The sequence below is a fragment of the Schistocerca americana genome, chromosome 8, assembly GCF_021461395.2.
Source record: "Schistocerca americana isolate TAMUIC-IGC-003095 chromosome 8, iqSchAmer2.1, whole genome shotgun sequence".
Lineage (NCBI taxonomy): Eukaryota > Metazoa > Arthropoda > Insecta > Orthoptera > Acrididae > Schistocerca > Schistocerca americana.
In genome coordinates, this window is record NC_060126.1 from 164,415,019 (window position 1) to 164,559,197 (window position 144,179).

General features: G+C 41.0%; 1 protein-coding gene across 1 annotated transcript; it reads left to right on the top strand.

Moving 5' to 3' along the window:
• Positions 1 to 16,462: 16,462 nt before the first annotated feature.
• LOC124545088 (protein takeout-like) lies at positions 16,463 to 98,223 on the top strand. The gene is made up of 6 exons (XM_047123898.1): positions 16,463 to 16,569; positions 58,914 to 59,006; positions 61,949 to 62,099; positions 74,330 to 74,466; positions 91,982 to 92,131; positions 97,651 to 98,223. The coding sequence occupies exons 1-6, from the start codon at positions 16,506 to 16,508 to the stop codon at positions 97,803 to 97,805; spliced, it is 750 nt and encodes a 249-aa protein (XP_046979854.1). The 5' UTR covers positions 16,463 to 16,505; the 3' UTR covers positions 97,806 to 98,223.
• Positions 98,224 to 144,179: the final 45,956 nt, after the last annotated feature.

Consider the following 144,179-nt stretch of genomic DNA (forward strand, 5'->3'; position numbering starts at 1 on the left):
ATAGCAACGGCAAAAGCACGACAGATTAAAGGGAAGCGTTTCCTAAAAGTAGGTTTCTTCATTTTTTCGTGTGTGGAACACATTTGAAAACTTCAAACGCGTTTTTTTACGGCACACAGTATTAACATCTTCAACTTCCGGAGCACTGTCTTCCGCAGTTGCGTGTAATATTATGGCACACTGATAATTTTAACTTTTGGATACCACTAGGAACTGAATGTGAAACGTGGAAGGCAAAAACCCCACATGGCAGTTATAAGAAGAGGACCAGCACCAAAAATTGAACAGAAACATAACATGCAGAAAATCATCCACACAACTTGAATGTAGAATTTAAAATATTACCACCTCATAGAAAAACCAACCACCAGAACTGTTTATAATCTGCAAATGCATTGCTACAAAATGTAAACTAAATATTAAAAATGTGTATATATTCCAGGGCACTGAAGATGGCTTGCACAGAGCAAAGGCGAAACGCCTATACGACGAAAATTGTGTTTCATTCAGTTGTAGACAGACGGTCCAAAAGTAAAAATTATCAATATTCCGTAATATGACATGCAGTACATTTCCAACATTTTCAGTCTTTTCTTAAAAATTTAACCACAATTAGGAAGTAACAATTCAATGTGAACCACGTAGTGGTTATCGATTAGTTAATTTAAACAGTATTTGTCAATAAAGGGGTGTTTTTCTTGCGAAAATTGAACGTCTTTATTTAAACACTCGCTAATTACACAAAAAACAATACTTATAAAACCTCCTACATTGTTTACTAGCTACTCTCATGTGTGTTACATAGATTTTTTTTCTTTTTTCCACGTTCAAATTGGCACCAGTTACGGTGTATGCATCAGATCGCTTCAAATTCAACATGCCTCGCGAGAATTTCTGCAGTGTCGTTATTTTGTGATATTTTTTCACAGTATTGTTTATAATGTACATAAATAACTGTCATGAAAACGCTTCTTTTTATGACGTTACAGAGGTTTATCCATTAACATAGATATGTACGTGTGCTTTATTGAAATGTAACACTGTTGCAAGTTTGATGATTAAAATATCACAGATCTGAAAGGAACCTTGGCGTCAGCTTTAAGGATGCACCCTTGCCACAAACTGAATGGTTACCACCGAAATCGATTAATATATTAATTAGTGAACTTTTTTATTTATTCTTTCTGTAGTATCACAAAATTACACAGATTATTTTTTTTTAAAGAAAAGTCACGCCATATTCTATCACACGAACTAACAATTAATTCACTGGTCTCTTTGATTTCATTTTAATCACCACTGATACAATTGATCAGCACACAAGTACATATCAGTATTAAGCAGGTATCAGAGAGCTCGCAAGTCACTAATGTGAGTAACATATAAAACGCTATATTTGCGTAACCTTACAAGCCTCCTCCAGCCCTAAAGACTTACGTGAATGTCGCGGTGATTGAAACAAAAGTCTCAGTGCTTACTTCGCTTCCGAAGTTCCCAGTGTGAGTCCTAGTATGCAAATCGTTACAACGACCAGGACCTTTTGCTCACTGCGGTTGTTACACGTATCGGAAATTTACTGAATCCCCAGAAGAAGTTTGTTACTTGGATGTGTTTACGCGAAAAATCTGATCATTGCAAAGGAAAAATATGTTCGAAGGATTGTGAAGTGTTTTACTTGTCTGGGCCAGGCGATGCAGCTCTAGAAGTGAAGAAGGAACTGGAGAAGGCGATGAAGAAGTTTGAGAAGAAACTAACCCAATTATCCGAGATAGATGTGGATGAAACGGGGAATTTCTTAAGAAACTCGTGATTTTGTTAGAGTGATGCTTCACTCCAGAAATGTGACCACGACCTTGCGTTACCTACGGTGTCAAGAGCCCCAGAACAGTTTTCAAACTGCTCTTCATGGTGGTCTCTTAAAAGTGTGCTGACAATAGTTTCTCTCCAGAAGGTGGTAGATTGGAGGAGAGAATAATCATTTGCGGTGGAAGTAAAGGAAATGAAGGACATCATATTTACACAGTAACTGGTAGTCTGTAAAATACACGTCAGTCTCAGTACATTATCATATATTACTAAGGAATCTCGACGAACAAGCACATCATTTATCAGTTATATGCTGACCAAAACCTGTATTTGTTTATAAAGTAGAACTCCAGTTATCCGAATTCCAAATATCCAGATCATCAATTATCCAGGTAGCTTTGAAGAAAAAGAAATTTCTACTGTATGATTAACATTGTTGGTTTCATTCGGCAGTTATTATGGTGTTGTACGCTTTATTATCGTTCTAATGTCAATCCGCAGTGAATGTTGTAAGAGACAAAACTGTCTAGTGAACAACGGATGCACTACGCGCATAGTTGCGCGGACAGTATGAGCTTTGCTGTTTGTGGTGCCTGTCATGCAGTGCGGCCTATATAAGTCTCTCTCGTACCCGGAACGTGTACACTCATTTTTCGTTATACATTCCACCCCACATGTCTTTCGCTTTGTTTTGTGCATCTGTTTTAATTTACTGTGCGAAATGTGTCTTCTAAAAGGAAACGTGACGTCGTATCGTTGGCAGGCAAAGTAAAAGTCCTTTAAACACTTAGAAAATGGTGTGAGTGACAAGCAAATATCAAAAATATTGACGTGGGAACATTAAAGATATCATTCATAGAGAAACAAGTCCTCAATTTTAAACTTTGTGTCTGTTTCTGAGTGAAGATGGGTGTTTGTCGAGGATAGCGATGAAAACAGGAGAAAACAAAGACCTGGAAGAGGTTTCTGAAAGAGCAAACATTGGGAAATCCTATTCCACGACCGATTGTTTTAAAAAGAGACGAACTTTCATGTGACAAAATCGACAGGTTATCTTAGTTTAAAGCGGAAAAGACCGGTATTCGCAAGTTGGATTTAAGTGGCGAAAAACTTTGAGCAGACCAAAACACAGCAGAAAATTTTGTTGAAAAAATTGAAGTTGAGGCAGGATCTTATGACCTTGAATTGATATACAACGCAGATGACAAAGACCTTATTTGCAAGGCGCTGCCGAAAACATCCTCAGCTTCTAAAATTGAAAGAAGTGCGCCTGGTCGTAAGACTGATAAAGACCATGTTATCGTGCTGAACTGTGATAACTGTAATCAGAAAATACCCCTAGAGTTGATAGGAAGATCTAGAAATCAACGAGCTTTCGAATATATATAGAAAAAACTTGTCATCTTTTACAACAATCAACCAAAGGCCAGGATGATTGCTACTTAGTTTTGCCAATCGTATGACTAAATTTTCATACCTGAATTGAATAAATACAAACAGCTATAGAAAAAGAATCCAGTAAGGTGATGTTACTTTTGGACAATACACCCAGCTACCCTACAGAAATCCTTCTTGGTAGGGATGATGGACATATCAAAACAATCTTCCTTCTGCCAATCGTAACTAGTTTCCTGCAGCCAATGGACCAATTAGTTATCCAAGTTATAAAGTGACACTACTGAAGACAACTATTGATAAGCTTTTCATAGAAGATGGTAATGAGTAAGGCATTGTGGCTCATCATCAGAAATTGAATTTAAAAGGCAGCTCTTACACTGTGGCAGAAGTGTGGAGTTTGGTTAAGACAACCACCTTAAAAAGAACTAAATTAAATTTCGCCCTAACTGGCCATGAAGGTCCAACGGTACCAACAGGCCGGCTTGTCGTACTCAGCCCACAGGCGTCACTGGATGCGGATATGGAGGGGCATGAGATCAGCACACCGCTCTCCCGGACGTATGTCCGTTTAAGAGACCGGAATCACTAATGCTCATGGGCGAGCGGTTCTAGGCGTTGCAGTGTGGAACCGGGCGACCGCTACGCTCGCAGGTTCGAATCTTGCCTCTGGCATGGATGTTTGTGATGTCCTTAGGTTATTTAGGTTTAAGTAGTTCTAAGTTCTAGGGGACTGATGACCATAGAAGTTAAGTATTATAGTGCTCAGAGCCATTTTTTTGAACTAATGCTCAATCAATTAGCTCTCCAGTTTGCTTCACAAGGGCTGGTTGCACGCCGCTTGCCAGCAGCGCTCGGCGGACGCCTTAAAAAGAGCTTGGAATAAACTGAAAGGAATTTGAACGATGGACGATGTACAGGAGGACGAAGATGAAAAGAGTAACGCGAAAAGGAATAGGAAGAAAGAGAAGCGGCTGGGGACGAAGTATCACTTGAGGGCGCAGAAAGATCATTTGGAAAATTCCTGGACGTTTCGATTGCAGTGCAGTGGATATAGGCGAGCGACTTGCTTCTAATTCTTCGAACACTCTATTCCAAATTCTCAGTGCCAATGAACTTATTCAAAGTGTGAGACACGAGACTGACGGCCAGAAGAATAGCACTGTCACTGAACCAGATTCAGGTGCGTCAGCTGGTTAGGCGTTTGTGTCCCTTGACACCGCGCTAACGTATATGAGGCGGAGGCCTGAGTGTGACAGCATACACAGCTGCACGCAGTCAAGCGGTTGCGAGATTTGGTGTACGGAAACGACTGAACACAGCAAAACAACTGGCTCTGACCTATTTGGTCAATATCTGATACTAATTGTAAGTAAAGTACTGTACAAAATGTATGTATACACAAATGTAGCTATTCTAAAAAGAAATGATTACCCACTTATTCGGATATTTGACCCGGATCGGGTCCTATCGCGAGACATGCGGATAATTGAAGTTCTGCTGTTTATAAGACTTTTTCCCTATTCTTTTATAGAGGGTGTGGCGGAAACGATGACCTAAGAACTTGTTTTAAATTGCGTGCTGTTGTTAAACAAGGCCACTTCCTAAAAATAGGTGGTATCCGCAAATCCCCCGCAAACCCTGCTGTCCGCTTATTTCCGTGTCCGCATTATTCTTGCGTTCGTGCTTCTTACCAAGTCACGTCGTGCTAAACGTGAAACAAGTTATGAAACCACTCTCAATGCGAGTCCATCGAGCGGCCTTTTAATAAGTGCACTGCGTGTTGTGAGTTTCTACCACTTTACAAATTATGTGTCACTTTTTCTTTAACGAAATTCACCGACATTTTCTGCGTAAAAACATCGTCCCCCTTATTTATTACTAGTATGCAAACGTAATCTTACTATACGCTGTTAATGTATAGGCAAACTACAAACAGAACGCCGAAGCCTTACAATATTTGAGACAGCCATTCATGTATTGCTTTTCCTAATCAAACGATCATGATAACCTTAATGACATCATTCATCGATAACATAATGAATGAATTTATTGTGTTCGTAGAGATTCCCAACGTGAAGATGGTACAAAAAAAGAAAGAAATACTCATATCAGTGGGACTAGGACTCGCAATCTGAATCTTTCGCATAAACTTAATTATTTAAATATATTATATATGTATTCAGTTGATCTATAGAACTGATGAGCGGGTGTCCGAGTATTAAAATACGCGACGTAATTGGGCCTGCATTCATTTATGTCCTTAAATGTTTTACACTACCAAGGGTTTGTAGACTCTAGTATCTCATATAAATTTCAACATGATACCTCTACTCAATCCTGAGAAGCAAGGATTTTAACAGACGATCTGGTAGAAAGACGGACAACAAATGCTAAAAAATATTTTCTTTATGTTGTGTAATTACAAACTAGCAATTCTGTGATTTTTTCCTTTACTTTTATTCTGAACTTGCTTCTTTACACTACCAAAAGACTGCAGACCTTAATATTTAACATATATGTCAACTTGATACCTGCAGTCGTTCCTGGGAAACAAGGTATCTTAACAAATTGACAGAAAGACAGACAGACATCAAACTTATCCAGAAAGGTTCAGTTATTACTGAACGAGGAACGGACCCTAAAAACTACTGTGTATGGGATAGGTGATCCTATTTGATTTTCGGTATACGTCTTTTTAGGAATCCCAAAATGTTCGTGAATGTTGTAAACTCTCTCCTCTAGAGTCTTACTGACCTTTAATAGAAACAGTTTTCTGCGCGGCGATCAGATGTGGTAAACTGATGATTAGCAAAGACAACACGCTTCTACAAGACCTGAATGTGTTACACAGTACGTGTTACATAAAACTTGTAACTTTTCCTTGTTTTTGTTCTGGTTTTCACTCCGAAGACTGGTTTGACGCAGTTCTAAATGCTCTGCTACCCTGTGCAAGCCTCTTCATCTCTGAACAAATAATGCAACCTATATCCCTCTGAATCTGCTTGCTGTATTCATCTCTTGGATACCGTCTACGATTTTTATCTCCCGTAGTTCCCTCCAAAAATAAGTTGGTGATCCCTTGATGTTTCAGAATGTAACTTATCATTGATTAGGTGATCTGATCCAATCCTCAGAATTCTTCTGCAAAAGCTTCTATTCTCTTCTTGTCTAAACTGCATATCACCAATTTTCCACTTCCATTCATGGCTACGCACCATACGAATACTTTCAGAAAAGAATTCGAAACACTAAGATCTGTATTCCATGTTAAAAAAGTCCCTTTTTTGCCAATGCCATTCTATATTTTCTACCATCTCTACTTCGACCATCATAATTTATTTTAGTGATCGAATAACAAAACTCATGTACTACTTTAACTGTCTCAGTTCCTAATTTAATTCCTTCAGCATCACCTGACATTATTCGATCACATTCCATTATCCCTGATTTGCTTTTATTGATATTCAGCTTATACCCTCCTTTGAAGACACTGTTCATTCCGTTCAACTGCTATTCCAAGTCTGTGACAGAATTACAATGTCATCAACAAGCCACAAAGTTTTCTCCCTGAATTTGAACTCCTACTCAGAAGTTTTCCTTGATTTCATTTACTGCTTGCTAAATGTACAGATTGAATTACATCTAGGATAGGCTACAGCCCTTTCTCACTCCCTTCTCAACCACTGCTTCTCTTTCATGTCATTCGACTCGTATAACTGCCGTCTTGTTCCGTACAAGCTGTAATTTACCTCTGCTACCTTCTGAATGTTAAGGACAATACTGTCTAAATATTGTCTAAAGCTTTCTCTACGTCAACAAATGCTATAAACGTAGGTCAGTCTTTCTTAACCTATCTACCAAGATAGTCGTAGGGTCAGTACGTTTTCCTACATTTCTCCGGAATAGAAACAGATCCACCCCGATGCTGGCTTCTACCAGCTTTCCCATTTTCTCTAAAGAAATCACATTGCTGTTTTGCGAACATTACTTATTAAACAGATAATTCGGTAATATTTACATCTGTTAGCACCTGCTTTCTTTGGGTTTGGAATTATTATATTCTTCTTAAAGTCGGAAGGTATTCCGCCTGTCTCATACGTCTTACTAATCTACAGCTTAGCAATGTATATCTTACGAAAATTAAAATTCATTAAATCCAAATGAAAAAGATTGCTTTGAAAGGATAACAGTTCATACTGTTTACTTAAAAGGAGAGGCAACGACGCTAGGATCATGGATTTACTTCAAACTATGTACATGTTTAGTAGGAAATTAATACAATGTAATGTGCAAGTAGTACAGTGAATAACTCCGATAATTCCGAGAAAACTGCAAGAGAAGTTTTACGAGACTATTGTGTAACTTACCCATCCGTGCAAAGGGGCTGGCTTTAAGCAGTGATTGTGGTCAAGTGGTAAGAGTTCACGCTTTGCATGAGATTGCCGGACCAGTCGACGGCTAGAATCCTGCAAGTAGTTGTTTTATTTATCTATTTTGTTTATACGACATTTGAGAGGCAATATAATTAAAGGAACTCACCCGCATTTGCATGAAGTTGTAGTGAGTTTCATATGTTATTTGACTATTTACTACTTTTAATAAAATTTTCAAGGACGAGGGACAGCCTTTGAAAACCCAAGTCAAACCTAGATTAATAATAATGCGACTGACATTATTCGCCGGCCGCAGTGGCCATGCGGTTCTAGGCGCTTCAGTCTGGATCCGAGCGACCGCTACGGTCGCAGGTTCGAATCCTGCCTCGGGCATGGATGTGTGTGATGTCCTTAGGTTAGTTAGGTTTAATTAGTTCTAAGTTCTAGGGGACTGACGACCTCAGATGTTAATTCTCATAGAGCTCAGAGCCATTTTTTTGACATTATTCCGTAATACAGTAAGTGGCAATGTGCCAGACCATAAGCGTATTGCACAATTACTCGTCGTATGTGCTCTCGACAACACATGTTGTAGAATCGTATTTGCCAAACGGACATGAAAAACATAAATTGAAACGGCGTCTACTACATCCAAAGAATGCAGTTCTCCCGCATTTACAGGGAATGCTGGGAAAACACACCTCGTTGGTATTTTGAAAAATTTCTCTTTCGCTCCCGATAGTACAGACCGCCGCCTCATACACGTCTGTCTTCCCAAGCTCGAACGCTAACCACTTGACCACCATGAAGTCTAACACCGAGTACCACTCATAGGTACGTAACACACTTAATAAACGCGTGAAATTTCTGTTCACATTTTCTAGGAAATGCCAGAGTAGTGCATCTTACTGCCCACACATTACGTTGTTTTAATAGCCTATTAAAGGTGTACAACGTCTGAAATAAATCTGTGATCCCAACATCGTGACCTCCTCTTGTTAGTTTATTGAGTTCCTAACAACAGGTAAGCACATACCTGATCGTATTATGAGTTGAATTTACTTCCTCTCTCCCGCTGAATTTTATCATGCCTGTATTTCGTTTCAAAATCAAATTTTCACTGTATATTTATTAATGTTTACGATTCCTTACCTCAATCGTTAAAACGGTGCGCTTATAGGATCACTTTGTTATCCGTCGGCCTTTCCTTCTACACTGCTGGCCACCGTAAATGCAACACCCTGAAGGAAGCATCCGAATCAAGTGAAATTTACACCATGGGTTTGCAGCGATGAGATATGCAACTGATTAGAATTTCAGCGCAGACGCACATCACGCGCGCCTGTGGCGCCACCTCATAGCGCCATTTAAGGCTTGGCGATTTCGACGAGTGTACGTTCGGCACTTGTGTTTACCTTTTGGTTGTTTCACAAGACGATCAGTTATGCCTCGTAGACAACAGCGAACATCGTTTGATCAAGTATCCGAGTTCGACAGAGGAAGGATAGTGGCTTACCGAGATTGTGGATTGTCATACAGGGAAATCGCTAGTCGTGTTGGACGAAACCAGACAACTGTAATGCGGATATGTGACCGTTGGATGCAGGAGGGTACGACGGACCGACGTGGTCGATCGCATTCACCTCGGTGCACCACTGCACGTGCTGATAGGCAAATTGTGCGCATGGTAGTGACGGATCGCTCAGTGACATCCCGAACCATAGCACAGCACATTGCGTCTGTAACGCATAATCCAGTGTCTGCGCGTACCATCCGACGCCGTTTACAGCAGAGTGGTCTGTCCGCAAGACGTCCATTGCTTCGTCTACCATTGACGCAGAACCACAGAAGTCTCCGTCGCCAATGGTGTGATGACAGACGGATGTGGACGGCAGAATCGAATGACGTTGTCTTTACTGACGAGGCACGCTTCTGTCTGCAGCACCACGATGGTCGGATTCGAGTGTGGAGACACCGTGGAGAGAGGATACTGGACAGCTGCATTATGCACCGCCACACTGGTCTTGCACCGGGTATTATGGTATGGGGCGGTATTGGATATTACTCTCGCACGCCTCTAGTACGCATTGCCGGTACTTTAAATAGCCGGTGCTACATATCCAAGGTGCTGGAGCCAGTTGTCCTCCCTTACCTTAAGGGCTCGGCCACAGCCATATTTCAACAGGATAATGCGCGACCACACGTGGCACGCATTGTCCAAAGGTTCTTCGTCAATAACCAGATTGAATTGCTTCCCTGGCTGGCTCGCTCTCCGGATCTTTCGCCGATAGAAAACATGTGGTCCATGGTTGCTCAACGAGTGACCCAGATTACATCCCCAGCTGCCACACCAGATGATCTTTGGCAACGTGTGGAAGCTGCTTGGGCTGCTGTACCCCAGGAACACATCCAACGTCTCTTTAACTCAATGCCGAGACGTATGGCAGCGGTGATCTCCAACAATGGCGGCTACTCTGGCTACTGATTCTGGCAGGAACCACATGTCACAGACGTCTGTAAACGTAATCATTTGGTACTTGGTCAACATGTTATCTACAAAATAAATTTTGTTGTGCTACCTCTTGTCTTTCTTGGTGTTGCATTTACGGTGGCCAGCAGTGTATTAAGAAAACTTTTTCTCAGAAACGGGTAGAGACGTCAGGTCAGAAAGGTCTGCGGTCCTTCTGTGGTGTCAACCATTTTGAACTTCTCAGTCAATGCAGACAATAGTTACTGTCATTTATGTCAGATGTTTACTTACTCCAGAACACAAGCCATAAAATCTAAAGAGGAAATACAATATCTACATACATAATTAAGTCTGTCCTCAGAGCGCTATTCGTTCTCGTACTTATCCGTTTTTGTTTTTTCATGTAATGATGCAGCACTTTAACGGATGCTTCTGACTAAAAGTAATGATACTGGTATTTGTACTTATTCTCTGTGTAATTACTGTGCAGTTTACGCCAATGAAGCAATTGCTGCCCTGCAGACTGACACTAAGGTTTCAAACTCATATTTTATCAACATATGCGGACTCTTCAGATAATCTTATGACTCGACTGCATGCGAACTTCCTACGCGAAGCCGTAACAGTGACTCGCTCCTCGGATATAAGGCCGGATGACCACTAACGCTTGAGCACTTCAGAACGAAACCGCAAGACGCAACCCGCTGCTGAAAAATGTGCACTCAGCTTTCAGTGTTCCCACGAATCAGGTTAATCAGCGACGAGTAAGCCATACAAATGACTACATGATACCATTGGCGACAGTAGTAACCTTCGCCTTGTGTTATGTCATAGTAAGTAGCTGACGTTCACTATGCTTCAGCTACTAACTACAGAAAGACAAGTCCTCTTTTACCAGTTTTAAAGTGGAGAAATGAAACTGCTTTATGCAAACACAATGAAGTAAAATCACTTCATACATATTGTAAATATAAATAGTTTCCAGTGCTTCGGATTATGAAATTTGTATCCAAATTTGCTTTATCAGTAGCTTAATTTTTTTTACCATAAACAGTGTCGTGTAGAAACTAAAAGCCTTATATCTTGAGGAGACAATTTTATTATACGTGTTATCCTGAAACTAAATACGATTGAAATATTATTACAATCAAATAAGGTCATGACTCAAAGTTCACTTCAGTTTCTACTGTCTTTGTTGGTGGAGATGTGAAAATTTCATTCTAAAATTGCATCTTTTTCCACAATACAAATTAAAATTTTTTTAAATAGCATTCATTTCAGAGATGTTTATGGGTAGTCTGGCTTTGTAATCAGGTTGCTTGAGGGATTCTAAATTGTGTCCTCGGAGTCTTTCACGACGGCATACCTGAATAAAACGTTCTCGGTTTTCCAGCTGCGTCAATTCAAATAAAATGCTCGAGCTTTCGATGGCCATCTCCGCCATCGTCGTCAGGAGTTCACTGACTGCCGGGGCTGTTTTTTTTTTTTCTTTTTTTTTTTGTCCTTATTGAGTTTCGATTCCCCCTGTAGGGGGCGGGCTGGCAGTAGCTTATTACGCCGCTCTTCAGCCTGCAGAATTTGTTTTAAAAAGATGAAGATAATAAAAAATAACAGTTGGCGATAAAATCGGTGACTTAAAGGTACAATGGCAGAAAATTCTGGAACTTAAAACATAAAACACATGGTTGATGATGCTAATAAAATACACAGGAAGCAGAAAAATAATAGACAGACAATTAAAACACACGGCGACAGTCTGGTTTATGTTCACAAGAGATATAAAATGCACACCCAGCGACAGCATGATTTCTGTTCGCAACACTGTGGAAAGACTCACAACACTGAACACTCACTTGAACACTGCACTAAAAAGTTGACACAAATATGACATACTACAGCCGAGAGCAGGTGGGGGTAAACTGGACAGATGATGGGAAAAAAAGGTGGGGAAGGAGAGGAAAAGTGAAGGGGGGAGGAGGGAAAGGAGTCAATGGAAGATGAGGGTCCATAAGAGGGGTGGGGGGGGGGTGCTGAGCAGACGTGCCAAGGAGTGGGGAAGGCAGAGGAGGGGAATACAAAAGGACTAAACCGGGGTTGTTACGGTCACTAGCTTATGCAGGCATGATCACATCATCAGCAGCCAATCAGATCGATCCAATGTGGCGCGCGCGCGTAAGTCGACCCAGGCAGCTCGCGGCAGCACCGGTGACGTCAGGTGGCGCCAGGGGGAGGCGCCACGTTTGAAACTGCCGCTCCCGCGTCGCGCATCTGTCTCTGCTTTCTTTCGATGTCCAACGCCCGTCCCCATGATGTCATCATGCTTATATAAGCGAGTGACCGTAACAGCCCCGGCAGTCAGTGAACTCCTGACGACGATGGCGGAGATGGCCATCGAAAGCTCGAGCATTTTATTTAAACTGACGCGGCTGGAAAACCGGATTCTAAATTCATCTGAATATTCCTTCAAATAAAAGATGTCAGCTCACAGACCATTGATGTTCATCTTACATTAAGCTATCTTCGGTGAAACTAGTTCATGCCACTGATAATTTGATGGAACAAAAGACGTCTTTCGTTTCTTTGGAACACCTTTTCCATAAGAACAAGACAAAATTTGTCTCTGAATCCAATATGACGTGCATCATCTCACTAACAGCGTAGTATTCTTTCTGTTCTCTCAGTTTTTGACAACATTGACATCACAATAGCCAGATCCTACAGACAAACTAATGTAGTGGAAACATGGGCACAACAAAACAAATGTGCATATAACATCACGAAAACAGCGACAGTACACCCCGTCAAGAAGAGAAAATCATTACTAAGAACTAAACTACAAATATCAGGACAGAACATCCTATGGACAAAGAAACCCAAATACCTTGGGATATATTTGGATAAAGCATTGACATTCAAAGAAAATACAGTACAATGGAAAAAAAACTGTGGAAAAAATGATGAACGCGAACCATTTTTCAGAAGCAAAGAAATGAATATAAAAATGAAGAATGCAACTTTATAAATAACAGTTTAACTGATAATTCTACACTGAAGCTCCAAAGAAACTGGTATAAGCATGGGTATTCAAATACAGAGACATGTATACCGGCAGAATATGTCGCTGCGGTCGGCAATGCCTACATAAGACAGCAAGTGTCTGGCGCAGTTGTTGGAACTGGACTGTTGGTGACTGGAGACATGTTGTCTTGTCACACGAGTCTCGTTTCAAACTGTATCGAGTGGGTGGTCGTGTACGGGTATGGACATAAACTCATGAATCAAAGGAACCTCCACGTCAGCTGGTGGAGGTTTTGTAATGGCGTGGGTCGTGGGCAGTTTGAGTGATATGAGACCCCTGATACATCTAGATAAGACTGTGACAGGTGACACGTACGTAGGCATCCTATATGATCACCTAAATCCATTCATGTATATTGTGCATTCCGACGAACTTGTGCAAATTCAGGAGGACAATGCGACACCTCATACGACCAGAATTGTTACATAGTTGCTCCAGGAGAACTGTTCCGAGTTTAAACACTTCCATTGGCCACCAAACTCCCCAGGAATTAACATTATTGAGCATATCTGGGATGCCTTGCCACGTGTTGGTTTAGAACTGATATCCAGCCCCTCGTACTCTTAAGGATTTATGGACAGACGTGCTGGATTCAGGCGTCAATTCCCTCCAGCACTGTTTCAGATTTTGGGACAGTCTTTCAGGATGCATGGTGTCAATTCCCTCCAGCACTACTTCAAACATTAGTCGAGTCCATGCCTGTCGTGTTGCGGCACTTCTGCGTGCTCACGGGGCCCCTACACGATATTAGGCAGGTGTTTTTCCGGCTTCAGCGATGTCGGAGATTTGATGTTTTACCGGATTCCCTATATTCAAGGTACACTCGTGAAATGGTCGTACAGGAAAATTTCTACTTCATCGCTACGTCGGAGGTGCTGTGTCCCATCTCTCGTGCACCGACTATAGCACCACGTTCAAACTCACTGTAATCTCGATAACCTGCCATTGTAGCAGCAGTAACCTATCTAACAACCGCGCGAGACATTTGTTGTCTTATACAGGCGTTTCCGTCCGCAGCGCCGTTTTCTGCCTGTTTACGTATCTATGGATTTGAATTCACAAGCTTATACCAGTTTCTTTGGCTCTTCAGTGTATATGGCGATTTACTGATCGTACCAGCAATAAGTGCAAAATGAATAAGCAGGGATGGCTAGAGGACAAATGTAAGGATGTAGAGGCTTATCTCACGAGGGGTAAGATAGATACTGCCTACAGGAAAATTAAAGACACCTTTGGAGAACGGAGAACCACTTGCATGAATATCAAGAGCTCAGATGGAAACCCAGTTCTAAGCAAAGAAGGGAAAGCAGAAAGGTGGAAGGGGTATATAGAGGGTCTATACAAGGGCGATGTACTTGAAGACAATATAATGGAAATGGAAGAGGATGTAGATGAAGACGAAATGGGAGATATGATACTGCGTGAAGAGTTTGACAGAGCACTGAAAGACCTGAGTCGAAACAAGGCCCCCGGAGTAGACAACATTCCATTAGAACTACTGACAGCCTTGGGAGAGCCAGACCTGACAAAACTCTACCATCTGGTGAGCAAGATGTATGAGACAGGCGAAATACCCTCAGACTTCAAGAAAAATATAATAATTCCAATCCCAAAGAAAGCAGGTGTTGACAGATGTGAAAATTACCGAACAATCAGTTTAATAAACCACAGCTGCAAAATACTAACACGAATTCTTTACAGACGAATGGAAAAACTGGTAAAAGACGACCTCGGGGAAGATCAGTTTGGATTCCGTAGAAATACTGGAACACGTGAGGCAATACTGACCTTACGACTTATCTTAGAAGAAAGATTAAGGAAAGGCAAACCTACGTTTCTAGCATTTGTAGACTTAGAGAAAGCTTTTGACAATGTTGATTGGAATACTCTCTTTCAAATTCTGAAGGTGCTAGGGGTAAAATACAGGGAGCGAAAGTCTATTTACAATTCGTGCCGAAAGCAGATGTCAGTTATGAGGGTCGAGGGGGAATGAAAGGGAAGGAGTGGTTGGGAAGGGAATGTGACAGGGCTGTAGCCTATCCCCGATGTTATTCAATCTGTATATTGAGCAAGAAGTAATGGAAAATAAGAGAAAAGTTCGGAGAAGGTATTAAAACCCATGGAGAAGAAAGAAAAAATTGAGTTTCGCCGATGACATTGTAATTCTGTCAGAGACAGCAAAGGACTAGGAAGAGCAGTTGAACGGAATGGACGGTGTCTTGAACATCAACAAAAGGAAAACGAGGGCAATGGAATGTAGTCGAATTAAGTCGGGTGATGCTGAGGGAATGAGATTAGGAAATGAGACAAAGTAGTAAAGAATTTTTGCTGTTTGGGTAGAAAAATAACTGATGATGGTCGAAGTAGAGAGGATATAAAATATAGACGGGCAATGGCAAGGAAAGCGTTTCTGAAGAAGAAAAATTTGTTAACATGGAGTATAGATTTAAATGTCAGGAAGTTGTTTCTAAAAGTATTTGTATGGAGTGTAGCCATGTATGGAAGTGAAACGTAGACGATAAATAGCTTAGACAAGAAGAGAATAGAAGCTTTCGACATGTGGTGCTGCAGAAGAATGCTGAAGATTAAATGTGTAGATCACAGAACTAATGAGGAGGTATTGAATAGAATTAGGGAGAAGGGGATCTTGTTTCACAACTTGACTAGAAGAAGGGATCGGTTGGTAGGACATGTTCTGAGACATCAAGGGATCACCAATTTAGTATTGGAGAGCAGCGTGGAGGGTAAAAATCGTAGAGGGAGACCAAGAGATGAATAGACTCAACAGATTCAGATGGATGTAGGCTGCAGTAGGTACTGGGAGACGAAGAAGCTTGCACAGGATAGAGTAGCATGGAGAGCTGCATCAAACCAGTCTCAGGACTGAAGACCACAACAACAGCAACCACAACCAGCAGTAAACGGTGTGCTTACCCATTTGGACCTCTTTAATGCGATAAAACAAATTCTGAAAATATTGGACGTCTTTATCTTCGGCAATTGGCAATTTAATTATATTTTCGACTGTATCCCAAATCGATCGGTTCAGTGTTGTACTTCACTTATCTAGTCCTGTGCGTGGTGTGTCTCCTGCACGAAGCAATAAACTTTGTAGCAAATGAAACCGGGTTTCAACAGAGGCTGCAGGGATCTGTTGCCTGTAGCCAACAGACGGGTGCTGGCTCACCTTCAGCTTCGTATCTGTACTTTTGTCTACAAGTTGTGCGAAATCGTAGCCTTGATGCGACTTCGCGGCGACCGGTTACTCAGGGGTTCCGCAACGACCTTGAGAGCGGACCTTTAAGAACTAGGGACCGACCTGCCTTCTCCGCCACACGTCTTCCGGCTCCAGAGACGTCACGTTGCAGCTCCAGCCACCATGGGGTCCTCACAGCTGCCGCTAGTGCTGCTGCTCGTCGCCTTCGCCGGTGCCGCTCAGCTGCGTGAGTGCTTACCGTGCTTGTCCGCAAAAGTCAGAGACAGCCGAGGTGCAGCCGCATGGCGTTCTGAGCTGAGGAGACTTGTCCACTTTCACGTCACTACTGCCGTGACCAACAGCCAACAGCCAACATGGTTTCCATTACCGTCGTTTTCATTTATCGTGGCTCTGTGGATACGTACAACAGATGCTATTGCCCTTCTAAATTGAAACTGTTTTTTCATTTGGTGACCGTTAACCCACGGGATACCTTCAACTGTGGCAAATATGAGGGCTTCTCCCCGTTTAATTCACGTATACAGTTCGAGAAGAAATATTGTCTAAAAGCCTTAATACGACCTTCGCGATACTTAGAGGAGTGATACGCAGAGGACAGTAGTGTACCCTCAGAACCGCCAAGTAAAGTTGATTCTTGAATCTTACTAAGGGATTCACGAGATTGTTTGTGTCTACCTGCGTGCGTTTGCCGGTTCAGGTCTTTCAGTATCTCCGTGACTCCAATAAACGTGTGACCAACTGTCATGTCCTTCCGTGTTCAGAACCCCCTGTTAATAGTAGTTTGTACAAGTCCCACACAATTGAATAATTCTGGAATGGCTCATAAAATGGTTATAATACAGTAGCGAATCAGTATTGCAATTACCTGAAATTGTATTATCAGCTTTGATCGCACGAAACAAATATGGCCACGACTTCAGTGAAGCAAATGTAAGTTAAAATGTTAAACTCACTGCTGTGTGCATGTACATCTGTACGACTACTCTGCAACCCACAATTAAGTTCCTTTTAGAGGGTTCATTGAACCACGTTCGAGTTATTTCCCTACCGTTTCACTCTCGAACAACCCGCGGAAGAAGCGAGTGCTTAAATCATTCTGTGCAAGCACAGATTTATCTTATTTGTTATGGTGATCATTTCTTCCCATTTAGTTTGGCAGCCAACATAACATTTTCATTCTCTGAGAAGAAAGTTGCTGATTGGAGTTTTGATGCGATAACGTCTTTGCTTTATTTGCTGACATCCCAGGTCGCGTATCATATCCGTGGCTTTCTCTTTCCTATTTCGCCATAGCACAAAACGAACTGACCTTCTCTGAACTCTTTGAATGTCCTCCATCAGTCCTATGTGATGCGTATTCCACACCTCACAGCAGTACTCCAAAAGAGACGGACGAACGTAGTGTAGGTAGACTCTTTAGTAGATCCGTTTCCTTTTCTAAGTGTTCTCTCAATGAATCGCAGTCTTTGGATTCCTTTCCGAACAGCTTATCAGTGTGACCGTTTCCTCTTAAGTAATTCGTAATTCTAATATCTAAGTAATTTGTAGATTTTACAGCTTTTATGTTTGTGTGATTTGTCATGTAGCCGAAATCTAGCGCATTCCTTTTATGGCTCGTGTGGAAGACTTCACAGATTTTGTTATTTAGAGTTAATTGCCACTTTACGCACCATGCAGATATCCTGTCAAAATCATTTTTTCGTTTAGCTTTCGTCGTGAGATGACTTTACAAGACAATACATGACAGCATCACTGGAAAACAGTATCAGAGGTATTCTAAGGTTGTCATGTACATCATGAACAGCAGACGGCTTGTAACGCTTCCTTGCGGAACTCCAGATATTGCTTCTGATTTACTCGATGATTTTCCATCGGTTACTACGAAATGTGACCTTTCTGATGGGAAATCATGAAACCAATGCGAATTGATTCGACAGTCCATAACACGCACTTTGATTAGAAGTGTATTGTGAGGAACGGTGTCAAAAGCCTTCTGGATATCTAAAAACATGAAGTTAGTTTGACATCCTCTGTCGATAGCACTCATTAACTCCTGAGAGTAAAAGTCTAACTGTGTTTCACAAGAACGATAGTTTTAGAATTCGTATTCACTCCTTGTCCACAATCGTTTTCTTCGAAGCAATTCGCAATGTTCGCAGAAAGCTTATGTTTCAAAATCCTACCGAAAATCGACGTTGGTGAAATGTGTGTGCAATTTAGCGGACTACTCCTATTTTCTTTGCCCGCATCTCGTGGTCGTGCGGTAGCGTTCTCGCTTCCCACGCCCGGGTTCCCGGGTTCGATTCCCGGCGGGGTCAGGGATTTTCTCTGCCTCGTGATGGCTGGGTGTTGTGTGATGTCCTTAGGTTAGTTAGGTTTAAGTAGTTCTAAGTTCTAGGGGACTGATGACCATCGATGTTAAGTCCCATAGTGCTCAGAGCCATTTGAGCCATTCCTATTTTCTTTCTCGGGTGGTGTGGTGGTTTTTGCAACTTTACAATGTATAAATTGCTTATGATTGTTAAGTACACAGCTAATGTGTCAGTATACTCCAAAAGGAAATCGACTAGAATACAATCTGCATTAACCTGCTTCGCTGCACCAAGGATATCTACATCTTAGTTACACCTGTTGGAAGTTGTTCTGGAATATTTACTTCGTCTTCTTTGCTGAAGGAATTCCGGAAGACCATATTTAGTAACTCTGTTGTAGTGGTACTGTAACATCGCCATTGTTATCGCACGGTGAAAGTATCGGTTGCGTCTTGGCGCATATGTAATTTACATTCGATCAGAATTTCTTTGGATTTCCTGCCACATTTCTATTTGAAAGAATATCGCATTGAAGATACCACTGAATTTCGGGCTCGTGTAAAACTGCACCGATCTTGGTGGATCTGCTTACATTTACTACACTGAAGATGGCCACACAGCGACCGAAATCCCGAAATCTAGATCTGCAATAAACATTAATTGTGGGTGATTACTGCACGCTTAATTACTTGAAATTATATACCTTCACCCTCTGCCTAAATAACACCGGCGCCAAATAATACGGTAAACGCCCGATCCAATGACACTCTATGACCATTGAATCTCGTTTAAACACACTTTCTGCCACAATCGATAGCAGGTGAAACGGTTAAGACGTGATAACACCATAATAATATGATGTTTTTACTAACTCGCTGTCTAAGCACCTGTAATAGAGCTTTCGGAATCTCAGATAACTCAGAAATGTGCTAGAATCACAACCTGTTGTCACAGACAAGAACGGTGACTTCAAATGCTACTTCTTCGCTCGCATCAAAATAATTCAATACAAGAACAGTAATTCTATTCAGACTATATGCCGCTAGCCTCAGTATTGCTTTTGTCTATGGGAGGCGACCTAAGACACACACATTCACACTGACATGAAAGCAGAAGCAAATATGAAATAAAAATACATGGGTAGATAAACTGGAGTCTACTGAATTGACGTGTCTTAATATATGCAAGGTCTCTTTTTCTGTATAGGACTAAGAGTGTATAAACCAAAGTGAATTATCTACTTGTGTTGGTCAGGCGGTATGCTAAGATACAATTTAAATAAAGACGGCAACAGTGACTATCTATAGAAATATTAATACTGTTGCATGTGACACCGTGTCATATCAGTCATGCTCTGATTTCGTTAAAGATAAATGTTTGTCTAGACTATGGCAGATTAACTTATTTACTACGTTAACCATCTGGAAACAATGTAACAGAATCTTGAAATGGCAAAATTTTTATTCTATTTAGCACTTTACAATTAAATATATATGTTTTCACAGTCCATAAAAGCAGCGTGACCATAGCTTTTAAATGTTGAAAATTTAATTTTGAGAGGAAAATGTTTGGCGTAACTGTTATTCTTTCGCGTAACTGTTGTTAATCTTGATGGTCTTTTACTAATGTAACATCAGTCAATTAACACGCAGAAAGTCTGCTTTGAGATAAATATTCATGAAGCTGCGAAAAATAATGTCTGCCGTTAAGATGAATCATTGTCATTTTTCTGGATTCATCTGGGACGCCGCTCTTCTAGCTGAGAAGCACTGGTGTCATCGCATGGCAGACGTTCGGTCACTCACGGGAGGAAGACAATATGGCACGATGCTATCTAGTAAACGAATGAATTAAATTTAAAAAAATTGCAAATAATACCCACTGCCACTCCGATGACATTCTCGTCGACAAATTCTCATTATCTAAACCTTTTAAATCCTAGTGGAAATAGTTTGGGTCTACAATGTGCCGGGGGATGAAATATAAACATTATTTCATGCAAATAGCTATGGATGGTCATGTAATGATATGTTTAAAAGACGTGTCCTCACTTTATTAATATTTCACTTTCAAAGCAAATGCACACTTCGGGCCTCATATAAACTAAATTAACGACAGCCAATCTAATCACAGTTCCCCTCTTTCGATTACTAGATAAGCGATAATAGCCACTTTTCGCAACACCGTCCGTATTACCGCTGTAGTTTCCAGTCCCTCCTCAACCAAAGTAAAGCTGACACCTGTTCAGTACACTGCTCAAAAATGACTCTGAGCACTATGCGACTTAACTTCTGAGGTCATCAGTCGCCTATAACTTAGAACTAATTAAACCTAACTAACCTAAGGCCATCACACACATCCATGCCCGAGGCAGGATTCGAACCTGCGACCGTAGCGTCGCTCGGTTCCAGACTGTAGCGCCTAGAACCGCACGGCAACTCCGGCCGGCTCAGTACACTGCCTCGGCGAGTCCACAGTGTACTCGAGTTTTCTGTTGACGAAAAGTTCTCCTTGTACGTTCGTTGTATTGATAAAGTTCTAATCTTCTTGTGTCGATCTACCGTCAAACTCTGTGGTGTAGTAACTTACCTCTTCCATTTTCTTCTCTTGTAATTTTCCCCTCTTTCGAATCCTAAGACTTCATCGAAAATATTAAAGCCGTATTTCTTCTCGAAACTCCGGTAATCACTGCAATAGTGCAGCTATGACGGCTTTTTGGGGAATACTTGCGACCCGTTTGTTTCAAACAATCTTCTGACTTTCACCTAAAAGAAAACTGTCTCTCTTTCTGGGAAATTGGCACTCTTTTCACAGATTAAACTATAAGTCTTCACCCATGCGTTATTACATTACCGAGCCCCAGCACCAACTAAGTTTGGTTGCCACGTCCTTCTTAACAAAATCTAGCACAGATAAAACTTCTTCTACCGGACTTAAGCAAATTTTCTGCATAAAAGTTGTACAAAATTAAAGTTACATTGAACGTTACTAGAAATTTACAGGATACATCAAATTTCGTTTACATGTAGGTAAAAATAAAAGATGAATTATAGGAGTACAAAATATATGTAGTAATTATTGAAAATGAACTGTGCTGTTCTGTGCCGGCGAAAATAATAATTCTAGTCGCAGGACTATTTTGCTAGCTACCTCTTCTGCTGACTAATCGCATTTTACAAGTATCTCATCAACGTAGTGCAGTCTGTCATCTACCATGGAGCCTACTGCATTTTTTTCATATCCCAATAAATTGTTACATCCAGATATTTACATGAGTATACTGTTTCCAATTTTGACTCTTTGATACTGTAATTATAGAGCACATTTTTCGTTTTGTAAAATGCAACTTTTTTAAGTTTATGAACATTCAGAGGAAGTTGTCAGTCTCTGCACCACTTTCCATTCATATCAATATGTCACTGAATATTTATGCAGCTTTTTCAGACATCAGATAGGTAAAGTCTGTGGTAACGTTGGCACTGACTAAACCAATGGTTCCTAAATTTTCTGAGAGCATTGTCCCTGAGTGTAAGCAGATAGCAGTTGGTGGCCTCAGTCCTTCTTCTCGCATCATCAGCGTTACCGGCTAAGTAAATTTTAGAACGAGAAAGAATTCCCTTCGAACAGAAGACAAGCGATACTTAGATTTTGTACGTGATTAGCAACTTACAGTGCATCGCGAGTGCTACCTAATAGTCATAAATGAAAGCTAAGCGTCGACATTGGGGGTAGAACTTACTAGAAAACATTCTTCTATACCAATCCTCTCCTTACCGATATCCTATATTCCCATTTAAACCAATAAAATTGACATGTTTACACTATACTTACTGCTTTTAAATCACATGGTTGCTGGGCTCCTTGCCTCTGAAAATATAGAATCTGGAAGTTTTCAGACATACCGTTATTGCCTTGTGCTTGACCACCACAACCAATAATAACTATAATAATAATAGTAATAAAAAACCTAGGGGTAGTACCAAAATATTGTAGTTTGCATTGATAGAATATTCATCCGGAAACTACAAAAAATTCTCAATTCTAGGATATCAACAATTATCTGTGGATACATCACGCAGTGCCAGGGGCTTGGCTAGTGTCCAGCTGGTGATAAAATACGAAATCCAGGATTACGAACTCATTTATTGTATTTATTGCTAAAATATGTAAATCACGAAAATTATCAGTGTTTGAAAATACAACAAGGACAGATAGAAATCTGCTCATGAAGTGACGACAGGAAGAAACAACTACAAAAGATGTGGAAATGCACAAGTCTTCGGAACCAGTGGCTATTTCTTTTGGCAGGAGGTTCTAAGGGAAAAAAGTATAACAATAATACTGTGTAGGCGCTATAATAGTGAACCAGCCATTACATGGTTACTGTTGCTTAGTTTTAGTTTAGTTTAGTTATGTAATGTTCTGTAGATCATTTAGAATATTATTTTATCGATATGATGTGGAAAAAGTCGGATTAGAAGATATGTATACACACACATGAATAGTGCTGATATTAATATTACCAAAAATTTTAGTTCTACACATGCAACTACATTTAGAGGAACCAATTTCTTTACCAGTTTTCAAACAGAAACTCTTTCATGGAATAGAGGGAGTTGTCCAAAAGAAATGATTTTAAGCTAGATTTAAAACTAGATTTGCTACCTGTCAGACACATTATGTTGTTGGGCAAATGATCAAAGGCTTTTCTTGCTGAATAATGTACTTCTTTTTGAGCAACTGATAGCTTCAATAACGGATAGTGAAGGTCATTTTTCTAGTGTTTTACGTACGAGCATCACTGTTATTCACGAATTGAGATGGATTATTTATAATGAATTGCATTATCCAATATATGTAGTCTGATGGTGCAGTTAAAATATCCAACTCCTTGAACAGATGTCTGCATGACGTCCTTGGGTGAACACCATTATTTATTCTGACTGCTATCTTTTATACAATCAATACTTTATGTCTTTATAGCCGATAAAATTATTCCATAAGACATTAATGAGAGGAAATAAGCAAAGTACCTTAGGAGGCTGATCAGTTTATTACCAAGACTAGCGATTATACGAAGAGCGAAAGCAGCTGAACTTTTTTGTTTGGGAAGCTCATTAATATGCTTCTTCCAGTTCGAGTTGTCATCAATGTGAACACACAAAAATTTGGAGAAATCTACCCTGTTAACTGAGCCTTGGTCATATGCTACATCAGTTATCGGTATGACTCTATTCGGTGTACAGAACTGGATATAGTGAGTTTTTCAAAATTAAGGGACAGCCCATTTTCTGAGAACCACTTAATAATTCTCTGAAAGATTCCCTTATCAATATCTTCAGCTGCATTTTCTGGAGTGGGATTTATCGTAACACTCGTGCCATCTGCAAAAAGTACTAGTTCTGCTTGCTGAACGTTAAGTGAGAGGTCATTCACACGAATAAAAACAGCAGAGGACCCAAAATTGAACCTTATCGCACTCCCTTTGTGATAACTCCTCGTCCACTAGGGTTTACCACCCTCCCAACATTATTTGTGTTATTCCGCACAACTTTTTGCTTTCTGTTCGTTAAGTATGATTCAAACCAGCTGTGTGTCTTGCCTTCAGTTCCATAGAACCTGAGTTTTCTAAGAGTGTAACATGATCCACACAGCCAAATGCCTTGGAAAGATCGCAAAATATACCAACTGGAAATAATTTCTTATTTAGGGCTTGTACTATCTGATGGGTAAATCTGCAGATAGCATTCTCAGTCGAGTAATCTTTCCAAAATCTGAACTGTTACATGCTGAGTAAATTATTTTCACTTAAATGTGAGAATACTCTTGAATACTTAACTTTTTCGAATATTTTAGAAAACGATGTGCGCAATCAGATTGGTTTATAATTATTTAAGTCACTCTTGTCCCATTTCTTATGAAGAGGGTTGACAATTGCGTATTTCAGTCTGGAAAAATTCCCTTTGACACCGAAGCATTACATATATCACTAAGGACTCTACTTATGAAATTAGCACCATACTTCAAAATCCTGATAGACTCCATCAACACCACATGGTTTCTGAGTATATTTATAATTCCCTTAATTTCAGTGGGGGATGTTGGTGCTATTTGTAAAAGCCTAAAGTCCTGGGGAATGACATTTTTGGACATATATTCTTGCTTCTTGAACTGAACCCTTTAATCCTAATTTTGCTACTACATTCAGAAAGTGATTGTTAAAAATACTTGCAACCTGTGAATTATCACTCACAACATCATCATTTCGCTTTATTGCTATGGTATGATGTGCACTGTCAGGCTGCCCCGTCTCGCGTTTGACAATAGTCCATATAGTTTTAACCTTATTATCTGCATCACTAATTTCTGTCAGAACACATAAGCTTCTCGACTTCTTAATGACCTTCCTTAAAATATTACCATATCTTTTGTAGTAAGCAAGTAACGGTGGATCCTGACTTATTCTGGCCTGTACATGTATTTCCCTCTTCCTCTTACACGATATCTTAAGTCCCTTAGTAATCCATGGCTTACTTTGTAATGGCTTTTTTGGATAACGTTTCTGGAAAGCAACTCTCAAATATTGAGACAAATTTACGGTGGAATAAATTGAACTTGGCATCAACATCATTTTCTATGTATACTTCATTCCATTCTACCTCTTCCAGGCTGCACTTAAAACTCTGTATCCTGTTCGCATCAATAAGCCTCCCTGCCTTGTATAAACCTGTTTCAAGTCAATAAGGTGCTATATGTGTTATTTCCATTTACTGTGCATCATGATCAGTTAGCCCATTAACAGATGGTTACACATTAATAGTTTCTGCCTGAACACTGTCTGTGAAGCCGGCCGGTGTGGCCGAGCGGTTCTGGGCGCTTCAGTCTGGAACCACGCTACCCCTAAGGTCGCAGGTTCGAATCCTGCCTCGGGCATGGATGTGTGTGATGTCCTTAGGTTAGTTAGGTTTAAGTAGTTCTAAGTTCTAGGGGACTGATGACCTCAGATGTTAAGTCCCATAGTGCCCAGAGCCATTTGAACCGTCTATGAAAATGTTATCGACTAGTGACCTACTATCCTGCTGTAGACGAGTTGGAAAATTTACAACAGATACTAGATTGAAAACCAAACAAAGATTGTAGCTCATTTTTGCTATCCGTATCTTTTAAGAAATCTACATTAAAATCACCACAAACCACTAACTGCTTCCTTTTGTCTGACAGGTAGCTCAATAATGCTTCTAGAACTTTTATGAATAGCTGATAGTTACCTTGAGGGGATCTGTAGATTGTTACAATTACTATAGAAGTAAATTGCAGTAGCAACTAATAAAGCACATGCTACAAGGATCTGATCTACACAAAAACTAATTGTTTCAATATTTCTGACTTTGTTTCAAGTTTTTATATAAGTAGAAACTCCTCCTTTCTCCTTGTTGACTATATATGAATAAGATGCTAATCAGTAATCCCTTAAATTTAACTTCTCCATCCCTGCAGTTACATGGCGTTCAGAGAGACGGGAAACTTCTATACCTTCAGAATTTACCCTATTTTCTAGGCATACAAGAAGCTCATTTATTTTATTTTTCAATCCTGTAATGTTCTAATGAAACGCACAAATTTTATTTCTTTGGATACTAATTCAAACATTATCACACTGTTCTGTTTTAATCTCTTTCAATACTCCCTGTCTGTTACCTGACTCTAACCCAAAAAATGTGCCTCTCTGACTCCAGTAATTACAGGTATTTTGTTCAAAATGGTTCAAATGGCTCTGAGCACTATGGGACTCAACTGCTGTGGTCATCAGTCCCCTAGAACTTAGAACTACTTAAACCTGCCCGAGGCCGGATTCGAACCTGCGACCGTAGCAGTCGCACGGTTCCGGACTGCGCGCCTAGAACCGCGAGACCACCACGGCCGGCAGGTATTTTGTCTTGTGTGCATGTGGCCCCCCTTACATTTTCTGCAAGAAGATCAACTAATCTATCGTTTTCCCTCCTATTCAGGTGTAGCCCCACCTCCCAATTGCATCATCAGGCACAACACAGATATGAGATTTAGTTTCTGCCAACAGTAACTCCCACAGCTCTCTGTTAACACAGTTGACATCCGTATTAATCCAGGGCTGGTCTCCGTATTTATCCAGGGCTGGTCATGGCGCTGCAAAAGATACACAAACCCCACACGAGCGTCAGCTGTTGCTGCTCCTATTGCATTCAGGTCACACCTAATACCATAGTCCTAATTGCTAGCCAGGCTGTTCCTCCTACAATAAGAATATGGTCCTCACCATCAAAATGTTTGCACAAGGCCCCTAGGTTTTCTTTAACCTGGCTAAGCTTAGCACTAGGTTAGACAATGCTTGTGACCTGGTACTCGACTCCTAGCCTATCCTGTAGCAACTGGCCTAGAGCTCTCCCATGACTGCTACCTAACAACAGGACTCTTTTCTTTCTGCTTGACTTTACTCCCGACCTAGCATTACAATTGTTACTACGAGTCTGCTGCACCCTACTTTGCTCAAAAACTGTTTGAGGCTCTTCTGCATCAGGTAACAAATTAAACTGATTGCTCACTGAAAGGTGATTTCTGGGGTTTTCTCCTTCTGGCTAGGACTTGTTACCTGTTCCCAGCTCCCATTGCCTCTTTCGCCCTTCAACCTGTCTAATTCGAAGTACTCCATTTCTAGTTCAGCCTGAAGGGGACAAATCTTTTTTCTCTGTTCCACGATTTTCTTGTCACGGCTATATGATCTACAACTCCATCGGCGAGCCTCATCTGGCACTAAAACAGCTTCCTCGCTGCTATCACCCCACAATTCTGACATTTCACTCCTGTGCTCACTAATCTACGACAACATCAACATTTGTCACACATGACGCTAGATTAAACAATACAAATTGCACTACAAACAATTCCGCTACACCAGTTAATAATTAGTAGAGAGTAACTTAGCCTCCGGTGAGATGCGCAGAGCAGCAAGCGAATGTAAACAGCGTGAAGTTAATGGCAAAAAAAAAAAAAAAAAAAAAAAAAAAAAAAAAAAAAAAAAAAAAAAAAAAATATGGCTCTGAGCACTATGGGACATAACTGCTGAGGTCATCAGTCCCGTAGAACTCAGAACTACTTAAACCTAACTAACCTAAGGACATCACAAACATCCATGCCCGAGACAGGATTCGAACCTGCGACCGTAGCGGTCGCGCGGTTCCAAACTGAAACGCCTAGAACCCTCGGCCACCAGCAGCCGGCAGTTAATTGCTGGCGTAGGTTACAGTGGCAGAAATCACAAAGCGAGTAAGAAACTGAAGAGGCTCGATATTTTCTAACGACAAATTTGAACAGGCGGTATCACTGAATACGAGCTCAAATGAGGAAGGAAACCGGCCTCGCCCTTTTCAAAGGAACCACGCCGTCGTATTGCTGAAGCGATTTAGGGGAACCACGGAAAATATAGATATGGATGACCGGACGGGAAGATGAACCGCGCTCCTGCCGAATGCCAGTCAACCGTGATAAACCCTGTGCCATGTCGCTCAGTTTACTCCGTGTAGTACTATCAGTAGTGCCGTGACCTCACGAAGTTTAATTTGAGTTTTTCCTCTCGTTTACCGTTTAATGCTGGTTTTATCGTTCGATATATTTGTTGATTGGAGTTGATTTTGTTTATGTATTTCTCGTCTTCAAAAGTTGTGTCACGTCCTAGTTAGTGGAAATGGGAGACCTATTCTGTTATTATATGATGATTATCCTATTATATGATGATTATCCTTGTTCTTATGGGATGATTTCCTAAAAAACGGTAGTCTTTTTATATTTGGTGGTATCTTCAGGTTCTAATGTAGCCTAATATTTTTTGATGTGTGTATCGCTCCTTGTAATGTGCGTTCATTACTGAGACCAGTTACGTGTTCGTCGGCCACAAGCATCGTGTTTACTAATTTATGTCTCGCAGGTTTTATACATTGGGGGTTTCCTGTCATTCACGCATTCCGTAATTAATCAGGTCGTTAATGTAATGTTGAACAGTATTGCTAATGTGCTACAGCCTTGCCTTATTCCCTGGTTTGTTTGTAGTGTCAACTTTTGTTAGTATATATTCTTATTTTGGTGCTTTCACCTTGGTATATTTTTATCAGGTGCCTGGGGAAACATCTTCTCCACTACTGGCCAGAGGTTTTCTCTGCTGTGGATGCGGTGAAATGATTTTTCGGACTGGATAATCTGTAAATTATTCATTTATTTAAAATTTTTACCCGTCGCCTGTTGGTGCTGGGACTCGAGATTTTCGGTGGGAGATTCTCTAGTAATTTTGTCTGCCGTTTCACGGGCACGAATTTCTGACGTCGCTCTCCAGTGTAGGAGGCGTCTACAAACATGCTGTCAAAGAGACAGGAAGTCCAGTGATCCCTCATGAAGCATATTTCAAAACTTGTCTTCCGTTACAATTTTACCACCCGCGGTCCTCTCGAGTACCACAGTATCCGCTCATGAATAGTGAAGAACAGTGTCCGTGACTCTGTATTTATTGATGTGGTTCTTTTACCATTTTTTTTCATTCTTACATTGTACATAACGCCTCCGATTAGCCAATTTCTTTAAAGTTAGTTCTTATCATTCTTCGGTAGCCTACTCCCACTCTTTCGAGTTTCTCATTCTCTGTTCATGTCGCTACCCAAGTGTCGGGTTCACACATTTCGGAGCTCCGTTGGCAAAGTATTAACCCAGTTCCATGATCAGATAACAGCGGAACTGCTTTGGAAACAAATCTCTCTCAATCACATCGAGCGAATCGTCTTAAAGGTTAACATACTGGATTACATATGCGGCGCGCAATTCAAAATCTCCATTGGACATCCAGTCTTAGCTTTTAACTGGCTTATCTAAATGCACAAAGGAAGTGACATTTTGTAAGATAACGAAACGGGGACAATACTTCCCCTGCTTCATCTAATTCGAGTTGGTACTCCGTCTCTATTGAACTCATATCTGACGGAACGTTAAAACTTGATCTTTTGTTTCTCCACACCTTACGCTCCTGTTTGAAACATGAATCTTTCGGTTTTCGACCATACTGTGTACTTTTTCAGTCTACTTTACCAGAATTGTACCACCATTTCCACTGTGTCTTCTGCATCACTACAATTCAGCAAATCGACTCTCACCGTTCCACTGTATTAATTCTATTTTTGTATCCTTTACTCTTAGTTCAAATTCTTTGCTAGACAGCTTGCCCAGACCGTTCTTCCGGTGAGATGTAAGGACATGTACATCTACATGAACATCTGCAACTACATCTACATCTACAGGGATATTCTGCAAATCACGCTTAAGTTACTGGCAAAGGGTTCATCGAACCACCTTCACAACAGTTCTCTATTATTCCATTCTCGAACAGCGTGTAGAAGAAACGAATACCTGTGTCTATTCTCGCGAGCTCCTATTTCCCTTAGTTTATTATGATGCTCGTTTTTCCCTACGTAGATTGGCCATTAACAGAAGACTTCCACATTCAGAGCAGTAAGTTGACGAAACTTCCTAGCAGATTAAAACTTTGTGCCGGACCGAGACTAGAACTGGGGATCTTTGCCTTTCGCGGCCAAGTGTAGAGCACTTGCCCGTGAAAGGCAAAGGTCCCGAGTTCGCGTCTTGAGAGAGATCCTGCTGCAGCGAGAAACCCCTTTATTTTAATGATGACCATCCAAGTACTGTATCATGTGCGTAACACTCTTTTCCCTGTTTCTCGGTAAAACGTAACGTGTTGCCCTTCGTTGAAGTCTCTCGATCTACTTCGTCAATCCTGTTTGCTAAGGATCCCACTCCACGCAACAGTACTCGTAAAGACGATATACAAGCGTGGTTTAGACAGTCTCTTCAGTGGATCTGCCGCACCTTCTAAGTGTTTTGCCAGTAAAACAGTCTTCAGTTCGCCTTTCCCACAACATTTTCTATTCGTTTTTTCCAATTTAAGTTGTTCTTAATTGTAGTTCCTAGGTATTTAGTTAAATTTATGGCGTTTATATTTGACTGATTTATCATATAACGGAAGTTGAACGAATTCCATTTAATACGGTACTCTCGCGGATAATCTTACAACTTTCGTTACTTAGGCTCAGTTGCCAATTTTCACCCCATACTGATCCTTTTTTCACAATTTTGCAATTATTTTGACCTTCCGGTGACTTTATTAGGCAATAAACGACAGCTTCCTCTGCAGACAACCTTAACTGCTGCTCCGATTGTCTTCTAAATCCTTTATACAGACAAGGAACAGCAGAGGACCTACAACACTACCCTGGGGAATGCCAGAGATCACTTCTGTTTCACTAGATGACTTTCCGTCAGTTACTACGAACTATGCCCTTTCGATAGGAAATCATGAATCCAGTCAAATAACTGAGACGCGTTTTCCACAAGAACACAATTAGATTGCAAGCCGCTTGTGAGGTACGGTGTCGAAAGGCTTCTGGAAATCTAGAAATAGGAAATCAATTTGAAATCTCTTACCAATAGCACTCAACACATGGTACTAATAAAGCACTAGTTGTGTTTCGCAAGAACGATATCTTCTAAATTCGTGATTATTTTGTGTCAATAGACCGTTCCCTTCGAGGTAATTCATAATTATCGAACATAATACCGACTTTATTGATATGGGCCTGTAATTTAGTGGGTAAGTCCCATTGCCTTTCTTGAATGTTGGAGAGATCTGTGCAGTTTTCAGTATTTGAGTACGGATCTTTCGTCCAGCGAGCGATTGTATGTAACTCTTAATTATGGAGCTGTTGTTGTTGTTGTGGTCTTCAGTCCTGAGACTGGTTTGATGCAGCTCTCCATGTTACTCTATCCTGTACAAGCCTCTTCATCTCCCAGTACCTACTGCAACCTACATCCTTCTGAATCTGCTTAGTGTATTCATCTCTTGGTCTCTCTCTACGATTTTTACCCTCCACGCTGCCCTCCAATACTAAATTGGTGATCCCTTGATGCCTCAGAACATGTCCTACCAACCGATCACTTCTTCTAGTCAAGATGTGCCACAAAATTCTCCCCAATCCTATTCAATACTTCCTCATTAGTTATGTGATCTACCGAACTAATCTTCAGCATTCTTCTGTAGCACCACATTTCAAAAGCTTCTATTCTCTTCTTGTCCAAACTATCTATCGTCCATGTTTCACTTCCATACATGGCTACACTCCATACAAATACTTTCAGAAATGACTTCCTGACACTTAAATCTATACTGGATGTCAACAAATTTTTCTTCTTCAGAAACTCTTTCCTTGCCATTGCCAGTCTACATTTTATATCCTCTCTACATCGACCATCACCAGTTATTTTGCTCCCCAAATAGTAAAACTTCTTTACTATTTTAAGTGTCTCATTTCCTAATCTAATACCCTCAGCATCACCGGACTTAATTCGACTACATTCCATTATCCTCGTTTTGCTTTTGTTGATGTTCATCTTATATCCTCCTTTCAAGACACTATCCATTCCGTTCAACTGCTCTTCCAAGTCCTTTGCTGTCTCTGATACAATTACAACGTCATCGGCGAACCTCAAAGTTTTTATTTCTTCTCCATGGATTTTAATACCTACTCCGAATTTTTCTCTTGTTTCCTCCACTGCTTGCTCAATATACAGATTGAATACCATCGGGGATAGGCTACAGCCCTGTCTCACTCCCTTCCAAACCGCTGCTTCCCTTTCATGCCCCTCGACTCTTATAACTGCCATCTGGTTTCTGTACAAATTGTAAATAGCCTTTCGCTCCCTGCATTTTACCCCTGCCATCTTTAGAATTTGAAAGAGAGTATTCCAGTCAACATTGTCAAAAGCTTTCTCTAAGTCTACAAATGCTAGAAACGTAGGTTTGCGCTTCCTTAATCTAGCTTCTGAGATGAGTCGTAGGGTCAGTATTGCCTCACGTGTTCCAACATTTCTACGGAATCCAAACTAATCTTCCCCGAGGTCGACTTCTACTAGTTTTTTCCATTCTTCTGTAAAGAATTCGCATTAGTATTTTGCAGGTGTGACTTATTAAATTAATAGTTCGGTAATTGTCACATCTGTCAACATCTGCTTTCTTTGGGATTGGAATTATTATATTTGTCTTGAAGTCTGAGGGTATTTCGCCTGTTTCATACATCTTGCTCACCAGACGGTAGAGTTTTGTCAGGACTGGCTCTCCCAAGGCCGTCAGTAGTTCCAATGGAATGTTGTCTACTCCGGGGGCCTTGTTTCGACTCAGGAATTTCAGTGCTCTGTTAAACTCTTCACGCAGTATCGTATCCCCCATTTCATCTTCATCTACATCCTCTTCCATTTCCATAATATTGTCCTCAAGTACATCGCCCTTGTATAGACCTTCTACATAATCCTTCCACCTTTCTGCTTTCCCTTCTTTGCTTAGAACTGGGTTTCCATCTGTGCTCTTGATGTTGATGCAAGTGGTTCTCCGTTCTCCAAAGGTGTCTTTAATTTTCCTGTAGGCAGTATCTATCTTACTCCTAGTGAGATAAGCCTCTACACCCTTACATTTGTCCTCTAGCCATCCCTGCTAAGCCATTTTGCACTTCCTGTCGATCTCATTTTTGAGACGTTTGTATTCCTTTCTGCCTGTTTCATTTACTGCATTTTTGTATTTTCTCCATTCATCAATTAAATTCAATATATCTTCTGTTACCCAAGGATTTCTACTAGTCCTCGTCTTTTTACCTACTTGATCCTCTGCTGCCTTCACTACTTCATCCCTCAAAGCTACCCATTCTTCTTCTACTGTATTTCTTTCACCCATTCCTGTCAATTGTTTTCTTATGCTCTCCCTGAAACTCTGTACAACTTCTGATTCTTTCGGTTTATTCAGGTCCCATCTTCTTAAATTCCCACCTTTTTGCAGTTTCTTCAGTTTTATTCTACAGGTCATAACCAATAGATTGTGGTCAGAGTCCACATCTGCCCCTGGAAATGTCTTACAATTTAAAACCTGGTTCCTAAATCTCTGTCTTACCATTAGATAATCTATTTGAAACCTGTCAGTATCTCCATCCTTCTTCCACGTATACAGCCTTCTTTTATGAGTCTTAACCAAGTGTCAACTATGATTAAGTTGTGCTCTGTGCAAAATTCTACCAGGCGGTTTCCTCTTTCATTTCTTAGCCCCAATCCATATTCACCTACTACGTTTCCTTCTCTCCCTTTTCCTACTACCGAATTCCAGTCACGCATGACTATTAAATTTTCGTCACCCTTCACTATCTGAATAATTCATTTTATTTCATCATACATTTCTTCAATTTCTTCGTCATCTGCAGAGCTAGTTGGCATATAAACTTGTTCTACTGTAGTAGGTGTGTGCTCTGTATCTATCTTGGCCACAATAATGCGTTCATTATGCTGTTTGTAGTAGCTTACCCGCATTCCTATTTTCCTATTCATTATTTAACCTACTCCTGCATTACCCCTATTTGATTTTGTGTTTATAAACCTTTAGTCACCTGACCAGAAGTCTTGTTACTTCTGCCACCGAACTTCACTAATTCCCACTATATCTAACCTATACATTTCCCTTTTTAGATTTTCTAACCTACCTGCCCGATTAAGGGATCTGACATTCCAGCTCCGATCCGTAGAATGCCAGTTTTCTTTCTCCTGGTAACGACATCATCTTGAGCAGTCCCCGCCCGGAGATCCAAATGGGGGACTATTTTACCTCCGGAATATTTTACCCAAGAGGGCGCCATCATCATTTAACCATACAGTAAAGCTGTATGCCCTCTGGAAAAATTACGGCCGTAGTTTCCCCTTGCTTTCCGCCGTTCGCAGTACCAGCACAGCAAGGCCGTTTTGGTTAGTGTGACAAGGCTAGATCAGTCAATCATCCAGACTGTTGCCCTTGCAACTACTGAAAAAGCTGTTGCCCCTCTTCAGGAACCACACGTTTGTCTGGCCTCTCAACAGATACCCCTCCGTTGTGGTTGCACCTACGGTACTGCTATCTGTATCGCTGAGGCACGCAAGCCTCCCCACCAACGGCTAGATCCATGGTTCATGGGGGGGAAATATGGAGCTATTGCATCAGAATACTCTGAAAGGAAGGTTAATTGGTTTACAGTCTGTATCGCAAGACTTGCTTTTATTAAGTGATTAATGTCTGCTTCACTACTAGTGGATGTCTACTTCTAAGTTACTGACGGCAGCAGCTGTTATTGATTCGAATTCTGGAATACTTATTTCGTCTAGTTTGGTGAAGAAATAGGATTTCTATTGCTATCGCGTCTTGCCGCTAGCATAATTTACATACGACCAAATTTCTTTGGATTTTCTGCCATATTTTGAGACCAGATTTCTTGGTGGGAACTATTATAGCCGTCTCAAACTGAAGTCCGCACTAATTTAGAGCTTGTGTTGAAGATCCCCAGTCTTGGGGCTTTCCAGTTCGTTTAAATTTGGCATGCTTTTTTCGTCGTTTCCGCAACAGTGTTCGAGCTGTTTTGTGTACCATGGGGGGATCAGCTCCGTTGTTTGTTAATTTATTTGGTATAAATCTTTCAATTCCAGTATATACTATGTCTCTGAAATACAGCCGCATCTGCTGCATACTTTCTAACTTCGAAGGAGTGGGAATTGTCTCTGAGGAAGGCGTCAAGGAAATTTTTATCTGCTTTTTTGAAAGGATTTACTTTCCGTTTACCTTGTGGAGAATTTGGGAGTTATGGTATTCAGTCACGCAACGGCAGCCCTGTGTTCGTTAACTCTTTTATACGTTTCGATGTTGTTATTAGCTCGGGATTATTGGATTCTAAGAGGTCAAATGTGTTTTCACAAAAGTTTATTAGTCGAGCCGGCTCATGAACTAACTTTTCGAAACAATTTGCATAGAAAGCGTTTAATACAATTTCAGATAATGTTTTATGTGTACCTCCGGGTTTAAACACATATTTTCGCCAATATATCGAGGGGAAACTGAAATCACCACCAACTACAATTGCATGAGTAGCGCACGTGTTTGAAATTAGACTTAATCTTTCTGTGAACCTTTCATCATTTGTGTCATCGGCGTTGGGAGGTCGGTAAAATGATCCAGTTTTATTCCGGTTGCCAAGAACGACCTCCACATTAACTGATGTGAACCACTTACTTCAATTTTACTACAAGTTAAACTACTTCTAACAGCAACAAACAAGCCACCCTTAAACTGTATTTGACGTTTACTTTCTCTACAATGTCACCTCCTTCGCAAAAAATTCTGCTGAACTTATCTCCTGTTTCTGCCAGCTTTCAGTGCCTAAACGAGCACCAATGCTCTCTATTAGCGCTTGGAGCTATGGTACGTTTCCAACACGTCCACGACGGTTCACACCTCTCATACCGATGGTTCCTAGATCTACGTTCTTCCTGTGTTCGGACTGCACCCTTAAAGACTGAAGCCCGTCTTGTGTTTCTCCGAGACTCTATAACTTCAGAAACCGCCCAGCTCACCTCACACAACCCATCTAACCTTGTAACGGCATCCTGAATGTAATGGACTCCGTACCTGCTCGAACATGGAAACCCACCACCCTACGGTGCAAGTCAAAGAAGCTGCAGCCTACATGGTGGCAGAACCGTCTTAGTCTCTGATTCAAATCCTCCACTCGACTCTGTAACAGAGATTCGCAATCGGTCTTGTCGACTGTTCTGTAAATGGTGAGCTCTGCTTTCATCTCGCTTTCAGGCCTGGCAGCGTTTACGACTTGTGATACCAACTCGAAATCAGGTAGAAAGCGACACTACCAGCAGTTGGCTGCAGCATGTGCTCTTCATGGCTTCCAGAAGGACCCGCTCCATGTCTGAAATGACTGCACCCGGTATGCACACAGTATACACACTGGATTTCTTCCCCTCTTCAGTAGCCATGCCCCTAAGGTGCCAATAACGCGCCAAACATCGGAGCTCTCAACTGCCAATAATCCCACAGTCTCTGACTGTCCAGATCTTGCAGACTGAGAGGTTTCCTTTGAAACCGACAAGGGACTCCATCTTTCTGAGGGACAGTGTCAGCCACAGATAACAACAGGAACCTGTTTGTCAGGCTAACTGGGGATGCCTTACTTGTGGTCGCCTGGAAAGTCTTTCGCCGCCTGCCGCATCCATAGGCGACCTCCCACTCCACCACGGGTAATGAGGTAACCTCAGTGCGAGCAGTAACTGGGCTCACCGGTGCGGACTAATCGGCTGACTTGTGGGTCGTGCTTGACGTTCGTTGGATCCCCACAGCCAGTCCACAACAATGATGCCCATCCACTGGAGTGTAATCGAAGGCAACACAGCCTGGGGGTGAGAGCGAAGTATCACTGACTTGGCTCGTATCAACTCTCAGGAGTCACAATCCCTATCCATACTAAAGATCGTAGAAAACCACACTACACAGGGAAACAAAGGACTATCGACTTTACTGCAGAAAACTCACGAAAACTTAAGAACTCTGTCTCATAAATTAGAGTAACACAAGGGATTCGAAAACTAAGCTACCAAAGCACACAGATGAGAGTAAATAATTCTCTCCTGGTTAGGAACTCGATGGATGGCACAAAATCGGTGTCCAGTAAATGTTAAATTAACATGCAGAAACCCAAAAACTAAACTAACAAAGTACACAGATGACACCATACAGTTCGTTCCTGGTCAGGAACTCGTAAAATGTCACAAAATCGGTTACTTTCCTGTTGCTGCTGTTGCTCGACCACAAGCTGCCGGCTGACAGTTGTTTTAGTCCATTTTCTGTACGTTTGTGTGGAGCACTAGTGCAGTTGTCTTGTTACACTTCACACGGTAGCTATTTCATAGTAGTCATTCCCAGTCTAATCCTTGCGTCTGCCGTACCACAAGTCGACTATTTATGAGTGACTCGATTGAGTATCCTTACGTGGCTATGATGATGATATGAAGTAGCGAGAAGTACGCGAACATTCAGCCCCCAAGTATAGAAAGTTCTTAACCTAGCCGGAAATCGAACAAGATACTCGAGGATTTAGCTGCATAAATTCTAACCAATGTACACTACACCACTAAGATGATACGGTGTTGTGACGAAACGAGGGGAGTTATAAGGGAATGCCGTGCGGGATTAGCCGAGCGGTCTATGGCGCTGCAGTCATGGGCTGTGCGGCTGGTCCCGGCGGAGGTTCGAGTCCTCCCTCAGGCATGGGTGTGTGTGTTTGTCCTTAGGATAATTTAGGTTAAGTAGTGTGTAAGCTTAGGGACTGATGACCTTAGCAGTTAAGTACCGTAAGATTTCACACAAATTTGAACATTTGTAAGGGAATGGTTTCTTAAGTAGACACACTCACGCCGCACAACCCTCGCTGGGCTTCAATGATTCCGTAAGTCTCCTTTAGAGTAAGCCGAACACAACCGAGCCTGCAACAGGAAACTAGAACTATCTGTGTGAACTGTAGGCATGCGTCAGCAATTCACATTCAGTGGTGTTTGGTTCGCATTCACCTGTGTTATTTCGGTATTCGATGGTTGTGGTTTTTTTAAGTAACTAACAAAGGAAGTTTGTGTCTTTTCTGGTTTGTTGCTAGCAGTACAGAAAACTCTCATCTGATATCACGTCTACTTTCGTTGTTTATAAATTTTCTGTACCTGACTTAAATGTTTAATTCTTAAACAAAAGCCAAGTTCGTTGTAAGTGGAGCACAGAGTAACACCAAAGGATGTGAGCCAGAAGATCAATCCCCAGAGCAGTATTGATATTCGCATTAAACAGGAGTGGCCTAGAATTCGTCTCACGAGACATACCTTGGCACGAATGCCGTAGTGCTCAGCCTCCGTGGCACACTTCCCCCACCACCATGCCATGCTGTCTGAGCTCTAGGAGGGGGAAGAGGGGGGAGAACACACAGCATTTAAATGGCAATGCAGGCACACGGCATACGACATGGTTTTATATTTCACGTTTCTCAACAACACAGATCACAGAAAAACTGATTATCAGTATTATTTAATTACTTTTTTTTGCACTTAAGACATGACAAATTTTTATTGTGTAAAAACTGCGGCATGTGGCAGACACAGACAATTTTATAGATTTTAGCACCCAGATTGCGACATAATCGTGAGATACTTAGTTTCAAAATCGAAAAAACGTCTTTCACATACATATTTTTGCAATTTCATTATGAGAGTGAGGAAAACACTGTAGACCTCCTGGACCGTTTCAAGCTTTTTCTGTTTGAAATGGGAATTAACTTGCAGATTGGTAGGTTACCTCTGCACTTACAGGAGTGCTTTTAACTCAAATGGTAAACGATTTCGAAAAGAGTTCGGAAACAGAGGTAAGATTGATAGTATCTTCAAAACGGTTAGAAAATTTCCTTGTGATTGCTTCAAGACCATCACGAATTCTTCAGACCTCACATTTTCTTTAACGTCAGTGAGCTTAGGGAAATGGACTACGTTTGTCAGATTGTGTTCCTGTTACAACGCGATTTTGTATTAAAATGCAACCCCATCAAATAACAAAGAAGTTGTTCCCCAACTGGAGGAGGAGGAGGAGGATATTAGTGTTTAACGTCCCGTCGACAACAAGGTCATTAGAGACGGAGCGCAAGCTCGGGTGAGGGAAGGATGGGGAAGGAAATCGGCCGTGCCCTTTCAAAGGAACCATCCCGGCATTTGCCTGAAGCGATTTAGGGAAATCACGGAAAACCTAAATCAGGATGGCCGGAGACGGGATTGAACCGTCGTCCTCCCGAATGCGAGTCCAGTGTGCTAACCACTGCGCCACCTCGCTCGGTTCCCCAACTGGAAGTGTCTTCCTGTGGACAGTGTGCAGTAAAGGCCACTTAAAAGGCGAGGTCACCAGGCCATTCCGGATGTTTTGGGTTTCATTCCTACACTCCCTTTTCCTTCAAATGTTCAACAATAGCAAGTTTCAAATCGAAAAATAGTTCCAAGCATGCCCATTTACCTTATAAACATATATTGCAGATATAGAACCTCGATACTCTTCTTTCAGTTGCATCGAAATCTGTTGGAACCGACAATAGAATCACGTGTGCGACTTCAAAAATTTTACTATTCGCACCAATGATGTCATCACGCAAATTTAGAACAAAGCGCTTGTGGATGTACATCACAATGATTCCCGTCTGTCGATAGTTGTAATTTATTGCTATTTCATTGTCAGCTAAACTTTTAAATTCTTCATTATGTTCGATTCCATGGGAATGATTGTCCCCTACGGCCGCGATGTAAACCAGGACAGAAAGACGTGTCAGCATGAATTATAACATCACTTGTCTTTTTTTATTGCATTACATATGTAGATTGCAACTGACAGTGCGGGTATCATCAGTGCGTTATAAGTAGTCATTGAGACTGAACGTAATTACAAAGACACATATTCCGATCTCACATACTGAAATTGGAACATTTGGTGTTATAATTACGTGCAGCGTACATGACTACTTACGACCCACTGATTGTAGCTCAACTGTCAGTTGAAATCTAGATCTCTATTGCAATAAAAAGGCAAATGACATTACGACCTACGCTGAGACGTCTGAATGTCCTTGAAATTCTTTCTTCATCGTATTGTAATATCGTTTCATAGGAAATTTGCAGTACCCATCGGTTATGCGAGTGCATAATACATACTCACCGGCCAGGGTGGCCTAGCGGTTCTAGGCGCTACAGTCTGGAACCGCGCGACCGCTACGGTCGCAGGTTCGAATCCTGCCTCGGGCATGGATGTGTGTGATGTCCTTAGGTTAGTTAGGTTTAAGTAGTTCTAAGTTCTAGTGGACTGATGACCTCAGAAGTTAAGTCCCATAGTGCTCAGAGCAATTTGAACCATTTTTGTAGAACTTTGAATAACAGATGAGCTCCCGTGAAAGTAGAAATGAGGGACACAAGCCACAAGGAACGTCGTTGGATGAGAGAGCACTAGTACTAATGAATCTCTAAGTTCCCCCATTTAACTGCTTTTGAGCCCAAATTATCAGAGATCTAATTATTCACTTAGCACTTAACGTAGGTTCGAGAGACGAGGGAACAAATCAGATTTGGAATGTTATCATACCCGCTTAATGTCGATTGATCTCTAGCAATAGACAGTCTAGTAACAGATTACACACATCAGACACAATTTTAAGAGAACTGAAGAAGATTTCCTTTTTAAACCTCACAGATACGACACACTGAATTAAATTAAGAAAATTTACAAAGCAAAACGTTTTTACACAGTTTGGAGGACATCTGAAGCAGATAAAATATCTCGAATTACTCTAGAATAGCATTATTGCGTCAGGAAGGGTATTCAGCCATAGTAATACTCTCATGAGAAAAAAAACTCACATGTGATACCTGACAATAACTTCAAAGAAACGTTCTTTATGCAAGTTTTCATTTTGAGAGAGTAACTAACTTGCATATTTTCTGGGAGAATAGCTCCTCACACCTTCCCGTTCTGCCTTATAAAAGCATGTGGTAGTGTCGTGAGAGCGTTGGCCATTACCGATGTGTGGCTCCTGGCGTACCCTCATAGCTTGAATTCCACCTTACCTCTCCTACATTCCGGTGTGGATCGTTAGTCATCTCTAGATAGCTGAGTCATTTAGAGCATAGTTATGCCTCGGGCATGCCATCACAGTTTTATTACTGCCGCCACCTCTTCTGTTTTCGAAGTCTATGTGGGCAGTTGTGAGTCTTTTCTAGACCGCTGAGTCGGTAAGACCATTGCCGCCATGTACGTATGACTCAGAACCCACCACTGGACATTTATATCCCACAGTAAGTCTCCCACGTTTCAGAGCTATAATAGCATCTCATGAACCATTCCCAGATAGCTGACACAAAGAGTTTTGCTCTCCATCCTAGCACGAATTTTGGAATGCACCTAGTTTTACTTCTAGCTGTACTTCCCTACATTGCAGACTTGTAAGAACGCGTTGTGCGTCATTCGTAGGCAGTTACGTCAGTAAGAGCATTGGCCATTATCCGGGCGTGACTCCTGGAATTCCCTCATACATTTTCTTTCGCCAGTGTGGATCGTTAGTCATCTCTAGATAGCTGAGTCATTTAGAGCATAGACCACCACCTAGTTATACCTCGCGCATGCCATCACAGTTTTATTACTGCCGCCACCTCTTCTGTTTTCGAAGTATATGTGGGCAGTTGTGAGTCTTTTTTACATCGCTGAGTCGGTAAGACCATTGCCGCCATGTACGTATGACTCAGAACCCACCACTGGACATTTATATCCCACAGTAAGTCTCCCACGTTTCAGAGCTATAATAGCATCTCATGAACCATTCCCAGATAGCTGACACAAAGAGTTTTGCTCTCCATCCTAGCACGAATTTTGGAATGCACCTAGTTTTACTTCTAGCTGTACTTCCCTACATTGCAGACTTGTAAGAACGCGTTGTGCGTCATTCGTAGGCAGTTACGTCAGTAAGAGCATTGGCCATTATCCGGGCGTGACTCCTGGAATTCCCTCATACATTTTCTTTCGCCAGTGTGGATCGTTAGTCATCTCTAGATAGCTGAGTCATTTAGAGCATAGACCACCACCTAGTTATACCTCGCGCATGCCATCACAGTTTTATTACTGCCGCCACCTCTTCTGTTTTCGAAGTATATGTGGGCAGTTGTGAGTCTTTTTTACATCGCTGAGTCGGTAAGACCATTGCCGCCATGTACGTATGACTCAGAACCCACCACTGGACATTTATATCCCACAGTAAGTCTCCCACGTACCAGAGCTATAATAGCATCTCATGAACCATTCCCAGATAGCTGACACAAAGAGTTTTGCTCTCCATCCTAGTACGAATTTTGGAATGCACCTAGTTTTACTTCTAGCTGTACTTCCCTACATTGCAGACTTGTAAGAACGCGTTGTGCGTCATTCGTAGGCAGTTACGTCAGTAAGAGCATTGGCCATTATCCGGGCGTGACTCCTGGAATTCCCTCATACATTTTCTTTCGCCAGTGTGGATCGTTAGTCATCTCTAGATAGCTGAGTCATTTAGAGCATAGACCACCACCTAGTTATACCTCGCGCATGCCATCACAGTTTTATTACTGCCGCCACCTCTTCTGTTTTCGAAGTATATGTGGGCAGTTGTGAGTCTTTTTTACATCGCTGAGTCGGTAAGACCATTGCCGCCATGTAGGTATGACTCAGAACCCACCACTGGACATTTATATCCCACAGTAAGTCTCCCACGTACCAGAGCTATAATAGCATCTCATGAACCATTCCCAGATAGCTGACACAAAGAGTTTTGCTCTCCATCCTAGTACGAATTTTGGAATGCACCTAGTTTTACTTCTAGCTGTACTTCCCTACATTGCAGACTTGTAAGAACGCGTTGTGCGTCATTCGTAGGCAGTTACGTCAGTAAGAGCATTGGCCATTATCCGGGCGTGACTCCTGGAATTCCCTCATACATTTTCTTTCGCCAGTGTGGATCGTTAGTCATCTCTAGATAGCTGAGTCATTTAGAGCATAGACCACCACCTAGTTATACCTCGCGCATGCCATCACAGTTTTATTACTGCCGCCACCTCTTCTGTTTTCGAAGTATATGTGGGCAGTTGTGAGTCTTTTTTACATCGCTGAGTCGGTAAGACCATTGCCGCCATGTACGTATGACTCAGAACCCACCACTGGACATTTATATCCCACAGTAAGTCTCCCACGTTTCAGAGCTATAATAGCATCTCATGAACCATTCCCAGATAGCTGACACAAAGAGTTTTGCTCTCCATCCTAGCACGAATTTTGGAATGCACCTAGTTTTACTTCTAGCTGTACTTCCCTACATTGCAGACTTGTAAGAACGCGTTGTGCGTCATTCGTAGGCAGTTACGTCAGTAAGAGCATTGGCCATTATCCGGGCGTGACTCCTGGAATTCCCTCATACATTTTCTTTCGCCAGTGTGGATCGTTAGTCATCTCTAGATAGCTGAGTCATTTAGAGCATAGACCACCACCTAGTTATACCTCGCGCATGCCATCACAGTTTTATTACTGCCGCCACCTCTTCTGTTTTCGAAGTATATGTGGGCAGTTGTGAGTCTTTTTTACATCGCTGAGTCGGTAAGACCATTGCCGCCATGTACGTATGACTCAGAACCCACCACTGGACATTTATATCCCACAGTAAGTCTCCCACGTACCAGAGCTATAATAGCATCTCATGAACCATTCCCAGATAGCTGACACAAAGAGTTTTGCTCTCCATCCTAGTACGAATTTTGGAATGCACCTAGTTTTACTTCTAGCTGTACTTCCCTACATTGCAGACTTGTAAGAACGCGTTGTGCGTCATTCGTAGGCAGTTACGTCAGTAAGAGCATTGGCCATCATCCGGGTGTGACTCCTGGAATTCCCTCATACATTTTCTTTCGCCAGTGTGGATCGTTAGTCATCTCTAGATAGCTGAGTCATTTAGAGCATAGACCACCACCTAGTTATACCTCGCGCATGCCATCACAGTTTTATTACTGCCGCCACCTCTTCTGTTTTCGAAGTATATGTGGGCAGTTGTGAGTCTTTTTTACATCGCTGAGTCGGTAAGACCATTGCCGCCATGTACGTATGACTCAGAACCCACCACTGGACATTTATATCCCACAGTAAGTCTCCCACGTACCAGAGCTATAATAGCATCTCATGAACCATTCCCAGATAGCTGACACAAAGAGTTTTGCTCTCCATCCTAGTACGAATTTTGGAATGCACCTAGTTTTACTTCTAGCTGTACTTCCCTACATTGCAGACTTGTAAGAACGCGTTGTGCGTCATTCGTAGGCAGTTACGTCAGTAAGAGCATTGGCCATCATCCGGGTGTGACTCCTGGAATTCCCTCATACATTTTCTTTCGCCAGTGTGGATCGTTAGTCATCTCTAGATAGCTGAGTCATTTAGAGCATAGACCACCACCTAGTTATACCTCGCGCATGCCATCACAGTTTTATTACTGCCGCCACCTCTTCTGTTTTCGAAGTATATGTGGGCAGTTGTGAGTCTTTTTTACATCGCTGAGTCGGTAAGACCATTGCCGCCATGTAGGTATGACTCAGAACCCACCACTGGACATTTATATCCCACAGTAAGTCTCCCACGTACCAGAGCTATAATAGCATCTCATGAACCATTCCCAGATAGCTGACACAAAGAGTTTTGCTCTCCATCCTAGTACGAATTTTGGAATGCACCTAGTTTTACTTCTAGCTGTACTTCCCTACATTGCAGACTTGTAAGAACGCGTTGTGCGTCATTCGTAGGCAGTTACGTCAGTAAGAGCATTGGCCATTATCCGGGCGTGACTCCTGGAATTCCCTCATACATTTTCTTTCGCCAGTGTGGATCGTTAGTCATCTCTAGATAGCTGAGTCATTTAGAGCATAGACCACCACCTAGTTATACCTCGCGCATGCCATCACAGTTTTATTACTGCCGCCACCTCTTCTGTTTTCGAAGTATATGTGGGCAGTTGTGAGTCTTTTTTACATCGCTGAGTCGGTAAGACCATTGCCGCCATGTACGTATGACTCAGAACCCACCACTGGACATTTATATCCCACAGTAAGTCTCCCACGTACCAGAGCTATAATAGCATCTCATGAACCATTCCCAGATAGCTGACACAAAGAGTTTTGCTCTCCATCCTAGTACGAATTTTGGAATGCACCTAGTTTTACTTCTAGCTGTACTTCCCTACATTGCAGACTTGTAAGAACGCGTTGTGCGTCATTCGTAGGCAGTTACGTCAGTAAGAGCATTGGCCATTATCCGGGCGTGACTCCTGGAATTCCCTCATACATTTTCTTTCGCCAGTGTGGATCGTTAGTCATCTCTAGATAGCTGAGTCATTTAGAGCATAGACCACCACCTAGTTATACCTCGCGCATGCCATCACAGTTTTATTACTGCCGCCACCTCTTCTGTTTTCGAAGTATATGTGGGCAGTTGTGAGTCTTTTTTACATCGCTGAGTCGGTAAGACCATTGCCGCCATGTACGTATGACTCAGAACCCACCACTGGACATTTATATCCCACAGTAAGTCTCCCACGTACCAGAGCTATAATAGCATCTCATGAACCATTCCCAGATAGCTGACACAAAGAGTTTTGCTCTCCATCCTAGTACGAATTTTGGAATGCACCTAGTTTTACTTCTAGCTGTACTTCCCTACATTGCAGACTTGTAAGAACGCGTTGTGCGTCATTCGTAGGCAGTTACGTCAGTAAGAGCATTGGCCATTATCCGGGCGTGACTCCTGGAATTCCCTCATACATTTTCTTTCGCCAGTGTGGATCGTTAGTCATCTCTAGATAGCTGAGTCATTTAGAGCATAGACCACCACCTAGTTATACCTCGCGCATGCCATCACAGTTTTATTACTGCCGCCACCTCTTCTGTTTTCGAAGTATATGTGGGCAGTTGTGAGTCTTTTTTACATCGCTGAGTCGGTAAGACCATTGCCGCCATGTACGTATGACTCAGAACCCACCACTGGACATTTATATCCCACAGTAAGTCTCCCACGTTTCAGAGCTATAATAGCATCTCATGAACCATTCCCAGATAGCTGACACAAAGAGTTTTGCTCTCCATCCTAGCACGAATTTTGGAATGCACCTAGTTTTACTTCTAGCTGTACTTCCCTACATTGCAGACTTGTAAGAACGCGTTGTGCGTCATTCGTAGGCAGTTACGTCAGTAAGAGCATTGGCCATTATCCGGGCGTGACTCCTGGAATTCCCTCATACATTTTCTTTCGCCAGTGTGGATCGTTAGTCATCTCTAGATAGCTGAGTCATTTAGAGCATAGACCACCACCTAGTTATACCTCGCGCATGCCATCACAGTTTTATTACTGCCGCCACCTCTTCTGTTTTCGAAGTATATGTGGGCAGTTGTGAGTCTTTTTTACATCGCTGAGTCGGTAAGACCATTGCCGCCATGTACGTATGACTCAGAACCCACCACTGGACATTTATATCCCACAGTAAGTCTCCCACGTACCAGAGCTATAATAGCATCTCATGAACCATTCCCAGATAGCTGACACAAAGAGTTTTGCTCTCCATCCTAGTACGAATTTTGGAATGCACCTAGTTTTACTTCTAGCTGTACTTCCCTACATTGCAGACTTGTAAGAACGCGTTGTGCGTCATTCGTAGGCAGTTACGTCAGTAAGAGCATTGGCCATTATCCGGGCGTGACTCCTGGAATTCCCTCATACATTTTCTTTCGCCAGTGTGGATCGTTAGTCATCTCTAGATAGCTGAGTCATTTAGAGCATAGACCACCACCTAGTTATACCTCGCGCATGCCATCACAGTTTTATTACTGCCGCCACCTCTTCTGTTTTCGAAGTATATGTGGGCAGTTGTGAGTCTTTTTTACATCGCTGAGTCGGTAAGACCATTGCCGCCATGTACGTATGACTCAGAACCCACCACTGGACATTTATATCCCACAGTAAGTCTCCCACGTTTCAGAGCTATAATAGCATCTCATGAACCATTCCCAGATAGCTGACACAAAGAGTTTTGCTCTCCATCCTAGCACGAATTTTGGAATGCACCTAGTTTTACTTCTAGCTGTACTTCCCTACATTGCAGACTTGTAAGAACGCGTTGTGCGTCATTCGTAGGCAGTTACGTCAGTAAGAGCATTGGCCATTATCCGGGCGTGACTCCTGGAATTCCCTCATACATTTTCTTTCGCCAGTGTGGATCGTTAGTCATCTCTAGATAGCTGAGTCATTTAGAGCATAGACCACCACCTAGTTATACCTCGCGCATGCCATCACAGTTTTATTACTGCCGCCACCTCTTCTGTTTTCGAAGTATATGTGGGCAGTTGTGAGTCTTTTTTACATCGCTGAGTCGGTAAGACCATTGCCGCCATGTACGTATGACTCAGAACCCACCACTGGACATTTATATCCCACAGTAAGTCTCCCACGTTTCAGAGCTATAATAGCATCTCATGAACCATTCCCAGATAGCTGACACAAAGAGTTTTGCTCTCCATCCTAGCACGAATTTTGGAATGCACCTAGTTTTACTTCTAGCTGTACTTCCCTACATTGCAGACTTGTAAGAACGCGTTGTGCGTCATTCGTAGGCAGTTACGTCAGTAAGAGCATTGGCCATTATCCGGGCGTGACTCCTGGAATTCCCTCATACATTTTCTTTCGCCAGTGTGGATCGTTAGTCATCTCTAGATAGCTGAGTCATTTAGAGCATAGACCACCACCTAGTTATACCTCGCGCATGCCATCACAGTTTTATTACTGCCGCCACCTCTTCTGTTTTCGAAGTATATGTGGGCAGTTGTGAGTCTTTTTTACATCGCTGAGTCGGTAAGACCATTGCCGCCATGTACGTATGACTCAGAACCCACCACTGGACATTTATATCCCACAGTAAGTCTCCCACGTACCAGAGCTATAATAGCATCTCATGAACCATTCCCAGATAGCTGACACAAAGAGTTTTGCTCTCCATCCTAGTACGAATTTTGGAATGCACCTAGTTTTACTTCTAGCTGTACTTCCCTACATTGCAGACTTGTAAGAACGCGTTGTGCGTCATTCGTAGGCAGTTACGTCAGTAAGAGCATTGGCCATTATCCGGGCGTGACTCCTGGAATTCCCTCATACATTTTCTTTCGCCAGTGTGGATCGTTAGTCATCTCTAGATAGCTGAGTCATTTAGAGCATAGACCACCACCTAGTTATACCTCGCGCATGCCATCACAGTTTTATTACTGCCGCCACCTCTTCTGTTTTCGAAGTATATGTGGGCAGTTGTGAGTCTTTTTTACATCGCTGAGTCGGTAAGACCATTGCCGCCATGTACGTATGACTCAGAACCCACCACTGGACATTTATATCCCACAGTAAGTCTCCCACGTTTCAGAGCTATAATAGCATCTCATGAACCATTCCCAGATAGCTGACACAAAGAGTTTTGCTCTCCATCCTAGCACGAATTTTGGAATGCACCTAGTTTTACTTCTAGCTGTACTTCCCTACATTGCAGACTTGTAAGAACGCGTTGTGCGTCATTCGTAGGCAGTTACGTCAGTAAGAGCATTGGCCATTATCCGGGCGTGACTCCTGGAATTCCCTCATACATTTTCTTTCGCCAGTGTGGATCGTTAGTCATCTCTAGATAGCTGAGTCATTTAGAGCATAGACCACCACCTAGTTATACCTCGCGCATGCCATCACAGTTTTATTACTGCCGCCACCTCTTCTGTTTTCGAAGTATATGTGGGCAGTTGTGAGTCTTTTTTACATCGCTGAGTCGGTAAGACCATTGCCGCCATGTAGGTATGACTCAGAACCCACCACTGGACATTTATATCCCACAGTAAGTCTCCCACGTACCAGAGCTATAATAGCATCTCATGAACCATTCCCAGATAGCTGACACAAAGAGTTTTGCTCTCCATCCTAGTACGAATTTTGGAATGCACCTAGTTTTACTTCTAGCTGTACTTCCCTACATTGCAGACTTGTAAGAACGCGTTGTGCGTCATTCGTAGGCAGTTACGTCAGTAAGAGCATTGGCCATTATCCGGGCGTGACTCCTGGAATTCCCTCATACATTTTCTTTCGCCAGTGTGGATCGTTAGTCATCTCTAGATAGCTGAGTCATTTAGAGCATAGACCACCACCTAGTTATACCTCGCGCATGCCATCACAGTTTTATTACTGCCGCCACCTCTTCTGTTTTCGAAGTATATGTGGGCAGTTGTGAGTCTTTTTTACATCGCTGAGTCGGTAAGACCATTGCCGCCATGTAGGTATGACTCAGAACCCACCACTGGACATTTATATCCCACAGTAAGTCTCCCACGTACCAGAGCTATAATAGCATCTCATGAACCATTCCCAGATAGCTGACACAAAGAGTTTTGCTCTCCATCCTAGTACGAATTTTGGAATGCACCTAGTTTTACTTCTAGCTGTACTTCCCTACATTGCAGACTTGTAAGAACGCGTTGTGCGTCATTCGTAGGCAGTTACGTCAGTAAGAGCATTGGCCATCATCCGGGTGTGACTCCTGGAATTCCCTCATACATTTTCTTTCGCCAGTGTGGATCGTTAGTCATCTCTAGATAGCTGAGTCATTTAGAGCATAGACCACCACCTAGTTATACCTCGCGCATGCCATCACAGTTTTATTACTGCCGCCACCTCTTCTGTTTTCGAAGTATATGTGGGCAGTTGTGAGTCTTTTTTACATCGCTGAGTCGGTAAGACCATTGCCGCCATGTAGGTATGACTCAGAACCCACCACTGGACATTTATATCCCACAGTAAGTCTCCCACGTACCAGAGCTATAATAGCATCTCATGAACCATTCCCAGATAGCTGACACAAAGAGTTTTGCTCTCCATCCTAGTACGAATTTTGGAATGCACCTAGTTTTACTTCTAGCTGTACTTCCCTACATTGCAGACTTGTAAGAACGCGTTGTGCGTCATTCGTAGGCAGTTACGTCAGTAAGAGCATTGGCCATCATCCGGGTGTGACTCCTGGAATTCCCTCATACATTTTCTTTCGCCAGTGTGGATCGTTAGTCATCTCTAGATAGCTGAGTCATTTAGAGCATAGACCACCACCTAGTTATACCTCGCGCATGCCATCACAGTTTTATTACTGCCGCCACCTCTTCTGTTTTCGAAGTATATGTGGGCAGTTGTGAGTCTTTTTTACATCGCTGAGTCGGTAAGACCATTGCCGCCATGTAGGTATGACTCAGAACCCACCACTGGACATTTATATCCCACAGTAAGTCTCCCACGTACCAGAGCTATAATAGCATCTCATGAACCATTCCCAGATAGCTGACACAAAGAGTTTTGCTCTCCATCCTAGTACGAATTTTGGAATGCACCTAGTTTTACTTCTAGCTGTACTTCCCTACATTGCAGACTTGTAAGAACGCGTTGTGCGTCATTCGTAGGCAGTTACGTCAGTAAGAGCATTGGCCATCATCCGGGTGTGACTCCTGGAATTCCCTCATACATTTTCTTTCGCCAGTGTGGATCGTTAGTCATCTCTAGATAGCTGAGTCATTTAGAGCATAGACCACCACCTAGTTATACCTCGCGCATGCCATCACAGTTTTATTACTGCCGCCACCTCTTCTGTTTTCGAAGTATATGTGGGCAGTTGTGAGTCTTTTTTACATCGCTGAGTCGGTAAGACCATTGCCGCCATGTACGTATGACTCAGAACCCACCACTGGACATTTATATCCCACAGTAAGTCTCCCACGTACCAGAGCTATAATAGCATCTCATGAACCATTCCCAGATAGCTGACACAAAGAGTTTTGCTCTCCATCCTAGTACGAATTTTGGAATGCACCTAGTTTTACTTCTAGCTGTACTTCCCTACATTGCAGACTTGTAAGAACGCGTTGTGCGTCATTCGTAGGCAGTTACGTCAGTAAGAGCATTGGCCATCATCCGGGTGTGACTCCTGGAATTCCCTCATACATTTTCTTTCGCCAGTGTGGATCGTTAGTCATCTCTAGATAGCTGAGTCATTTAGAGCATAGACCACCACCTAGTTATACCTCGCGCATGCCATCACAGTTTTATTACTGCCGCCACCTCTTCTGTTTTCGAAGTATATGTGGGCAGTTGTGAGTCTTTTTTACATCGCTGAGTCGGTAAGACCATTGCCGCCATGTAGGTATGACTCAGAACCCACCACTGGACATTTATATCCCACAGTAAGTCTCCCACGTACCAGAGCTATAATAGCATCTCATGAACCATTCCCAGATAGCTGACACAAAGAGTTTTGCTCTCCATCCTAGTACGAATTTTGGAATGCACCTAGTTTTACTTCTAGCTGTACTTCCCTACATTGCAGACTTGTAAGAACGCGTTGTGCGTCATTCGTAGGCAGTTACGTCAGTAAGAGCATTGGCCATCATCCGGGTGTGACTCCTGGAATTCCCTCATACATTTTCTTTCGCCAGTGTGGATCGTTAGTCATCTCTAGATAGCTGAGTCATTTAGAGCATAGACCACCACCTAGTTATACCTCGCGCATGCCATCACAGTTTTATTACTGCCGCCACCTCTTCTGTTTTCGAAGTATATGTGGGCAGTTGTGAGTCTTTTTTACATCGCTGAGTCGGTAAGACCATTGCCGCCATGTAGGTATGACTCAGAACCCACCACTGGACATTTATATCCCACAGTAAGTCTCCCACGTACCAGAGCTATAATAGCATCTCATGAACCATTCCCAGATAGCTGACACAAAGAGTTTTGCTCTCCATCCTAGTACGAATTTTGGAATGCACCTAGTTTTACTTCTAGCTGTACTTCCCTACATTGCAGACTTGTAAGAACGCGTTGTGCGTCATTCGTAGGCAGTTACGTCAGTAAGAGCATTGGCCATTATCCGGGCGTGACTCCTGGAATTCCCTCATACATTTTCTTTCGCCAGTGTGGATCGTTAGTCATCTCTAGATAGCTGAGTCATTTAGAGCATAGACCACCACCTAGTTATACCTCGCGCATGCCATCACAGTTTTATTACTGCCGCCACCTCTTCTGTTTTCGAAGTATATGTGGGCAGTTGTGAGTCTTTTTTACATCGCTGAGTCGGTAAGACCATTGCCGCCATGTAGGTATGACTCAGAACCCACCACTGGACATTTATATCCCACAGTAAGTCTCCCACGTACCAGAGCTATAATAGCATCTCATGAACCATTCCCAGATAGCTGACACAAAGAGTTTTGCTCTCCATCCTAGTACGAAATTTGGAATGCACCTAGTTTTACTTCTAGCTGTACTTCCCTACATTGCAGACTTGTAAGAACGCGTTGTGAGTCATTCGTAGGCAGTTACGTCAGTAAGAGCATTGGCCATCATCCAGGCGTGACTCCTGGAATTCCCTCATACATTTTCTTTCGCCAGTGTGGATCGTTAGTCATCTCTAGATAGCTGAGTCATTTAGAGCATAGACCACCACCTAGTTATACCTCGCGCATGCCATCACAGTTTTATTACTGCCGCCACCTCTTCTGTTTTCGAAGTATATGTGGGCAGTTGTGAGTCTTTTTTACATCGCTGAGTCGGTAAGACCATTGCCGCCATGTACGTATGACTCAGAACCCACCACTGGACATTTATATCCCACAGTAAGTCTCCCACGTACCAGAGCTATAATAGCATCTCATGAACCATTCCCAGATAGCTGACACAAAGAGTTTTGCTCTCCATCCTAGTACGAATTTTGGAATGCACCTAGTTTTACTTCTAGCTGTACTTCCCTACATTGCAGACTTGTAAGAACGCGTTGTGCGTCATTCGTAGGCAGTTACGTCAGTAAGAGCATTGGCCATCATCCGGGTGTGACTCCTGGAATTCCCTCATACATTTTCTTTCGCCAGTGTGGATCGTTAGTCATCTCTAGATAGCTGAGTCATTTAGAGCATAGACCACCACCTAGTTATACCTCGCGCATGCCATCACAGTTTTATTACTGCCGCCACCTCTTCTGTTTTCGAAGTATATGTGGGCAGTTGTGAGTCTTTTTTAGACCGCTGAGTCGGTAAGGCCATTGCCGCCATGTAGGTATGACTCAGAACCCACCACTGGACATTTATATCCCACAGTAAGTCTCCCACGTACCAGAGCTATAATAGCATCTCATGAACCATTCCCAGATAGCTGACACAAAGAGTTTTGCTCTCCATCCTAGTACGAATTTTGGAATGCACCTAGTTTTACTTCTAGCTGTACTTCCCTACATTGCAGACTTGTAAGAACGCGTTGTGCGTCATTCGTAGGCAGTTACGTCAGTAAGAGCATTGGCCATCATCCGGGTGTGACTCCTGGAATTCCCTCATACATTTTCTTTCGCCAGTGTGGATCGTTAGTCATCTCTAGATAGCTGAGTCATTTAGAGCATAGACCACCACCTAGTTATACCTCGCGCATGCCATCACAGTTTTATTACTGCCGCCACCTCTTCTGTTTTCGAAGTATATGTGGGCAGTTGTGAGTCTTTTTTACATCGCTGAGTCGGTAAGACCATTGCCGCCATGTAGGTATGACTCAGAACCCACCACTGGACATTTATATCCCACAGTAAGTCTCCCACGTACCAGAGCTATAATAGCATCTCATGAACCATTCCCAGATAGCTGACACAAAGAGTTTTGCTCTCCATCCTAGTACGAAATTTGGAATGCACCTAGTTTTACTTCTAGCTGTACTTCCCTACATTGCAGACTTGTAAGAACGCGTTGTGAGTCATTCGTAGGCAGTTACGTCAGTAAGAGCATTGGCCATCATCCAGGCGTGACTCCTGGAATTCCCTCATACATTTTCTTTCGCCAGTGTGGATCGTTAGTCATCTCTAGATAGCTGAGTCATTTAGAGCATAGACCACCACCTAGTTATACCTCGCGCATGCCATCACAGTTTTATTACTGCCGCCACCTCTTCTGTTTTCGAAGTATATGTGGGCAGTTGTGAGTCTTTTTTACATCGCTGAGTCGGTAAGACCATTGCCGCCATGTACGTATGACTCAGAACCCACCACTGGACATTTATATCCCGCAGTAAGTCTCCCACGTACCAGAGCTATAATAGCATCTCATGAACCATTCCCAGATAGCTGACACAAAGAGTTTTGCTCTCCATCCTAGTACGAAATTTGGAATGCACCTAGTTTTACTTCTAGCTGTACTTCCCTACATTGCAGACTTGTAAGAACGCGTTGTGAGTCATTCGTAGGCAGTTACGTCAGTAAGAGCATTGGCCATCATCCAGGCGTGACTCCTGGAATTCCCTCATACATTTTCTTTCGCCAGTGTGGATCGTTAGTCATCTCTAGATAGCTGAGTCATTTAGAGCATAGACCACCACCTAGTTATACCTCGCGCATGCCATCACAGTTTTATTACTGCCGCCACCTCTTCTGTTTTCGAAGTATATGTGGGCAGTTGTGAGTCTTTTTTACATCGCTGAGTCGGTAAGACCATTGCCGCCATGTACGTATGACTCAGAACCCACCACTGGACATTTATATCCCACAGTAAGTCTCCCACGTACCAGAGCTATAATAGCATCTCATGAACCATTCCCAGATAGCTGACACAAAGAGTTTTGCTCTCCATCCTAGTACGAATTTTGGAATGCACCTAGTTTTACTTCTAGCTGTACTTCCCTACATTGCAGACTTGTAAGAACGCGTTGTGCGTCATTCGTAGGCAGTTACGTCAGTAAGAGCATTGGCCATTATCCGGGCGTGACTCCTGGAATTCCCTCATACATTTTCTTTCGCCAGTGTGGATCGTTAGTCATCTCTAGATAGCTGAGTCATTTAGAGCATAGACCACCACCTAGTTATACCTCGCGCATGCCATCACAGTTTTATTACTGCCGCCACCTCTTCTGTTTTCGAAGTATATGTGGGCAGTTGTGAGTCTTTTTTACATCGCTGAGTCGGTAAGACCATTGCCGCCATGTAGGTATGACTCAGAACCCACCACTGGACATTTATATCCCACAGTAAGTCTCCCACGTACCAGAGCTATAATAGCATCTCATGAACCATTCCCAGATAGCTGACACAAAGAGTTTTGCTCTCCATCCTAGTACGAATTTTGGAATGCACCTAGTTTTACTTCTAGCTGTACTTCCCTACATTGCAGACTTGTAAGAACGCGTTGTGCGTCATTCGTAGGCAGTTACGTCAGTAAGAGCATTGGCCATCATCCGGGTGTGACTCCTGGAATTCCCTCATACATTTTCTTTCGCCAGTGTGGATCGTTAGTCATCTCTAGATAGCTGAGTCATTTAGAGCATAGACCACCACCTAGTTATACCTCGCGCATGCCATCACAGTTTTATTACTGCCGCCACCTCTTCTGTTTTCGAAGTATATGTGGGCAGTTGTGAGTCTTTTTTACATCGCTGAGTCGGTAAGACCATTGCCGCCATGTAGGTATGACTCAGAACCCACCACTGGACATTTATATCCCACAGTAAGTCTCCCACGTACCAGAGCTATAATAGCATCTCATGAACCATTCCCAGATAGCTGACACAAAGAGTTTTGCTCTCCATCCTAGTACGAAATTTGGAATGCACCTAGTTTTACTTCTAGCTGTACTTCCCTACATTGCAGACTTGTAAGAACGCGTTGTGAGTCATTCGTAGGCAGTTACGTCAGTAAGAGCATTGGCCATCATCCGGGCGTGACTCCTGGAATTCCCTCATACATTTTCTTTCGCCAGTGTGGATCGTTAGTCATCTCTAGATAGCTGAGTCATTTAGAGCATAGACCACCACCTAGTTATACCTCGCGCATGCCATCACAGTTTTATTACTGCCGCCACCTCTTCTGTTTTCGAAGTATATGTGGGCAGTTGTGAGTCTTTTTTACATCGCTGAGTCGGTAAGACCATTGCCGCCATGTACGTATGACTCAGAACCCACCACTGGACATTTATATCCCGCAGTAAGTCTCCCACGTACCAGAGCTATAATAGCATCTCATGAACCATTCCCAGATAGCTGACACAAAGAGTTTTGCTCTCCATCCTAGTACGAAATTTGGAATGCACCTAGTTTTACTTCTAGCTGTACTTCCCTACATTGCAGACTTGTAAGAACGCGTTGTGAGTCATTCGTAGGCAGTTACGTCAGTAAGAGCATTGGCCATCATCCAGGCGTGACTCCTGGAATTCCCTCATACATTTTCTTTCGCCAGTGTGGATCGTTAGTCATCTCTAGATAGCTGAGTCATTTAGAGCATAGACCACCACCTAGTTATACCTCGCGCATGCCATCACAGTTTTATTACTGCCGCCACCTCTTCTGTTTTCGAAGTATATGTGGGCAGTTGTGAGTCTTTTTTACATCGCTGAGTCGGTAAGACCATTGCCGCCATGTACGTATGACTCAGAACCCACCACTGGACATTTATATCCCACAGTAAGTCTCCCACGTACCAGAGCTATAATAGCATCTCATGAACCATTCCCAGATAGCTGACACAAAGAGTTTTGCTCTCCATCCTAGTACGAATTTTGGAATGCACCTAGTTTTACTTCTAGCTGTACTTCCCTACATTGCAGACTTGTAAGAACGCGTTGTGCGTCATTCGTAGGCAGTTACGTCAGTAAGAGCATTGGCCATCATCCGGGTGTGACTCCTGGAATTCCCTCATACATTTTCTTTCGCCAGTGTGGATCGTTAGTCATCTCTAGATAGCTGAGTCATTTAGAGCATAGACCACCACCTAGTTATACCTCGCGCATGCCATCACAGTTTTATTACTGCCGCCACCTCTTCTGTTTTCGAAGTATATGTGGGCAGTTGTGAGTCTTTTTTACATCGCTGAGTCGGTAAGACCATTGCCGCCATGTACGTATGACTCAGAACCCACCACTGGACATTTATATCCCACAGTAAGTCTCCCACGTACCAGAGCTATAATAGCATCTCATGAACCATTCCCAGATAGCTGACACAAAGAGTTTTGCTCTCCATCCTAGTACGAATTTTGGAATGCACCTAGTTTTACTTCTAGCTGTACTTCCCTACATTGCAGACTTGTAAGAACGCGTTGTGAGTCATTCGTAGGCAGTTACGTCAGTAAGAGCATTGGCCATCATCCGGGTGTGACTCCTGGAATTCCCTCATACATTTTCTTTCGCTTGCACCCTTGCACGAATAAGGGTGTGTTGCGAGTCATTCCTAGATATTTGAGTTGGTAAGAAAATTGCCCACCGCCTAGTTATGCCTCATGAATGCCCTCAAAGCTTTACTTCTGCCTTCACCTCTCACACTTCCTGGATGTGGAGGCAGTTGTGGGTCATTTATAGATAGCTGAGCGGACAAGAGCATTGCCAAAATCCAGATCTGTCTCGTAACCCACCATTGCAACTTTAATTCTGCCACTACTTCTCCTATAAGCCAAACCTGTGAGGGTATGTCCCGAATCACTAAGAGCATTGGTCTCCAACCTTCAATAACTCTTGGTATGCCCTCACAGCTGTACTTCCACGTATACCTCCTTAGATTTCAGGCGTGTAAGAACAGGTTGTGAGTTATACCCAGACAGCCACATCAATAAGAGCATTGACCTCCATCCAGGTATGGTTCGCGGTGTGCCCTCACAGATTTACTTTCGCCTGCACCTCTCCTACATTCGAGACCTGTGAGGGCGTGTCGTGAGTCGATCCTAGATAGGTTACTCGGTAGGAACTCTGCCCACCACCCAAAATTGACTCGCGGAATGCTGCCACCACTTTACTTCCATCTCTATCCATCCTACATTTAAGACCTATGAGGCTGGGTTACAGGCCAGTCTTAGAAAGCTGAAGCATAACGAATATTTACCACAGTCACAGCTTTATTTCTGCCATTACCTCCCCCACATCCAGATCTTCGAGGGCAGATCGTGAGTCATTCCTAGATAGTTGAGGCACTAAGAGCATTGCCGACAACACAGCCAAGCCTCGCAGACAACTCTCACAGTGTTCGTTCTGCCACACCAGTAAGAGTCAGTCGTCAGACATTCCTAGCTAGCTGAGTCAGCCAGAACATCGCTCGCAATCCAGGCACGGCTCACGATCATCCATGTCACCTTTACTTCTGCCCTGATCTCAGTTGCCTATCAGACTTCCGAAGGCATTTCGTGAGGCACTCTTACGTAGTCGGATCAGTTAGAGCATGACCTGCGAAAGACTGATTTCTGCTACGAATCGTAACTCAGCACACTGTATTAAACTGTTAACAAGTTTCAAAATAGCTGCATAGTGAAACACTCATTCTAGAAATGAAAAATGTACCTGTTAACTTGAACAACTGACGAATCTCTGAACAGCTTCTTTTCCTACTGTATTTACATTTCCTATCTAATGGTAATAGCACTACAGGTCCTTGAAGAATGGTTATAAATAATCGCTTTTGCGCCATTGATGAACACAGATCTCAGTTTCATAACAGCTTTATGTCCCGAATTACCCGTAGAGGAGGTCTGTTGTTATTTCCAGTTTTAAAACACGTACTTCTGTTCGTTAAAAACTTAATTTCAGAGATCGAATTTAAAAATATGCTCTACACATTATATCATAAAAATTTGTCACTGCACATCGGGTGTTGCTTCAGTTTTATTCTATAGTACAATGCGTTCTAATTCCTCAATAAGCTTCTGTTCTCTTACAGCATCATCTCTGAAAACCTGCAAGCAGACTGACCCAGACTTCAACGGCTGCTTGAAGAAGGCGATTATGGATGCTGTGCCAATACTGATAAAAGGTAACTTCCACCACGTTCGGGATGCATTTCATGATTTTTTAAAAATTGTGCTGATCATGCAACAGAGCTTTCCCTAGATAAGCAAGTGCTGACTATGTTAGCATTAGCGAAAGATAATAATTAACAGTCAAATGTAGCAATGGATTATTTTGAATAGCTGCATGATAATAAGCAGATGGGAAAATATATGAGACTTTTGTTGATTGTGGGCTGAAATTGGGTAACAATTAAATCAATGGGTTGAAAATTGGCAAGACTACAACGCTTGTCAAGTGATATGTTATCAGAAAATGTTAGCTATGTTGTAGTTGATAAGAGAAAAGAGCCTGATGAATAGGTTGCGAAAGGCTGGAGAAACCTCTTGTTAACATGACATACACCTTATGAGAACGTCTCGTCAGTATTGTGGCAGCTTATAATATATTAATTTGATTTTAGATTGAAACTGTTGTAGGTACAGTGAGCACCATCATACTCTTTCATGAACGAATCTCAACTTCTTCACTGACAGTTACTGCTCGCTGATGTGTGTACACATGCGACATACTCGTATGCCTCCGGAGATGTATTCTAAATTTTTGGAAATCACAGCCGGCCGCTGGTGGCCGAGCGGTTCTGGCGCTACAGTCTGGAACCGCGCGACCGCTACGGTCGCAGGTTCGAATCCTGCCTCGGGCATTGATGTGTGTGTTGTCCTTAGGTTAGTTAGGTTTAAGTAGTTCTAAGTTCTAGGGGACTTATGACGTCAGCAGTTGAGTCCCATAGTGCTCAGAGCCATTTGAACCATTTTTTGGAAATCACAAAAAATGGCTAGAACCACTTGAGGTAACTATTGAAATACGTTTGTTATCCCAATATTTTCAAAACTTTCACTCTTAAATCATACTTACTGCTATCTGTACGCATACAGGAAGGTCTGCTCAAAGCTGGACGATGTTTTGTTCTGTCTTCACTAAGTGTTGTTCCAGATTCTCGAATAGTTTTTGACATTGCTCATCCAATTCATAATTTTGGTTTAGGATCAGCAGTTTGTAAGAGTTTCGATCACTGAATATTTGCCCTGGCACAGAATTTCTACAAAAGTTGCATGTCTCTAAAATCGGAACAGTTTTTTTTCTATTCTTAGGTTTGGTACAACTTTTTATGCTATATAATATTTCTGTATCAGTTTTTCCATCTTAATTTGTAAGAAGGACCACCACTATCGTAATTTCTCCAAAGGTATTCAATCTCAGAGTCAAGCCCCCTCAGCATCATGTGCTCTTTCCTGAAAGCTTGAACCGTCTCATTTAATAATTCACAATGCCCATGCCAGGTGGAAGTGGCAAGTATGTCATCAATATATACAGCGATTTTTGCACTTATCTCAGGTTCAAGTACCTGGCCTAAAATTGTGACAAAAACAGAAAAATTTATGTTCAGCCCAAATTGCAATACCTTGAATTAGTAGGTCTTGTCCCAAACTATTTTGATGCGTGTATTTTCTCCTTTCGACAGTTCAATTTTGTATGTCAGTTATCTAATGACTTCTACTGCAACTTGCCCTTTTACGTGTAAGAATCTCTGCTGCCTTCCCTGTTTCATTTCTCGAAGGTAGCCATGCAGCTTTCCATAACGTAACGAAATATGCCTTCTTTTATGTATCAAAGTAATCTACTAATATACTTTAAAATTATACTGGATGCTTATAAATGAACTATACAAAAGTAACTTTAATTTGTGAAAAGGGTAAATAACATACGGAAACGTTTCATACAGCACTGAATGCAGTATATATTCAAGTTTCATTCCCACCTAACACTTTTACATCCAGACGTTTCCGGTAGGTGGCATGCTGGAAGCAGTTATTGCAACAACTATCTAGGAGTCGTATAACGCTGCATAGTGTGTGTAGTATTGTTTATGGACACAAGAATCCAAATCCGCTACTACAGTTCGGAGACAATTCAGCACTAATATGGCAAGCCAAGCGGCCACCTCAAAGACAAACTGTAATTCACTTGTACAATCGCTTCACCGAAACTGGTCACGTATCACATAGGGATTTCAGTCAGCGTCGGGCAACAGTCTCTTAGCTGACAATCGTACCCAGACACGCTTGAAGACTAATGCAACAGGATACGTGCACATAATTTATTTTCCAACAAGTTGGCGCTCCACCACATTGTCATCGTAAAGTTGTTGCGTAACTCCGTACGAGTGTGCCTAGTGGGATTGGATTTGGTGACCACCACGATCACTTAATTTAACTGCAATGGAGTTCTGTGTATGGAATTATCTAAAATACAGACTGTTTGTTCTTCCGCTTCTGGGATAGTCGCGATCGGCGGCAACGGATAAGATAGGCAGTTGCATCACACATCGTGACCTCGCTTCTTAGTATTTGGTAGCGAAATCATTATGGATAGGATATTTGTCGTGCTACAAAGGATAGATGCAATTAACATTTGTAAACAAAACTGGGAGATATACTGCACTCAATGCTGTATCAAGTATTTTTATAAGTTACTTACCTTCTCAACAATTAAAGGATATAAACATCCTTTATTGCATGGATACGTATCTCTCCTCTGAGATACAATGTGTTTTGTATATCTCGTGTAATATTTAGTTCTTGGTCCACTAATAGTTTATACATTAACAGAATTAGCTGCATCAGTTATTGCAGCTTTAGATTTGTACACCTGTTGGATAATTTTTTGTGGACACCGGGGAGACAATCAAGTCGCAGCTTACTGGGCTATGCAGAGCAGTTATTGATCCATATTTCACGGCAATGCTATTATTTCTTCCCAATAATTAATTCTGTTTTATTTTCTCCAATTAGTAGGATCTCGGCACTTTAGAACTGTTGAATCAGTTCAGTTGTCTGACCCATGTTATTTATTTACTAGTGCTAGATAGCATCTGCCATTCCGTTCAAATGCACTCTTCCTTTCCAGGTATTCCGAGTCTCGGCCTTCCGCCACTTGATCCGTTGCACTTTACGCAAATTAAAATCAATGACTCACCTGACCGGCCAGTCGCCCTAAGCCTGGAATTCAACGAGGTGGACATCACCGGTATTGGCAATGCGATCGTCGACTCCATCGAGTAAGTACCACAGCGTTAACAATAGCACGGACGGTCCTTACACTTTCTACTCCTCCCAAAAAATGTTATTGTGGTGTTTAACAATCACTACGGCTTCTCTGAACTAGCTTTCATGGAATCCGCTAGTGGCTGCCAGTGCCTCAGTCTCACCTAATTGAATCCGCTGCACTCGCGGCCACAGAGCGTTTCCGTAACGGCTGAAATGTCTGTTTCTCCCCTCCTCGAGAATTCAAAAGATGTGAGGCGTGCGGTAGCACGCGGAAACGGAGCGAGCCAGGGCGTGCACTGGGCCTTCAAAAAGGTTACAACCCCTCTTGAAGTTGTCCTCCGTAGATAGGAACAACACGTTGGTTATAAGTAAAAAATACGACCTCGGTGTAATAGTGCTGAATATTTTAACATGTATGAACTTGCAGCTGCACAACACGCTAATGACACGCACTCAGTGATTATTTTTCACAAAGGCAAAGAGTGGCGAGGCAGAAAGTTACCAACGTCATACGTAGGTATACTGGACATTTTGAGCACATAGCCAATTCTGCTAAGTGCACAGATAAACATATGCACTTTAACGCCCATTGGGGTTTCATACTGCTTGAGCGGACTCCATCTGTCTGTCAGTTCCCATCTCCCGGTTATGTCAAGGTTTTCAGGAAGATTCCTTTGGTTGCAGGGCCAATGCTGGAACTGAAAATCCCGTATCATATATTCCTACCTCGAGCTTCCACAACCCAAATATAAATTCACCTGTAATTTTGCTGAAAACTTCCCTTATTCTAAAATGGGCCATTATTTCAGCAACCAGCTCTAACTAGAGAGTGATCTAAATTTTTCCACAAATAGTGAGCACACTGTAATCACTACATTTACGAAATAACCAAAATGACTGAAGGTACGTGTGTTCGAATTTTAGAAAGGAGGTTACACGTGTGTTCCCACGCTAAGACTATTGATCAACAAACGCGGCGCATTATCTGAAGAGAGTGGGGCGAGACTGTTGCAACTAGAGGATACTGCAGCCCGAGAGAGATGTTAATCGGTCAGTACTTCGACCTAGTCGCAGGTTGTACAGACACGTGATGGAGCTCGCGTTAGGGATTGCTATAAGCAGTTTCCGACGTTTTATACAGTTTTGTTGTTGCCAAACACTGGGCAGAGCTTTATGAAGCATTTATAAATATCTGCATATATATTCTTTCCCAACGTGTACTACTTATCAAATCATCTCCGGCTTCGATCCGGGTGACTCCGTTGTCCGGAACGTTTCGATGGGTATCAGTCTGGTTATCTTCTGGCGAAGCGTCACTCTAAAATATCGCATGATTTTTGGCATCCAGGAGAAAAAGAAACTGCAGATAGAAATCCGTGTGCGGAACCGTCATCCACCAAGGCAACGGAACTTTGCATTCATGGACATCAGGCCTTTGTACGCAGCAGCAAGGTGCACCTTTTCCATTGGCGACCGTGGCAGTCAGTCGCGATCACTGAATAACAAACAACATTATGAGATGTTACGCCTACGGTCCTTCAGCATACAAAGTTACGTTTGCTGCCGAGTGGGTGGCCTAATGGCAAACATCGGCGCTTATAGCTTCGACGCTCTGCAGCGTCGTTGGGTGACGTTGCCAGACACGGGTTCCTGTCCTCGATTTGTTCCTCAGGACACCCTCTACAGCCCATCGAAGCTTGTCGCAACATTTCTAGGATTACCTATATAACGTATGGATAGTTAAGCCACCTTTTGTATCTTGAAACTTAAGGGGATTCATTACCACGTAACATCTGACATTGTCTTACCAGTTTTGTCTGACCTGAGAACGGAAATTTGTATTAGTTTCCAATATCTTCAGTTTTAAAGTATACTTAACTTGTAGCTGTTTTTAATAATACTTCTGCTTAATTTAATTTCACTTATTGATTATTGGCTTGTAGTAAAGTAATAATGTAATAAATAGTTTGGATATTAAAGTACTGATAAGATTTTCTCAATTGCTACACTTTTGAATATTAATAGAATATTTGTTCCTAGTTACTCAACCAACTTGTAGTTCGGAAAGTGTTTTCACATTTTAGAAATTCGTAATTTTCTGGACTTTGTGTAATTTCAGAAGACTTCAATAAACAGTGAAAAGGCAAGCAAAGATAATATACACATGAAACAATACGAAGCGAGAAAGGTGGACACCGGGTGAATTTCACAGATTTGTCGGCTTGTCAATCACACACACGACGTTCATCATGAAGACCGTACGTGCTTTTATACATCTACATACATACTCCGCATCCACCATACGGTACATGGCGGAGAGTATCTCGTACCACTAAGAGTGAGGAGTAAACGACTGTCTATATATCTCCGACGAACCATAATCTATCTTACCTGTTCTTCACGGTACTCATTTGAAATGTGTCTTATCGTTCATAGAATCCCTCTGTGGTCTGCCAAAAGTGCCAGTTCCCTAAATTTTGTCAGTACTATTTCGCGAAAAGAATATTGTCTTTCGTACATGGGCTTTCTTTCCAGTCCAAGAAATATTTCGAATCAATATATCAAACCAACGGGTAACACATTTATCAGTACGGCTCTGAATTGCTTCGATGTATTTCTGTAATCTGACCTGGTATGGGTCCAAGCCATTGGCCACACTAGTTTTCTACACATAGTTCCTTTCATAGATGAGCTGCACTTTTCCTAGAATTCTCCCAGGAAACCGAAGTCCACCATTCGCCTTCCCTACTGCCGATCTTACCTACTCATCCCTACTTATAGCTCTTTTCAACGCTACACTCAGATATTTGATCGAAGTGATTGTATGCAATTACATCACCAGTTCTCTATTCGAATATTACAATATTGTTTTCCTATTCATCTATATCAACTTACATTTTCATGCATTTAGTGAAAGCTGTGCTTCATCACACCAAAGTTACCCTGGATCCCCCTACAGATACTCATTGACAACAATTTCTCGTACACTGCAGCTCCATTACTAAAAAGTCGCAGACTACGGCTGACCCAATCCGTCACATCGTATACGTATACAGAGAATAAAAGCTATCCCATCGCACTTCCCTGCGGAACTCATGACTGGTCTTTGATGAACACTCGTCGTTTAGGATCAGGCAATGGCTTCTATTGCTTAAGAACTCTTCGAGCCACTCTTACAACGGGCAACCTGTTTCATATGGTCAGATCTACGGTAACAATCTATAGTGGGCCACCGTGTCAAACGCTTACCGGAATTCTGGGAATGTGGAATCGGTCTGTCGGGTTTCATGAATGCTTTAGTGGATGTCGTGCGAGAAAAGGGCAAGCTGACTTTCAAGCGATTAGCGATTTAAGACAGGGGACACTCTCGTGCGACGAGGAATTAGTCAGTCACGAATAAGCTTTAGTCTGTACTCAGCTCGCTCCAGATAAAAGACACATCACCTACCCCACTGTTAAATAATCAGTTCGTTATTTGGATGTTCTCTGCGCCTTATTTACCACGTCTAACTGTCGTAGGACATTTCCTAATATGGCGGTTTTCTGGTCATATACATTGATTCTAATTTTTTTCCCTATTTACAGCGATTTAAAGCTCAATGCCTTTCATTTCCTTGAAAACACACACACACACACACACACACACACACACACACAACACAACACGCACTGGCGTACACCATACTCTTTATATATTCAGAAATTCTTGTGTGGAATAGGAGTCGGCAAGGAGATGTGATTTCATTTCCTGTTTCCTACTAATTTCGTTATCTATTACATCTATTCTCGGGAACAATCTACATAATGGGGTAAATGTACCATAAATCTGTTCAAAGAGATGCCTCCAATAGCTCCTGAGGCGGAAGCCACATATTCGACCGACACTCCTCTATGCAACAAAAAAGGTTTTTGTTTTCGTTTGAGCCGGCCGCGGTAGCCGTGCGGTTCTAGGCGCTGCAGTCCGGAACCGCGGGACTGCTACGATCGTAGGTTCGAATCCTGCCTCGGGCATGGATGTGTGTGATTCCTTAGGTTAGCTAGGTTTAAGTAGTTCTAAGTTCTAGTTTCAGTAGTTGCAAGGGCAAGAGTCTGGATGATTGACTGATCTGGCCTTGTAACAATAACCAAAACGGCCTTGCTGTGCTGGTACTGCGAACGACTGAAAGCAAGGGGAAACTACAGCCGTAATTTTTCCCGAGGGCATGCAGCTTTACTGTATGATTAAATGATGATGGCGTCCTCTTGGGTAAAATATTCCGGAGGTAAAATAGTCCCCATTCGGATCTCCGGGCGGGGACTACTCAAGAGGATGTCATTATCAGGAGAAAGAAAAGTGGCGTTCTACGGATCGGAGCGTGAGATGTCAGATCCCTTAATTGGGCAGGTAGGTTAGAAAATTTAAAAAGGGAAATGGATAGGTTAGATATAGTGGGAATTAGTGAAGTTCGGTGGCAGGAGGAACAAGACTTCTGGTCGGGTGACTACAGGGTTATAAACACAAAATCAAATAGGGGTAATGCAGGAGTAGGTTTAATAATGAATAGGAAAATAGGAATGCGGGTAAGCTACTACAAACAGCATAGTGAACGCATTATTGTGGCCAAGATAGATACGAAGCCCACTACTACAGTAGTACAAGTTTATATTCCAACTAGCTCTGCAGATGACGAAGAAATTGAAGAAATGTATGATGAAATAAAAGAAATTTTTCAGATTGTGAAGGGAGACGAAACTTTAATAGTCATGGGTGACTGGAATTCGAGTTTAGGAAAAGGGAGAGAAGGAAACATAATAGGTGAATATGGATTGGGGCTAAGAAATGAAAGAGGAAGCCGCCTGGTAGAATTTTGCACAGAGCACAGCATAATCATAGCTAACACTTGGATTAAGAATCATGAAAGAAGGTTGTATACATGGAAGAACCCTGGAGATACTAAAAGGTATCAGATAGATTATATAATGGTAAGACAGAGATTTAGGAACCAGGTTTTAAATTGTAAGACATTTCCAGCGGCAGATGTGGACTCTGACCGCAATCTATTGGTTATGACCTGTAGATTAAAACTGAAGAAACTGCAAAAAGGTGGGAATTTAAGGAGATGGGACCTGGATAAACTGAAACAACCAGAGGTTGTACAGAGTTTCAGGGAGAGCGTAAGAGAACAATTGACAGGAATGGGGGAAAGAAATACAGTAGAAGAAGAATGGGTAGCTTTGAGGGATGAAGTAGTGAAGGCAGCAGAGGATCAAGTAGGTAAAAAGACGAGGGCTAGTAGAAATCCTTGGGTAACAGAAGAAATATTGAATTAATTTGATGAAAGGAGAAAATATAAAAATGCAGTAAATGAAGCAGGCAAAAAGGAATACAAACGTCTCAAAAATGAGATCGACAGGATGTGCAAAATGGCTAAGCAGGGATGGCTAGAGGACAAATGTAAGGATGTAGAGGCCTATCTCACTAGGGGTAAGATAGATACTGCCTACAGGAAAATTAAAGAGACCTTTGCAGATAAGAGAACGACTTGGATGAATATCAATAGCTCAGATGGAAACCCAGTTCTAAGCAAAGAAGGGAAAGCAGAAAGGTGGAAGGAGTATATAGAGGATCTATACAAGGGCGATGTACTTGAGGACAATATTATGGAAATGGAAGAGGATGTAGGTGAAGATGAAATGGGAGATATATTACTGCATGAAGAGTTTGACAGAGCACTGAAAGACCTGAGTCGAAACAAGGCCCCCGGAGTAGACAACATTCCATTGGAACTACTGACGGCCTTGCTAGAGCCAGTCCTGACAAAACTCTACCATCTGGTGAGCAAGATGTATGAAACAGGCGAAATACCCTCAGACTTCAAGAAGAATATAATAATTCCAATCCCAAAGAAAGCAGGTGTTGACAGATGTGAAAATTACCGAACTATCAGTTTAATAAGTCACAGCTGCAAAATACTAACACGAATTCTTTACAGACGAATGGAAAAACTAGTAGAAGCCAACCTCGGGGAAGATCAGTTTGGATTCCGTAGAAACACTGGAACACGTGAGGCAATACCGACCTTACGACTTATCTTAGAAGAAAGATTAAGGAAAGGCAAACCTACGTTTCTAGCATTTGTAGACTTACAGAAAGCTTTTAACAATGTTGACTGGAATACTCTCTTTCAAATTCTAAAGGTGGCAGGGGTAAAATACAGGGAGCGAAAGGCTATTTACAATTTGTACAGAAACCAGATGGCAGTTATAAGAGTCGAGGGACATGAAAGGGAAGCAGTGGTTGTGAAGGGAGTAAGACAGGGTTGTAGCCTCTTCCCGATGTTGTTCAATCTGTATATTGAGCAAGCAGTAAAGGAAACAAAAGAAAAATTCGGAGTAGGTATTAAAATTCATGGAGAAGAAATAAAAACTCTGAGGTTTGCCGATGACATTGTAATTCTGCCAGAGACAGCAAAGGACTTGGAAGAGCAGTTGAATGGAATGGGCAGTGTCTTGAACCGATGATATAAGATGAACATCAACAAAAGCAAAACAAGGATAATGGAATGTAGTCTAATTAAGTCGGGTGATGCTGAGGGAATTAGATTAGGAAATGAGACACTTCAAGTAGTAAAGGAGTTTTGCTATTTGGGGAGCAAAATAACTGATGATGGTCGAAGTAGAGAGGATATAAAATGTAGACTGGCAATGGCAAGGAAAGCGTTTCTGAAGAAGAGAGATTTGTTAACATCGAGTATAGATTTAAGTGTCAGGAAGTCGTTTCTGAAAGTATGTGTATGGAGTGTAGCCATGTATGGAAGTGAAACATGGACGATAATTAGTTTGGACAAGAAGAGAATAGGAGCTTTCTAAATGTGGTGCTACAGAAGAATGCTGAAGATTAGATGGGTAGATCACATAACTAATGAGAAAGTATTGAATAGGATTGGGGAGAAGAGAAGTTTGTGGCACAACTTGACCAGAAGAAGGGATCGGTTGGTAGGACATGTTCTGAGGCATCAAGGGATCACCAATTTAGTATTGGAGGGCAGCGTGGAGGGTAAAAATCGTAGAGGGAGACCAAGAGATGAATACACTAAGCAGATTCAGAAGGATGTAGGTTGCAGTAGGTATTGGGAGATGAAGAGGCTTGCACAGGATAGAGTAGCATGGAGAGCTGCATCAAACCAGTCTCAGGACTGAAGACCACAACAACAAGTTCTAGGGGACTGATGACCTAAGATGTTAAGTCCCATAGTGCTTAGAGCCATTTGAACCATTTGTTTTCGTTTATAGTGAGTTAACTCTCATTTTAACGGCGTAAGCTATTAGTGGATGAAAGTATAAAATGTAGATCAATTTATAGACAATGCCATCTCCATAACATAACATAACAAACTCGAAAGTAGCAGAGATTAATCTTTTAGCACTCACTCCGTCTTCAGGCCGCGAGGGGCGTACCGGGACCATCCGACCGCCCTGTCATCCTCGGAGGAGGATGCGGATAGGAGGGGCGTGTGGTCAGAGAGCCGCTCTCCCGGTCGTAAGAAGGAAGATCTAAATTATGTCGCTTCGAATTCTTGTTCCTATGAACTGCTGATGCCCCTACTAGTTGAAGAATAGGCGACATGAAGGTACCTCTTAGCTAATGAAAGTCATTCAAAATAAATTCTTAGGTTTCCTTTAAAAACATTCTTTAATTTCACTGAAGAGCCAGTGAAACTGGTAAACGTTCATAATATCGTGTTGGGCGCCCACGAGCACGCAGAAGTGCCACAACACGATGTGGCGTGGATTCGACTGATCTCTGAGCGGAGGGAACTGACACCATGAATTCTGCAGGGCTCTCCATAAATCCTTAGGAGTACGAGGGTAGAGATCTCTTCTGAGCAGTATGTTGCAAGGCATCCCAGATATATTAAATAATGTTCATGTTTGGTTAGTTTGGTGGCCAGCGGAAATGTTTAAACTCAAGAGAGTGTTCCTTAAGCCACTCTGGCCATATGCGTTGTCGCATTGTCCTGCTGCAATCGCCCAATTCCGTCGGAATGGAGGATGGAGATGAATGGATGCAGGCGATCAGAGAGAATGCTTGTGTACGGGTCAGATATCAGAGTCGTATCTTCACGTATCATGGGTCCCACATCACTCCAACTGCACACGCCCCACACCATTACAGAGCCTCCACCAGCTTGAACAATCCTCTGCTGACATGCAGGGTCCATGAATTCATGAAGTTGTCACCATACCCGTACACGGCCATCCGCACGATGCAATTTGAAACGAGACTCGTCCGACCAGGCAATATGTTTCCCGTCGTCAACGGTCCACCGTCTGTGTTGACGGACCAAGATGAGGCGTAAAGCTTTGTCGTGCAGTCATCAAGTGTACACGAGTAGGCGTTCGGCTCCGAAAGCCTATATCGAAGATGTATCGTTGAATGTTTCGCACGCTGACACTTGTTGATGGCCCAGCACTGAAATCTGCAGCAATTTGCAGAAGGATTGCATTTTTGTCACGTTGAACGATTCACTTCAGCCGTCTGTAGTCACTTTGTTGTATAATAATTTTCCGACTGTGGTGATGACGGAGATATGATGTTTTACCGGGATTCCTGATATTCACGGTACATTCGCGAAATGGTCGTACTGTAAAATTCCCACTTCATTGGTAGCTCGGAGACGCTGTGTCCCATTGCTCGCGAGTATTATAACACCACGTTCAAACTCACTTAAATCATCATAACCTGCCACTGAAGCAGCAGCAACCGTTCTAACAACTGCACCAAACACTTGTTTGCTTATATAATCGTCGCCGACCGCAGCGCCGCATCATGCCTGCTTGGATATCAATGTATTTGAATATACATACCTATAGCAGTTTCTTTGGCGATTCAGTGTATTTCATCATGTATTCAATGCAGTCAGCCTACAAGTACGAGTCTGCAGCAAATAGGCAACAAAAAATGGTCCATCACTAACAGCAGTGTACCCGCAGTCTGATCTGGCTTCATTACTAGAGACCTTTAATAATAATCCATTTACCCAAATGTCTGACAGAGCCTGATAGACATGAAACATAGAAAAAAAATTGTTTGCCCCTAAAAGTCCTTTCGCTATCAGTCGAATTGTAGCCTGCAAAAGGCCAGCATGTAGCCGTATGTATACATGTATACATACACACCAGGAAATGCCAAACGAACTCATATAGGCGTGTGTAATCAAATACAGAGATATGTAAACAGGCAGAACATAACGCTGCGTCGGCTACGGCTATGTAAGGCAAGGAGGGCCTGGCGCAATTGTTAGATTCGAGGAATTTCACGTATTTACTCGAGAATTGAAAGAGGTAGGGCACTCCTTCCAGCGTTATAAACAATTTCTGTATGTAAGCTACATTTGGTACACAGCGATCTATAATCTAAAATGCACCAAACGTAGCCTGATAAACGACTACAGTCCTTAATGCTGACTTACAAAAATATTAGCTATGTTTTACTTAATTCCAAAGTATCACAAAACTATGGGCAACAGTGAAATGAAAACCATTTCATTATCAAAATGTGTAAATAGACTATTTGTGGCAAAAAATATTTTTTACTTAATAGTTTCCCGAGTAAGAACCACGGTTAAAGGGACGAAAACTGACAGGTAAACAGTCAAAAGCAGACAACGCACATATCTCCAGAGCACGCAGCGTACTGAAACTACAGCTTGCAGTAATCGTGGCTTATGAACCTGAAACTGTCTATAACTTTTTATTTCAGGGCTCGAAGACCTTTTACACGATTATCACGAAGCAGTGAAGCAGTAAGTAATAAGACATGTCGCTTTTGTGTTGATCAATAGTCCTTGCTGCTAATGCCAAAATACTTTTTAATTTTTATTTTGTTCATAGGAAAGTGGGTGTATGTCTATTTGAAACTAGGTAACTCTACTATGGTTGTGCATGTCGTGGGAATTGATATTTCATAAGGCGTGTGGCCGGTCTGGGGAGTTAAAACAATTCATTTCCTTCATCCACAATTCAAATAGTCTGATATAATGCTAACGTTACGCAATTCGCAGTGCAGGCACGTGGAGCAGAATTTTTAATGACCGACTGCCTAGGTCGCTCGTACTTGTTTTCCCTTGGCACTTGTCTTGTTAATGCTACAACACAAAATAAAATTTTATACTTCAATTGCTAAAGAAATTTGGCTTTTATTAATCTTTTCCGCAGGGGCAGTCAATTTATTAGTAACGAGTGTTTGATTTCATACTATGGGCTAGTTTCAACTGTTCGCTGCATTTCAAAAGGGCATGTTTTCATCTTCTAGAACTATGACATTATGCCATAATAAAGAACCAAACATGAGATAATACAGTACCGGTACTCAAGAAAATTTACTTCCGAATCTGGACATACGAATGTGTACTTTAAGCCGAATTACGCATTTTAGTATGGTTCACGAAATTACGATCTTCTTGGAGTATCCTCTGATGTCTTGTTTCTTTTATGACATAGTGTAAGATCTTTTAATGTTTTACACCTACGAACATAGGGGCTTCCTGCGTCATCGCAACTGCACAAGCGCGGTGACGCCTGTTTCTGGCGCTCTCTGGAAACTACTAAAACGAACATATTTCTAACAGGTCACGGGAAAATATTGCGAATGGTAGTTTGAAAAGCGTTACTTTCAAAGTAAATATTCTTTTATGCAAGATGAATTATGTGCGAGAATGTGCGATGAATTTTTTATATCAAAGAGCGTTAGACTCTCATTTAAAATTTTGGCCTTTGAAGACGCACATTTAGAAAAATTTTGACCTCAGAAGATCAGACATTTATGTCTTTATTAAAAATTTTACTGGCATATTTGTGTGATGTACCTTAAAGTGTAACACGAGCAAAAAACAGAAAAAATCAACATTATATGTGAAAGCTTAGCTTCTCTTGCAGCTTATTAATCGTCGAGGCCAATATTGTATGTGAAAGCTTTGTTTTTCTTGTAGTAACGCTGTGTATGTTAATTTAAACCATTAACTTTTCCTATTTGTGTGTACGCTCTACTTGACAGTAATATTGTTATTGGATGACTACATCACGTATCCTATGCTAAAAGATCTGCTGTCATCGGCTGGCGATATCATGTGACGAGCTTTGACTGGCTACAAAAACGCATTGCAATCTTGATTTCAATGCTTCGGAAAGTAACATGCGGTGTTTGGTGGAATTTAAATTTACTCTTTCGTAACACGAAAATATGCAGTGTACATGTTGCTGCACATCAAAGATCTTTACAAAACGTGTTTTTTTACTGAGTTTGGTTTTCTAAAGGTCCGCAAGTTATACGACGGTGTATGAAACAATAAACAATCGAAGGATTGATAAGTTTTACAGTTCCGAGGATAAGTATACTGTCACTTAACAGGGAAAAACTGTATTTTCACCCGGGAGAAAGAGTAATTTTAACCGGGAAATCTGGAAAAAATCCGGGAATTTTTTTTCTTGGCCACGTATACACCCTGTAGTTCATTCTAATGAGGCTATCCGTCACCGTTTCGTTATGTGGCAGTCTGTCGAATTTGCGCCACGGTATATCTACGAAAATATCTCCACTCGTAAATCTTAATTACTCATGATTTACAAGTATCAAACAGAATGCTGACTGAATTATGATTAAATCCATATCTGTTGATTCTGTTATAGTTGCAGCGCAACTGATTCTTACCTAGCCGACAAGGCACACAAATGTGGAAAGTGTACTTTCAATAACACAGAAATACTTCTGGTGATGAAAACTAAAATTAAACGTACAGTACATGTGGTGACAGTTACCATTTTTGGCAATACAGCAGCTGGCGCTTTGTAGGCCACATATCCGGCAATAGTCTTGGTTCGCCGAACGAAGCCTCAGCACAATTCTCTAGTAAACACAGTCCAAACTCTTGATAGAGGCAACCATCGATGACTAGGTGGGCAGCCATACTACAGTAAGCTTACATACTTGGCAAACTGAGAAGTTACTATGGACTGTTCCAAAGTTTGGTTGGGAAATATAATGTAGGTCATCACCTTTCGGTGTATCTAGTACTCTCCAACATCGGCCTTCGATAGTGTTTCTCTATTTCCAGGTGCCGAAGAGCCGGCTCTGAGAGAGGGTCAGCATAGAATAATGAAACACTCATTCATATGTTATTACTCGGAGAAATGAGTATTCGCCAAATATAGGCTTACAACGCCACAACGTTGATAACTCTGGTCAACATGACTGTGTTCACAGAATGAAGCCAGGCAGTTACAACTTGAAGGCAAAGCTGCATGCCGATTCGCCCTTCTCGCTGATTGGACAATACAAGGCAGACGGCAAGGTTCTGGTGCTGCCTGTTAAAGGGGAGGGAAACAGCAACATAACAGCACGTAAGTACCCAGTTTGTTACTTCCTCCACTCATTTAATATGACGACGGTCCTCGAGATCTTTTTCTATCAAATGTAACGTAGACTTCCATCCATCCAGTGTCCTATCACTCCCTTCTTTATACTATACATCCATATATTACACTTTGCTTTCACATCTACTTACTCTCACACTCATATGTACTATAGGAATCTATAAAATTACCCGTTTATCACCCATCCTCCATTCTGAACACTTGTAGTCTCAACAAACTTGATACCAAGCACCGTATTGCCCTTACAAGAGTCTCTATCTGCTTGACCTACACGATCATATACCCCTGAACACACACCTATCAATTCTCCACATAATCTGCCAAAGATGGTTTAATTACCTCTGCTATTTTACCACGAAATCGAATAAAACATCTATCTGTCCTTTGAAACTGTGCTATTCCTCATCGTGACACGAAATCTGAACAATCGATTCCTTTTTCCTACAACAACGGTTAGTGAAGAGCTCTTCCTCAAAATATAAAATGTCTCCTCGTTGTCCATCCTAACTTCTGTTACCTTCTCCTAAACAACGTTACATTTGGCATCTCAAAAAATTGTCAAATCATGCCAAAACAACACTTTCTAATAAGTCACCAGCAATATTTGATAACTCAGTTTCTTAGTTATAAATATTTTTACACCTTTCTGTATTATATTCCCATTCAAAATATTTTTGGATTTAATCGTACACTTGGAATGAGGACAATTAAACTAATAAAAAAAGGAACATTTTCAAATACCTACACCACCCCCAAAGCATACATTTCCACTAGTGTGGCAAATACAACAGCCTCCTAAAAAATTTACATTGTACATGTAACTGTCAGTAAGGAACACCTCTTCCAGGCTAACTTTTCCCGAATCTTAATTCTCTTATCAGTGTTGGTAGCGAAAAACTGCCGAAAATGTGCGCTTACTGGAGTGTTTTATAATGGAGTGACTTCCAGTAATGCAATACTAGGGTCTTCTACTAATATGACTGATTAATGATTGACGAAAACCACCTCAGATGTGTTATTACGAATTTATAATACAGCTGAGGTACTTTTCATTAATCATTAACAATAAGCCAGCTGTGTGCAGAAGATTATCCTGGTTATTTCAAATACAGTAGGTTTAATAGTTCCTATGTGGTGGCTCTTATGTGTTAACAAATGGTTTGAAAAATAGAAATTTTTCCTTGTTTCCTCAATTACCCCTTTATTCCCATTATAATATCTAAAATAAATTTGATACATTGTTTGGCAGGTTATTGAGTACGTTTGTATCCATGTACCTCTAATCCATTTGTACTAATGTTAAAAATCTGGGGCCTTTATAGAGATAACTTGTTGCCACATTTTGCTTTTGAGAGAGTTGAAGTACTGACAATGTGAAATACCTGAACATGAGATGTGAAACAATCATGCACATACCAAACTTTCTTACGAGGTAGCGAAAGAAGGGTGTCTTCTTATCACAACAACGGTATTTTAGAAGATAGTTGGATATTATGATAATTATAGTTAGATCATTTAAGGGGGCACGCCCCTGAACAGGCTGCATTTTTAGCATTATCTTCACCCTCGTAGTGCAATTGATCTATATATGGGAGACGGCTCAAAATTCTTACGAACAATTAGGGTCATCAGTCAAAGCATTTCCCAAAAAATCACTGAGATATTTACTATATTTTGGTACTGACAACAGTATAAATAAAAAGCGGAACACTGTTTTACTGTGGTACCATTTTCTTTGTAACCACTGACTGGACAGCTTGGACAAAGAGTCCGAGTACAGACAACATTCACGTAAGTGTTTTATGCCTCCGGTTTCCCTCCCTGATGCTGATCTGTGTAAAAGAAAAATAATTTATTTTACTACAACAAAAATATTTAAAATGTAGCACAAATATCAGCGACATCATCATCATGTTATAAATTTTTGATGAAATAGTAATCAAGGGAGATAGAGGAGGTCATTCTAAATATCTGCACCAATTTTTGTGATTTTAACTTCAGTCATTTAGGAGAAAAGTGTACCTGAAAGAGGAAAATTCAAGTTTTCGGTACATCGCAAAAGAAGTTTTACAGATTTAATAACTTACCCTTAGGCTCGTTTACAACAGTCCAGTTGCATACTCCAGTTGTTCTGTTTCCTTATGCTCCACACTCTTTGTCTTAATTCTTTTCTTTGTCCTTGACTTCTTGGTAGTAGTTTCTGCAGAGGTCTCTGCTTCGGTTACCTGCTGCTTATCAATAGCAGTTAGAGCTGAAGCCATATTCCTTCCCATGTTAAATTTCTTCATAACATTGATCCTTGAAATTGCACCATCATTGAATGTTATTATTACGCCCATTACACCAATCTTCACCACTGTCAGCCCAACAAATACAGCTTTGAGTATTCTGTCCCATATGCAGCTGTTGAAGTTTTCATTTTCATTCTGAGAGAGACCATGCATAAATTTCCTAAGTAGATTTTTATTTGCCAGATCCCTACATATACGCCTAATTGTATACATTACAGCAAGTGGTAAGGAATGCTTGTCGGTATATTGTATGCCTGCAGCATTGCTCAACCAGTATTTGCACCACGAATCTTCCCTTTTTGGACACAAATCATGTTGTTGCGTTTCATCTGTTGACACTCTGTGGAACTATGTTGCCCAAACAATTCGTCTCATGTTCTCCTTATTCCTAGTCTATAATATTAAGTCAAAGAATCTATTTCACTTTTGTAAGACTATTAATTTACTGTATCTGTCAAATCTTAGTGGAGGTGGAGGCAAATCCATTACTGCACAAAAAGTCTGGGCAGCAATCCTACCCATTCCAATACATCACATTGCAGAAGTAAGCTGAATATTTACACTGTAATGTCGACTATCAGTTACTGGCGATGTCACAGTATTACTGTGCATCTTACACGACTGGAAAGACTCTTCCTTCCTGAAATGTCCTCAGAAACATCAATACTATCTTCACAATTGCAGTACTTACATTCCACAGCTCTCTTCAAAAGTCTTGACGGCATATTTAGGTTCACAATAATATGTCCATCGCTGTTACTGCTCATTATACTACTAGGTGTGTTCTTATTACATTCAGAAATCGAAAGTTTACGACCAGAAGCGCTACCTGTAGACACAGTTTCTGCAGGTGACTTTTGAAGCAACTGATGTGTATTATTCGGTTGTGTTTGGAACACGTTACCACGAAACTTTCGTTTGGGACAAAATTTCTTTACTCTCGGCATTTGTAGCATAGAAAACACACACACACACACACACACACACACACACACAGACACACACACACACACACAAAAAAACAACACACAATAACTGCAAAATCACATGCCCATGAAATTCCGCAATCATATATTCTCAGATCTTTGTTTAGATTCGAACCATAGCCTTCTAGACATGCCTGTACTTTGGTTCCAGGATTGCCTTCTAGAATACACTTGTGCTAACGATCTGTAACCAACGATGGAAAAATGGAAGAACAAAATAATTCATCACATGTTCTGTCGCACTTCAAACTGAGAGATGGGCATGGCCCCTGTGCAATATTATGTTCAACCTCAATTTTAAAATGAACGGAAAATGATAAAGCCCATAAACCATACATTTCTGAAATCAGCTTGAAATGCTCTTTTCTATAGAACAAGAAAATGTTTTTCAAATTTTTGGTAATTTTCACGATCAAGTCCCCTTAAGTTTCTCAAATCTGTTACTTATCATGAGATGGAAATATACTGGATAAACTAGATCATTCATCTGTAATCACCATGTAGGTATAACTAACTGCATTTCTGATATAGGTAAAGTAAGACAGTCCCATCTTTGAATAGTGTGCCTAGTGTAGAAGTAGATACAAATTAAGTCCATGCATTAAGGACTGCAAAGACTGAGTGTTAATTAATTCTTCTATTTCATTGTTTGATTGAGCAATGGTGTTTAGTTCTGGCATTCAAGTAGAGTCAGTGTATACATTTTGATAAGTCTAACTAATATTTAATAAGAATCCATTTGCCTTCAATCATTTGTTGGTAGTTTTAGATGCTTGCCTATGGGTAATTTAAGTTACTGTTCTAGTGCTACCTTCCCACTCCTATAATTCTGTCACCTTCAAAAAGGACAAAGACAATATTCCCATATTGTGACAAGGAATGTGGAAGATCATTAATGTGTATCAGCAAGAACTTGTATTAGGATACTGTTACACATCAGTACTCAACATATTCAGACTATCTTTTGCTAACCAGCTGATCAAATGTATCCAGACACCTGACTGAAACTTACAAGTTTGTGGCGCCTTCTATTGTTAATGCTGGAATTCAATATGGTGTTGTCCCATCCTTAGCCTTGATGACAGCTTCCACTCTCACAGGCATACATTTAATCAGGTGCTGGAAGGTTTCTTGATGAATGGCAGCTCATACTTGACGCAATGCTGCACTGAGGAGAGGTATCGATGTAGGTTGGTGAAGTCTGACACGAAGCTGGCGTTCCAAAACATTCCAAAGGTATTCTATATGATTCAGGTAAGGATTCTGTGCGGGCCAGCCCATTACACGGATGTTATTGTCGTGTAACCACTCCACCACAACCCATGCATTATGAACAGGTGCTCGATCGTGTTGAAACATACATCCCCAAATTACTCCTTAACAGTGAGAAGCAAGAAGGTGCTTAAAACATCAAAGTAGGTCTGTGCTGTGATACTGCCACGCTAAACAACAAGGGGCGCAAGCCACTTCCATGAAAAACACGACCACGCCATAACACCACCGCCTCCGAATTTTACTTTTGGCACTACACACTCTGGCATATCATGTTCATCGATCGTTTGCCATATCCACACCCTGCCATCAGACCGCCACTTTGTGTACCATGATTTGTCACTCCACACAAAGTTTTTCAACTGTCCAGTCGCATGATGTTTACTCTCCATACACCAATAGACGTGTCGTTTGGCATTTACCAGCGTGATGTGTAGCTTATGATCAGCCGCTCGACCATTAAATCCAAGTTTTCTCACCTCCTGGCTAACTGTCATGGTACTTGCTCTGGATCCTGGTGCAGTCTGGAATTCCTGTGTGATGGTCTTGATGGTCTCAATAGATGTCAGTCGACAGACGAGGTCGGCCTGTATGCTTTTGTGCTGTATGTGTCCCTTCACGTTTCCACTTCACTATCACATCAGGAACAGTGGACCTAGGGATGTTTAAGAGCGTGGAAATCTCGCATATAAATGTATGATACAAGTGACAACCAATCACCTGACCACGTTCAAAGTCTGTGAGTTCCATACAGTGCCTCATTCTGTCCTCTCACAATATGTGCTGACCACTGAGGTCGCTGATATGGAGTACCTGGCAGTAGGTGGCAGCACAATGCACCTAATACGAAAAATGTATGGTTTATGGAGTGTCTGGATACTTCTGATCACATGGAGTTTATGAAACAGAATAAATCTGATTTCTACCTCAAACATAACATAGAAGTAATAAAACTGCTGTGACAATTGCTACATACTGTTTCCACTTCTCACACAGAGAAAACATCGATTATAAAAAAGAAACAAATTATCCACAATGATACTTATAATGTGATTAATTATTTCTGTTGTTGGTGCATATAATCTCTCCAGGTGAAACCCTAGAAATTACCATTTTTGAACAGCATTCATCAGTAACTGATAGAGAATTAGTAGGAGAAGGTTCAACAGACAAGAATTCTTTGTGTACATGCAGGGATAATACAAAGGATAATAAGGACATACTTGTTTTTCCAGGTGAAATGTTGATCTAAAGAGAATAATGTATTAGGTAGTGTATCATGTTTATATTTTCCACTCAATTCGTTGTGGGAAACAACCCAGAAATCCAATATCTTATAATTGAAATAGCGAACACATTCTCTCAGAGTTATCTGGTTGATTACCAGGTGCTTTAAGGTCACATATTTGTAGTAGTTTCTCAGATCTTTTAAGTATAAGAACAGTACTTCCTACAGAATGTGCAATTTTGGATTGCTCTAATTTTACATAAAGGCTCACAGAATACAATACCTCTAATGGACTAAATTTGGCTTAAATAATATCCATATTCTAGCACCCCTACAATATTCGATATGATATCAATTATGGTAGTTTTTCATTAACTGTTTATATTTTGAAAATATGCTGTTATTGATAGTAAAATTAATTCAGTAACAAAATAATGTTGACCCCCACTGTTGACCCTAGTGAGGGTATGTATGTCCCACTCACCATGTTTTTCTTCCACTTGGTCCATCTTATGTTTACAATGTGAGGTTAAAAGTACTTCAGGAGCTACATAACACTATATGTATCCACCTAATACTGCAGTTCCAGTGTGCTACAGGCTTGAGATACTGTTACACTTTTAGTCACATTGTGAGTTGCACATCTTCAGTAGCCTGATCTTGCTCTGGGACATACAGTAACCCATAGTATTCTCTTCAAACAGCAAACCATATGCATACTTATTAGTGTGAAATATCTCCAAAAGTTCCAGAATTATATTTTCACATGTCATCACTTCAAATTCAATATTTCATTTACAGTTCAGAGGATGATAGGGGTCCATTACATTCAGTGTACTTTTCACGTATAAGCATGTTCAGTTATTGGTATACTAAATTTGGATGAAAGAGAACTTCCACCTTCACCCCAGCTGCACGGTACTAGGCATGTTTCAGCTTGCAGTCGTAACTGTTCCAAATTGGGTAGAAATCGCTTGTTGTGTACAAGGGCAAATTTAGAAGAAAGGTAAGGGTAATTATTTTTTAGTATTGAAGACATAATCACTTATACTGTATTTATACAAAGAGCTAAAATTTCTTACACACTGCGCAAAATTATTAGAGGGTGTAAATTTGAATTGCAGTTCAGACGGTGGCACAAGACGTCCTACCCTTTGCCGAAGATTTCATTCTTTTTTTGAGTCATCAGTCTTCGCTGGTATGATGGAGCCTGCCACCAGTTCCGCTCCTGTGTCAGCCTCTTCGTCTGAGAGTAGTGCTTCAACCTTTCGTCCTCAGTATTTGCTGGATGTACTCCAATCTCCGTCTTCCTCCACAGCTCTTGCCCTCTAAGTATCAAGTGGATTGGTTGAGCACACTAGTACATAATTTACCAAGCAAACCCAAACCAACCACAAAACTAATACAAAAATGCAATAATGTATTCTCACATAAAGAGCTCCAGATTATGAAATTCATTATCATTATTTTTAAGTTTCTTCATTCATTTATATGTTAGTTTTGATATTTCCTACACCAAAAAATTATAAGTCACAACTGCTAATTAATTTATCACATCTGTTTGGTAAAATAATTTTAAATTTAACATAAAGTTCCAAACAAAACTTCTTCCTGTGTCTAGTTTTTAAATATTCACAGTCTGTAGTATAATACAATTCATTTATTTCCAGCTAGCTAATCTTTTCACACAAATTTGAATTGCTTGCATTGTTAAGCTTCTCTAGTAGGCTATCAATTTATATACAATAAAAAATATTTACATTAAAACTTTTCACTGAAAACGCTATGGTGAGTAACCTATATTGAATTTTTCTTGCTATACATTACTATATAGATAGTTGTATGTTTCGCAGTTTTATCATTGAAAGATATACTTATTTCATTCTGCTTTTCTGTGTGGCTAACACATTCATTCTCCTAGACATATTTATGACAAAAATAGGATAATTTTCAATGAGATTGAAAGGAGTTACATTGTTATCACCATTCAGTTGAGCGAAAATTTTTCAATGTAATGGAAAAACATCTATTACGCACACTATGAATGCAATGGTGTAGACATGTTGGGAATGTGGTTCTCACGGGGAGCATGTAAGGGATAAGTCCCTGCAGGCACACTATCCTATGTGCACTCGGCGGCTCAGAAGGATAGAGTGTCTGCCATGTAAGTGGGACATTCCGGGTTGGAGTCCTGGTCAGGGCATACATTTTCAACATGTCCCCAATGATGTATATCAACGCCTGTTTGCAGCTAGGGGGTCGATTTAATTATTATTTTGCTTAATATCTAAGAAAGCATTATACACGTCCAGATATTTGTTGGATCTAGATTCCACATTTCTTGAGGAGAAACTTCATTTTATATGTTCTTTATATAGGTATTCTGTTATTATTCTTTGAATAAAAATGAATCAGTTTATTATAATTTTTTTGGTTAGCTTCAAACACAACAAAAATCAAAGCAAGGCCCCTAAAATTCTCAAGAATTATGATGATTAGTAATATCTAGTTCAAAATATCTTTTTCCACAATATTCAGCTGTTTCAACTTCTCGTGTTTCAAAGAAAGAAACTGGAATTTTCTGATTTTTTAGGCTTTCTCCTTCCAGCCCTAGTGATTATTCTGGTTCATGAATGATATTTTCACTCTGCAGTGGAGTGTGAACTGATATGAAACTTCCTGGCAGATTAAAACTGTGTACCGAACCGAGACTCGAACTCTGGACTTTTGCCTTTCGCGGGCAAAGGTCCTGAGTTCGAGTCTTGGTCCAGCGCACAGTTTTAAACGGCCAGGAAGTTTCATTCTGGTTCATATTCTACCGATGGAATGCAAGGCTTCTTAGATTTTACTTCAGTTTTGCCTTCTTTTGAGAGAGTATCTTTTATTCCAACTCCAGCATCATTTTTATCAGCCCATCGAAGAACAGCATCTCCAGCATTTTGACTCCATCTAAAAATTACTGTTGCATTTCATTCCCAAATCACTTCTTGATAATCACTGAAGAAACCACCAAAAAAAAAATCAAGTAGAAAAATCACTTCATTTTTGTTTGTTTTTATCTTATCATTATTAAGGATATAGTCAATCGTTTAAGGACAGACGGAATGATGAATCGATGTTCCATTATAGACAAGACAGTGTTTCCTTTCTTTGTAGTGATGATCTGCAACAACTTTCCTACATAGATATCAATTAATTTTTTATTGAATTTTCCATCATATGTTGGATAACCAGTACCATCAGCTCCAATAATACTACAGCTTATTTACTGTTGAGCATGACTGGGATGAACACAACCATCTCCAATATTTATATTAATCTCCATGTAATTGTTGGGGAGAAATAAATTATTTTTAATCTTCTGATTCACAGTGAATGAGTAAAGCTGATAACTCTCGATTTTGTTCATCATTCATAAGGAAAAATTTTATCAAGACATTTCTAAACAATTGTTGCAGCAGCACCATTAAAGTCAATCAAGTTACCATTCACTTCAGTTCCAGTAATTTCTATGTATTGAATAGTATCAAAATCGGAATATATACAGGATAATGTAGTTCATGAATTATTGATCCACCAAATTCTGCATTAAGCTTGAATGATTCAATAATAGTTTTATGTTGACAAGAATCAATATATTTTGTAATTATACCATAATCTAGATTAACATTTCTATTAATTAATTCGAATGCAATAATTTTAGGAACATTCTTAGCAAGTCTTTTCATTAGCTTTAATAGTTTCTTTACTAAATTCAACCACACTTGCAGTACTATCTTTTGTATCCATGCATAGTTTCACATCTGTCTCAGTAGTTACTCTATTTAAAATTTCATTAGATTTAATGTGAATGTTTGGCATTTTCAAATGAATAAATTTTTCTAAATTTCTTAAACTATACTGACCTACTGGAATTTCTACCGTTTCTTCACTGCAATATAAATTATTATTTATTTATTGATGTAATATTTTGAGTTAAAAATTTGAATAAAAACCAACCTGTGCAACATTACTGAAGCTGTAGTGTATAAGTTAAATCAGTCAAGATGACTTACCACGCAATTGAAATAATCTACTCATTTTGTACTAAAAAATTTATTAAATACGTGACAGGTTAGGAAACAAAATTAAAAATACCAGAAAAGAAATCAAAAATTGAGCATGGAAAACTTTTACCAAAATTCTGTTCGATGTGCAGTAATAGGTGCAAGTGTTTGTGAAATAACTGCATTAATAACTGGTAATTGTATTATAACTACAGGATGATTGAATTGGATCAAAATTAAATATTAGTATGTTTACTCCAGAGGTTTAGATCAACCATACTTCCAGAATTTATAAAAAACTGTCAAAAATTGTAGGTAAGCATATGGAAGAAGTTACTACTTTTATTGACAATAGAGATTAAATTATTCCATCTGATTAATGTGTAGAAAATTGGGTAGCAGTAGTTGATGACTACATTCTTGAAAACCAGGGTATTGTTAGAGAATAGTTTACTAGAGGAACACATAAACGAATAGATTATTTTTATTTAGCATAAATGGATTTAAAAATAGAAAAACAATAAGTTAGAGATAATCTCATTTCTTAAATGTATTCCGACAACATTAAACAAATTTGAAACGTATTTATAATGAGTTGTTGGAAGTGATTTAAAAATTGAGGATTTTAAAGAAACAAGTTGTAAATGTTGGAAAGATCAGTTTGGGTTTTTTGTGGCAGACATGGCTAGGAGTCTGAACGATGGAAAGTTCAGATATAAAACGAAAACATTTTTAAAACAATTATTTTAAATGTTTTCTACGATAATAAATGTTTGCAACATACAACCTGGAAGTTCTTAAAAAAGCTAATGGAAATAGAAGATTAAAAGTAAAAATAAAACAAAAAGTAAAAATAGAAAACAACAATGAACAGAGTATGAAAAATGTGAAAAAGGTCAACCTGCTATTGATACAACTGAACAAGTTAAACAAGGTATTGAAGGAATAGGTGATAATGTGTTACAATCAACTGAAGAAACTGGAGAAGTTGACAAACAATTGGTTACTTATAATCAACATTTTTTAGAAGAATTCAATGATGTTCCAACAACTAAGGAACATGACAGTGGTAAAAGAGATTATACAATAAGTAAATAAAAAATACAAGGCTTATTGACAAAACATGAAGAGATAGAAAGGATACCTCCAAGAGGAGAACAAGCAGTTAAAAGAATTAATTTAAAATGTTACAATATGTTAATCACAGTGAAGATGAAGTTCTTGGATTGAAACCTGTTGGTGCATTTAAATTTGTTCATAAATTACCATTAAAATTTGATGGAGTTAAAGTAACAATTGGTCATAGAAGATATTGAGCTACTGATTGGTTAACGAGTCTTTTAACTAAAAAAAGAAGTAACTATGGATGATATGAATACATTACTTACATGTTCTGATTTATTGGATTATGCAGATATATTGATTCATGCAGGAGCATTTTATACTAATAACAATCTGAATAAAATAAAATCAAGTTAAAGTAATATTAACAAATATTCTAAAAAGGAAATGTTGATCTTTAGCCTTTACAAAAACTGGCCTCATATTTAGATTCAAATGTGGATGAAAAAAGTGGTGAAGGTATAATTAAAAAATACACAACAAAACCAATGCAATATGTTTCGATCAATGATGTATATAATTAGCAGTAATTCATGGAGAAGTATTAGCCTTAAATAAAAATCATCAGAATGAAAAAATTGGAATAACTCAATTGTTAACAATTAAATTTAGTGATTTCATAACAAAATATCGAAAAGAAATTCTGCATTTAATTAGATTTTTGAATAATCTTCCTCACAAATTTAGGAAAAATGAAAAGAGGTGGAAAAGTCTTGTACATATGGCTTTAAATAATTTATCAGTGCCAGAGATGCATCTACTACGATATTAATGGACAATGACTTACCCATTAGTAAATGTCATACCCTTAGCTATTAATTCACATAAGAGGTAATAAATAAATTACAGTTACTGCCTGATGGTGTGTATTTAATATCCTACTATGAATGCTGCCATAACCTGTACTATCTAAACACATGCCTAAAAATACAGTTTCTGTATTCGGTAAGATAAGAAACAGAGAGAAATTAAAGAACGCATAGCTTAGTGATATAGCTCAAACAATAATAATATTTAACATGCTCTTAATGGCGATGGACTAAAAATAACTGCAGCAAAAATAGATGGATTTGATAAAGAAACAAATGCTATTTATCAATATCATGGCAGATTCTGCCATGGTTGCAAAAAATGTTAAAATTGAGACAATTACCAATTAAAGTAAGAAACAGCCGGTAACCTCTATCAAATGACTTTAACAAGAGGTGCAGGAATGAGCTGGATGCAATTGAGCAGAGGTGTGTGAATGTGACTGACTTAATTCAGAAGCATACAAAAGTCTTAAAAAATTAAAACAGTTACCAAAAGTTATCAAAACCATTCAAGCCCAAATATGATTTTTATGGTAGTTATACAAATGTGATAAAATTAAGAGCTAAAGCAGATGAAGCTAATGGAAAAATAAGATTTGATAGTATATGCAGTCTTTAGTCGACTGTACAATATTATGAATATTATTCTGTGACACAAAAGAAAAGTTTATATACCAAGATATTATTCAAAAATGTAATGTGTTGCCACATAGAGGATTGTGTCATCCAGTATTGCCTGTAAAAATGAATGAAAAACTAAATAAATTAAAAAAAAAATTATCATAATGATGAAGAAGGAAGTTTTGTTGGAACTTGGATAACAGATGAAGTAAAGAAAGCTGTGGGAAAAGGATGTAAAATTTTAGATGCCTATGAAGTATGGGATTTTAAAAACAAATGCAAATATTATGTGGGCAATAAATGAAAATACAGACCTCAGAAAGACGATTTAAAAGTAAAGATGAATACATAAAAGCAGTAAAAGATAAATTAGGAATTCTATGGGATAAATAAAAGATAGAACAAAATCCTGGAGAAAGGGCACTTGCTAAAATACATTAAAAAATTTATGTGGTAAATTTGAACAATGACAAAATATGAGAAAAACTGGGTATGTTACAAATTTAAAACCTTTTCATGAGATGCTATTAGATGACCGATTAGGTAACATAGATACAAATTTTATTAATGAGTTTATGTTACAGATGAGGCACAACTTCCAGTATTATTATATAGAAAATTGTGCAAGTACAAATATTTTTATAGCTGCATTCACCACATTGAATGCAATGCCTACATTTTATTGTCTGTTAGATAAACTAGGAAAAACGTGATATATTTTGATATCGATTTGGTAGTGTATATTGATGATGGCAAAGTCAACTTAGAAAAAGCTTGTATGTTGGGTGAAAGGATAGACAAGTTATGAGATAAGAAGTGGATAACAAACTGGTCTTTAAAGCTGGATGGTGAGACCATGATAACATTAGTAGGAAGTGAAATGAAGGAAAAGAGGAAATAGAGTACAACCAGATAACTAGAGATGGAAATACTAAGAATTTAATAATCAAACAAGTTAAGGAAGAACTCTCATTTCACTGTGACAAGAGTAGTTCTAGAAAATTATGACACAATACCTTATGGCTATTAAAAATTATTTATTATTTAACAAAGTTTAATTTTTCTGTATGTTCTAATATAAGAACAAAATCCAAAATGCATTAATATAATTTTGTATTATTTTTGGTAAATTATGTATTGATAAATTGTAATTCACTACTTTTTAAACTGTCATAAAAAAGAGAATCTGAATTTTCTATGTCATCCCATATTTCAATATATTTCATCATAACTATTAAATCTCATTTTGCATTCTTCTTCTTTATAAATTTGCTTTAATACATTAATACTGTTGGTATGGTCCTGGCCTCTCAAATGTTCTATAATTAGAGACAGTTTAAAACATTGTTTGCAAATATTACATTCAACTTTGTTTCTTATTTCTCTAAAAAAATGTCAAATTTAAATGAATCACTCACTGTAGTCATATTTATGAAGATAAATAGTTTTTATAAAAACGTATTCTATATAAATGTAAGAATTTTCTGAAAAACAACATAAGCAACACTATTTTGTTTAAAAGATTAGTGAGATAAAAGTAAATGCTTCACATAATATTGAAAACAAGACAAGGAAAGAAAATTTTTATGTGGATCAGTAAGTATGTTAACATTATTTTACCTGATGTATATTATAAATTAATTTCTGGTTGTGATTTTCAATATTTTGAAGATGGTTATATTAAGCTAATATAAAAATGGAAAGATTTAAAATAATGATTTACAATTCAAAATTTGAAAAACGTATGTTTCGTTTTTATAGTAATTTTGGGGTTGGTTGGATCCACTTAACCTCGCCACATACTTCTCCTCTGTAGCTCCCTCTACAGTAATGGAAATCATTCCCTGTTATCCTAACAAATGTCCTATCATCGTGTCTCTGCTCCTTGAGAATATTTTCCACATATTCATTTGCTCTCCAGTTCTGTGCAGAGCCTCCTCATTCCTTACCTTATCAGTTCACCTAATTTTCAGTATTCCTCTGTAGCACCACATCTCAATGTTTCAGTTTTCTTCCATTCCGGTTTTCCCACAGTCCATGTTTCACCACCACACCATTCTGTGCTCCAAATGCACATTCTAAGGATATTTTCCTGAAATTAAGGCCTACATTTCTCTTTGCAAGGAATACTTTTTTCCAGTGCTAGACTTTTTTGATGCCTTCCTTCCTGCATCCTTCGTTACTTATTTTTCTGCCTAGGTAGCAGAATTCGTTAACTCCATCTACTTTGTGACCACGAATCCTGAGGTTAAGTTTTTTATTGTCCGCATTTCTGCCACTTCTCATTACTATCGTCTTTCTTCAATTTACTTTCAACCCATATTCTGTACTCATTAGACTGTTCATTACATTCAGCATATAATGTAATTCTTCTTCACTTTCATTTAGCATAATAATGTCATCAGCTACTCATATCATTAATATCCTTTCATCTTGAATCTTTATTCCATTTCCGTCATTGCTGCAGATTGAAAAGTGGGGCAAAAGACTACGCCCCTGTCTTACACTATTTTAGTCTGAGTGTTCGCTTTTGGTGGTCGACTCTTATAATTCCCTCATGGATTTTGTACATTTTCTTAATAACCTGTCTCTCCCCGTAGCTTACCCCTATATTTCTCAGAACGTCTAACATTTTGAGCCATTTTACACTGTCTACCGCTTCTTTCAGGGTGACAAATACCAAGAACGTGTCTTGACTTTTCTCTTTCTCCTGTAATGAACGGCAGTGTCAGATTTACCTCTCTTGTGAATTTACCTTTCCTAAAGCAGAACTTATCATCATGTGACATCCTCAGTTTTCTTTACATTCATCTCTGTGTTGTTAGTGTCAGTAACTTGGACGGATGAGCTGTTAAGCTGATTGTGCGTAATTCTCGTATTTATCAGCTCTTTCAGACTTCGTTGTAGTGTAAATGATATTTTTCCGAAAGTGAGATGTTATGTCGCTGGGCTCATACATTCTACACACCAACGTGAATAGACGCTTTGTCGCTCCCTCCCCCAATACTTTAGAAATTTTGATGGAGCATTATTCATCCCTTCTGCCTTATTTGGTCTTAAGTCCTCTAAAGCTCACTTAAATACTGATTCAAGTAATGGGTCCTCCATTTCTTCAATATCGATTCCTGTTTCTTCTTCCATCACATCAGACAAATCTTCCCCATCTCTGAGGCGTTCAGTGTACTCAAGCCACCTTTCTGCTCTCTCCTCTGCATCCAACAGCGGAATATGGCACTTTTGATGTTACCACCCTTACTTTTAATTTCACTGAGGGCTGTTATGACTTTCCTATGTGCTGAGTCAGTTTCCAACAATTCTTTCTTTCTGTCTTTTTTTTCCAATTCTTCATCCATCCATTTTTCCCTAGCTTAGTTCCTTTTCCAATTTATTTCATTCCTCAGCGACTTCTATTTTGTATTTTTGAGTTGCCCTCAACATATTTGTACTTCCTTCTTTCATCGATCAGCTGAAGTATTTCTTGTGTTACCCATCATTTCTTCACAATTTCTTTCCTTGTACTTAAGTTTTTCTTTCCAGTTTCTGTGATTGCCTTTTTTATAGATTGCCTTTCCTCTTCAACTGCAGTGCCTGGTGAGCTCTTCCTTAGTGCTGTATCTATAGCCTTAGAGAACTTCTAGAGTACCTCGTCATTTCTTAGCAATTAAATATCCCACTTCTTTGTATATTGATTTTTGTTCACTAATCTCCTAAACTTAAGCCTACTCTTCATTAATACTATATTGTAGTCCGTGTCTGTATCTGCTTCTGGGTATGCCTTAAAATCCAGTATCTGACTTTGGACTCTCTGCCTGTCCATGACGTAATATAGCTGAAATATTTCCGTATCACATGCCCTCTTCCACGTTTACCTCCTCTTCTTGTGATTCCTGAACAGAGTATTCACCATTACAAGCTGACGTTTTGTACAGAACTCAATTAACCCTTCTCCTCTCTCATTGCTTGCCCTCAGCCCAGATTCTCCTATAACCTTTTCATTTATTTACTACAACATCATTCCAGACCCCGATGACTGTTCGATTTTCATCTTCCTTGCCATTCTGTATTACTCTTTCAGTATCCTCATGTTCTTTCTCTGTCTCTTCAGTTTGCGGTGTCAGCATGTGTACCTGAAATGTCGTGGTTGGTGTTGATTTACTGTCGATTCTGGTGAGAACAACTGTATCACTGAACTGTTCGCACTAACATACTCTTTGCCATACCTTCCTACTCATAAGAAATCCTACTCCCATGGTACCATTTTCTGCTGCTATTGATACTACCCCATACTTATCTGACCAGAAATCTTCGTCTTCTTACCATTTCATTTCACTGGCTCCTACTATATCGAGACTGAGCGACTGCATTTACCTTTTCAGATTTCCTAGCACCCCTATCACTTTCAAGCTTCTGACAATCGATGCCCTGACTCATAGAATGTTCTCCATTCATCGATTATTCAATCTTCTTCTTATTGTCATTCCCCCTTGGCAGTCCCCTCTGCACAGCCGAATGGGAGACTAATCCCAAATCTTTTGCCAATAGAGAGATTACCATGACACTTTCACAATTACAACCCAAAAGTCCTGTGGAGACACATTAAGTTTCTTTAATGCAGTTGTTTTCATTGCATTCTGCATCCTCGTGCCGTTAATCATTGGTGATTCTTCAGCCTTTAGGTACAGTTTCCCACCTCACGGACGAGAGAGTATGCTGATCCTCTGTTCGCTCCTCTGCCCTCTTTGACAAGGTCGTTAGCAAAATGTGGTGACTTTTTATACAGGGAGCCATCGGCTCCCAGTGCTTGAAGACCTCATAACAGCTTATTAATCGCGTATAATGGTTTTATAATCACCATTTTTCAAACTAAAGTCACTTCCTTTAGCTTGTAAATAACCATGAATTTCGCAGATTTCAAAGATAGTACCATTATGTACAACAGTAAAATCGTGATTTTTCCCCCTCTTTCAACATGCACCCTAAGGAAACTATTTTGTCATTTCATGCCCATCATTGCATTAAGCTGCCTTTATAAATAATCCTTTGTCTGTTGTTCTGAGTTTCAGTGCAATTGTACTAATATTCATTTTGTCTCCCATACCTTCAGCTAGACTGGAAACCGATATGGAGCTAACTGGACAGCCAACTGAACGAGATGGACAGGTGTTCTGGGACGTGACGGACTTTAAGGTCGACCTCAAGTTGAACAAGTTGTCGATGGACCTTACAGGATTGTTCAACAATGACAAAGCATTAGGTATGTGACTAAAAAGATGTTGTTGTGCTCAAATCATGTGCCTGCTTCTTCCACTTGTTGAAATATTGAGATACATGAAAAATACAGTAGACAGTTTCTGATATGAGGACCCAATAAAATGAAAGTCTAAAAGTTCCACTGAAACCTCTTAGATTATGGTTAGTTGTTAGGTCTGGGTTTATTAGATTACTGCTAAGAGGAGTGACTGTGTTACTGATTGTTGATTCTTAGAAAGAGTAATTTGGAGGTGTTGTAGAGAAATCAGTTTACTACAAAAACTGGGTCAGAATTGATTCTTGCTTTTAGTGATCACTGAAAGCTGGATTTTATACGGTAAAAGTATACAAGAAAGATAATTTCTGTTGGTTTTCGCAAGTGTCAAAATTTTGTAGATAAAAACAAATTTAGCAACAGAAATCACTTGCTAGAATCATAAGTTGATGTAGTAGATTATTAAGACAGACAACTTTAATTTTTTTACATTCTTTGATACCAGATGAAACAAACCACAATGCTATTAATGAAAAGCAATTCTGAGTTCATAAAACAATAAAGATATTTTATGTGGTTTTAATTGTGAAAACGAAACAGAGACAGACACTGTTCATCAATATAGTGGGATGTGACTATAACTGCAGCAAAGAAAAATCCTCCAGTTCTTATCAATATCAAAGATGTAATGGTTTCATTATGCTTCATCTCTTGTAGTATAGAAGGCACAGTATACTTTCGTGAAATACTAAGGGTGTTCAAAATGTTTTGCACAGTTGTCTCTAATTTTTTGTATTTTGCGGAAGGAGAAGGAAATTTCTTGTGAACGTACTTGGAACATTTAGCTGTACATTGAACCTATCAATGTAGCCTCCATCACCTGTGACGCATCTGACCCAACGTTCTTTGCATGACATAGATGCACTTTGGTAAAATTATGGGGATTGACTTTTACACAATCGCTTGACAGAGGAAGTAAGGCATGTCTCACTATCAAATGTTTTTCCATGCAGGTAAAAATCAGATGGAGCGGAGTCTGGACTGTAGGGAGGACGAGGAACAGTTTCGAACCCATTTTCCTGATTTCCTCCTGTGTCATAATTGCTGTATGGGGTTTAGCATTGTCATGGTAGCGTGATGAGTTGACCCTGAAGCTCTGGCCTGCGAGTCTTGATGGCACATCGCAGCTTGTCCAGTGACAAACAGCAACGGTCACAGTTAATTGTGGAGGCAGTTTCCAAAAGGTCAGTGAACATGACACCACGCTGATTCCAGAAGAAGGAGGCCATAATATTTCGGCCTGCTGTTCGTGAAACTCTTGATTTCTTCTTCCGAGGGGAACCCAGATGACGCCACTCCATGGATTGGGTTATGCTCACAGGTTCGGACAAATTCAACCATGATACATACTGGGTAATGACGCCATCAAAACACTGTTTCCACTCTTCAGTAAAGGTCTGCATGAGACCCTCACACATATTCTTCCTCATCGTTTTCATTTCTCTTGCGAATAACCTTAGCACCCAATGTGCACAGATTTTTCTGTGCCCTAGTGATTGTAACAGTAATATCACACTACCCAATGACAAACGAGTCATTTCAGCAAGCTGTCGTGTCGTCACACATCTGTCATTTTGGATGGCTTGATCAATGGTCTCCTTATTCACATCACTCACTGCCATCAATGGTGTACGGCATCTTGGATTGCCCAGTAGAGAGAAATCACCTTCTGTAAACCTCTGCAACCACCGCTGGATACTGCTGCGATCCACTGTGTCCTTCCCATAAACAGGGAGCAACTTCCTGTCAAACGATAAGGCAGAGTCGTCACCGGTTTTGAAGATGAACTCCATCACCGACGTCGCAAACTGACATATACTTCGTGATCCATTACGGTTCACCTGTAAATAAAAGAAAATACTTTTATATATCATTTTATAGCTAAATGTTCCAAGTATGTTGAAAAAATGTTTCATTCTCCTCCTGCAAAAAATGAAAAAAAAGGAAACGATTGAGCAAAACTTTTGAACGTCCTTTCTACAGCTAGTAAGGTGATTATCTGTGATAGGTTTTGAAGAACTTTAAAAGTATTTAAAATACCACCTACATATCCCAATGACTCTCTTGTTCTCATCCGTGTCGTGACAGCCTCATTCCTCATTTACACAACATTACAATAATTTTCTTTACATCTCCTTGAATCGGTTGCACAGACCTGAGATTGCCACAATGAATTGTTACTGAGATGATGCAGCATTTCCTTGATTATTTTATTGGTTGCAGATTTAAGGAAGGTAGACTTTGTGGAAAACACCGTCGATGAGGGTGTCATTAGAGACTGATTGCAAGCTCAAGTCAGATTACGATGAGGAAGGAAATGTAGAGTAAGGTTCTCAATGGAATCGTTTGTGCTAAGTAATCTTAAGGTAATCATGGCAAGAAAGAAAAAAAGAAAGTAGTTATCACGCTCTGGACAGGAATTTAAGCAGTCATCCACACCAATGTGAAGAGTCCAGTATGTTAAGCACTGCACCTCCTCGTGAGAACAAAACTAGCACTGCTTGAGGAATTGTAATTATTGGAAGTATTGAAAATCCTAACCATCCTATGAATAGTCGTTTCCCCACATAAATTCACATGTTACAAAGGGCACAGGCTATCCATAAACTCGAATATTTACAAGAAAGTTCTTTTCCTTTTGGCTGTGACTTATTATTATCCTTCAGTGTTCATTGTATACGCTGGGTATTCAAAGCAATGTCCAGCCGCTAAGGTGGAACTCGGTTGTCACAGCTTGCCAGTAAATCGTATCACAAGCGATAAATTCGGATTGCGTCGTATTTTTGTGCACAAACTGTGCCGTTGTAATAGAAAATAGTAATATTAAGCAACTTAATACATCAACATAATACCTGATTTTCCCAAAACTCTCGGATATATCACTTACATAAAGTACTTTGGTTCTGTAAATCCTGATAAATAGTTGCAAAAAGTCATTAAATATCCCAAACATGTCTCCTAATGGTTAGCACGTTTTGAAAATCTGGTGAAATGAGATACTGTTCATGAGTGTTAAGGACATTACCAAGGAGAACCCGCATACTGAAACAAAAAGTACAGATGAACCTTTAGCGAGTATGGAAGTCGACAGTTCGTCATTCTCCAAAGCTTTAATCAAATTAATTTATATGTAATTTTTGTGCAATTTTCTCTTACGAAAGCTCTGTTTATTTGTATTCTTCATTATGTACAGCTGATAATTGATGATTCCCTACTTATATTAGTATAATTTGGTTGTATGCTAGTATTTTCATACGAGTACAGTGTGATCCATAGCCTGTAGGAACTGTTAACTGCTGCTTCTCTAAGAATTTCCACATTTCTTATCGATTTTTATCGAAAATATTTACTAAAGTGGACAACAGATACAAAATTCGGTTGGAAATGTTTACGAAAGTGGACAACCGGTACAAAATTCGAGTTCTGACATTCTGTTTCATTGAAATTACGCTTTTTGAATCATACATACTTTGGATTACTTACTGCTCAAGATTTCATGGTAATTCTATGAAAGTATTCTGGTAACTGTGTGCAGCAGTTCGATAGAATTTTTATTTTTAGGTTTTCTGTACCTCAATCCATAAAAAATGGATCCCTTAAAGAACGACTTTGTTGTCCCTCTGTTCTGTCTGCCTGTCTGTCCAACTTAAGACCCGTTTTTCTCAGGAACGAGTAGACATATCAAGTTGAGATTTATGTCACATACTGACTGAGGTCTACCAGCCCTTGTTGGTATAAAATAGTCTAGCTTCTATGTCAATGCAATCAAAATACATGTCCATTTATATCACATATTTCACTAGTCGTAAACTCACTCATCAAAAGCCTGTAGAGTACTTCCTGTTAACCTTGAATAGTAAAATTCGCGAAGAAAAAAGGTTTTATAGTACAGCTAAAGGACCAAAATCTGTTAAATTGTAGTTATATTACATAAAAACTCATTTTGCCATTAGTACTTAAATTGCTTTCATCCTCTTTATGAATAATAGAAACATATTACTGTATTTAAATATAAAATGGATGTTGTAGTCCAGTTTTAATAAGTAAATATCAATATTCCGTCAATACTTCTCTCTCTAAGATGTGGACATAAGTTTTTTCCTCTCTTGTGTTTGAATGTCCAGGCCAGTCTGAGGGACTACTGTCAAGATTTTGAAATGGTTTTTCTTAATCGTTGGTCTATGTGTAAAATTTATGTTCACAATTTATAAATATTTCCTTCCCATTTCGTCTAACTGTGAAAAATTACAATAGGACATGCGGAATCACACAAAAGATTCAAACTTAAAACTTAACATTAAAATATTCTCGAAAGTCTTGGAGTTACCAGGAGGGATACTTCGTAATGTCAATATCGATAACAGGAAAAAATTGTCGATGGATGAGCTGTTTATAAACATATTTAACTACATTTGTAAGGAACCCTCAGAGAGTCCTACTAGCACTTTTTTACTCTCAGTCGAGTTTTGACTTAATTCAGCAGAAACTCTATTCTATTTTATGGTACAGTTATTCTTGGTGGACACTTCATTGCTTCCAGTTAATATCTATGTCCGGCTAATGAACCAAAACCTAGTTACAAATCAATAAATATCTCAGAAGCTCAAATATATTAACAAATATGGACAGTTCAGTCTTACACACAAATTCTGTTGTTAGTGACCATAGTTAAATTAAAGATTGAGAAAATATGAATTTTTCTTTAATTCGTGTATTTCTACTAAGAAATTATTCAATTTAAAAATTTTTAAAAATTATGTTGTATATGAACCAAGCACCTTTTAATTTAAGGAAATCATCAATATGTGGTAAGAAGCGATCTAAGATACGACGATTTCAGTTTAGATTTGTAATTTGGTTTCTTATTTGTCAACATTTTTATGTTATTAGATGAACAGTTAATATTTTTTGCGGCATCATGCTACAGATTTCATGGTCTACCAACAGCTTTGTGCTGATTATTACTGTTTGTGAATTATAACGAATTACTTATTACAAGTATGTGTCAAACAGCCTAAATGCAAGAAAATAACAATACCAAGGTCAGTGGTTAAACACCATAAGTGAACTGTGGGAAAAGGCCATAGATGAATGTACCTCCCACCTACTTGCAATAAATAGTTTATGTTAACAACTAATTAACGTTTCCAGAATATTAAGATTTTGATAGGAAAAATGTAAACCATGTTAAGAATTTGATAGAGCGCATTCATAAATTCCTGATAATATGCCACATTTGTTTGTGGTGTTATTTCATTTATTGCAACTATATTTCCTAATGTTTTGATAGAATTTACAGTCTTTTAAATATATTTGGTCATAATTCTAAACTAAATATATGAAATTACAGAGTAGTGAAAAACCTCAGAAATGTATTGCTCAGTGTCTGACATATTAATTTGATGCTGGACGATGAGTATGGCTCCGAGAAAGTAAAAGTAATGGTGAACTGCATGTCGATGTTACAGCTGACAACACTCTCAAGTTCCTGAATGAGAATTCTGAAGAGATTGCAAAGGAGCTGAAACCGGCTATAGATGAAGCTCTGGGAGTCTCCTTCAAGCAAATGGCCAGGAAGGTGTTCAGAAATGTTCCCTACAACTCAGTCTTTCCACCTTCATGAAGTGGAGCGAAATGTAGGTTTTGCCTTAGAAAAAATACTTCATTAGTCATTCACATAGGTGGACGTTAGTTCAGTCCAATATCGTACACTGCTGTGCTCTATCATACTTCTACTTTACAGAAACAATAAAATATGAACATTATTTTCATAGAAATAAATGATTTTGCTTAAGTTTCTATAGTTATTTTGCCCATGTATAAACTACATTGCAAAACTTTTGTTTGAAAATTTATTCCAGAAAATGCTCTGTTAAGTCTTTAGGGCATTCTAGTCCATTTACTCTGATGCCATTAGACATTAATAAATAAGATACCAGCACCATGTAAACGATGGTTAATGTGTGTGGTTAACACAATTATCGTTCTATACTTCATATATACCGAATAATAAATTCATTTTTAAAAATCATGGTATAAGAGTCGTTATAAGTTATTTTGTAACATATTGTTAACTTGCAGAGTCTAATTATATGAGTGATTAGCTACTTAAAAAAGTTTCATCATAAAAACATGCTATTGTATTTCATCACAAAAATATATTTCCCATCATTTGTAAGATAACTATAAATAAAGTACACTCCTACATTTAAAATTAAAAACTTGGGTTATAATTTCAACCTGTTTTTGTCATTATGTTTGTATGTTACCATGTGCTACGGACGTAAGACATGCTTTTATTGGTTCTAAAGGAAACGTTGATTTATTTAAACATCTACAGACAAGACCTCCACAGAGTAAAGGCTTTGTTAAAAGTTTGCAAAATGGAGCTCATGTGCATTGATTCTCTTAGTATTGTTTTCACTTCGTAATGCACTACAATGAATTTAAAAATAACATTCCGGATTATATTTACTGACAGCTACAGCTACCTTTTGGATATGTATCTATGATAAGTGTTCTCATGTACTACATTAGTAATAATCGCTTATACTGATCTAAATTTCACATTAATAAATACAAACATTTACAGCAAAGATATATATAGAGCGAGGCCTTTGTTCAAAGTTCAAAAAGAATTGTGCATGTGCAGCTATGTCTTCAAACTCCTCAAGGAAATATTCTAACACTTGTATATCAGTGAAAGTCTGAAGTCGTAAATCCAAGGAAAAAAGGGATTGATAGAATGACCTTATGTGTTTGTTGTTGTTGTTGTTGTGGTCTTCAGTCCTGAGACTGGTCTGATGCCGCTCCCCATGCTACTCTATCCTGTGCAAGCTTCTTCATCTTCCAGTACCTACTCCAGCCTACATCCTTCTGAATCTGCCTAGTGTATTCATCTCTTGGTCTCCCTCTACGATTTTTACCCTCCACACTGCCCTCCAATACTAAATTGGTGATCCCTTGATGCCTCAGAACATGTCCTACCAACCGATCCCTTCTTCTAGTCAAGTTGTACCACAAACTCCCCTTCTCCCCAACCCTATTCAATACCTCCTCATTAGTTATGTGATCTACCCATCTAATCTTCAGCCTTCTTCTGTAGCACCACATTTCAAAAGATTCTATTCTCTTCTTGTCCAAACTAGTTATCGTCCATTTTTCACTTCCATACATGGCTACACTCCATACAAATACTTTCAGAAACGACTTTCTGACACTTAAATCTATACTTGATGTTAACAAATTTCTCTTCTTCAGCAACGCTTTCCTTGCCATTGCAAGTATACATTTTATATCCTCTCTACTTCGACCATCGTCAGTTATTTTGCTCCCCAAATAGCAAAATTCCGTCATTACTTTAAGTGTCTCATTTCCTAATATAATTCCCTCAGCATCACCCGTCTTGATTTGACTACATTCCATTATCCTCGTTTTGCTTTTGTTGATGTTCATCTTATCTCCTGCTTTCAAGACATTGTCCATTCCGTTCAACTGCTGTTCCAGGTCCTTTGCTGTGTCTGCCAGAATTACAATGTCATCGGCGAACCTGAAAGTTTTTATTTCTTCTCCATGGATTTTAATACCAACTTCGAATTTTTCTCTTGTTTCCTCCACTGCTTGCTCAATATACAGATTGAATAACATCGGGGAGAGGGTACAACGCTGTCTCACTCCCTTCCCAACCACTCCTTCCCTTTCATGGTCCTCGACTCTTATAACTGCCATCTGGTTTCTGTACAAATTGTAAATAGCCTTTCGTTCCCTCTATTTTACCCCTGCCACCTTCAGAATTTGAAAGAGAGTATTCCAGTCAACATTGTCAAAAGCTTTCTCCAAGTCTACAAATACTAGAAACGTAGGTTTGCTTTCTCTTTATCTAGCTTCTAAGATAAGTCGTAGGGTCAGTATTGCCTCAGGTGTTCCCATATTTCTACGGGATCCAAACTGATCTTCCCTGAGGTCGGCTTCAACTATTTTTTTCATTCGCCTGTAAAGAATTCACGTTAGTATTTTGCAGCCGTGACTTATTAAACTGATAGTTCGGTAATTTTCACATCTGTCAACGCCTGCTTTCTTTGGGATTGGAATTATTATATTCTTCTTGAAGTCTGAGGATATTTCGCCTGTATCATACATTTTGCTCACCAGATGGTAGAGTTTTGTCAGGACTGGCTCTCCCACGGCTGTCAGTAGTTCTAATGGAATGTTGTCTACTCCCGGGGCCTTGTTTCGACTTAGGTATTTCAGTGCTCTATCAAACTCTTCACGCATTATCATATCTCGCATTTCATCTTCATCTACATCCTCTTCCCTTTCTATAACATTGCCCTCAAGTATATCGCCCTTGTATAGTCCCTCTATATACTCCTTTCATCTTTCTGCTTTCCCTTCTTTGTTTAGAACTGGGTTTCCATCTGAGCTCTTGATATTCATACAAGTGTGTTTTAAAAATATTAATTTGTGAGGCAGTGGTGTTAAAACCTGTTTTACACCCCACTAAGCTAGTGGCAGTACTGCCTAACTGGAAACCGCCAATACAAGATACAGTAATATGATGTATCTATCTGGTACCCTGGAAAGTTCAAACGAAGCACCTTGGAATGTGGCCTTCTTTTTACAACTGACAGAAACAAAAAAGTGACATTCGAAACCTATCAACAACACATACACTTTATTAAGTGACTGTTCAACCTATTATATCATACTGTATTGTAGCACCGGATCCAACTTGCAGTAGTAATATGAAAGACCTTCAGATCCTAAAAGGCTAACATCTTTTATTCTTTTTTGTTTTTTTTTGTTTTTAAGGATTCACGATGTGCCACACATCGCTACGTAACTAGAACAAGCCGGAACAATACACTCCAGACTGTGGCATCGATATAAAGTGCCCCACAACTGACTGCCAACTAGGAAGCGCACCCAGAGGTACGAAAAACAAAATACAAGCAAGGGGGCACACGTGCCCCTGGCGCCCAGCGGCACGGCACGCGCCCGCCGCGGGGGGTCTCGTCTCGTGACAAGACGAATCTGCCCAGAGGTGATAAGGACCCCATCAGTGTGGCAATCACCCTCTTAAAGTGTCAAATAACGAAAATTTTTTGCGAACCTAAACACGCCGAGCTCTGAAAGCTGTAAGACTTCAGGTCACATACAGTCTCTCTCTCTCTCTCTCTCTCTCTCTCTCTCTCTCTCCCTCTCTCTCTCTCTCTCCCCTTACACACACACACACACACACACACACACATGCACACACACACACACACACACACACACACACACACACACAGACAGAGAGAGAGAGAGAGAGACAGAGAGAGAGAGAGAGAGAAGGAGAGAGAGGGAGAGAATGAATTTTGAAATTACTACAGATATAGTAGTAGGAAGAAACGACTTTGCCACATTTTATATGCTGAGTCTTGCCCGTATGACTGAAGTTAAGCAACGTTTGGTCGTGTTACAACTACTGTGGCTGGCCATCTGGATGCGCTGGATACTGTTGCGCTGTAAGGCATACGACTATTACTATTATTATTATTATTATTATGGTAGACGCAAGTGCGGATTTTAAATACCTCTCATAACGAACAACTTATGCTACGAAATAAAAAAAAAGAATAGCGAAAGTAGAGGTAGCTGGTTAGATAATGAACATCAGTGAAATAAAAATCTTCTGCGGGTTAACACTGAATATTGTGCCTGCTAACGTATTTGGATCATACTTGTCATTGTGCCCCGAAGGTGGTAGTGCCGTCGCTGCTCATGGGAATCTCACTCTCCGGCAGTGACTGGGCTGCTCCTGAGACAATCCTGTACGTTCACGAAAAATAACATACTGATAACAGAATGCCAGGTAAAACGCTTTTCTAGATGACTTCATTGCAACGAGTGCCTAGTGGAAAATAACAGGCGTGTCACCTACGGTATCTCGAAACAGAATGTCCCCCCCCCCCCCCTTATGCTAAATAACATCGATTCCAAAAGCATCGGACCTGCGAAAGCCAACTCAAGTTTTTCTCACATGACATCCTGCAAGCCATGGTACAAGGTGGTAAGAATGATGCAGTATTTCTTGACTTTCGACGACCATTTGACACAGCGCAAAACCTACCCATATTTTCTTAAGTACGATCAGACGACGCATCCATTGACAATTGAGACTGGATGACGATTTCTTGGTAGGGGGAGTGTAGCATGTTATCTTGGATGGAGAGTTGCTGAAAAATTAGAAGTAACTTTGTGAATGTTCCAGAGATGTGTGCTGGGATCCCAGTGGCGGACGCTGCATGTTAATGGCCTCGCCAAGAGTATTGATAGTAGCCTCATGAGTGCAAGTGAGAAGGCTACCCGAGAGTAGTAGCTGCTCGTGATGTTTCTGGTGTTGGTAATATTCTGCTATTGCTGAGTACGTTCTACTACAAGACACTTACATAACTTTTGAGGAGATAATATCTTTTGAGGAGATAATATCTTAGTAACTTGGTCTGTGGGCAGAGCAGTCATTGCGCCTACCTTGTAGCACCATTAACCAGCTGCTGTAATTTTCTGTACATGATTTGGTGTTCCCTACGTCTGGTGCGGTAGTCACAGAAGGAATGCTGGAAGAGGCGGTTGGTAGTTATGAAATTATTTTGCAGTAATTCCTGTGTTTGCACATGAGGTTTCCTTTAAATAGTCGTGAGACGCCCTGCTTAAACTGCAGGACAAGACAGGTAATTTAAACTGTGAAAAGCGGCCAAAACAAGTGGCTGTCTGCTACACTCGAACATAAGACTTTATTATTTGATCAAACACTACAAGAGACCAAAAAAATTTTTTTAAACACACAGCTTTAATCTTTGGACTTAATTACTGGCTGAAAGCCACTTTAATTTAATAAAATGTGAAGACCAATAAATTAAAGCGCAAGCATTATCAGAAATTTAAAAGGCGAGCCTTATCGTACGCAGTCATTTATTTAAGCTCAAGACCCCAAGAATCATATTTTCAGAGCAAACAATTTGAATTCAAATCGGCTGAAAGCGCAATACTTAAGGCAAAACAACATTAATTTTTTTTAAGAAAAACAAAGCCTCTACGTAAAACAGTTCTTAATTAGGCAAAACTCAATCAAAACAGAAATTTAAAAGGCAAAGCCTTATCTTGAAACAGTTCTTTAGTTAGGTTGAAGGCCCAAAGAATCAGACACTTCAAGAGCAAACAAGTTAAATTCGAATCAGCTGAAGGCCTAACACTTAAAACTCGATAACATTTATTTTTTTAAATACCAAAGATCTTAGGTGAAACAGTTCTTTGAACTAGGCTGAAGACCTTCAGAGCAAAACAACTCAAACTCGGCTGAAGGCCCAACACTTAAAATTCAACAACATTAAAACCTTTAAAATGCCAAAGGTCTTTCGTGAAACAGTTCCTTAAATTAGGCTGAAGGCCTAAAGAATCTTACGCCTAAGGGCAAACAACCTTAATTAAAAAAAAATAAAAATCGGCTTGAAGCCATACAAGTACAAACAACAAAAAAAAATGAAAAAGGGCTGTACACTCAAGGGCGCTCAGATGTTCAAGGGACAGCCTGGAAACCCAACACTAACGCTCGCTTAGGTGAGAGACAGTCATGCCAACTATTCACGATCCGACGACAACCCAACCGACAGACAGTCAACAGATCCACCAACAAGATAACTTCCACTTCACCCGACCAAGGCCCAACAGGGAGTTCAACGGAACAACGTAGAAGATATTGGCGCCCACAACCAATCATACATGGAGCTGTCGAGCTACACACCGTGCTGGACAGCAACAACACGATGAGAAAACTACACTGCCTGAAATTTACGTTAACGGCCACAAGGCAGAAGATTCCGTGGTGAACTTCAATTCAAATAACCAAATACAGTGAAATTCCACCAGAGGGAGGCTAGAATTTTCCAATTTGAAAACAATATTGTTGCTCTCAGAAATACCCAGCAGCCGACAATGAACTCCAAACAACGCAATATGAACAGTCTTGACTTCCTGGTAAATTACATCAAAACTCAACTTTCGTGTCCAGAGTCGGTGAGACACGGACCTCATAGCAATGGGAACAGCCCCACACATCCACACATTCTAACACAGCGTAGAGGCCGCCAGCGGCCCTGGTCAAACTATGTCCCGAGGAGAATTTCTCGCTGCTCCACGCAAACCGACTGACTGGTCACACACCGCCCTGACGGAAACTGTAAGTGCCAGGTCAAGGATAGTCCAGGGTGCGAATATCGATACACACCGCTGCTGCCACCCGCGGAAGGAGAGGATAACAGCATAATCGCGATAACCGCGGTAGACGAAACACAGAATCGCAACGAAGGTTTAATCCAGCGTATGGCATGAGCCAGCCACGGTGTAATATTTCTGGGTTAGTCAGCCACCATATTAGGCTACAACAAGCTGTTCCCAGAGCTGTGGAGATGCAAGAAATATATAGATGAAGATATGTGGTGTGAGGTACCTGCGACAGTTGTTAGATTCGGTACCATTCCCATGAGAAGACCGCCCGAATAATGCTGCTGCTCTGTGATTGGCTGCTGTGTTCGGAGCAAGGGCACCAAAACGTTAAAGTATAGTTATTATTATTAGTTAAACTAATAATTGGAATGACTTCACTTTTTAATATAAATATCTCTCAACAGCTGACTATCAATCAGTCATTTTAGAATTGTTAAAAACAATTTAAATCAAAAACAAAAGACTGACGAAATTGCAGACGAAGCACTTTGGAAGCGTTCGGGTCACGCCTTTTCTCGTATGGCGCGCGAAGTGTTTCGGGCTGTTAGTCAGTCTGGATTAGTCAGTCGAGGAGAACAGACATGTTGTCTGTCGTAGGATGTAGTTTCAATTTTTATTTAAGTTCCTGTTCGTCACTCTGGATTAGGCAGTCGAGATGTGTATGCCACTATTCAGTAATAAAAGGTTCACTTCGGTAGTCATGAGGCATAGACACGTGCCACAAATAGTGTAAAGATACATTTTCGTATACATTGTGATTGATCATGTAATTTGCTGTATCAGAAGGTGTTGTATTAAGATCATGTAGTTTTCTCGTGTGGCAATATTAAAATACGCGAGAATTGATACATTATTTCAGAACAGAACCTCGCTAAAAGTCAGTTTCAGCCTCAAGATACAGAATCTACGACCTGCGTGCTGTTTTCTGCGCTGGGGACATCAACTTGAAGACAGCAGGTTAGTGAACTATAACAGAACCTCCAGATTCCACACAGTGCAGCGGAAACAACTAGGCGCCTCACGTGTACTACTTGCACAGAACAAATGTGTTCAGTGACACGTCATCTGCAGTAATGCAGAGGAGGTAAAGGATGATCGTTATTAACACGAGCAATCAGTTCATTCTTCCTTTCTTGCCGTAACGGCTCAACCTCCGCCCCTTCAAACTTAACACAGGAAGGGGGTAACTCAACCCCTGAGCTACCTGTACTTAACTTGGCTAAGGTGCATCCGATACTGCTTACCTGAACTGTTCTCCTTGACCAACAGATTTACCGGGCCTAAAATACGTATGATAGTGCATGGCCCCAGGAAACAAGGAGTAAATTTACTAAGATTCCCTCCACGCACCTGCCTCCCTGGGAAATTGCGGACATAAACTTGATCCTCTGGCCTGCCTGTAAAGGTTTCTCGATTGCGATTATAACGCTGAGCTTGTTTATTGTGGGCTCTGAGTATATTGCGTATGGCCCGGTTCCAGTATTCCTTGATAACACGAGGACTAATATGGCCTGGAATAATATCTTGAATTCCCCACAAGTTTGAAAGAGAGGAATTGACCGGATAGGAAAAGATCATGTAGGCGTGTGTAACTTGCAATGCTTCATGGTTGGTGGTATTAAAGGCAAAAGTAAGCCAAGGAAGACTGGAGTTCCATTTACTAGGCGTTTTCTGATTATAAATAATCAACACGGATTTACGATTTTGGTTAACTCTCTCCGCGAAAGGCCCCTGGGGATAATACGGAGTGGTAGTGATATGCCTGACACAGATATGAAAACAGAATGCCATGAAAGGGGCCGAAAGAAAAGCAGGAGCATTATCGCTAACAAGTTAAATGACAAATAGTGGTGGCAGCGGTAACGTTACGGGTCGGGAGGAGTCAAGTAAATCTGGAGAACGCATCGATAATAACTAGTACATATCGATGACTCTTCTTAGTACGACGATAAGGTCCTAAATAATCATTATAGAACTTGTGCGTAGGACATGGCTCTCGTTGAGAACTCAGCAAACCTGTTGAAGAGCATTCTTGCGTCTGGCTACATTACACAAGTGACATTGGGATATCATCTCTCTCACAGCCCCGTTCATGGATGGTCAAGTTATATCTACCTTGATTTTTTGGAGAGTCTTATAAGTACAAAAATGGCCACCGAATCATAAAAATAACAAAAAACCGGGAGCACCAAATTTACAGACAAACGGATCTTGCACCGCTTAGCATCGCCCACACTATTACAGAGAATACCACTCTTAACAAAATACTCATCCGACAGGTCTCCTGCCAACACACGTTGCAGAATGGGTCCTGATCCTGACGCTGACCCCACATCTTGAAACAAGAAGGCAATTTCACCCAACACCATACAATTAAGACCGTCTCCTTCTACCTGCCGGTTTTTCTCACTAGGTGTAGTTTCGGTGAACATCCGGCTGAGGACATCCGCAACGATATTTTCAGAGCCCTTCACAACTTCAAACTGAAATTCTGAAATGCATACTGCCCACCTGTTGTCAATAAGGCCAGTCTAACGCGACCTAGCCAACACCCTGCTCAAAGCCTGATTGTCGGTTTTTAATTGGAAAACCCGATGTTCAAGGTAGAAGTGTTACTTCTCTAATGCAAACAAAACGGCCAAAGCCTCGCACTCGTAGACGGAATACTTGAGTTCGGAATCAGTTAACAGTTGAGACTCGTAGGCGAATGGCTGTCTCTACCCCTCAAACTCCTTTAGGAGAACAGCATTAGAATTCAGAATTAGAAGCGTTGAACAATAAACAATAAACCTTTTATTAAAATCGAGTACCCCAAGGACCGGAGGATTTGCTATCGGTGCCTTAATATGCACAAAGGCAGCCTCCTATGCGAGCCCCATGCCCTTCCGACGTAACTGATTTAAGGGTGCTGTCAACTGAGTGAAATTGGGAACGAAATTATTTGCCATGCCTATGAATTTAGCAATACCCTGCTTATCAGTAGGTGGAGAAAAAGCCCGTAAGGCTTTAGTTCGTTCTTGGTCAATGTGAATACTCTGACCCGACACTATATGACCTAAGAAAGATACCTGCTGCTTGGCTAGCGTCATCTTACTAGGCTTAACGGTCAGCCCGGCTGCCTGTAATCTAGTAGTCTACCACAGGTCTGAAATCACGCCCCTGATCTTTGGGTACAAGAAATATTGGGGGGCATAAGCAGATGTATTGGAGCATGTGAGGTATCTTAGCCTTACGTATCTTCACCTTAGGGGTGAGAGGCGGTATGGGGACTGCCTAACTGGAATATTGTCGGACAGACGGATATGATAATCAAGAACGTTAGTAACACCCAGGTTATCCCTAAGGACCTGGGGAAACTGTGCAAAAATTCGCGTAACTAAGAAACCTGATGAGGCAAGAGATGAACCAGATCAAACTCGTTAGCTACGGCCTCGAGGGCCAACGCCCCGACAGATTTACAACAGGTTTAGCGCCCTCGCAAAGGCCAAACTTTTTAAAGAAGAAGGTGTGTCCGGAATAATCCAAGACCAAGCCGATTTTACCGATGAAATCACACCCCAAAATTAGATTAACGGACAGTTCCTTAACCAAGGCTACAGACATAGGCCAGGAAACGTCGCCGACCGATATAATCCCCAGGATCCAACCGTACAGAGGCAACACCTGGCCATTGGCCTTCCGACATCTCTGCACCGAAGAAGGGACCGATCGAATTTTCGTGAGATGCCCAAATTTCAAAAACCACTCGAAGCTCAATAACAAAAAGGAACTACCAGAATCCAAAGGAGCACAAACGGGCTCGTCACCTTCCCGATAACAAACGTAGTGCAAGGGTGGTGATGAGGAAGCGACCACCTGAGTACATCAATGTCTGAAATCTCGAACCCGATTTCGCGGCCCAACCCGGCGTCATCTATTGGCTCTGGGTGTACGAGGCTGAACACAAGAGCGCACCAAATGAGCTGCACTGGTGCACCTGAAACAATGCCGGGGTTCCGTTTTTATAACTTCAGCAGATGCAGATACTCCGGCAACAGCGCCGACGTCCCGCCCCTTCACCTTGTGACGTACACGGTTCTCAAGTGGTAATGCAGATGCTGCTACGACCACGTCACGAAGCTCTTCCCAGGTTGAAGGCTGCTTACGGAAGACAAAATATGACTTACCGCCGCACGCATTCCGCTGAGAACGATAGAGAGCAATTCGTGTTCAGGTAAGAAAATCAGCAAGGCCAAAGATGCTGTCTGAAATCTATCGACATAGTGATGTAACTGCTCCTCGCCCCGCTGTACTTCCCAAATGTAACGACACTCAAGCTGTTTACGAACCCCGGTGGCCAAACTTTGCCTAATTACGAGTTCTCTTCTTTGCCGCAAAGAAAACCCTTCCGCCATGGCTCGCGAGAGGAGGTTCTGCAGCTCGCCTCTAGCTAACGGGTACAACAACGACAAAATTACTTGGTGCGGAACTCGAAAAGCGGCCGCGTGTTGTTCTAAGCGAACCAATAATCACAATAATTCCTCTACCTGATCAAGTCGCTCCACAGTCAATACGGTAATGCCTCGAAAGAAATAGGCAACTTGTAAATACAGCATCTAACTTGACAGAGGCTGTCACAGCACCACCCCGTGCTGGCTCTCATTCTCCCTGACAGCGCAATTCCCTATCTTCAACCTCCCTCCCATCCAACTCCAAACACGTAAGCTTAAACTGTAATGCGCTTACCAAATTTATCAACTCAACGGTTATTTTTTTGTGATGCTCTTCCAAATCTAACGTGCTCAAATCCGCTATCCGATTAGTTAAATGTATTAATTGTGCCTGCACCCTATCCAGCTGACTGTTACTCGGTTGCGTTCCTTCCAAAAGACAAATAGTGTTCTCAAGGCCTCTAATAGCCGCAAACAAGAACTCATTTGCCGCTCCTGTCCCACCCAGCACCGCCGGCGCGACGTCAACTGGCTGAAGAAGGGCAGTGCGCAAACGGATTACCAATTCCGTGACATTGCCCTCAATCGGTTGGTGCCTTATTGCCAACTCATAAACAAGGTGGTGTTTCCTGAGGATGACGATTCACGGACACTGTCTGACTGCCATTACGGTAAGCACCTGTTACAAGTTACAGCCAAAACAATATGGTGCCATAAAACACAAACGAAATAAGAGTGAAACTGACACCAACTAGAATGGCAAGCACAAACACAAATCACGCTCTGCTGCCAGTGAGACGCCCTACACGACAGGACAGGTAGCGTAAATTGTGGTAAGGGGCTAAAATAAGAGGCTCAGTTACATACAACTTTATTATTTCATCAAACATTACAAGAGCCCAAAAATGGTTTTTTCGCAACACACAGCCTTAATCTTTGGGACTTAATTACCGGCCGAAAGCAACTTTAATTTAAAAACGACTGAAGGCAAATAAGTTTAAACGTAAGCATTTTCAGAAATTTAAAAGGCAAGCCTTATCTTACAACAGCTCTTTATTTAGCTCAAAGGCACAAAAAATCTGACATTTTCAGAGCAAAAAATTTGAATTCAAAATCGGATGAAAGCCCAACACTTAAAATTCAACAATATTAAAATTTTTAAAACGGCAAAGGTCTTGCGTGAAACAGTTCTTTAAATTAGGTTAAAGGCCTAAAGAATCTTACGTCTTAAGGACAAAACAACCTTAATTTTAAAAATATCAGCTAGAAGCCATACAAGTACAAACAACAAGAATAAATGAAAAAAAGGCAGTAGACTCAAGGGCGCTCAGATGTTCGAGGGAGGGCCTGGAAATCCAACACTAACGCTCGCTTAGGTGAGAGACAGTCGTACCAACTATTCACGATCCGACGACAACCCAACCGACAGAGAGTCAACGGATCCACCGACAAGTTAACTTCCACTTTACCCGTCCAGGGCCCAACAGGGAGTTCAACGGAACAACGTAGAAGATATTGGCGCCCACAACCAATCATACATGGAGCTGTCGAACTACACACCGTGCTGGACAGCAACAACACGATGAGAAAACTACACTGCCTGAAATTCACGTCAACGGTCAGGGCAGGTAACTGGAACGTTAACGGCCACAAGACACAAGATTCCGCTGGTAACTTCAATTCAAATAACCAAATACAGTGAGACTCCACCAGAGGGAGGCTAGAATTTTCCAACTTGAAAACAACATTGTTGCTCTCAGGAATATCCCAACAGCCGACAATGAACTCCAAACGACACAATACGAACAGTCTTGACTTCCTGGTAAATTACATCAAAACTCAACTTTAGTGTCCAGAGTCGGTGAGCCACGGACCTCGTAGCAATAAACTCAGAATTGCAATGAAGGTTTAATCCAGCATATAGCATGAGTCAGCCACGGCTCAAGTTGTGTTATAGAAACCTTATTTGCTGAGATACTGCTTAGGTTTTTGTTATTGTCCTCACTGGCTTCAACCACTTTATTGAAATACCCACCTCCTAGAAAGAGTAAAAAACTGACACTTAAGGGAAACCCTCATGTCTAAGAATACAAAACTACGAGTGCTTGATGACAGGTAATGCCTCCATATTTTTTATGTGGAAAGTCCTAAAACTTTTTAAATGAAGCAAACCTTATTAATATTCCACATTTTTATTGTTCAAGTCTACGTATTTATTACTCAACATAGTCACCCTCGGCACCAACACAGTTCTCCCAATGCGAGACCAGTTTCTTGATACAGGCACTTTAGAATGTTTGACTTTGTTTACGGACCCACAACTTCATCTGTGCTTCCACCGCTTCACCACTATCAGAGTGAACTTCCCAAAGATTTCTTTAAGTGAAGTAAAGAGATGACAATCAGATGGTGTCAAGTCAGGACTGTATGGATAATGATCGATGACAGTAAACCCAAGGTGTCGTATTGTTGAAGATGTCGCAGCGCTAGTGTGTGGTGTGACATTGTCATGGTGAAGAAGAGGGTGCTCCATGTCTAGAAGAACTCATGGATTCAAAACTCGGTTCCAGCATGCTGTCTCTCACTTACGGGCATAGCTACATGACACACCTGTATGCTATAAACCACAATTCCGAGCTCTCTATCGACAGAATGCGCCATGTGAAGAATAAAGATGTAGACTGTTAGTAATGTTTGTTTTATTTAAAAAGATTATCACATGAAAATTCGGTGACATTAGGTTTCAGCACGCCATTGTATCATTAGCTGAAAGTTACAACAGAGTAATCAACAATAGTAGATAATGGAATATGATTATAAGTCAGTAGAGTTTACTTAAAAGTTACATGAGCATACAAAACCAGTATTTTAGAGCACAATAAGTGCAATCATTAGACATGACCACACGCAAACCTGAAACGTGAATTTGACAGTTGCATGTTAGGTCTGTCAATTGAGTATCTATCGTCTTTTAATCCTCTACGAACTCGCAATCAGTGTTATCCTGATAGTGTATGTCCACTGGTCGATATCTGTGGAGCAACCACTCCTGGATCAGCTACAGTTGTTTGTCTAACGCCACTTTTCGAATGGTGGCCAGGCATATAATTATTTAACAAGGCCAGTGATAGAGGTGTGACTTCTGGTTTAGAATTATGGACTATGGGTGTTGCCAGTTCTGTTTTGTTCTAGTCAGTGCAGTGGTGTGGTCATCAGGAGGAAGTGTGACTGCTCTGATATGCACTGAGTGAGATTTAGAGTATTTGATGATCACGATCTGAGTTCGTGTGTGAAAACGTAACAGTGAGAACTGCGACCTATGTCATGTTTGTTTTCAAGAAGTTATGTGACCATGGCCTCATAAATTATTCAGTAGCAGGATTCCTTTTGTCAACATTTGCCTACAGCATGGTCACTTTCTCAACAAGAATTATTTTTTATGTGGAACATACATTCAGTCAGTAATTTCAGTTAAATCTTCACTGGTTTCACAAGGAAGTCATTGCCTATATCTTTGGAGCAGCACGTGTTGTATTGTCGTAGAACAAAAATATTTTAAATATTGTTAGGTTCTATGCAGTAAAATATTTAGAATCGTACGTATGACGCAATCATGGTCGGATTGTATCTTTTGCCAATTAGCTGGACTTTCTCAACGTCAAATGGTTGTTCTTTAACTAGTAAATTTAGACGTAAAATTAATTAACCATTCCCTACACCAAAATTAACCATAGCCCGAAATAAGTGCTGCATGTGGTATGTTATTCATATTATTATATTCATTCATTAATGAATTCATATTATTGTAATTATTCGTATCATTATATTATTCACATCAGATTGCACTACAGTAGCACTATTATGGATCAACATGCATAGAAACAAATGGCAATTTAATCATAGCGAAAATCTGTAAGCATTATTACGTACTTCAGATAAACTACCAGTATTGGTGCCTTACAGTTCGTCGACCCTACCATGTTGCATAAGATTGGTTTTCCTGACCGTTTTACAGTCAGAGTTTCTTCTCATTAACACCAGTGTTTCTTAGCTTTTACATCAATTTTTGACTTCATAATATCACTGCCTATGATGGGAGAATTTATTTTATAGTCCCACTCAGTTTTTGCAGGTAACTTCACTGGTCATTAATTATTTATGTCGGTCTAACTTGTGGAACTTAGGAGAAATTGAACACATTACTCGAAAAGCAATTTACAGTGATGAAAGAGATCTTCTGCTTGGTGTTATTTTCTCTGTGTTATCTTCTGCTAAATTGTGTTAAAAAATAATGTTCCGTTTGCATTTTCAAGCCTAAACTTGAACTGAACTGCTTGATAACGCATTGTGGATGTGGTTTTGCCAAGAAAAAAGGAAAGGAACTCGAATATCTGGGCCAATTTTTTAAAAAAAGCGATAGTTCTGAAAAAAAAAAGAAAAGAAGAACTGGATGCCGAAAGTAAATTTGCTGCCAGTGGGGGCTGGATTGATCGTTGGAAAACTCGTCATGGTGTCCGATTTGTTTCTATTTCCAATGAAAAACTATCTGTAGATGCCGCAGCTGCTAAGGAGTATTCTGTTAAGTTTCAAGAAATTGTAGAAGAAAATGAACTGTTACCCTGCCAAGGGTATAACAACGACGAGACAGGGCTGAACTTTAAAATGATGTCAATAAAAACGCTCGCAGCTTCAAATGAATCCATGGCAGGAATAAAAGTCATTCCTTGTAGCAACGCAGATGGTACCCACAAGCTCCCCTTGTATGTCATTGGCAAATCTAAGAAGCCAAGGGCATTCAAAAACATAAACTTATCTTCCTTGCCGGTTTATTACCGCAATAAAAAAATCTCCTTGGATGGACTGTAACCTTTTTAAATCCTGGATTTTCGACGAGTTTGTGCCGTCGGTCGAAAACGACTTGAAGCAAAAAAAATCTGTCTGTTCGTGTTCTACTGCTGTTGGATAACGCACCATCACATCCATCTGAGGAAGATTTGGTGAAAGGGGACATAAAAGCTCTCTTTCTGCCTCCTAATGTGACCTCACTCATCCAAACAATGGATCAGGGCGTTATAAAATGGTTAAAAAGGCGATATCGCAGAAAGTATATGCGTTCAATCTTGGAAAAATCTGAAGAAGGTCATAACTTATTTGAGGCAATGAAATCCCTGAACATCAAAGATGCTATCTACACAATCGCTCCAGCATGGGATGAACTGAAACCTGACACACTGCGGAAATCGTGGCGTAAGCTTTGGCCACAAGTTATGACTGAAACTGAGCATACCAAAGATGAGCAAAACGACGACGCACTGGAAATCGTTAAAGGTCTGTAAACTCTGGAGCCGAACGTACCTGCCAATGAAGTTGAAGAGTGGATCAACGAATGTGACAAAGACACTTTTGAAGAGCTCAGTGACGACCTGATTGTTGCCGCTGTTAGTCATGAAACTGTGAATGAGGACTCGGACGGCGAAGACGAATCCCCCAACCAGATTTCACACGACGATGCAAAAAACCCTTTTGACATCGCCCTTCAATACATCGACCAGAATCCAATATCAACTCCAATGGAGGTTTTATGGAGGGACACTGCAGCTAAATCTAGAATAAGATCTGCTAAACAAATATGTATTACTGATTTTTTTTCAAGTAGATTGTTTTCGTTTTTACTGTAAAAACAATGCATACAGTATAATCATTTCTTAGTTTATACCTACAGTAGTTTATTCCTTTGCAAAAACGTAATTTTTATATACAGTGCTAAAAACATTTTTTAATTTACAGTATATATCGTTTATATGTTATTAAGTACAGTAGAGTACTGTAATTTGTTTGTCGTTTTTCCTTTTAAAACCAATACATATTATAGTGTGTGCAGACGTATTTTTAGTTAATATGTTGTTTAACACTGTGTAAAAAGCATCTTTTTATTTTACTGTAGACGTCTTTTAGTTCTAAAATCGTTTAATTTTTGTACCAAATGTCTTTTTATATTTTTTGGAATAAATATTAGATTTTTCGGATAACCCGACCTTTTTTCGTTCCGACCATGGTCCCGGTCCCGAAGGTGACGGATTAGAGCGGTTCTACTGCAAGTAGAATTTTTAAAATTTTACATTGGTCATGATAGTAAGATGTAGAGGAACTAATTTTTTTGGCGATTCCGATGCTCTGAACAAATGTTAACGGAATTCCTTTGTCTTCTGTTCAGGGTACTGGCAGTCAGGTCTGTGTTAAACGAGTCAGCTTTCCAGGTGTGTAAAGGTGTAGGTTCAAAGCCTATTATTTAGTTGCAGCTGTCTGAGAGGCCTAATTATTGTAAAAAAACATAGAAGTGAAGAGATAAGAAGATGCTGAATTTGTTTGTCAAGCTAATAAATTCTCTGTGAATTTTGTGACTGCGCCGGGGATGACTACTGATGCTGCGTTAGCAGTTTATTTTTTGTCAGTGCACCACGCTGTGGTGGATTTGGGTGCGCACAAGTGAATTTGAAGTATAATGAGGTTACGTTGAGATCTGATGAATATGTGGGTCGCGAAAACAGTTCAGTGCATTTTCTCAAATCTCTCATTAGAATTTCCATTTGAATTCGGACCTTTTGTGAGTAAGGGTACTTTTTATGGCATTCCGTCTGTAGACTGACAAACGGATGACTGTAATTTAGCAGAAATATGTAATGAGGTTGACTACGCTGAAAAGGCAGACAGGGTACTCTAATGTTTGTTTGTTGTAATGCAACGTTATCCTTCTGTGTTTTCGGAGCAGGCTGGTGCAATTAAGGACTTTTCGTATCCATTCCCACAAATCAACCAACCTTACCCTTCAAGGTTAAAGATCACAAGAGACTTCGTCATGTCATATCCGATATCTTTGACATACAAAGAGAGAGAGTTGAGGCTGAAACTGTGAAGATGTTAGAAAAAGGTGTGATTCAGTCCGCTGCCACTTCATATAATAACCTATTGTAGGTAATTGCTAAGAATAGAGATTGTATTACGATGGTATTGGATTTTAGGCAGATTAATATAATTAGTTCACAGGAAATTGATAGATAATTGATTTTAGATGAGCATTTACAAAAATTCTGTGACATTCGTGCGCTTTCTTCTACTGATTCAAGGGGAACTGTTGGCAAATTGAGTTGCGTCCCTCGTGTCGAAAATTCACTACGTTATTGTGGTGTGCCTCTTGTTATCGATTTCACAAGTTACCCTTAGGGTTCAGCTACATTTAGCGGAGATTTTAATAAAATTCTCTCAGCCGATTTATTACTGGATTAACTATCTGTGTTGAGGATATATTAATTGCAGAAGACATATGGAAGTGATAGTCCGATTTTAGATTAGTTAACTATTGTCACAGATTTATGAACTTTAACATATTCGCCATTTCACGAGAGTGCATATTGCTGGTTGAAAACGCTGCTTGAGATTGATAGATTTTCAGGAGGCTTTCGACTCCGATCCTCAAAAGAGATTTCCAATGAAACTTCGCCCGTAGCAGAATCGTTTCAGTTGTGCTACTAGAGTCGTGCTTTCCTGTCAGAAAGATCACAGTTCGTAGTGATCAACAGAAAGTCATTGAGTAAAACAGAAGTCATGTCTGGCGTTCCCCAAGGAAGCGTTATAGGACCTGTGCTGTTCATAATCTGTATAAGCGATTTAGCAGACAATCTGAGCTGCCCTCTTAGGCTGTTTGCAGGTGATGTTGTAATTTACTGTCCAGTAAAGTTATCAGAAGAACAAGACCAATTGCAAAATGACTGAGATACTATACTTCTACGGCGGAAAAAGAGGCAGTTGATTCTAAATATGGGAAAGTGCAAAGACATTCACATGAGTGCCAAAAGAAATTCGTTGAATTTCGGTTACAAAATAAATCACACAAATCTAAAGTTGTCAGTTCAGCTAAACACCTAGGAATTACGATCACAAATAACTTAAACTGTATCAGTCACATAAAAATGTTGCAAGGAAGGCAAACCAAAGCCTGTGTTTTATCGGCAGAACACTTACAAAGTCGAAAGCTCGAGGATTTTATTCGAATTGACGCGGCTGGAAAACCGAGAAAGTTTTATTCATATATTCGACTTGTTTCCCTTTTTTACTGTTGCATGTGTGTAGCACAGTACGTGATAAAATAGAACATATGTACCCCTCTACTCCAACCCTTAGTCTGTTACACCTATTATGTCTTAGAAATGTTTGGTTTGAAATAAGACTACGACAGAGGTAATACATGGTCTTAAAAAACTCGTCGAGATGAGCCGGCAGAGATTCGTCATTTGCCAGTCACTTAAACTGGATTTGTAGAGTATACATGTAGATGTAGGTATGGAGCCTAGTGTGTTCAGGTGTAGAAAGTGCAAGGATGCCGTTGATGGATAGTTCCGACTCAGGGTCAGCGCTCCCAAGGAAACAAAACGTGAGGAATGCACTAGGCTGGAGCAGCGCAGTTTCCAGGAAACGAAAGCGGCGATAAGTTCAGGGAAAGAGAGATATACGGCCAAGGCCAGCGTGGTTTGCAGCAGTCGTCGAATAGCTGAGTGGCGAAAGAAAAAGAGTCTCGCTAAATAGCAAAATAATAGGAACAAAACAGAGAGTATTATTAATGGTGATAATGATAAGTAGCGTCAATAATATGATAATGAATGGCTAAATAAAAACTGAAGTAAGGGAATCTCTTTAGTAATTCAAAAAGTAAAAGAGATATAATAGAAAAAATAAACAGGATTTAATAGTGAAGTGAAACAGAACAGTTAAAACATTAGTTAACTTATGGTGCACTTCAGTCTACAACAACAACATAAACACGCAGAATAGCGGCAGCACGTGTTGACATGTTCTGAGTTTCCAGAGTATCGGGTTTCAAATTGATCTGAATTGGAAACTAATTACACTCCTGGAAATGGAAAAAAGAACACATTGACACCGGTGTGTCAGACCCACCATACTTGCTCCGGACACTGCGAGAGGGCTGTACAAGCAATGATCACACGCACGGCACAGCGGACACACCAGGAACCGCGGTGTTGGCCGTCGAATGGCGCTAGCTGCGCAGCATTTGTGCACCGCCGCCGTCAGTGTCAGCCAGTTTGCCGTGGCATACGGAGCTCCATCGCAGTCTTTAACACTGGTAGCATGCCGCGACAGCGTGGACGTGAACCGTATGTGCAGTTGACGGACTTTGAGCGAGGGCGTATAGTGGGCATGCGGGAGGCCGGGTGGACGTACCGCCGAATTGCTCAACACGTGGGGCGTGAGGTCTCCACAGTACATCGATGTTGTCGCCAGTGGTCGGCGGAAGGTGCACGTGCCCGTCGACCTGGGACCGGACCGCAGCGACGCACGGATGCACGCCAAGACCGTAGGATCCTACGCAGTGCCGTGGGGGACCGCACCGCCACTTCCCAGCAAATTAGGGACACTGTTGCTCCTGGGGTATCGGCGAGGACCATTCGCAACCGTCTCCATGAAGCTGGGCTACGGTCCCGCACACCGTTAGGCCGTCTTCCGCTCACGCCCCAACATCGTGCAGCCCGCCTCCAGTGGTGTCGCGACAGGCGTGAATGGAGGGACGAATGGAGACGTGTCGTCTTCAGCGATGAGAGTCGCTTCTGCCTTGGTGCCAATGATGGTCGTATGCGTGTTTGGCGCCGTGCAGGTGAGCGCAACAATCAGGACTGCATACGACCGAGGCACACAGGGCCAACACCCGGCATCATGGTGTGGGGAGCGATCTCCTACACTGGCCGTACACCACTGGTGATCGTCGAGGGGACACTGAATAGTGCACGGTACATCCAAACCGTCATCGAACCCATCGTTCTACCATTCCTAGACCGGCAAGGGAACTTGCTGTTCCAACAGGACAATGCACGTCCGCATGTATCCCGTGCCACCCAACGTGCTCTAGAAGGTGTAAGTCAACTACCCTGGCCAGCAAGATCTCCGGATCTGTCCCCCATTGAGCATGTTTGGGACTGGATGAAGCGTCGTCTCACGCGGTCTGCACGTCCAGCATGAACGCTGGTCCAACTGAGGCGCCAGGTGGAAATGGCATGGCAGGCCGTTCCACAGGACTACATACAGCATCTCTACGATCGTCTCCATGGGAGAATAGCAGCCTGCATTGCTGCGAAAGGTGGATATACACTGTACTAGTGCCGACATTGTGCATACTCTGTTGCCTGTGTCTATGTGCCTGTGGTTCTGTCAGTGTGATCATGTGATGTATCTGACCCCAGGAATGTGTCAATAAAGTTTCCCCTTCCTGGGACAATGAATTCACGGTGTTCTTATTTCAATTTCCTTGAGTGTATATGGAATGATGGATGTGTTGTTTTTTTCCACGCACTATTCGAGAGTGGAATGGCAGAGAAATTGTCTGAAAGCGGTCCGATGAACCCTCTGTCAGGCACGTAAGTGTGAACTGCAGAGCACGCTTGTACAGCTAGACGCCCTGGCACAAGCAGAGGCTGAGCGTGTAAAATAGGACCTTTTGGAGATACCTCTCCTTTCGTATCATGACCTTAACCAATATTTTTCTCTAATGTAATTAGTAAGATGTGTCTAGGTGCTGTGCTCTTGCAAGAATGGGAAGTAGATGGAGTTATGTAATGTAGTATGTAATACCGTTGCTTTTGCAAGCTATGCACTCGTTAAGCGTGAACTTAACTAGTGAACTTAACTATTTGGCCAGTTCTGCCTGTTGTAGCGAGCAGTTGTCGTCTTCAGATGCTCTTAATCTACTGGAAGATTTGTACAGATAAATACACAAATACTGTTAGGAACTTTGAGCACCAAGATGCCATTTAACATTTCAATGATTGTACAGCATATCGACACATGATGAAAGAGATGATGTCAGGTAACTAATGCCACTGGTATTTAGTTGTACAATGAAGTTATGGATTATAATCATTTGTGCTGATATCACCATAAAGGTGTAATTAACTTAAAACGAGGGTGCCTATCAATATAGCCCACGAGTGAGAATCATGGCTTAACTAGTGGCAGCAAAAACAGTTTGTGACAGGAAAAGGCTGAAGGATAGGAATGTTCCGTGGTATTACACTCACCAGGCAGAATATTATTACCACTGGCTTCCTACCGATTTGATCTCGTTCAGGCGATATCAGCGTCACCTGGCTAGGAGTGACTGTCAATCGGACACACGCACCTTGCACGTAGGATTAGTGAGCGTGTTATCCGTGGATACAATAGCGAAGGCCCGTGGCCTATCTGAGATTGACCGAGGACGTATTTTTATGAAACGGAAAGTCGGTGTGAGCATTTCGGTAACTGCAGGACTTTTCATGTGTTCAAGGAGTGCTGTGGTGAATGGTGAAACAACGTCCACATGTCGTGAGGTTCGGCATCAACCCTTCGCTAATGATTCGGACGTCGCAGGCTGGGCAGGCTGGTAAAACAGGACAGGTGGCGAACTGTGCTGGAAGTAACATTAAACTTTAATCCTCGGCAGTTAACAAGTGTGTCCAAACATACACTGCACCGAACACACGCCCCATGCATGTACAATGTTAACACCACAATATCAGTAACTACGGCTGAAATGGGCACATGACCATCGGCAGCGGACGTTGGCACAGTGGCAGAGCGTTGCATGATCTGATCAATCGCGATACCTTCTACATGATTCCGATTGGATGGCGCGAAACTGTCGTCTTCTAGTGGAAAAGCTCCTTGACATCTGCATGGCGGGACGGATACAAGCTGGCGGCGGCTCCATTATCCTCTGGGGAACATTCACAAGGGCATCTACGAGTCCACGGGAGCTCATGCAAGGCACCATGGCCGTCAAAGTGTATCGTACACTGGTTGCAGACCACGTACACCCCTTCATGACGATCATGTTTCCCGACAGCAGTGGCATTTTTCGACAAGGTAATACTCCATGTTACGAGGTCAGGAGCGTGATAGGGTAGTTCGAGGAGCACATTGACGAGTTCCAATTGACGTGCTGGCCCCATACACGCCAGATGTGAACCCGGTGGAACACATCTGGGATGAGACCGAACGTGGTGTCACACCTCATCGGCCCTCTCCACGGAATCTGAACTCTCCGAGGCCGGCGGTGTTGATCACTTCATCTACATAAAAAAGGGAGATTTGTACAAAAATCGATCTTAACGAAGCAGTTTGGACTGTGAATTACCATTTAAAGTTAGAAATTTAACGTGTGTGAAGTTGAACTAACAAAGACATAATTAAGAATGTAATAAAATATACTAATTTTATAATTTCGTCTCCGTAAATATTCGACCAATTTTTTGTAATATTTACGAAACAATTAGATAAGAATTGTTTAAACAGTTTTGTTGAGTACCTAAATGATTATACTCTTCGTTCTACATGTATAACATAATCTCAGACCTTCTACCTTGCGAAAGGCCGGACGTTATGCTCTGTTGTTGTTAGATGCAGACACTTTCTATCTATTACGTATAGCTCGTATAAGAGAAAAACATTGTCTTGGGAATCAGTTTTAAAGGAGAGATATACCTGTAAATAGCTGTGAAACAGTGTTTTGGAATTATACTGGTGTGGAAATGAAAGAAATTTTATCATATCGCATTTAAAGTCTTCGGACAGAAAAGAGTTCTACGAATTTTACGAGATTCATGACATGTCTGAGTATTCCTACGAACGAATGTAAAGTGTACTGTTGCATGTGATTCAATACCAACAAATAGAGGGTTGAATATGCCTGATCGAAAGCACGTAAGTTAGGAACCGAAATAAAAGCTCGAAACGACATACACATTCGAAAGCTTTCATCAGATCTAAGAATACAATGAAAGCGAAGAGACTGTGTGAAAGGTAGTGGGAAGGGACAGAAATTTTCGGGATCTTTAATCGTTTATGGAGACGTACAGTTTACCTAGGTCACTTTGAATTTTGTAGAATGTTAGTCGCAATGTAAGTATACAACCATCTTTTGACACGTTTATCAGCTTACTCTGAAGTGTTTAAATTTCTTCTACACACTCTTCGTACTGATCTTTTAGGAAGTGTAGTTTTCAGAGGCTATCCCTTCCGTAAGTTGTGAGGGGTGATACAGTGTGCTATATTTTACTCGAATCTAATTTCAACATTCTATTTCCTGTGCTGGTATTTTGGGCCCAAGAGATTTTAAAATGTTTTTCTGGAATACGCATCTTGCGTAGCCAAGCTCTATCACCTAACTTCTGACAAAATTTGTGAATAGTACCCATAAACCTTATTTAATAGAGACAGGCATGATTCTTCTTCAGAGGTACGTGATTGCTTTATTTACAGCCGATACAAGGATTTCATTCGCTTCAAGTGCCCAACGTGTAGAAAATACAACCGCTAATAGAGATGAGAAATGCTAGTTATGTCACCTGAATTATATACCTAAATGTAGTCATAATATGGAATCATGGGCTGAAGAAACAGCATTTGCAACAATAGTAAAACGTAAAGTAGAGTTATAGAACCGAAAATGAGGTTAGTATTCAATAAATGCAGCTGCAATAAATGTCAAGGAAATAAAGAGTTTCTCTCAGTAATCACTATGCGATTTCGCTTTCTTATTTTTGGTGATTAACGTCAGGAAATATTTTCTAGAATGAGATTTTCACTCTGCAGCGGAGTGCGCTGATATGAAACTTCCTGGCAGATTAAAACTGTGTGCCCGACCGAGACTCGAACTTGGGACCTTTGCCTTTCGCGGGCAAGTGCTCTGTCTTAAATATTTTCTACTTTAAGAAGAAAATCGTATTCTTGTTGTTCTCCGAAGAATTTGGGTAATGCTCAATTTTTTCGCATTATTAGACGGAATCGCTAATTAAGCCACTATTTGTGTTGCTCAGTTACATGCAGATGTAAATGGAATCAGTGACTCTTTTTTTTTTTTTTTTTGCTTCCTGAATAAAGACTGAGGTTTAAAATCTCGTCGGCCACGAGGTCGTTAGAGACTGAGCAAATAGAAAGTTGACAAACGAGAAGAACTAACGCAGATGTAGCGTTTAGAGGTAGCGAGTACGACTCTCCAATATTCGTCGTTGTCTGTTATAACGTGGCCTTAGGAGTTCCAATCCTTTCTGTGTACTATTTCCTGATGGTTACTTTTCGATGTGACTAAGAGGTAGGCATTCGCCTGAGAAATGGCATCTATGTCTCTTCTCACGGTGTACCTTGCATAAATTTCGTAGCCTTCTTGCCCAGAAACGGTCCTGCATACGATGAGTCGCCGACGGCCAGGTCATTTTCCATATTCGCGATAGATCCCATTGAGAGCACGTTCTCATGTGACTTATTCCTTTGTTTCCGATCACACAGGCATTGTGACGTTTCACAGAAACCGGTGTTACTGCGTTGTTTCCTCTCTGCGTAATTTGTGTAGCGGAGCGGGTCTGGGTCGGGTCGTGACGGTGGGAGCGGTGGAGGCGGGGGGGGGAGGGGGGGGGGGGGAGTTGGTCAGCGCTGAGGAGAAGGAGGAAGTGGAAAAGCTAGATTTTCTGGTCTACGTCGCACACTAGAGCTGTAGCGTAATGTGTTCCAGCCACAGCACGGCCCTGATGCCAATTATATCTGTTCTCGCAACGGCCTAGCAGTCTGTGTGGCCGAGTTCGCTAACGTATTCTCAATTTGCTGACAGCCAGTTACAGTTACAGTTACTCCATTGAACTCATCGTCACGACATGACTGGCGAGGGCAGCAAAGATGGCAAGGAAGTCTTTATTAGTTCCCAAAGTTCTCAACCTACTCTCAGCGCGTAGGTCAAGTGCAAGAAACGTATTTAACGCTCCCTGTTCCTTCTTCTACGTCATGTAGCTCACATTTTTCACCGATGGAGATGGATCAGGGGTTAAGGCACTAGGCTCGTATGCTGAAGAAGCGTAAGATGATTGCAGGAATGGTCCTTTCATGAAGCACATCGTCGATTTCTTTCTGCCCTGCCTCACTTCGAGCTCGCGTCTCTGGTGGCTCAATCGCCCGATGGCACGCTAACCTCTGCCCTTCCTATCTTTTCTCACTCCTAGTATACTTGGCTACCATAAACGCATACGCAAGCTGTCGCACAACAGTCTCATTCAGAAAATAAACTTGGTGGTGTGAGCGATGGACAAAAGTCATTTCACTTAGGTGACCGTACAACACTTCGGGCATTCCAGACCTACATTTCCAGGTGACACATCCTGTTATCGAAAGATAAGCTATCCGGATTTCTCACGTAGCCAGCTAGCTACGAAGAAAACACAGCCAATGAACCTAAATGCTGGAAACCTCCACACGAGTGAACTAGTAAAAGCGAGAAAACTGGCCACTATCATTACTACACTTCTGTACCAGTGTATCACTGCCAGAGTTTCGAAATGATTGGTTAAGGCATGTAAACATATGTCACTTAACATGCCCTTTGAGTAACGAATATCTGTCTGATGGCGTATCGATGGATGACTGTTTTTTGAGTGAAATCGAACTGCGTGCTAACTTCGTTAAATGTAAGATTTTTTTACTTAGCTGGGTCTGTTCCTGGCGTCGTTCTCTTGCCTGGGGATAACGAAGTGTCGCCTTCCCTCACAGAAAGCAACAACAGTCTGCCACGGAACTAAACAACGTAGGCTAAAATTACGACCATTTAGATTTCAAGAGGGCGTAACAATATGTCACTCAAACGAACGTTACGCCGCTTTCCTTCCCAGATAGTGGACCTCATTACTGATCGTGTCTGCGTGGTTCACTTACGCTTGTCATATGTACACTATGTATTTATGATAAATTTGCTTTAGAAAAGAATGGAAAATGTAGTCCCTGAGAAACTAAAAGAGGACATACAAAAGAAACAAAACCCGAAACTACAACAGACGTACCAAATAAATAATAGTGCTAAAGTGGAAAGTGTTATATACAAGCCGTGCAGATCGCGGTATTCTGCAGAAATTCCATTATTTATACACTACTGGCAATTAAAATTGCTACACCAAGAAGAAATGCAGATGACAAACGCGTATTCATTGGACAAATATATTATGCAACAACTGACATGTGGTTACATTTTCACGCAATTTGGGTGCATAGATCCTGAGAAATCAGTACCCAGAACAACCACCTCTGGCCGTAATAACGGCGTTGATACGCCTGGGCTTTGAGTCAAACAGAGCTTGGATGTCGTGTAAAGGTACAGCTGCCCATGCAGCTTTAACACGATACCACAGTTCATCAAGAATAGTGACAGGCGTATTGTGACGAGCCAGTTGCTCGGCCACCATTGACCAGACATTTTCAACTGGTGAGAGATCTGGAGAATGTGCTGGCCAGGGCAGCAGTCGAACATTTTCTGTATCCAGAAAGGCCCGTACAGGACCTGCAACATGCGGTCGTACATTATCAAATGGTTCAAATGGCTCTGAGCACTATGGGACTTAACTACTGACGTCATCAGTCACCTAGAACTTAGAACTACTTAAACCTAACTGACCTAAGGACATCACACACATCCATGCCCGAGGCAGGATTCGAACCTGCGACCGTAGCGGTCACGCGGTTCCAAACTGACCGTGCATTATCCTGCTGAAATGTAGGGTTTCGCAGGGATCGAATGAAGGGTAGAGCCACGGGTCGTCACACATCTGAAATGTAGCGGCCACTGTTCAGAGTGCCGTCGATGCGAACAAGAGGTGACCGAGACGTGTAACCAATGACACCCCATACCATCACGCCGGGTAATACGCCAGTATGGCGATAACGAATACACGCTTCCAATGTGCGTTCATCGCAATATCGCCACACACGGATGCGACCATCGTGATGCTGTAAACATTACCTGGATTCGCCCGAGAAAATGACGTTTTGCCATTCGTGCATTCAGGTTAGTCGTTGAGTACACCATCGCAGGGGCTCCTGTCTGTGATGCAGCGCCAAGGGCTACCGCAGCCATGGTCTCCGAGCTGATAGTCCATGTTGCTGGAAACGTCGTCGAACTGTTCGTGCAGATGGTTGTTGTCTTGCAAACGTCCCCATCTGTTGACTCAGGGATCGAAACTTGGCTGCACGATCCGATACAGCCATGCGGATAAGATGCCTTTCATCTCGACTGCTAGTGATACGAGGCCGTTGGGATCCAGCACGGCGTTCCGTATTACCCTCCTGAACCAACCGATTCCACATTTTGCTAACAGTCATTGGATCTCTACCAACGCGAGTAGCAGTGTCGCGATACGATAAACCGCAATAGCGATGGGTTTCAATCTGACCTTTAACAAAGTCGGAAACGTGATAGTACGCATTTTTCCTCCTTACATGAGGCATCACAACAAAGTTTGACCAGGCAACGCCGGTCAACTGCTGTTTGCGTATGAGAAATTGGTTGGAAACTTTCCTCATGTCAGCACGTTGTTGATGTCGCCACCGGTTCCAACCTTGTGTGAATGTTCTGAAAAGCTAATCATTTGCATATCACAGCATCTTCTTCCTGCCGGTTATATGTCGCGTCTGTAGCACGTCATCTTCGTGGTGTAGCAATTTTAATGGCCAGTAGTGTATACACACACACACACATCAAAAAAAGTTTTGCATCACCCCAGTTCCCAGCACTCCTGAAGAAAGATGTTGACTGTGGATATTGTATCACACACACAGTCTCTTTGACTCTTCAGAGATGTCACAAAACCCGCCCAAAGATGTAAACAACCATGCATGAGCAGCTCCGATTAGACGGAGGAGTTGGTTCAAATGTCTCTGAGCACTATGGTACTTAACATCTGAGGTCAACAGTCCCCTAGAACTACTTAAACCTAATTAACCTAAGGACATCACACACATCCATGCCCGAGGCAGGATCCGAACCTGCGACCGTAGCGGTCGCGCGGTTCCATACTGAAGTGCCTAGAACCGCTCGGCCAGGACGGAGGAGTCCGACAGTCGATCAGTTCCAGGCTTTCCACCAGGAAAGCATGCCTAGACAATCAGTACCGCTATTCGATCGCGTCCAGGCATCTCGGAGTGAACCAAAGCGATGTTGTTCGGACATGGAGGAGATACAGAGAGAGAGGAATTGTCGATGACATGCCTCGCTGAGGCCGCCCAAAGGCTACTACTGCAGTGGATGACCGCTACCTATGGTTTAAGACTCGGAAGATCCCTGACAGCAACGCGACCGTGTTGGATAATTCTTTTCGTGCAGCCCCAGGACATCGAGTTACGACTCAAACTGTGCGCTATAGGCAGCATGATGCGCAACTTCACTCTCGACGTCCATGGCTAGGTCCATCTTTGCAACCACGGCACCATGCAACGCGCTACAGATGGGCCCAACAACATGCCAAATGGACCGCTCAGGATTGGTATCACGTTCTTTTCACCGATGAGTGTAGCATATGCCAAAACCACACAATCGTCGGAGATGTATTTGGAGACAACGCGGTCAGGCTAATGCCTTAGACACACTGCCCAGCGAGTGGAGCAGGGTGGAGGTTACCTGCTGTTTTTAAGTGGCATTATGTGGGGCCGGCGTACGCCACTGGTGGTAATGGAAGGCGCTGTATCGGCTGTACGATACCTGAATGCCATCCTCTGACCGACAGTGCAACCACATCAGCAGCATATTGGCGATGCATTCGTCTTCAAGGACGACAATTCGCGCACCCATCGTCCACATCTTTTGTATGACTTCCTTCAGAATAACGACATCAATGCAAGAGGACGTGCTGCTGGGTATTAGAGGCACCGGTGTGTACAGCAGTCTGGACCACCACCTCTGAATATCTCGCTGTATGGTAGTACAACATGCAATGTGTGGTTTTCACGAGCAATAAAAAGGGCGGAAATGATGTTTCTGTTTTTCTCTATTCCAATTTTCTGTACAGGTTCCGGAACTCTCGGAACCGACGTGACGCAGAACTTTTTTTGAGGTGTGTAGTTTATGCGAGAACACAAAACAGAACAACTTTTTAGTGACATCTTCAGATAAGCTGTAGTATTAATTAACACTGACAAAAAATGCGAGAGATTACGTTTCAAGTAGTTTTTTTAAATATAGACAGCAATGCAAATGGTACTCATAAAATCGTTCATTATATATCACTCAAATTAAGTTCTTCTGAAAAATAACCTCCCTTTACGTATTAAAAATGACGATCTAATCAATTTTTTATTGCGATTCTAAATTATTCACACGCAAATAAATATTTATATTGCATATATGAAGAGTAAATCTTGTTTCTAGTTCTAACTTCTAAGCTACGTACAAGTAAATCCGTGACCACTGAGTGTTGTTGACTTTTCTTTTCCATTCAGGATATCGTGTTGTCAAAGCTGATACGCTACGGATTCAAGAAATCTCGGCGGAGTCGTTAGAGCCACCAAACATTTTAGAAGTTTCTTTTGCATCCTGTAAAAGCGCAGAGGTATATGTAGGCTAGTGCGGCTATGTAAGTCATCTACACAATAATGAAAGAAAATATTGCTACTGGAAAGGTTTCCGTAAGGAAAAAACTGTGTATGCTGAGCCGTAGTAAAGTTAGCTTTGAAAAGCGCGCCGCAGCGCGTAGCGTGAAGCAGCCGCCGTCCGTTTTCTGGCGGTGGCGCCTTTGTCGCAATTGAAGGCTTTGGTGTCTCCCTCTAGCGGGAAAGGGGAAAAGTGGGCTGTTCGCGTGGGTTTAAGAGGTGGCTGTATGGGCTCTCGTGGAGAGTTGGCAGTTGGGGCATCTAGAAGCGACTTCTCTGCCAGTGCTAGAGGGACAGCATGCAGACAGCGGCATCAGCGTAAGCGACGCGAGCAGCGGCTCCGTGGTATGGGGCGCTAACTGCTCGTCGCGAAAGGAATCTTCCTGAGCGTGGGTCCTCAAGGGGCCTAGTCTGCAGTTCGGCCGTATGCTGTCGACCGGCGAGGAGGTTCTGAAAATCGGCGCGCCTTCCTGCGTCCGTTGAAACAGCTGGCAGCGGGCGGCTCGGCAGAGCATTTGGAGGTGCTGCGTTGGTTCAGTCCTGGGAGTCGTAACGCACCAGAAGTTGAGTATTGACAACAGATTTTATGAAGTTTAACTGAATTCAAGTTACTTATTCTTGTTAATTATACCAGCCGTAATTTTGGGGGGATTTCCCGTCATTCATTCTCGTCTGCCAACCCGCGGGAAGGTGGTAATATTAGAAAGGGAGAAGGGGTGGTCCGTTTGTCCCATTTTGAGGACGAAAGGGGGATGGGGGGAAGTCAGAGTAAATCTGTGGTTTGGACTGCTTCTTTCCCCTCCCAGCTTACTTACGGGTTTATTCGACTGTTAGCCTCTGCCATGTCTGTGAAAGTCTAAGGCACCAATGACTGTGCTGTTTAAAATGCAAGGCACTAAGACCTGATCCATTCTCTCGCCTGCCATAACTAGTATTACTAGACTCACGTGTAAAAGGTACTCTAACAAAGAAGAAAAATTTCTTTTGCCTCGTGGTAAGAACTAGTCAATTGCGTAACAAATTTCTGTTTATCTGGAAGCTGTAACTTACGTAAATTTGTGTTTATGTATATTCGGCTATAATCAAGCAAGGTTAATGTACGCCGTAGTGGATTTTTTATATTGTTTCTAGTTAGCAAAAACTGTTGTGTGTTTTTCCAATTCAATACCTTTTAAGGCTTTTGCTCAACGTGCTTATGTGTTTTATACAGGTAGTTGGTTATTAGTGTGTTTTCTTGCCATGCAAAAGTTTGCCATTTCATTACGGGTAGAAATTGTTGCCTTGAAAGTTTGCAAGCCCTATCTGGCGAGCGTGTGTATTTGCCGTAATTTAACTGGCATAAATTTGTAAAATTTATTTTTTCGTATATTTGGAAGTGTTAATGTTATTACTGTTAATGTTCCCCCACCCCCACCCCGTGTGCATGACTCATGCGGTTTGGTTTTTCTATTTTGAGAACTTTTGCAAACAGGATTGTCTTTATATGTTGCAGACAACTTAGATTCTGCGCCATTTAATGAATGGAGTGAAATTCACCTGTAATTTAGCTGATCTTGAAATATTATGCAGGATCGCGTTGTATACGTTAAATTGCTTGCCTGTACTTGCCTTTTACTGGCGTGAAATTTTTTGTAATAATTTAATAATTTAAAAGTCCTTCTCTATCGTAAATTGTGACTTATTTGTTAAATGATTGTAGTTTTTTTTAATATCGTAAAGTCTTGCACCAAATTTGAATAGTGTTACTGAAAACTGTGTAATTTCACCAGTTATTCCTTGGCACATACTTCCACTTTACATTTTGTGTACTGATTGAGATTAATAACCGTTGGTGAACCAGTAGTAATTTTACGGATAATATGCATTTGGATGTCTTTCTTTGACCAGAATAGTGTATATGGGGAAAACATACACGCACTACTTAACACTGTGTCTCTTAACAGGATGTCTTGTGATAAATACATACTGAGGCGATGAAAGCCGTGGGCTATCTCTAAATATAGTATCGGCCTCTTTTTGCCCGTCGTAGTTCCGCAAATCAGCGTGGCATGGACTCAACAAGTCTTTGGGAGACCCTTGCAGAAAGAATAAACCATGCTGCCTGTACAGCCGTCCCTATTTGCGAAAATGTTTCCGGTGCAGTATTTTGTGCACGATCTGACCTCTCGATTATGTCCAAGAAACGTTCGGTCGGATTCATGTGGGTCGAACTCAGTGGCCACACCATGCGTTCAAACGGTCCACAATGTTCTTCAAACCAATCGCCAAAAAGTGTAACAGGTGACAAGCGCCGGCTGGGGTGGCCGAGCGGTTCTAAGCGCTACAGTCTGGAACCGACGACCGCTACGGTCGCAGGCTCGAATCCTGCCTCGGGCATGGATGTGTGTAACGTCCTAAGGTTGGTTAGGTTTAAGTAGTTCTATGTTCTAAGTGCCTGATGACCGCAGAAGATAAGTCCCATAGTGCTCAGAGCCATTTGAACCGGTGACAAGGCGCATTGTCATTCATTTAAGTTCCATCGTTATTTTGGAACATGAAGCCCATGATTGGCTGCAATAGGTCTCGAAGCAGCCGAACGTAGCCATTTCCAGTCAGTGATCGATTCAGCTGGACCAGAGCACCCAGCTCATTCCATGTGAACACAGCACACACCATTTTGGTACCACCACCAGCTAGCACGGAGCGTTGTTGACAACTTAGGTCCATGTCTTCGTGGGGTATGCGCCACACTTGAACCTTCCATTAGCTCTTACCAACTGAAACCGCGGACCATATGGCCAGCCCACAGGTTTTCTGTCGTCTAGGGTCCAACTGATATGATTACGAACCAAGGAGAGGCCAATTGCCTCTGTCGTCCACTGCCATAGCTCATTAACGCCAAATTTCACAGCACTGGATACGTTCGTCGTACGTCCGACATTGACTTCTGCGGTTATTTCATGCAGAGTTACTTGTCTATTATCAATGACAGCGCGACGAAAACGCCGTTAAGTGAAGGACGGCAGCCACTGCGTTATTCGTGGTGAGAGGTAATGCCTGAAATTTGCTATTCTCGGCACAGTTTTGACGCTGTGATTCTCGAAATATTGAATTTCCTAATGATTTCCGAAATGGAATGTTCCATGCATCTACCTCTCCAACTACCCATATGTCTTCATAGTCTGTTAATTTCTGTCGTGTAGCCATTATCACGTCGAAGTTTTCACTTGAATCATCTGATGAGAAATGACAGCTCTACCAAAGCACTGTCCTATTGTACCTTGTGCACTATATACTACCGCATCTGTACATGTGCATTCGCTATATCATGACTTTTGTCACCTGAGTGTGTAAATATGTGTCTGATACTTTCATATTAGTTTAATAAAAGTATATACTGTAATATTCGATGTTACCAAATGTATCCGTCCTCTTTCTCAGGAGTAATTTGCTCGATTGGCTTAATTTACAAGACAGCTTTCACTATGTGTGGGAAGATATTTTGCTCTTTCTTAAGTTTTGTATTTCACATGTTGTAAAGGTTGAGATGTTGTAGTTTTACACTGCCACATCTCGTCACATAAAATAGTGATTTGAGTAACGAAAGAGGCCAAGAGCCATGCATTTGTCAATGTACAATATTTCACTACGCATTTGAATGATGTATTTTGACAATTTACAAGGAGAAATGAATCCAGCGCCACTGACACGCCTAAGAATCTATAGACTAATTCAGCACGCATGTAAAAACATTGATATTAAAGATAGACTATAAAGACATTTGATGTTAAAAAAAAGAAAAAAAAGTGTGCAACCCATCGTCCACTGCCGGGCGATATCATTTCGTATATAATACGGACGCACCAATACATAGGCGTCACATTATAAGATTTGTAATTTATTTAAATCTATTGATAAATACTATTACTTTGTTGCGTATGAGACTGGTATGTATGAAAAACACAGAGTGGTTAATGAATGGACATTTCTACGTGCTTTATAAACTTTATGGACATAACAAACCGCTCAGGGTCATTATTATTAACGTAAGTGTCAGCATGTTTTATGTGTTTTAAATGTTGGCAAAACATGGTTGTTTCGTGTTGCGCTTATGGCTGTACTCAGCGTTTTGTCGGGGGAAATGGCATTACATTTCACGTGTGTTTCTATGATAATGCAGATGCGTTTATTGAAATCTGCTGAAGTGACTTTTATATGTTTTTTACACTTGAAATATAGTATCACGTAAATTAAAGTGTTGAAAGTGATGCCTGTAAAGTCAGACTCATATTACATTTTGGAAAGTATCTGTGATAATTTGGTTACAGAAGTAAGTATAAGTGTTTCTCGTTCCTACTCATAGGTTCCCTAAGGATGAAAACCGAAGACAGCTTTGGATACAGGCCCTGAAACGGAAAAACTTTAAACCATCTGCACATACGCTCCTTTTTGTATATACAAGTGAGATTATTATAAGGTAAGAGGACCTGTAGTCGACACATGAAGAGAATTTTTTTCTGCCTTGTAATGCTATTAAATAAATGTAGGTTCCAAAATTATTTTCTGAAACTTCAGAGTCTCACCTTTCATCTAAAATACCATTTTTTTTAAAAACTGATAGTTTAAACTCTTGTAACCATAGTAGGAACTGAACCTTTGAAGTGCACCTAAAATTGATTAAAATAGACCTGCTCCTAAAGTCGACAATTTTGGGACCTATAGTTGACATCATTCCCATATCCCATTTTCTTTTATAAGTGACTAGAGCTCAAAATGCGGCGAATCCAATATTTAAAGTTTTCACACGAGGCCACTCTTACTGTTTAAAAGAATTTTAACGACATTTTACTTTAACTGATAGTTTATAGTAATTTAGTCCCGCTGCCCACCAGAGGGGCGTTCGATATATTTTTTAGACTTTATATATGGTACAGTGAACAAATCAAGGTCAAATGTAGTTCTGACATAATTTTTCGCAAATAAGAAAAGTAATTTTTGTTGGAAGCGTTTGGCAGTCAATTGAGAAATGTGGGTAAAATACGATACGAACACAGGATGGCAGATCGCTCATTTGAAATCCCGCCACGTTTTGCCAACAGTCACGTGGTTTATGTTGGAGCCACACCATCCCTATAGCTTCTGCACAGCAAGGCCAGTCTAGGAGTATCTATGGTCGAATAGTGTATCTGAAAATATTACCAGTGGTTCTATCTTGAAATCTTTGGTTGCGAACATGGAAGAAGACAAGCAAGTGGATAATTCCGCAGATGAACTTTCCGAAACAAACGCGGGCACATATCAGCGCAGCTCGCGTGCAATTTCTAATCGCCGGAGTCCCGGCAAGGCGTGTTAAATAAAGTGGACTAGGAGCGTGAGACAAGATTCGGACAAACATTGCAGAGGAGTCAATTGAATAAACTTGACATGTGTATTGAAATGTGGCAGAGAGATAAACGCGAATGGGAAGAGGAAAAACAGAGAGAAAAACGCGAACGTGATGAGAAGGAAAGGCAACGCGAAGAGAAGTAGTGGGAGCGGGACTAGAAAGAAGCCTTGTTATTCTCCAATTTAAAAACGGCCATGAAAACTAAACTTGACTCAATGAGTAATAATTTGAAGGCCGAATTAAAAGCGGATATTGGTGAACTCGGATCACAAATGGTTACAGCAACGGCAGAAATCGACTCTGTCGAAGGTAATACGAAAACCAAATTTGGTACAGTGGAAAGCAAGATAGATTCGGTAAATGATGAACTAAAAGAAGGTCTCAAATATGAAAAGCAGATGCGGTTAAAACCGACTTACGTGTGTAAATGGTTAGTAACATTTCCACGGTACCAGACCAAATTTTGAAGTAGGAAAATGGCATGAAATCAATCGCCGACCAACTTCAGCTACAATTAACCGCGTGCCAGTCTGAGGCGGCGAAGACGCTGAAAAAGTACGAAGAAGTATCTGGAAAGGCCAACAAGCTTGAAGATAATATCAAGAAAATAGGCGATCATGTGGCAGAATTGTCTGATGACATACCTAAGTTGAATATTGAAAGTAAAATAAAGCATGACTTAGACACGTACATCACAGAACTGAATAACAGATACGAGGATTGGGTGGAGACCAAAGACAGAGAAATTTCCGACAAGGTAACGAACGAGCTCAAAGACGCCGTAAAATCAGGCACAATAGAAATCTTAGCTGCTCCCGGAACTTCAGGAGACAGTCTGTAGCGAGTCAGGGCATATTCGGCGCGTCTTCATGAGAGATTTACCAGAGTGGAAAAGCAAACTTGACCGTCAAACTTAATAAAATGCAACGCCGCTTAAACGATCTCCAAAACAATGACGCGCAGGGCGAATCCTAAAGCGAATTACCAACCGTAAACAAATCTGCGGAATATTTCCACTGCCCACAACGAGCTTCCATACGATCAGTACCGAAGCAGGACAACCAACCTTTACAACCGGAACAATTCGCTCAAATATTGCTCGCGACTTTGTTGAAAGAAGAGAGCGTTTTGAAGCTTAAAGTCTTTCAAAGATTGATACTAGAGAAATGAAACATTCACCCTGTCGTATTTTTAAAAGGATTTTCTGGCGTATTCCCAGAAAGTTGGCCGGGCCGCCAACGTATACAGTCTGTTATCAGATTCATTCAAGGAGAAAGTGCGTTATGGGGAACAGAGATGCTCGACAGATATCATACCTATGCCGAATTCGAACACCAATTTTTGCATAAGTTTTGGAGCACAGGGATACAGCAGAGACTTCGGAAAGAAGTGTATAATGCCGAACCTTTTCATGCCAAATTTGGGAATCTAAGGAGGTTTTTCGAGAAGTATCTGAGGAAGATTCGGTATTGGGATACACCAATCGCGACTAAAGATGTAACAATGATTCTCAAGGCGAAATTGCCTATATCGATAAGGACAAAATTGGTAAACGTTTCGGATGACGACCAGGAGATGTTCTTATCCGTGTTGGACCTCATCCATGAAGACGCGCGTGTTCAGAGCAACCACAATCACGAATATCAAACGCCAAGCGCACCGGCCGGCGACATACACGGGAGCGCGAGCGGGAACAGTCAGGGTAGCCAACAGGTAAACGCGAACTGGCAGCCAAGCAACGGAAAGAATAATGGCAACTATAGGAATGGGAACCAGCGGAACAGACGTAACAATAATTACAGCCACAACCCCATTTATAATGATAATCCGAAAAACTATGTCAATGGCTACAAACAAAATAGATACGGTGACGATTACCAACGTAACAACTTCGGTGGAAACCAATACGGCGAACAAAATGATGGAAGCTACCAAAATGCTTTACGAAATCATAACAATTTTCAGCAGGAAAACCAAGTCATGCAACACCAACAAAATGCGCCACCACAGCAAGCAATTAATGGAAATAATCAGCAACAGTTTAAACAAAATCAGAAGCCGCGTGGAACATACAATCTGTCCATATTCTACACCCAAGTCTGTCCGCCGCCGAACTTTAATTTTACCAACCAACCGGAATTCGTACCAACGGGATCATGGTGTCTGAGCTCTACCGTGACGATAACTGAAGACAATAGCACGAGCACTACATCAAACTCAGGCCAAATGAGAGCGGAAAACTAGAAGCAGCTGGTCCAAGCCTCTGTGTGTTAGCTGTAGAATGCGCAGGGGGCGACTTCATGTCGGAGTCAATAATTCTCAAGACACCGACAGAAAATGGCATAACGTAAAGGGAATACTTACGTTATGTCCTCAACACCGGTTACTGAAATTTTACAAATTACATGAAGGAGTATTATTTCATCGGACGACAGCAACCGGAAGATAGTGTGTAAGCATATCCCATCCCTATGTGGAGCATTGGCTGTGGTGTACCCACCTGTCTTGGGGACACTTCGGTCCTGAAAAATGCAAGAGTAAAACATCGATGTATTGCTACGTTAGTAATTTGCGTGGAAAGATACACAAACTCCTACGAAGTTGTCTAGTACGCCAGAACGCCAAGCCAATTAATCCGTCAAATGCTTTGCCATTTAATCCCATATTAACCCAGAGACCACGGCAAATAGTATGTATAGACCTCGCTGGACCGCTCACGACAGGAAAAGAGGGGTGTGAAATACCTTGTGGCACTTATATATCTGTTTACAAAACATATACGTCTGTACGCAACGAAGTCGTCAAATGCGCCCCCGATTATAAGAAGAATAGAGCAGGATTAATCATAGCGTGTAGGCTTTCACGGTCGGCGTCTTCAGTAATTAAAACTTCCGGGCTAAGAGGCCGTGGTCCAATAGTAGAAATACTTCTCCCTGACGTTACGTTGCCAACTGCGGGCAACATCATCTGAGGTGAGTCTACGACTGGCTGCTAGGCCGTGGAGGTCCTGTTTATATAGAGCGCGTAGAGGGCGCCACCACTCGTCACGTGTTGTCAACAGTAAAACTATCTCTGGCTGGCGTCATTACTCTCGATCGAAGGTAATCGATTGTCACATCTTTGGTACAGAGTCGATCGCCATATCTTATCTAGCTTCAAGCCTTCTTCTTTCCTGTTAAAATTATTGTGGTGTTTAAAAATCTCTACAGCCTCTCTATACATACGTGCATAATTCGATGTCTTAGCTAGCACGCTCGTCTCACTAAATTTTATTTCGTGGTCACCCGTTTCAAAAACATGTTCCGCTATAGCCGATTTGTTCGTGTGTCCCAGTCGACAGTTCCTTTTATGTTCAGTTAGGCGAGTATTGATACTTCTTTTTGTGGTTCCAATGTAAACCTTGCCACAACTACACGGAATTTTATAGACACCAGGAGTAGCTAGAGGGTGTCGCGCATCTTTCGCCGATCTTAAGCATTCACTAATCTTCTTGGTGAGTCTGAAGATTGTTTCAACTCTGAACTTGGCCAGCACTTTCCCGATACGGTCCGTAATATTGTGGATGAATGGAAGAAAAACTTTCCCCACCGATGGTTGTTGTTGTTGCACGTTTTCGCACATTTTTCTTCTGGGATGGAGTGCTCTATCTATCTCCTTGCCAGCGTACCCATTTTTCTGGAAAGCGGTTCGCAAGTGGTTTAGTTCCTCTTGCAAATTAGCTGGCTCACAGATTTTGTTAGCCCTGTCCGCCAATGTCTTGATAATACCTCCCTTCTGCCTGGGATGATGGTTTGAATCCTTATGAAGATAACGATCGGTATGCGTATCTTTTCTGTAGACTTTGTGACCCAGATTCCCAGCTGCTCGTTTAATTACTGAGACGTCCAAAAAATTTATCTGTCCATTACTTTCTGTCTCCATAGTGAATTGTATTTTTGAATTGATGCTATCCAAATGCTTCAAAAAACGGTTCAGTTCTTCTTCACCGTGATTCCATATGACAAAAGTGTCGTCCACATACCGATACCACTTCAAGGGCCTTTTCTGTCTGACTGCAGTGCTTGCTGTTCAAAAAATTCCATAAAAATATTAGCAACGGCTGGACTTAGAGGGCTACTCATTGCCACTCCATTAATTTGTTCATAGAACTCATTATTATACTGAAAATAAGTCGTGGAAAGGCAATGTCTAAACAAAGCTACTATATCAGTCGGAAATATGTCAGATATGCAAGCAAGAGCTTCGTTGACAGGAACCATGGTGAACAGAGACACCACATCAAAGCTGACAAGAATATCACTGGGGCTGACGGTAATCTCCTTCAATTTTTCGACGAAGTGCACAGAGTTTTTAATATGATGATCAGTTTTTCCAATAAACGGTTGTAACAAGGTGGCAACATGTCTAGCCAGCTCTTGAGTAGGGGATCCAATAGCACTTACTATCGGTCTAAGTGGGACATTAGGTTTATGCACCTTAGGTAGCCCATATAATCTAGGAGGATAAGCTTCCGTTTTACAAAGATCTTTTTTATCCTTTGAAGGAATAGAAGACTTTTTTATTAATTGATTGGTAACCGTCAACACTTTCTTTGTAGGATCCTTTTTCAACATTTTATAAGTGGTAAGATCCAAAAGGTCACTGATCTTCTTGTGGTAGTCTTCACTCTTCATCACCACAGTAGCATTTCCCTTGTCAGCAGAAGGTACAATAATACTCTTGTCCGCATTAATCTCCAGTAATGCTCTCTTTTCTCCTTGAGACAGATTACTGCTAGGTGGCTTAGCTTTACGCAGTATCCTGGCTGTTTCCATCCTAACTTCATCAGCAGTGTGTGATGGTAACAGCCGAATCCCCGCCTCTATATTAGCTACAATATCCTCCGTTGGAATCTTCAGTGGAGTAATTGCAAAATTACCTTCTTTCGAGAGAACAGAAGTTTCTTCCCTGGATAACTCTTTTCCGGACAAATTTATAACCGTTCGAGAATTATCTATAACCGGTGTTTCCTGTCTGCTCTTATGTAGATAGTCAAACTTCTTCTTCTGTCTATTAGAAGACACTTCTGCACTATGTTCCATGGATCTAAATGTTAACCCATCCACCTTATTCCAATCGCAAACCTGCATTGTATTGCTAATAAATAGATGGAGATTTAATAGTTGACTGCATGTTACCGCCAGTCCTCGACGTGTTTGATGGATCCGTTCTCGTAGCATTGCCAGTTCCATGCGTGAATAGATACGGCTAGCTTGCGCTGAATGAAACAATCTTCTCACCTTCAAAAACTTCGGAACTGTACCGGTGTCACGACAACGTAGCAAGAAAGTGAGCGAACAAAGCTGCTGGGCTGGACTCTCCAATCGTCGTACCATAACCGACATATGAAGACGCCGGCCGTGAAAGCCTACACGCTATGATTAGACGCCTCTACGGGGAGGATATGTCGGAAGAAACTTCTGTTCTCTCGAAAGGAGGTAATTTTGCAATTACTCCACTGAAGATTCCAACGGAGGATATTGTAGCTAATATAGAGGCGGGGATTCGGCTGTTACCATCACACACTGCTGATGAAGTTAGGATGGAAACAGCCAGGATACTGCGTAAAGCTAAGCCACCTAGCAGTAATCTGTCTCAAGGAGAAAAGAGAGCATTACTGGAGATTAATGCGGACAAGAGTATTACTGTACTTGCTGCTGACAAGGGAAATGCTACCATGGTGATGAAGAGTGAAGACTACCACAAGAAGATCAGTGACCTTTTGGATCTTACCACTTAAAAAAAGTTGAAAAAAGATCCTACAACGAAAGTGTTGACGGATACCAATCAATTAATAAAAAACAATCTTCAGACCCACCAAGAAGATTAGTGAATGCTTAAGATCGGCGAAAGATGCGCGACACCCTCTAGCTACTCCTGGTGTCTATAAGATTCCGTGTAGTTGTGGCAAGGTTTACATTGGAACCACAAAAAGAAGTATCAATACTCGCCTAACTGAACACAAAAGGAACTGTCGACTGGGATACATGAACAAATCGGCTGTAGCGGAACATGTTTTTGAAACGGGTGACCATGAAATAAAATTTAGTGAGACGAGCGTGCTAGCTAAGACATCGCATTATTAGGCACGTATGTATAGAGAGGCTGTAGAGATTTTTAAACACCACAATAATTTTAACAGGAAAGAAGAAGGCTTGAAGCTAGATAAGATATGGCGATCGACTCTGTACCAAAGATGTGACAATCGATTACCTTCGATCGAGAGTAATGACGCCAGCCAGAGATAGTTTTACTGTTGACAACACGTGACGAGTGGTGGCGCCCTCTACGCGCTCTATATAAACAGGACCTCCACGGCCTAGCAGCCAGTCGTAGACTCACCTCAGATGATGTTGCCCGCAGTTGGCAACGAAACGTCAGGGAGAAGTATTTCTACTATAGGACCACGGCCTGTTAGCCCGGAAGTTTTAATTACAGAGCAGGATTGCTTCCCACGTTTCGGCAACCGGACGCCATACTTTCGGAGAATGCCTCAAACCTTATGGGCAAACAATGGATAAGTTTTCTCGCAAGGAACAACATCAAGAAAAATTTTTATTTCGAAATTCACACCTCAGTCAAACTTGACAGACGCGTATTTAAGGAATTCATCTGCAAATGTATTTCGACACGCTAAACAAAGTTGGTGGATCCAGAACGAGATTTTCACTCTGAAGCCGTGTGTGCGCTGATATGAAACTTTCTGGCAGATTAAAACTGTGTGCCGGACCGAGACTCGAACTCAGGACCTTTGCCTATCGTGGGCGAGTTCTCTGCCAACTGAGCTACCCAAGCACGACTCACGCCCCGTCCTCACAGCTTCACTTCTGCCAGTACCTCGTCTCCTACCTTCCAAACTTTACAGAAGCTCTCCTGCGATCATTGCAGAAAGAATCTACGAGTCAAGACACTGCTGCAGAGAAAAGAGAGAAGAAAAAAAGGAAATTATTAAAGAAAGTCGCTGACCTGATTTACAGGAGAAATTATCGGCTTAGTTTGAAGTTAGTTATTAAGAAGATGAATGCCGATTTGTATGGAGGTTTTATTTGAATACAAAGGAAGGACGTAGCCGGTGAGCCGACTTCCGACATTCTACATGATGAATTTTGTTAGATGTAAGACGAAGATAATTGTATCCGAGGAACAGACGGCGCGACACGATGGAGAGAGAACAATTATTCGTAACTACCGCATGTAAGGACAGATATAAACACGCGGACGATAAAAGAAACTCCAACGGCAAGTGAGGTAATGAACGACGTGGACTAAACGGTAAGAAGGAAAATAAGGCAACGTACGACGTGACCCTGACGGCAAACACGCAGGGAATTTATCAGTCATTTGTCCCTTGACACGCCCAGCTTTAATATTTACGGAACACCCCGCGAAGCGAATGCTACGCAAGAAGACGGGATAATGCGACCACGTCTATTCAAAATGAAAGCTGGCATATTTAAAGGTATGATCAAGCTACTAGAACGTAGAAGCGTTACAAGAACGAAGACAAGAATCTTTCGCTATTTATCAAGAAGTGTGCAACCAATACAAAGGAGTGATACATGAGTCTACGAATTTAAATCTGTACTGTTCTACTATTAGAAGCCAACTGTAAATTCCACCACCCATGAGGAAACTACCCTGGTATAGACATTGTAAATAAAATGTAAACAGATAGAAAACAGTATTAGAGGTAAATCTAGAAGTAATTTGGTTTCATTGATACTTTTGATGTGGCAGAAGTGTCACCGACATTTTTTTTTGTCTTCAATATTTCAAGGAACTTTAATATTTTCTTCTCACTCTGTATGTATGTATGTATGTATATACCATAAATTCCTACCCTATTCCCAACCTACGTGAGCATCAGTAGTTCAATGGAGGACATGTAAACGGAATGCGAACACACACTGGATGGAAAGGATTTCCACACTTCGTGACTCTGCGCAGCTTCCAAATTTCCTTTAACACTTTCGATAAATTTTGTTCCGCGATCGCATATTTTGTGATAGGATTTTACCGTGAATACTCAGTTATCGGTCATTTGTCTTCTTTATTACTTTTATCGACTGGAGCACATGAAATTGAAAATCTGAATATCGTGAGAGTTCCAAAGTTGGATAAAGTCACGTTCTCGCTGTTTAAAGTACGCAATTTATCTGTTGGCACACAATTCTCTCTAATGCACAATCAATGAAAGTAAATGGCTTAAAATCATAAACAAGGGAGTGGCATAAATCTGTAAAAAACCCTATTAATTTTAAAGAGTATCTTTGAGACATAATTCAAAATTGAAATTACTCTGAAAGCGAAACCGAATGGCTATACCGACACCAAAGGAACTGACTAGTAAATAAACTGTACATACTAGTGATTAAGCAAACATTGCGAGTAGTAGCAACTTTTCTTCGTAAATTGAAACGAACAAAATATGGACATGTGCACTGCTCATGTGAATCAACGAGTGAGAAAATTATAAACTTGTGTTTTACTCACATGAATCGGAAGTGACTAGGCTCAAGTGTATAATCAACTATTAATGCAAAACGTTACAAGACACGTTAGGCAGTGAAAATTATAACCAGTGCTACACATTTCCACTCCAGCGTGCATGATGAAAATTTAAATGTCCTTACTTGCAGGCGAGTCTTGCACCTTGCAGACAACGAGCAACAGCATCTATCCAAGGACCACAAAGTGAAGTTCGCCCTGTAGTGAGCTACGCTACACTCACGATGCAGTCAAGTAATGAGTTATCAACGACAAGACAATACTTCGAAGAAAACTTTGCTAACACGCGCGTACCGACGACTACCGCCAAGCCTGTACTGCGCGCTAACGGCCAGGCAACAGAGGCTTGTATCGCTTCTGACAATGCTAGCTAATTGACTTTAACAACCGCGTGCCCAGCGGCAGTTCAAAATATGTACATGTACATTTCCCCGAATATAGAGACCTGTATAACAGTAAATGCGTCCAAACTAAGGACATATGTCAAGTACCGAGTGTACACTGTACACTAGACACGAACAGTCGTATTGTCATTTCGGAGCGAAAATAAGATATTACTGAACAGTGTATAAATGAAGTGATCGAGTGCTCACGCTAGCTTTGTAAATCTGATGTTCACATCCTTATCCCTTACCCAATTAGTGATATAAGCTTAGTGTTAAGCAGAACCTAACTCAGGTTTTCTTTCTGTTTCATGATAAAATGCACTAAGACGAACACACGTCACAGACATTTATCTACATCGACGAATATTCAACATAATGAGACTCGAGCTCCGCAACGTCCTTGTCTAGTCCACCAAACCATGTCAAGATGCTGTGAGACAAGACCACAAACTACCATCGACAACCCACAGCGAAGAACGTCAAAGTGTTTTGTGTTCGTGTGAAACATTATAGTTCATTAGTGTAAATTTAAGCGATAAGCAAATGCCGTGCAACTCGCACATAAAATAACACTCTACAAAAGAGTCAAAACCCCTGAACTAACTAAAACATCGTGCAGATGTACAGACAATGATTAGTTTATAAGCCGTCTACCTTTGATTTTCATGTTAGACTATAAATTTCTCTCTTTTCAGCAGGACTGAATTAATTAAATTTATGAATGTGAAAGCTAGATCAATGTGGTGTACACTTATTTTTCAAGGTATGAAGCTCACCGATTGTCCATTAACAGAACATAGATGACCGTGGCACCGACCACAATGAATTGAAGCATAATAATACGAAAACAATTGCAGTTTAAGGCATAAATACTTCTCTGCAGCTGTTTGATAAATATTATGGATAGTATGATGTAACTCTTATGTTAATTAATTTAAGAGTGTGATTTTGACAAGTTACATGAATGCATGTACTGTGTGCAACTACATCATCACTGGAATTGCAGCCGGCCGGTGTGGCAAAGCGGTTCTAGGCGCTTCAGTCTGGAACCGCGTGACCGCTACGGTCGCAGGTTCGAATCTCGCCTCTGGCATGGACGTATGTGATGTCCTTAAGTTAGCTAGATTTAAGTAGTTCTAAGTTCTAGGGGACTGATTCCCACAGATGTTAAGTCCTACAGCGCTCAGAGCCATCTGAACCATTTGCACTGGAATTGCGTGTGGATCACGAGAACCCAGTAGCAGTTCTCGTTCTCCACACGGGAGGCGATGAGATGTCGTATTTTCGCACCGCCACATCTCGTCACATAAAATACTGATTTGAGTAACTAAAGAGGCCAAGAGCCATTTATTTTTCAATGTATAATATTCACTACGCATTGTAATGATGTATTTTGACGATTTACGAGAAATGAATCCAGCGCCACTGACGAACCTAAGAAACAATAGACTCATTCAGCACGCATGTAAAACCGTCGATTTTAAAAACAGACTCTGAAGACATTTGAACATAAAAAAACCAAGCGTGCAACCCATCGTCCACTGCCAGACCATATCACTCTC

Excerpts from the sequence above, each read along its gene's own strand:
- LOC124545088 (XM_047123898.1), top strand. The coding sequence starts at position 16,506 with ATGGGGTCCTCACAGCTGCCGCTAGTGCTGCTGCTCGTCGCCTTCGCC. Across the intron at positions 59,007-61,948 it reads TGTGCCAATACTGATAAAAG|GTATTCCGAGTCTCGGCCTT; the intron begins GTAACTTCCACC and ends CTTCCTTTCCAG. Across the intron at positions 62,100-74,329 it reads GCGATCGTCGACTCCATCGA|AATGAAGCCAGGCAGTTACA; the intron begins GTAAGTACCACA and ends CTGTGTTCACAG.